This window comes from Acomys minous (assembly GCF_964271855.1).
Source record: "Acomys minous genome assembly, chromosome: 16".
Taxonomy (NCBI): domain Eukaryota; kingdom Metazoa; phylum Chordata; class Mammalia; order Rodentia; family Muridae; genus Acomys; species Acomys minous.
The window spans coordinates 98,221,376-98,335,634 of NC_140498.1; the positions used below are offsets into that span (position 1 = coordinate 98,221,376).

Genomic DNA, 114,259 nt, shown 5'->3' on the forward strand with positions numbered 1-114,259 from the left:
AAGTACTTTGCCTTCCATGGGTTGTCCTGCCCAGGCTTCTCCTGGTGCTTTAATCCAGTCTATAATGGGCATTTCTGTTCAGATCACAGTTGGGTTATTCTTTATTAGTGAGTGGGCAGTTCTGCATGCCTCATATGTAGCCCAGATGGTCCTCTCAAATAGAGAGTATTTATTTTCTGACCATGGGAACTTTTTGCAGTAAAAGCCAATTGGTGTTAATCTACTTCCTTTTGCAAAGATATTCCAATTACCATATCCCTTTGTATACAATACTTCTATTATTACTGTATCTTCCTTATTAATATAGCCAAGGGATTGATACTGTCTGATTAGGTCAATCATGGTTCTGACTGCCTGTTCCTGTGCTTCTGACCATTCAAAGTCTTGAGCTTTTTTGATAATTTTGTAAAGAGGCTGCAGTAGGAGTTGCTGATAAGGAATGTGTTGGCGCCAGTAGCCAAACAGTCCTATCAGATGCTGCACCTGCTGCTTATTTTTAGGCTGTTCCAGAGTATCTAGTTTACTAATAACTTCTTCTGGTATTTTAGGTCCTTCGGTGGACCAATGTACTCCTAGAAATTTTACTTGTTTGCTAGGTCCTTGAACCTTGGTTTGATTAATAGTCCATCCTTTATCTCTTAGATGTTGTATTAAATTTTTTACTGTGTCCTGAATTTTGTCTTTGTCCTGTCCATAAATCATCAAATCATCAATATAAGATACTAACTCCACCCCCTGACTATCAAAGTCCTCCAGGGTTTTCATTAGGGTGGTGTGGGCTATAATTGGACTGTTTAAATAGCCTTGAGGCAGTCTGAGAAATTTATATTGCTTTGACTGCCAGGTAAAAGTTGTTATTTCTTGTGATGCTGGATGCAATGGTATTCCAAAGAACATATCTGAGAGATCTATAGTTGCCATCCACTTTGGTGCTGCTTGTCTTATTCTTAAAAATATATCCTCAATGTCAGGTAAGGTTCCTGGCATTTTTGGACTTAATTCATTAATTTTCCTATAATCTACTGTAAATCTCCATTTGCCATTTGGCTTTAATACTGGCCAAACGGGTGAATTATAATTAAAGCTTTGGGTAGGTGTTACTATGCCTTCTTTAAGCAGTTCCTTTAAGGTGTTTGTAATGTCCTCTATTCCCCCTTTAATAGGATATTGTGGGGTGAAGGAGGGCTTAATTTCTGGTAACCTTACGGGTTCTATTTTTACTTCTGCTAAATTAGTGAAAAAAATTTTAATATTTTTGATTTGCAAAAATTTTGGAAAAAGCATCTTAATATGATCTATTCCTAAAACACTTGAGGGTGCAGTAAAGCTTGCCATGTCTAACTCATATTTTTTACCAAATAAGTCTACTGTTACCTTAATAACTGGTACTGTTTTAGTTGAATTTACTCCTTGTACCTGTATATTTTTAAATCCTTTGTTTTGGTTTGGGTGACAGTTTATAATACTGATTTGACTTCCTGTATCTAGTAGCCACCTTACTGGTTGTAATTTTCCATTTATATCTATTGGGAAGTTAACAAATGGTCTGGAGTCTAGGTCCTGCCATTCTGGTTCCGTTGCCATTGTCTGACTTGTGCTTGTGGGTGAGGAGCCCTGCGGCCCCCGTTGCCTAAAAAAAGGTCTTGTCCTCAGGAAAGGTCTTATCACTGCTCTCTAGGTTTGACTTTCGCTTGGAAAGATACCACTCGTTCTTGTTCTAATTCTCTGAAGCCTTTAAAGAAATTAATAGCTTCTGCCACTGTTTGGCAGCCCTGAATGCTTCCTGTCAAGCTCATTTTTAGATGTTGTGGAGCTCCTTTAACTATAATTCGCTTGAAGGATGGCAAAAATGGTGCTGCCTGGGGTGTGTTAGCCTCATTATATATGAACCATAGAATACCCAGTTTTCTGCAAATGTTAATTGCTTCTGCATAAGTTGTCCATCTACCTGCTGTTTCAAATTGTGTTAGATCTAGGGTGGGGAAAGCTAAGCGCCAGGCTGCAGTTATCCAATCCAGGAGTGGGTGTGTGTCACCTTTAGCGGTGTCCAACACATGTTCCAATGCTTCATAGATAGACGGGCTCTCTATGATTCCCTAATTTGTCCCATCTCCTGTTCTGTTAGAATGATTGTGTCAGCCCCTTTTTCCCACAATCTAACCATGTATTGTGCATCTTTCTGACCATTTTGGGCATATTCCCGTCTTAAATCTGCCATCTCCTGTGGGGAGTATGGTCTGGACTCTTTGACCTCTGTTCCCGGGATATAGTGGGGCTGTCTGCCATCGCTGAGGGGATTCAGACGACTGGCAATGTTCCTGATTGGAGTCCTTTTACTTGTAGTTACTACCGGGAAAGAGTATGAGGGTTCAGATGAACTGGCCAGGTTCTTCTTTTTCCTCACTATATTCATGGCTAGCCTTTTGCCCATAATTCGGTCCTTGTCTATATCCTGTATAGTTTTCACCAAAATTGCTGGTACTTCATTCTTAGGCGCCTGTTCACCAGCGGTTGCACTACTGATGGGTCAATAAGATCTATTCTTACATCAGTAGGTTTCATGCCAATTCTATTTTTAACTGCCTGGGCTGTTCCCAACCATTTCTATTCCTCTGCAGTTTCTGGGGGGCTTCCTGTGGCTGGAATTAGATGTAAACCTCTCATTTTCTTAATTAAAAGACTTCATTTCCACAGCTTATTTGCCAACCAGTATAGCAGTTTAATCTCTCTTTTCCTAAGGTACCACTGAAGGTTACTCATTTGAGTGCTCTTGATTAATTTTTCAAATTTTAGATCGGTCAATCTTTCAATTCGTTTACTGAAAAATTTCAGCATTTGTTTGAATTTTAGTTGCCTTATATTGAGTTTCTTTCCTCTGTGCCATTAACCAGCTCTTAAGTTGGCATCGGGCACTGAGTTCGTCCTACTTCCGCGCCCTTAGGGAGGGTGGTGTTTTCGGACCCAGGCTTTCCCCGCTCCTCATCGAGGAGTCCGGTAATCACCTGGTAACTCGATATAAGTTTTCAGCCAGATTACATGCAAGCCTTTTGTAAATTGGGGAAAGTTAACATAAACTAATCCTTTCCCCAGCCTTGTTCCAGATCCTGCCGACTACGCCAGCTGTCGCGAGCAGAGAGTTTACACTCAGAATCCGGAACAAAAGAGTCAGGCCAAGAGCAAGTGGTACGATTTAGCAAGAGAGGTTTATTAGCAATACAAAGGCAACTACAACAAAAGGCAGCGGCTAAGGCTCCAAGGCCAAGCCACCAATACCATTTCATTACACTCTTAAAACTATCTTAATTCTAATAGGAGTAGCATTTAGCATCTTATAATATCAATGTTCTGGGAGCTTATGCCATTAGAGTATACGACCTGATATCGTGAAGTTCTGCCGAACAGGTTCGCTGCTGCGACTTGAATCGGTTCTCGGGTTGTTATCTGACAGCATGTCTGTCCGCTCCGTCCTGGGAGAGCGCCCATCGGCTGGTAGCATTTTAGGTAATCATGGTGACAGCGAGAGAGAGAGCGAGAGCGCGAAGAGAGCGAAGAGAAGAGAAGAGAGCGAAGAGCGAGGAGAAGAGCTAAGAGAGCTGGCTGCTTCTTCTCAGGGTTTTTATACTTACTTTAACCTTACCCTCTCTAATTCACACATCTAGCTTTCTGCGGCACTCTTATCACCAACTTGCAGTCCTGGCTGCTCCTAGGTCAGAACTTACTACTAAGGTTTTATCTATCACTCACACATCTGGTCAGACGTCAGCTTTTTGGGCTGTCAGCTATTTTCTACGCTGGGCTTTGAAACAAGCCCTGACATGTCCTACACTGGGCTTTGAAACAAGCCCTGACATGTTTATTACAAGTGGACAAAAGGTAGTGGAGTGTATATGGAGATGCTGACTTAATGTTCAGAAAACATCATGTGAGGCGTGTAGCCTGCCCCTCCATAGAGTTCCACCACCTTAGGGTATGCATACAGAAGGCAGAAGGCTATTTGACTGTAATAACCTGACCCAGGAAGTCTACAAATCACCTCCTGCAGATACCCACCTGAAGAGTGTATAAAAGATGTGTATCCATGGTGCCACCCAGAGAGCTCCCCCATCCTTGGAGCTGCTGGAGTTCACTCCAGGAAGAGTAGGTGCTGCTTTTTTGTTGTTGTTTGCTTTTTTCAGACAGTTTCGCTTGTAGCCTTGGCTGTCCTGGACTCACTCTGTAGACCAGGCTGGGGTTGAACTCACAGAGATCAGCCTGTCCCTGCCTCCCGAGTGCTGGGATTATAGGCGTGCGCCACCATCCCTGGCTGAGTAAGTTGTTCTTTCTGTGGGCTGCTACAACTGCAGCCTAGTAGATGCCATCTTCAACTCTAACTCGAGTTCAACTCTGGAAGGTGGGTGGTATGAGTGACTGTCCTGAGTCAAGCAACCACTGTTTTTGGGAGTTCAGCTGTGCCCTTGAAAAAGGATTATCCAGATGGATTTCCTGACTCTTGTATCCCCTCATGAGAACCTTACCAGAGTATACAGGGGCTCCCTACCATCTGCTATATTTGGAGAGGCTAGAGTAAAGATGGTAGCGGAGGATAGGGGAGGGGTGCTCTATTTGTGCTGCTACGGGGAAGCCCTCCTTGCAGGGAAGAGGCTTTCCAGGTGCACCCACATAACCTCTCACCTATGCTCTATAAAGAACCCAAATAAAGCCGGACATGCTGGTGGATGCCTTTAATCCCAGCACTCAGGAGGCAGAAGCAGGCAGATCTCTGTGAGTTTGAGGCCAGCCTGGTCTACAAAGCAAGTCCAGGACAGCCAGGGCTGTTACACAGAGAAACCTTGTCTGGAAAAAACAAACAAACCCACATAAACTCATTGATTCCTCAGACTGAGCTTACATTGTTGTTTACATCTCCCTAGGAAGAACTTTAGCAACACATCGCCACTCATTGTAAGGGCCACGGGGATGGGGATAGTGCACAGTTATACAGAGGTAGACAGTAGTGAGAATGGCACCGAGTCTAAGAATCTTCCATACTTAGACTATCATGATTACCCTTTGTGATGGTTTGAATAAAGATGACCCCCATACACTCACAGGGAGTGACACTGTTTGGGTGTGTAGTCTTGATGGAAGAAGCGTGTCACTGGGTGGGCTTTGAGGTTTCAGATGCTTTTGCCTGTGTCTCTGCTGCCTGCCAATCCAGTTGGGGAACTCTAGAGTTGCCTTATGCCACATGACAGTAATGCACTAACCCTCTGGACAGCTGTAATCCAGCCCCAGTTAAATGTTTTCCTTTATAAGAGTGGCCGCGGTGGTGCATGCCTTTAATCCCAGCACATAATAGGCAGATCTCTGTGAGTTCCAGGACAGCCAAAGCTACAGAGAGAAACCCTGTCTTCAAAAACTAAAAAAGAAAAAAAAGTGTTGAAGCCAATTCTTTGACATAGCTGCAAATATTTCTATATTTAGCTTCCATTTTGTTTTTAAGGTGAAAGTAAGTTAAAATTTTTTTAACTTTTCAACTCTGCTTCCTCAAAGCAGTTATTCGTAGTTGACACTAACATTCCCTACCGGAGGGTCAAGCTGACCTTATGCTGAGCTACACTCTGGTTGTCTTATCTATGATTCAATGGTGTCATAATTCATACTGTGCTGTCTACGTACTTGGCTACACTTTGGATGTACCCTAAGCATTAACTCACTTAGGTTCAATCAAACTAAAGGTTAGCTAGAACTGCTTGTTAGCAAAATAACTTGAGTCAGAGCTGACCACCCTGTTCCACCAACCGCCCCCTGTAGGAGCTAACTGCAGTTTTTGCCTTTATATGCTGGTTCTGGGAAACAGGTCAATGTCGCAGTTAGGCTCCTGAGTCCTTTCTGTGGCCCTGACTGCAATCAGCCTTGTCATGCGGGGGAGGGGTGTGCGCTCACTCAATAAACCATCCATACCTGACTGAGGCTGGAGTCTGAGTGGTTTCTATGGCTACTCTTGTACAACAACAACAAAAAAAGAATTTTCACATTTTATTTTGTGTGAATTTACTTAATTTTTTCTAGGTAGGCTTTTTATCTAATTCCCACTTATGCGCGCGCACGTGTACACACACTCACAACACACACACACACACACACACATACACACACACTGCTGTAGTCATCACGTCTCTTCACAGCAGCAGAAACCCACTGTGCAACTAAGACACCACTTTGGCAGGAGTGTTTCGCAGTCATTTTATAGCCCTCTTGTAGCTTGTTTCCTAAAACTGCATGAGCTATCATCAGGTTTCTGAGTGCCTTGGTGACTTAAATACTGAGCTTCCCAAATCCTCCTTTCTCACACTTGATTTAAAATTTGTGGCTTATTAATATTTAGCTGAAATAGGCCTAGATAATTCACTGATCAAAAATAAGGGGTGAATGAAAAAGAGGAGAAATTCCTTGAGATATGGAAGTTAACCCAGCAGAGACTTCTCAGCTCAAGTGCACTGACCCTAACGCCCTCGGCTCCGGCATGTGCTTTTGCATGTGTGCTGCTGCCTCATGGTGATGCTGAATGCAGCCAGTGAGGGGAAAAGGTTAACACGTTGCTTCTGCTGCTCCAACACACCAAGGAGTCAACCTTCCTCTACTACCTCCAACTTTGGTAGGACACAATTACCTGTTAAAATGGTGTGAAACAGTCAGGTGTGGTGGTACAAACCTTTAATTCCAGCACTCAGGAGGCAGAGGCAGGTGGATCTCTGAGTTTGAGGCCAGTCTGGTCTACAGAGCGAGTCCAGGACAGCTAGGGTTGTTACACAGAGAAACCCTGACTCAAAACAAACAAATCAACCAACTAATTAAGTAAATAAAATGGTGGGGAACAACATGAGCTAAATAGCTACTCCCAAATATGACAAAATGCTAGTGTAAAAATGAAGCCCTCCCCAATGAATTATGAAAAGCTTTACCAAAAATAGTTTATTGCATAAAATGTAAGGAATTCTCAAGCACGCTTATATTCAAAACCAACCAACCAAAACCAACAAAAACCTCAACAACCAAAACAATAACAACAAACAAGTCAACATGCCCTTTAAAGTTACACTGTGTTACCTGTGATGACGTTTTCCCCTGGAAAAGCCCTAATATGAAGACTGATTTTCTTGTGAGAAAATTTATTATGGAAATGAGAAACTCAAAAAACCAATGAAAGTGCCATGTGCACGGTAGCACACACCTGTAATTCCAGCACTGGGGAGGCAGAGGCAGAGGCAGAGGCAGAGGCAGATTGATCTCTGTGAGTTTGAGGTGAGCCTGGTCTACAGAGTGAGTGTAGGACAGCCAGGGTTCCACAGAGAAACCCTGTCTCAAAAAACAAAACAAATGAACAACAACAACAACAACAACAACAACAAACCACAGAAATTTTGGACCCTCTAACCTGGACACCAACCCAAGGATCCTTTCAGAACCTAAGACCACTACCACACAGATCTGGCTAGAATTCCAGGATAAGACTCAGGGAATCTCACACCACAGCATTATTCCTATCAATAAGGCCCTTGGAAGGCTCCAAGACATTTCCTTTTCAAATATGGTGGTTCCTTTCACTCCCAGAATCTTCACCTGTCAATTTTTGTTTCAAGATATATGAAAACATTAATCATTGTGACTCCATAAGCCTATGGTTTTATAATATATACTGGTAGAAGTTACGTTTTGAAATGGAGGAAGAATTTAACACAAGCTTTCTGATACATACACTAAGACTACCTCCTGAGAAGGTAGGTCCTGTTCCCTATACCTCGAACCCAAGCAAAGTCAGTCTCACATCAAAGATCACAGCATCAATCTCATGTGTACCATAGAAACAATGATGGAAATCTTATGGTAATAATTTTTTTTAACATAAGCAAAGCAAGTAATACTACAAAGCATGGAAGCCGAGGTGTCAGAAGCCGAGGTGTCAGGTTAGGGCGTGATACAGCACATATGATGATGGAGGGCAGATTACAATAAATCAGGTATAAAAGCCTTAGAGAGCCATCCTACAGACCTGCCTCTAGTTTTTCATGAGTAACCCTAAAACCCCCACTTTTGTCTACAGAGGCAACAGTAATCAAGCTGTGGTTACCCCAGAACAAGCTCCGGGAGGTGAAGTACAGTGAAGACCCTTGGATGTAGGAGGCAAAAGCCAAACCAGAAAACCAGAAACAAACAAAACAAAACCCTAACATCTTAGGTCAAAGGAAACTTAAAAATTCAACTTCAGGGTCACTTAAGGAACCCTAAGAGAATGCCAGCTCCAATTTAAAAGTGTTCTGAATCACAATATGAGAACAGTCACACTGGTACAGAAACACAGGCAGAGAATGCAGCCAAGGTATGGCAGGCCTTTCATGGAACCAAAAGGAACCTAGCCACGGATCTGCAAGGCAGACCACAGAGCTTGGAGGAAGTGCCATTTCCGAGGCTGTACATGCACACGGGAGGCAAAACAACGGAAGAAATGGATTAAGCCATGAAACAAACATTGAATGAGTTCAGAATTAGCATGTCTTTTCCTAGGACAACACAACCAACAGGACTCACTTGAAGACCTCTCTGCATAGGAGAAGCAATTCTGTTGCAGAATTAAGTCCAGCCCAAGTGCTAGTTCTTGGTTTTGAAATTAAAAATACAAAATAAATAAGAATGTAAATTAGCATCCTTTTCCAATTTCTAACTTAGAGATAGAAAGGGTATATTTATAATGAAATTTTCAAGTATTTTTTTTTAAGATTAACCCTGTACAAATGATATACACATTGTAAAAGTTTCAATACTTGCTGGGAAATATTTTTCAAACACCACACATCCTTGTGGATAGTTGTGCTTTAATGACATCAGTTAACCTCCTAATAGGATGCTATAAGAGAACATGTTAAAAACTCCATGCTGCTTCTCCCAAAATAGACAAGAAACTCACTAAAAGACACCAACTGGCTGATCACAGATGCTTAGAACTTTTCTTCAGGCCTTTCTCTCTCCCTTCTAACAATACTCCAGATCTTTGCTGGTATTGCTCCAGCTGGTCTGTCTTTTTTAAGTCATGGCTTCATGTAACCGGCTATGTACCTGAAAACTGGCCTTGGTTTTTCCTCCTGACTCTAATTCTTATGGGCTGGGATTACAGGCACAAGTCACAGAACCTGCTTTATTTTACATTTTGCTCACAAGTGTTCACAAAGACTAAAGACTTCAACGCCTCTAATTCGTCAGTGTATAAAGTATTAATGTTTGACTTGGGAAGCAGATTACAATAAATCAGACACTTAGTGCTGACTTCAACCCCTCTTGTCTCAGAGGACCACAGTGCCTGCCTTTTTCTGGGCAGTGCTCTCCCTTCTCCTGCCACCACCACAAGTATTCAATGGAGGCCCACACAGTAGACAGACATCCACAGTGCTCCATAAACACCATCTTGGGACATCAGGTCAGTATGAGGAGACCTTGCAGGTCCTTTCACCCGCTGCTAACTCTAAGGCCTGAGCTGCCCTGCCTGTTTGTAAGCCAAAGTGAGTGGAACCACATAAGGCCACACACCTAGCAGTCAGTGGTCAGGGTTATTAATTCATGGAGATGCTGGAAGAAAAGACCCTCAGAGATAAAAAGTCTAAAACTAAGACTTTCTGTGCAAGAGTATTTGGTTTTAGGGTGTGTAGAAAATAAGTTACATTTCTTTTTTTGTTTTGTTTTTTTGGTTTTTCAAGGACATGGCTTCTCTGTTGTAGCCTTGGCTGTCCTAGACTCACTCTGTAGACCAGGCTGGCCTGTCTCTGACTCCCAAGTCCTGGGATTAAAGGCATATGCCACCACGCCTGGCACAAGTTTTATTTCTTAAAATACATTTAATTTTTTTTTTGAAGACTTATTTATGTATGAATGCTCTACCTGCACGTACACCTGGATGCCAGAAGAGGGCATCAGATTCCACTATAGATGGTTGTGAGCCACCATGTGGTTGCTGGGTATTGAACTCAGGACCTCTGGAAGAGCAGACAGTGCTCTTAGCCACTGAGCCATCTCTCCAACCCCTTATAATACATTTTTAAAAACTGACATTCCTAGCCGGGCGGTGGTGGCGCACGCCTTTAATCCCAGCACTTGGGAGGCAGAGGCAGGCGGATCGCTGTGAGTTCGAGGCCAGCCTGGTCTACAAAGTGAGTCCAGGATGGCCAAGGCTACACAGAGAAACCCTGTCTCGAAAAACCAAAAAAAAAAACAAACAAAACAAAACAAAACAAAACAAACCAAAAAAAAAAAAAAAACAAAAACAACAACAAAAAACCTGACATTCCTAAAGCTACATGTATACTGTTTCCCAGAGGCAACTTTTCAAATGGCAATCAGTAAGACAATTAGGTCCTTAAATAATATAGGTATATGCTTTCCAAAGACTTTCAATATTTATATGTACATCCTGTGTAGGTAGGATAGTTTGAAAAACAAATAAAAGCAAAAGGTGCAAATAAAAATTCATTGCTGTAGGAAAGTGAAGGTCTTAATGAGTGGAACTGTACAGACCTCTAGGGCCCACTGAGCCCACCCTGCATAGTCAGCACCCTTAGGTGTGTCTATTGCCACACATAAGATCCTCCTCCTGAACGTAACTGTTTAGACTGACACAATCAGAGTTCACCAGCAACCCAAACTCTGAGGTTTTTAAGATTTGGTCATTTCATGGGAAAAGTTAGTTGTGACTTAAAACGACTATTTCTGCAATCTCTGACTCGTTCAGTTATTTCAGTTTATATTATATATATATATATATATATATATATATATATATATATATATACACACACACACACACACACACATATACATATATATATATTGGGGGGGGTGTGTGTGTGTGTGTGTATGTATGGTTTTTTGAGACAGGGTTTCTCTGTGTAGCCTTGGCTGTCCTGAACTCGCTTTGTAGACCAGGCTGGCCTCGAACTCACAGCAATCCACCTGCCTCTGCCTCCCGAGTGCTGGAATTAAAGGTGTGCGCCACGACACCCAGCTATTTTGGTTGTTTTGAGACAGGTTCTCTCTGTGTAGCCCTGGCTATCCTGGAACTCATTCTGGAGACCATGCTGACCTTGAACTCAGAGATCCGCCTATCTCTTGCCTCCCAGGCGCTAAGATTAAAGGCATATGCCACCACCTCCCAGCTCAGTTATTTTAATCCTTGATAAAAAGTAAAGGGAAATTTAAAAGTCATTTTTCAAAAAACAAAACAAAAACAACAACAACAAAAAACCCCGACCAGAGTACTTGATCAAGATCAAATAAATAATATTGACAAAAAGTATTCCTTCAGCAGCCACAAACACTTGGTGATGAGGACAACAGCAGTCACTGGCCCAGCTCTTCTCTGGAAACACTGTTTTGATGATGTGGTTTTGTATCTCCCCTGGGATGGGCATGCTCTGCTGGGGCAGCGTCCACCTCAGCCCACAAGGACATGGACTCGTGCACAGTGATGGTATGCTCCTCTATCTGGCGCTGCAGACTGTCCATTTCCTGCCTGGGGAGATGAGAGAAGGCAGAAGAAGCCCTAAATCACACAAGGACCAGGTAGAACCACTAGCTGTAGCTTTCGCTAACAAGTCACAGTGGATGCAACGGGCTTACCACCATATGTGGTTCCCTCAAAGGCAATGAATGTACCACGGACCAGCCAATCAGCTGGAGTCAAAGAAGGCAAAAGCCCCTGACATCATCTCACTCTGAGCAGAAGCCAGCAAACAATCTGACATATGCTTCTGTTTTCTGCAAGGTGTTTCCATCAGGAATATGAGGAAAACACAGACCCCAAAGCCTGATGCTAATCAAGTTGCCGTCTGGAAGCTGTCACCTGAGGCCACTGTCACAGTGACTTCCCTTCACAAGATCACCTGCCTGTCAGGGTCCTATGTGCTCCAACATGATACTGGTCTCTTCTGTCCTAAGCTGGAAGAAGGCTTAGCCTATAGGGGACAGATAAAACAGCTGACCTTAAAGGGACCACCAAGGTACTCTACTTAGCTGTTTTCATCCTTACTACATAGACCCCAGAAGCTTTGCCAGTAAAAAGCTTTTACCATATTTTTTGGACCATATGACACACTTTTTCCTCCCAAAAGTGTGTGTGTGTGTGTGTGTGTGTGTGTGTGTGTGTGTGTATTGAGGGTGGGGAAATAGGGGGCACCTCATGGTCCAATTGCTGGTTTTACTGTTTTTCTTGTTTTACTGCTCTAAAAACTAGGTGCGTCTTATAGTCCGAAAAATATGGTATTTTTCAAGAGCTTCAAAGACATAGGTACTCTACAAACAACAGAAGAGATGCCCCCCAGGGAAAACATGCCATGTCTTAAGGCTGAAGAAAATAAGACGTAGAAGACAGATCGTACTTGAGTTGCTGCAAACAGCTGTTGAGATTCTTGAGGGGCTCCTTGCTCACAGCGGGTGGGGGCCTCAGCAGCTCCTCTAGCAATGAGGCTGGGACAGGACAGTCTGGTATCTTGATGGGTGTTGCAGGGCTGGAGGAGCTGGACTCACCTTTTGGCTCTTTCTTCTGTTTGTAAAAGCACATCATCAGCCCCCTACAGCCCTCCTCCTCCTCCCCTGGGACAACTAAACACCCCCTGCCCCCCCTCTGGGAAGAAGACTGAATAGCCAGGTCTATGAAGACAGTCTGACAATAAGAAATACTAGCTGGACCAGCCACCCTAACAAAAGCACTTGTGCTGACTCTCAGAAGCTCTCTTGTGGGAGTTTCCTGGGACACAAGTGTATACTTTGAGCTTCCCTAATAAATTAGGCAATATTTACTTGGATTGTGAAAATAAAAATCTGCTACGCAATTGAATCCTCCACCAGGGCAGACACTGGCATGAAGCTCCCACCAGAGCCACCCTGAAGCCACTGTGTCCCACAACGGCAGCACAGCGGGGCTGCGTGTTCATTATCGTTACAGTCGGATAATGTGTGCATTCAAAAAATACTCTCTTGGAAGGGTACCAAAATAAAGTGTTTTGACCCACTGTCCAAGCAGACTTCTTTATGATCTTTGTGCACAGATGCTGATCTGTGAATGACTAGAAACCTGGCAATATCCTGCCCAAACAAATCTAAACTAGACAGTTAGCTTGCCGCGTGCGGCCTCAGTCCCACCTTGGCTGCACCGCGGCGCAGATCCAGCTTGAGCTGTTGGTTCTGCTGCAGCAGGGTCTTCATGTTGTTCTTCAGCTCAGACACTTTAGCTTGAAGCACAAACTTATCCTTCTGGGTCTCAGACAGATCTTCCTGTGCCATTTCCAACTCAGACTTGATGGTCTATGGAAAATGACCAGTTTTCGCTTTGTTTTGTTTTTAAGCTGAAAGATTCTAGCAAGTTTGAGGTCATAAGAGCTGGGCTACAATAAAAACTTGTCTGAAATGGGACGGGTGTGGGGCACATGCCTTTAATCCCAGCACTTGGGAGGCAGAGGCTGGAGGATAGCTGTGAGATCGAGGCCAGCCTGGTCTACAAAGTGAGTCGAGGACAGTCAAGACTACACAGAGAAATCGTGTCTTGAAAAAACAAAAAACAAAATAACAACAACAACAACAACAAAAACTTATCTTAAAAGCCAAACAACATAAAACACATTCTAGGTTCTTAATTTGTATGTCAGTTTTAGGAACACTTTTTTTTTCTTTTTTTGGCTAGGACAAGTTGTTTTCATCTCAGCAGTTTCCTCTATAGTTACCTAGGCACTGACAAGTTCACTAAAATCAAACCCTTGACTTAAAAAACTTTTTTATCCTATTTTTAATTATGTGTATCTGTGTCTATGCATGGGTATGTGCACATACAGGGGTGCAGGTGCCTGTGGAGGGCAGAAGAGTGAGCTCCCCAATTCGGTGCTGGAAACTGAACTTGAGTCCTCTGGAAGGACAGCAAGAGCTTTGAATTGCTGAGCCATCTTTCTAGCTCTAACCCTTAACAGTATTTTTAGATTCACTGATTGGCTGACCTATGCGTGCGTGCTTATGTGTATTTATATGCAGCATGAACATGCAAGAGTCCTCAGAGGCCAAAAGAGGGTGCTGACCTCTTAAAGCTACAATTACAGGAAGTTGTGAGTTGCTATGTGAGTGCTAGGAACCAAACCCAGGTGCTTCGCAAGAGCAGTAAGTGCTCTTTAATTGCTGAGCATCACTCCAGTACCCCTGACACTTAACACAGTCTTTTCAAAACATTAGTATCTGCATGACCATGGTTAGCCCCAAGAAACTGAATTCCTGCCTTCCCTGAGTAGTAAAGACCACTCATCTGAGCCTTCCTGGAGAAGCTGGCCATAACCTGAGCACACGCTGCACATGGTCACTACTCCCTATACCTAACACAGCATGCTCCCAGCACATACGCTTCATACAGCTCACCAAAGGGGCAGTGCTGGGGCTTTTCTTAGTTTCTCCACCATCTAGCTGTGCAACCTGAACCAGGTAACCATGCTAAGCCTCATTCTAAAATGGAGACAATGTCTTCAGATCACTGGGGTGGGGTTGGGAGCCCAGAGGGTGATCCAACTCAGTAAGAGCTGCCTTCCACCCAGACTCAGGGCCCTGAGACTGGGACAGGACCAACCTGCAGTGTCTGCTGTGTCCCCTCGAGTTCTTTCTTGCCCTGTTGCTCTGTCAAGTCAAGCTGCTGCTTCAGGGACTGAATTTCTCGCTCTTTCTGATCCAATTCCCATTTGAGATTTTCCATCTAAAAGAACAAGACACACAACTAAGACAGTTTTGAAATGCTGTGTTCTCCTGTAAAACAATCCTAAGGAACTTCTACTCATCTGCTTGTGTTACATGTATACAATGGACTTCCTGTCTGAGCAGATAAAGCAGCAGGGCCGACTGTCACCTCTTGGCTCCCTGCAGGCTGCTGGCTCATCTGCTCATCCAGCGTCTTCCGCAGCAGCTGCAGCTGGGTTCTAGCTTCTGCCAGCTCAGTCTGGAACTGCGCTATTTCCTGGGAATGCTTTCCCTCCTGAATCCTGCCATTTAAACAAACAAACAAAGAGGTTAAAAATAAAATGACAAATTTCTCTCAGTTTGTTCTCCAAGGCTGTCCGTGGTGACCCTTTAACATTTGCTACAGACAGTGTACTGCCAATGCTCTGCACGTCCACTGACCCTGCAAAGCCTCTGTGCTCTGGGAGACGCCCTCTGAATTAGGGTGCTATGGACACCTCTGGGGCTGCTCTGGAGGTGTGCTCATCCCTAGTCTGGCTATCCATGGTACCCCAAGATTGAGTGCTCAAATGGGGGTTTTTTCTATTCCAGGAAGAAGTCAAGGCAGACTTGGCAGGGTTAAGGTTGAACGCAGGCTTCTTGAGATAGGAGTTGGGTAATTCTGTTCTTTTGATTGTCCCTACAGTAACTGAGACCTTAGGGAAAGACAAATGGTCCCTGCTGTGAGAGTCACAATGAACTAAAGATGAGAGGAGACTCCAATAGCTGTCGTGTGCTGTATGGAGAAGAGTCACTGAGGTCACCGTGGGCAGCCCTGGGGCCCTGTGTAAGCACGGAGACTCACTGGAGCTCATGCACCTCGGCCTGCAGTGTCTGCACCAGGAGCTCCTTGGCCTGCAGCTCCTCCTTCACCTCATTTAGCTCCAGGGTCGCTGCCTTAAAGTGGCGGCGGTTGTGTCCAGCTTCCAGCCTGGCAGTAGCTATCTAGAAGAAAGTGAGGACATAGACATTACCCCCACACAAGCTGTACCATAACGGATGCCACAGGTTTGATGGACTACCACGTGCAACACTGGAGCCCCTGCCAAACCCAAGCAGAACCAGTTCTTGGGTATTTACTGGGCTCTATGCTCAGCACACAGTGGACTAGTGACATACAGCTGACATACTCTGCTGAATAAAAAATTCACTTATGATGGTTTACTTAGTTTAAAAAGGCCTTATATTCCTCAATTACACCTGTTTATTACCAGTTAAGTTTATTCCTAATTCTTTTTTTTGTGTGTGTGTGTGTGGTTGTTTGTTTTGTTTTTGTTTTCTGAGACAGGGTTTGTGTAATAGCCCTGGAACTTGCTTTGTAGGCTAGGCTGCCTCTGCCTCCTGAGTGCTGGGACTAAAGGCGTGCACACCACACCCAGAAATTCCTAGTTCTTTTATTTCCACCTAATTGTAATATCTGTTTATGACATAATTGGCCTCCTCTGAACATCTGCTGACTTTCAAAGTCAAAAATAGATTTTTCTCAAGATTTCTAAGCAAATTCTTTTTATTTTAAAAAAAGATTTATTTATTATTACGTATATAGTGCTCTGCCTGCATGTACACCTGCATGCACATCAGAAGAGGGCATCAGGTCACATTATAGATGGCTGTGAGCCACCATGTGGTTGATGGGAATTGAACTCAGAACCTCTGGAAAAGCAGTCAGTGCCCTTAACCTCTGAGCCGTCTCTCCAGCCCCTATCTACCAATTCTTAAAATTATTTTCATTTAAAAATTTTTTATTGGGCCAGTGAGGTGGCTAACCAAATACGGTGTTGGCCACACAAGCCTGACCATCTGAGCTCAAACCCTGGAACCCATGGAAGGAAGAAAAGACACTGACACCAACACTATCCTCAGGCGTCCACATGGATGCCATGATTTGCACACATCATGTACATATATACACATGATAAATTTTTAAAAATTAAGTTACAATTATATTTTACCATCTCAAGCAGACACTGAGGCACACACCTGCTATCCCAGCTCTTGGGAGATGGAAGAGGATCATGAATTCAAGGTTTCCAGGCATGATGGCTCATACCTTTAATCCCAGCGTTCATGAAGCAGAGGCATGTGGATCTCTGTGAGACAGAGGCCAACCTGGTCTATGTAGGCAGTGTCAGGGTAACCAGGGCTACATCGTGAGACCCTACCTCAAAAACAACAATAAAAATAAAATAAAGTAAGAGTTCAAGGCTATCCTCTGCTACACAGCAAGTTTGAGGACATCCTGTGATCAGGAAAAATAGAAAGAAAGAAAGAAAGAAAGAAAGAAAGAAAGAAAGAAAGAAAGAAAGAAAGAAAGAAGTTTCTATGTGTATACAAGTAGCAGAATGCACACACACATAACCCTGGCCCTGAGTATCTGCTCTATGCTGTGGGTCAGCAGGAAGCTCACATTCTAGGAGAAGAGGGTATGAAGAATGGGAGATGGGATGGGCAGTGGTGGTGCACGCCTTGGGAGGCAGAGGCAGGCAGATCTCAGTGAGTTCAAGGCCAGCCTGGTCTACAGAGCAAGTGCCAGGACTGGCAGGGCTACACAGAGACCCTGTCTTGGGGGCGCAGGGAAAGAATGGGGCATAGGATGAGGTGTATAACCACCTTTGCTATAACGGTTTACCTGGTGGGTCAGCAAAACTGGAAAGGAGCCAGCCACAAAGACAGCTCTGGATACTCTGAGGCTGTATGCAGCCAGCATTCTGGACTATGCTTCCCCCACCCTCCGCCAGAGACAGGGTTTCTCTGTGTAACAGAGACCCAGCTGTCCTGGACTAGCTTTGTGGCCCAGGCTGGCCTTGAACCCACAGAGATCCAACTACCTCTGCCTCCCAAGTGCTAGGATTGAAGGCGTGCACCATCATGCCTTGCTTTTTTTCTTGACAAGTTTTATTTTGTTGTTGCTGTTGTTTTGTTTTTTTCGAGACAGAGTTTCTCTGGCTGTCTTGGACTCACTTTTGTAGACCAGGCTGGCCTCGAACTCACAGCGATCCACCTGCCTCTGCCTCCTGAGTGCTGGGATTAAAGGTGTGTGCCACCACGCCCAGCTCTCTTGACTGTTTTTAGACAAGGTCTTGCTATAGAACTTAAGGGGGCCTCAAACTCACTACACACTCAGCTCAAGTTGGCTTTGAAGTCAGGATCCTCCTGCCTCAGCCTTTCAAATGCTGGGTTTACAGGAGTGTGCACAAACAGGAAGTACTTTTTAAACTGTACCAGGATATCTTTGACTAGCAAAGACCAATGTGCATATGTGTGGGTGGCTCAGTCTGCCCTTTCCAGTCCTACATTGCTACGGTCACTCAATGTGATGCCATCCTGTACAAAGAAACCATTACAACTGGAGAGTCGTAACTACCCAGTCCTTAGAAACAGAACTAAAATGTGAAGGGCTACTCCTTCTGCAAGGCCCTGGAAATCTGAAGCTGGCCACATACCTGTTCCTTCAGGCTGTTTACTTCCACCTTTTCTTTCTCTAACGAGAGTTGTAAGGCATGGACAAGTTGCTTCATCTGGCGGTCCTCCTCCTCTTTGCGCTGTAAAACTGCCTGCACCTGTATCACATTAGAAAAGGGTGAGTAAGGAGCAGCATCAATTCCAAGCTCAAGTACAATCTGAGATCCTCTAGAGTCAGCCAGCACATGGAGCCCAGTAGGATGGCATGCATACACAAGGATGACGTCACAGGAAAGGAAACAAGGCAAGGGAGGGGAGAGACCCCTCTCTGGGCTGGGAATGTAGCTAGTTGGTAAGTTGCTTGCCTAGCAGGCTTAAATCCTTGGATTCCATTCCCAGCACTTATGCGTAAAACAGAACACCACCACAGGCATGGCTGTCACCCCAGGGCTCTAGACAGACGAATTAGAAGCTCAAGGTCATCATCCTCAGCTCCTAGTGCATTTAAGGCCAGCCCAGATGCATGATCCTGCCTCATAAATAAATAAAAAGATAAATAAATAAATGCAGAAGTCTGAGCTCACAAGAGTGTATCACATGGCTGTATTCAAGAACACAGCTGAGAACTCAGAAGAAAGACGCAAATGTATCATAAGAGACATTTACATGTAAGACAGCCCAGCAAGGACAAGAATGACAGAAACTAGACCAAATGTAAATTAACTCTTCTAATAACTACGTATTTTAAGGCTTGAGTGTGACACAGCTGTATTGGCTGGTTTTGTGTCAAATTGATACAAGCTAGGGTTGTCAGAGGAGGAGCCCTCAGTTGAGAAAATGCCTCCATGAGATCCAGCAACAAGACACTTTGTCAATTAGTGCTCAGTGGGAGAGGGCCCAGCCCACTGTGGGTGGTGCCATCCCTTGGCTTGTGGTCCTAGGTTCTATAGGAAAGCTGGCTGAGAAAGCCAGGGGAAGCAAGCCAGTAAGGGGCACCCCTCCATGGCCTTTGCATCAGCTCCTGCCTCTCAGTTTCTGCTCTGTTTGAGTTCCTGTCCTCATTTCCTTTGGTGATCGACAGCTATGTGGAAATGTAAGATGAATAAATCCTTTCCTTCCCAACTTGTTTTTTGGTATGGTGTTTCCTCACAGCAATAGAAACCCTGACTAAAGCAGTAGTGGAGTACTGCTGTGACAGACTTGACCATGTTTAGTGGAAGACTGTCAAAGGACTTGGAACTTTGGGTTAGAACCACCATAGAGTTCATTAAGAACTCAGTGGGATGTTCCTTAGGAGTCTGGAAGGTAAGACTGTTGAGAGCAGTGCAGAGATAGAAGTCTGGAAGTTCAAAGGCTATCAGGGCTGTTTGCTATTTTGAATTAAGATTCTGGGGTTCTGGTCAGCTGGGGCTGAAGTGTCAGCCGTGACTGTGATTAACAAGAGACCAGCACCACTGAGGTGAAACCTCTGCATCATTGGGACATTCGATGCTGGTCAGCTGGAGCTGAGGAATTAGCAGTGATTAAGACCAGCATTGCTGAGGTGAAGCCTTCTGGGAAGTGTTTCCTGAGAGCACAGAGAAGCTGTATTCCAGAACTGTCTGAGGTTGCATCTTGTGCAGGCAGCCAAACTTGGTAGTGTTAGAGCCACCTAGGTGGTGCTGGTTTTGAAGGCTTGAAGGGGTCATGGAGAGCAGCTGAGCCTGGGCACTGTGAGAGGCCATTAGTGAAGGTGCAGCCTCAGTGGCCCTTAACTGACAGCTGCCTCCAAAGCATTGCAGAACCTAAGGAGCTAAGAACAGAAGCTACAGTAAGCTGCTAATTTGGGGTTCAAATTCCAGCTCTGAATCAAATCAGGACTTCAGGCAAGTGTCTTCTGCACAGTCTCCTGGTCTAGAACCAGAGGATGGTCTGACCTGTCCCACCAGGAGCCGACTATGTAACAGGGACTAAGTGAGCTTGGCACAATGACTACAGGCTCTTACAGCTGGGAACCCAGGTGTGTGCAATGGCCAGGTTCCTCTGAACCACTGAGCCAGGTGTGGTGGGGAGACCCTGACTGTAAGCACAGGCTACACGACTCTTGTGCTGCTGCTGGCAGACGGGTCTCAGCACCTGGAGATTCAGCTGCACCAGGTCGGCTTCCCGCTTGGCTAGCGCCGTCTCCAGGATACTGTTGTGCTCGCGCAAAGCTGCATTCGACTGTCCGAGGCCAGTGAGCTTTCCTCGCTCGTGTTCCAGCTCCAGAGCCAGTTTCTTATTTGACTCTTCAAGACGTTTTATCTTTCTTCTGAAGCCTCTGGATTCTTGAAGCTGAAACATATTGGTAGATATAAAATATCATGCTCTGGGCAGGTGTGGTGTCCATGCCTATAACCCCAGTACGTGGGAGGCAAGGGCAGAGGATCAATCAATTCAAGGCCAGCCTGGCTCTAGGAGACCCTGTATCAAAAGCAACACTTCTCCACATTAAAAAAAAAATTACATTGTGCTAGACAGACTACTCAACTGAAACAGATGAGCAACTTTCAAGAGGGGTTTGTACTAAAGCATAAATCATCCTTGACTTGTTTCCTGTGAGGCTACTCTTTTAGTGCTGACATTGCCTGAATATGGCAAATAAACTGTTTCTGTGTTTTCAGTTCTTTGGCCGACTTAATTTGGGTTGTTGTTTACAATAACAGCATTCTAAATGGGAAAAGAACAGGATTATCTAACATTTAAACACTGACATTCACCAACTCTTTTATCTACAAACCTATTGGGATGGGTCCGTAGCTATCCTGGGACTCGGGTGGCACACAGGTATAGGCTAGACACACCTTCCCCAGAATGTAACTCTCAGTAGACATCGGGTAACTGGGTAAGTGGTAACTGTTGTCATCCTCCCTACAGTACTGGCAACAATCTGTCCACCAACCACTGTAAGTGATCAAGTGCCAAGCACCAATACCAAGCAGAGAGCAGCTCTCAGCAGGGGGTATTACCTCATCTTCCAGCTCCAGCACCTTCTCCCGTGACTCCTCCAGCTCCTGGCCAGTTGTCGTGATCACCTCCTGCAGCTCCTTCTCCAGCAGCATCTTGCTTTGGCCAACATTCTGCAGTTCTACCTCCAGAGCCCGGATCTTCTCCTGAGAGCCAAAATGGGAGTCAGCGTTAGTCACTGGCCCTTTCCTCCCTCAACTCTTATGGACACATACCTCACCACGCTCTAGATTTTTAAAAAATATTTATTTATTTACTATTATGTATACAGTGCTCTGCCTGCATGTACACCTGCAGGCCAGAAGAGGGCACAGCTGTCATTATAGATGGTTCTGAGCCGCCATGTGGTTGCTGGGAATTGAACTCAGGACGTCTGGGTGAGCAGGTGGTGCTCTTAACCACTGAGCAATCTCTCCAGCCCCCACATTCTATATTTTGTTATTTTTAATTTTTAAAAATGTTTCACTTCATGAGCATTGTTTTGCCTGCATGTATGTCTGTGTGAAGGGTATCAGATCCTCTGGAGATGGGGTTATACACAGGTGTGAGCTGCCATGTGGGTGCTGGGAATTGAACCCTGGTCCTCTGCAACAGCAACCAGTATTCTTAACCGCTGAGCCATCTCTCCACTGTTTTAAAACTTTTATTACATATTACTTATTTAGTGTGTGTGTGTGTGTGTGTGTGTGTGTGTGTGTGTGTGTGTAGGTGCCCTTGTGTGCACGCAGAGCTCAAAGGACAACTTGTGGGAGTTAGGTCTTTTCCTTCCATTGTGTGACTGGAGTGATCAGACATGGTGGGAGGTGCCTGTACTCAATGGGCCATTTAGCCAGCCCCGTTTTGTTTTTGTAAACAGAGCCTTCCTTACTAAAAAGCCCAGACTGACTTTGAACTGGTGACCCTCTCCAACATCACTAAACCCAACTCAGAAGGCACTATTCCTTGCTGGCCTGGAATTTGCCATAGAGCCAAGATTAGCCTTGAAATCCTGATTGTCCTGCTTCAGCCCCTGTGAGTTCAAGGCCAGCCTGGTCTACAAAGCAAGCTCCAGGACGGCCAGGGCTGTCACACAGAAAAACCCTGTCTTGGGGAGGAACCAAACCAAACCAAACTAAACCAACCAAAAAACAAAAAAGAGTCGTAAGGCCTCTGACAGGGAGAACTGTGTTTACCTACATGTAGAGCAGGGTCGCTGCTGCCACTGGTGTGCTGAGTTCTGAGCTGCCTCAGCTCGGCATCTGCTGTCTCCTTAGAAGCCAGAGCCTCCTGCAGGCGGCGGCTGAGAATGCTTACAGCATTCTCATAAGCCTTGTGCTTCGTCTTCATTTCCTTCTGTGCACTGGTCAGATCTGAGCCCAGCCGCTTCATCTTCTGTTTCTGTTCGGTGATGGCCCTGAGACATGAGTGAGAAACCTGAGTTAACCTCCAGTGCAGCCACCCAACTCCCCGGCCTGACACACCAAGGGCACATGTTGCAGGTCACTCTTCAGGGCTCAGTGGTGGCTTTTTTTTTCTTTTTTTTTAGGCAGGGTTTCTCTGGGTAGCCCTAGCTATCCTGGAACTTGCTCTGTAGACCAGGCTGGCTTTAAACTCGAGATGTGCCTGCCACCAACCAGGCTTAGGGTAGTGACTCTTGAGAGGCCACTTCAGCTTAATCCCACTCTGTCTTCCCAGACCTGGCTGACCCTCAGGAGGACTTGGGCAATGTGTTCTTGCTTTGGTTTGGTTACTGAAGGAGAAGAGGTATCCCGAAGCCATGTTAGAGAAACAGGAAAACAATGGGAAACCACTCTGTCACATCCACCACCATCAAGACCTGCCTTCCTCTTTGCATAATCTAAAAATGCTTCTGTGATGAGTGTGGTGGTGAACACCTGTAATCCTAGCATCTGAGAGGCTGCAGCAGAAAGAGAGCTGCAAGCAGGAGACTGTGCTGGACACAGGGCATCTTCAGCTACAGAGTGAGACCTTTTCTCAACAAAACAAAACGATCTTATGAAGGCAGAAAAACAGCACACTTCAACAAAAAAATATCCCCAACATTCTTCCTGAAGGTAAAAAACAAACTCTTGGCTGGGTGGTGGTGGCACACACCTTTAATCCCAGCACTCAGGAGGCAGAGGCAGGTGGATCGCTGTGAGTTCAGCCTGGTCTACAAAGTGAGTCCAGGATAGCCAGGGCTACACAGAGAAACCCTGTCTCAAAAAAAAAAAAAAAAAAAAAAAAAAAAAAGCAGCACAGAACATGCCATGGAATAAAAAGGTCCCAAGAGGTTGGGAGTCAGAGCTCACACTGTAATCCCAACATTTGAGAAGGTGAAGTAGGAATATTACAAGTATGAGATCAATCTAGGCTATAAAAAGAGATTCTGTCTCAAAAAGCCGAAAGAGCAAAAGTAGCTGGACCTCACTGTGTTCCAAGGCAGGTAGGGCTACATAGTGCTATTCCGTCTCAAAAAATATAAACAAACAAACAAATACCCCAAAGAGTGTGTGCATATGTGTGTACATACGCATATCTGAGTAGCTGCTGTAAGGGCCGTATGTTTAGATTTACATGCATAAGCTACTAGATGCTCAAACTAGATGAACGAAAATCAAAGTGTCAACCCTAGTGAAGGAGCAGGAATGACACCAGTGTGTGGCATAAAAAGACAAATTAAATAAATAGAGGAGACTTTAGAGCTGGGTATGTAGCTCAATGGTGGCACACCTGCTTAGGATGCTCAACATCCTGGCATTCACCTCCAGCTTGTGGGGGGAGCAGGTGCTTCTGTAAGGGATGGTTGAGCAAGTTAACTTCTAAACTCAGATAAACAGGTAAGAAAAAGGAAGCCGTCAAATCATGATGGAACTTTGGAATCTGTGCTCCAGGTTACCCTTTCATGAGCTCAAGTTCAGTAAGAGTGTGTTAGGGCCACCGCGACATGGAGGACTCTCCAGGCTGCTCCTCGGCAGAGCAAGTGCCCTCAGAGGTCAGTGCATGCTGCTCACAGACTTACTTCTTGGCCTCCTGCTGCAGCTCTTCTATTTGTTTCTTTAGTGTCTCATTGGCCTCAGTAAGGGCTATCATCTGCTCTTTGTCAAACTGCAAAGACTTTAAAAAGGACAAAAAATGTGCAATAAGTAAAGAGCCACCTACTCCAGATATTTCTCACTGATGAACAATACTTCATAGAGGTCAAAGGCATTTCTGAGGCTAGAGAGATGGCTCAGCAATTAAGAGAACTGGCTGCTCTCCTAGAGGACCAGAGCCCACACAGCAGTTCATAACCATCTGTAACTCCAGTTCTAGGCTATTCAATACACGCTCTGCCTTCCATGGGTGGCACGCACATGGTACACAGAGGTACACGCAGCCAAAACACTCATATACATAAAACAAAACAACAACAACAAATTTCTGGCCAAACCATTAAATGCTTTCCTGAAGCTAATGTCCTTGCAGGAAAGATAGCTGAGGTTAGCCTAGGCCTTCCCTGAGGCAAGGTACAAACAAGGCGCTGCTGGGTACACCCTGGACATACCATCTTTACATAAACATTTTGGTCACTTGTCTACCTGGATCTTGGCCTGGACATTTTAAGAGACTTTCAGCATGTCTCATGTTTTTTGTTCTAGCATCCTGCATATCACCTTTCCAAATTTCTCATCCCGGGAAGCATTCCTTATTTGAGGCAGAGATCTCTACCTCTACCCTTCAGTCATCTCTTACCCCTACCTTGTCTCATCACCAAGCCAGTCACTGTAGTCAGACTCGGGGCAGTATAGTTGTCCAGAGGGTATGGGTAGCTACACGACCCTCTCAGTGACTGTGCCCTGACTGGCCTCAGGCTACCCGCAGAGCACTCTCTCCTTTCTGTCTGGTGCCAACTTTGTGGACTTCTAGGCTCAACCACCAGTTCCACAGACCCTGTCAGAGGACGGCATGCCCAGGGCTTGCTGTTTTTTCTTTCTTTCAGTTGCACCACAGCCTGGATGTATATGAATACTTGTCTCTAGACTGTCTTAAAAGCCTCCTTGGCTGTGCTTCCTGTTTCACCCTGTACACAGTAAGCCCTAGCAGACTTGGCTGAACCTTCTCAACTCAGAAGAACCCATCCCTTGCATTCCACCTGCAGGTGAATCTCCATCTCATCTCGCTCTTTCTGCACTGACTGAAGATGCTCCTCAAGATCTGCCGCCCGCTGGTGAACCAGGGACATGGCCTTCTGCAGTCGCGAGTGCTCGGCTTCCACAGTCGTCTTCTCTCCACGCAGCTTCATGAGCTCCTGCCTCAGTTCCTTCATCTCTGACTCCAGACGTTTTTTTGTGGCTTTCAGCTCGCTAATGAGTTGGTCTTTGGAAGTAGCATCTCGCCGGTAGGCCTCTACCATCACCTTCAGGACAAGACACAAGCAATAAGCCAGTGCTGGTCAGCATCTTACCGACAGCCTGAGCTTAGGCAGGGAGTAAGGCTGCCTCATAAAAATGTTTACCCACAATTCAAGGTACAACCCTCTTCTCACCCATGGACTAGGTATGGTATGGACCCTGGGCTTAGCGGAGCAGAGGCAAGAGCTTTAACCACTGATCTACAACTTTTTACACAAAACAATATACCTTATGAAATATGACACGACCCATTGAGAAACACCAATGATGATGGCATGTCTGGATTTTTGTCACATGATGTGACAACAAACTATGTCCCCAAAACCTGGACATTGCATTAGGCATCCCATTATCCTCCTGGGATCCTTGTATCTTCTGAGTAATCTCACAAGGACTAATCTCCCTGTGGCTGGATGATGAAAGTTAATCCTTTGCATATCTCAGTAATAAACTGAAACACTACTTATGAACAAGCTTTGGAGGATCTTCCTTTCTCAGAACCAAGTATTCAACTGATGGCTGGCAACAAAGTAAAGAGTCAGAGCCATTCATTCCTCCACCAGGAGACAAGGGCTTCAAATATAAAACTTAGGTCATAGACCTTTTGTTTTAATGTTGGACACACTTTATACAACAAACATAACCAGCGCACACTGCCTAAAACGCATAATACACAGCTCTTGGGAGTGACGATGACAGGGTATCCTCCCAAGGTATGACAATGGTAGGCATTACGTGCAGTCTTTGAAGAGAAAAGGCATGCTCCCTCACTAACTGCACACAGGGATAACTTAGAACAAGTGCAGTGCCTTTAAAAAGGGTAAGTGACACCTAGATGCTGCCCTCTTTCTGGCTTTGTTCTGCGGAGACAGACAGCAGTGTGCCCAACACTTGTCTCCATGTCCTACCTTTTGCTGGACAAGCTGCTCCTTTGCTTTCTGCATCTGTTTCTTCAATGTGGCTGTCTCCTGCTGCAAGTGCTCCACCTACAGGAGAGGGTTGCAGAAGGGTGGGTGGCCTGGCACCATCCAGAGCACAGAAGGTGGCTTTCAGTCAGACACATGCTGAGAACACAAGGCTGCTCACACAGGTCACATAACTAGCACCCTCCCCGCTGCCACTTTAAAGTACAAAGACAAGGTGAAGAGCAGTGGAGAGAAGGAAAGGGTAAGGTAGGGTGCTCCAGAGAAGACAGAAGTAAGCCCTTCCTGGAACAGCCAGAGAGGAAATACATCTGCTACAGCTTCTCAGCTCTGTTTTTGCAGCAGAAAAGCAGCCAGACTCTACATAAAGGAATGAATGGGTTCTGATCCAATGTATCTCAACTTACAACACCCCATATCCTTGTGACAACGCATACCAGAGACCAGCAGACCTATACTATTCGGAAGCTTGTAGAAATTGCCATCTCAGGCCCCAAACTGAGTCAGATCTGCACATAAAGAGCCTCCAGGGCCAGGTGGAGGTGGCGCATGCCCTTAATCCCAGCACTCAGGAAGCAGAGGCAGATGGATCACGGCAAGTTCAAGGCTACAGAAGAGAAACCCTGCCTTGAAAAGCAAAACAAAACTAAAAAAACAAGAAGCCTCCAGGGGCGCAGGAATATGTGGCGGATGTGAAGGGCCACGACCTCTGCCCTTGGTCTTCACAGGGTAGGGTATCCAGGCAGAGTCATTCCAATTCCAACACTAGTTCCACTTCTTGAGCATCTTTTTTTTTTTTTTTAAGATTTATTTATTTATGATTATGTATACAGTGCTCTGTCTGCATGTACACTCATATGACAGAAGAGGCATCAAATCACATTATAGAAGGTTCTGAGCCACCATGTGGTTGCTGGGAACTGAACTCAGGACCTCTGGAAGGGTAGTCTGCTCTTAACCTCTAAGCCATCTTTTTAGTCCGCATCTTTCTTTTTTACATTGTTTTTATAGGTCTGTTCATTTCTAGCAGTGTCAGCCGTCAGCAACTGGTGTTCCCCATACATAGCTAGTGCACTGGGCTGTGCCCTGACATCCCAGGACACTGCGCTAACAGGAGGAACCTACTGTGAGCTACTATCCCACTCTGAACACCATATCACATCATGACTGGCTTGCCATACGCAGGAGGGAAAAACCACCACCACCAAAAAAACCAAAACCAAGTATTCTACAACTTCTGTAGCTGAAAGCCAGCAGCTGCAACAAAAAACTGGTGGTGGCTTTTTTTTTTTTAAAGATACATTTCAAAGGCCCCTCCACAAAACAAAACAAAACGAAAACTTGGTTTCCTAGTATATGGTTCCTCCACACCCCGAGGCTAATAGAGAAAATGGTACAGAAAGAACTAGTTTCTTGCTAAATAGTGCCAAATAGTAGTCTTATCAAAGAGGTTATTTAGTGTTCTAGACTTGAAACATGTCCTTCCATGAGAAATGGTCATGGAGAAGACCCATTCCATACTTGGTCCCTTTTTTTAAAGAAAAGTGAGTGAGTGAGTGAGTGAGTGAGTGAGTGAGTGAAATGAGGTCTCAAGAACACTCTTCTGGGGCTGAAGAGATGGCTCAGAGGTTAAGAGCACTGTCTGCTCTTCCAGAGGTCCTGAGTTCAATTCCCAGCAACCACATGGTGGCTCACAACCATCTACTTTGTGATCTGGTGCCCTCTTCTGGCCTGCAGGTGTACGTAAAAGCAAAGCATTGTATACATAATAAATAAATCTTTAAAAAAAAGAAAAAAAAGAACACTCTTTCATTGATCACTCACATTTGCAACAGACCACATTCCGGGGGTGGGGGTGGGGGGTGGGGGTGGGGTGGGGTAGGGAATCAATGATGCTCCTTCAGAAAATGGCTAAGACAGAGTTACCTGGTTGGACTTGACAGCTAAGTCTTGTCTCAATTGTTCCAAAAGTACTGATGTCTCCTCAGTATTTTCTTCCAAACGCTGTGCTCCTCTGTCAAGTTCTTCCTTGTCAGTCCTGGCTGAGTGCAGAGCCACTTCCAAGACAATCTTCTCATTCTGCAAGAAGTGAATTGTGTCCTCCTTGGAGTCAGCCTCTCTCTGCAGCTCCTCCAGCCTTGCTTGTAGCTCATCATAACGTGTATGCAGGTCGTCAAGGGACTGCCCTTTGGTCTGCAGAGCCTCCTGTGTTGATGTGAGCTGCTTTATCACATCTAGGTGTTCTTGCTGAAGTGCTGCAAGCTGTTGGTCTCGCTGGAACAAAGTCAACTTCACCTGGAAATAAACCATAAACTGAACATGCTGCCTTCCACCCTGGCACAAAAATTCATACCATTTTCATAGTCAGAATTTAAGTAATTTATATGGATTCACTGCAGGGTTTTTGTTTTGTTTTGTTTTGTTTTTGACAGGGTTTCTCTGTGTAATCTTGGCTGTCCTGGACTCAGTCTGTAGACCAGGCTGGCCTCGAACTCAGAGATCCGCCTGCCTCTGCCTCCACGTACTGGGAGTAAAGCTGTGAGCCACTGTACCTGGCTTGAAGGGTCTTTTTTATGTAAAATTATAGAGTAGAAGAACATGAATAGAAGCAAACGAACGGTCAGGTTGGCAACATAATAGTCTGATAGTGACCCATCAACTATATTCAACAGATACCCCAAAACAAACCTGAACTACCAACACAGCCTGATGCCAGAGGTCACAGCAGCCAAGGCTGAAGCCCTGTGAGCCTGGGTCCGGGTAGCAGCATTACTTGCCTGTTCCAGTTGCTGCTCCAGGGATGCTGCTGCATCCGCCACCTTCTGCAGCTGCTCGCGTTCACCTTCAAATTCCTCCAGCCTCCTTTGGAGGTCCTCCTCCACCATTGTCTTTGCCTCCCGAATCTGCACAAATGCTGCCTCCTGATCCAACATGTCAGCCTGAATAAGAAAATGGTGTTTCACACTTGGGAGGCAGAGGCAGGTGGAGCTCTGTGACTTCAAGATGTAGCACTGAGGAAAGAAGAGCCTCCCTTCTCTCCAGAGAACTCATTGCTGGATCCCTGATGACTGCTGGCGCTGGCCTGGCCTCCTCAAGCTTCTGTGTTTGCCTCTGCCTGCCACAGCGCCACCTGTGGGTGTGAGCTCCCAGGTGTTCCCACAGCGGCCATTTGTCTGAGTCAGGCCAGTCAGGCCCTTGTTGCCACCTGACTTGGTTGGTATCAGAGCCTTAAGCTCACTGCTGTCACATGGCCTGGTACTGGCAGCCCAGCCAAAAGACAGTTATTGCAGAGAAAATCTCCTTTTCCTGCACCCCTGGCTGGACCAGAGATCTTGTAACAAGGACTTCGTTCTGCACCCCGAGTGCTTCATGCTTTTCCGCCTGGAGACCAACAGCCCTTGGGCCTCCCAGAGGAAAGGTGTGCACTTCCAGCTCGGTGCCTGTAGCATCCAGCGCCCAACGTGGGGTGACAGGATGTCCAGTTCAAGAAGAAAAAGGGTGACTGCACCCCCTCCAGGCACAAGGGCCTAACTCTCAGATGCTGAGGGAGGCAGCTCTATTTTTCCTCCTTTGTTTTCAGTCTGCACCTTTGAGAGGGATAGCTACAGTGTGCAGAGCAACTGACGCCTCTTGGTTGGGGATTCCTTGCCCCTCTTCCCAGACCCTGACAGCCCAAGATGGGTGTAGGCAATGACCTTTTAACCTCCCAACAACAACAACACAACTGGTAACATGACAGCCATGTGACAGTTATTAGGACAGTTGACAGTTTCTTAAATCTACAGGCAGGCTTGTGACTTGTGGGGTGTGCCAATCCCCCCAGACAACAATAATTGCGTTAGGGAAGTTAACCGTTGCCAGCACCCCTCCTATCTTTATTTATCATGGGAAGCAATTCACCACACAGAAAAGACTCTCAGGATAGGGACATACATGCCCTCTTAAATTCATGTGGCATAAAACTCACCAAAAACCAAATCTCCTTATTTTGGGAGGAGGTGCTTCAGATAGCACCTTGCATAGCCATGAGTAGTATTTACAACCTTGACTTATGGACCCAAGTTTCTTCTCTCACTCGAAATAAAAACAGACAAGATAGAAAACCCCCTCTCCCCATTTTCTCCCTCTTACAGCTGCAGTCCACCAATGTTTAGGACTGGTTTTAAAAGGCCCTGCCTGCACCAGCTCAGAGTCAGGGCCCTGAAGACCTATTTCAGACCTCATGGCCCTCAACCAGTCTCAGGCTGGTTAAGAAATCATCTAGGGCAGCAATTCTCAAGCTGGGGCCACATGTCAGATATACTGCATGTCAGGTATTCACATCGCAGTTCATAACAGCAGTAAACATAAAATTAAGAAAAACTGTAAAATTACAGTTATGAGGTAGCAAAAAATTATTTTTATGGTTGAGGGTCACCACAACACAAGGAACTGTATTAAAGGCTCGCAGTATTAGGAAGGTTCAGAACCACTGATCTAGGGCATCAGAGAACGGGATTTAAATCCAAGAAAAATACATTACATTTCCCATCTAGATGATCTGCAGAGAGAGCAGGCAATAATAAAAATGCTTTAGGAAAGCACTGTGCACTACAGGACAGAAAGAAGGCTGAATGCTTGCAAACAAATAAAAAAAAACTGTTATCACTGGGCCTGGAAACACTGCCTGACATACAAACAGACTTCGTGCCCTTTCTCCCCATCCACCCTGTGGTTAGCTCTGTCTAAAGTGCAGCAGTGCCGTGGTGGGAACTCAGGTGCAAGGGAGCGTTCAGAGAAGAGCCACAAGGTCACAGGGACTCGCAGCCCAACCAGAGGTATGATTTCAAGATGCTGAACAGCTATCATTCACTGCACATTGCTCAACGTGTGTGTGTTATATGTTTTGTGGTGCATGCACACAAATGTGTGAGAACACACACTCATGCATGTATATGTACAGGCCCAAGGAAAACATTGGATGTCTGTCTCTGTTTCTCTCCACCACACTACCTTGAAGCAATGTCACTCACTGAATTAGAAGCTTGACATTTTGACATTTTGCCTAGGCCAGCTAGCCAGCAAGCTCACAGGGTCCTTGTCTCAACCTCCCACAAATGCTGGGGTTACAAGCACACACAGCCATGTCTGACTTTTATGTCCTCATGTTTGCACAGCAAGTGCTCTTACCTACTAAGCCATCTCCGTAGCCCCAAAAGATTTTTAAAAAAAATATTACACAATATAGGGAGGTACACATATTCACAAGATATATTTATGTTTACTTACAGGCATTTTGATTATGTCTGTGTATGCTTTACACTTGTCAGCAAGAAACAAAGTCAGGTAAATATCATCCCCCACTATCAGCGCAGTCCTCACCTCAATGCTCTGGAGCTGAACAGCTATGCGCTCTTTTTCCTTGATGGATCTATGCTGAGTCTCTGTTAGCTGATGTGACAGGGACACATTCTCAAGCTTCAGGTGCTCCAAAAGGCCCGCTTGCGTCATCTGTCCAACCTTCAAAGAAAAACCCAGAAGGCAAAAAGGAGCTTAAAATTAGGCATCAAGTGTGGATCAGCCTATCTTAGTCACTGAGATACTCTCTCTTTGTAAACAATGGCTAGTGATGGACCGTCTCAATGTGCCCTAATGCAGGGAAAACTCCTGCCCTTCTGTCTTCCACTGCAGGACTCACCCACACAAATCTTCTGCCAGCCTGCCTTGAACTTGAGCCACACAGAACTGAAGTTCTGTTCGGGGCAGGGTGGCCACCGAGAAACCAGGCCTTCACAGCTGAGAACGTGCAGCTTGGACAAGACCTACGCTGGGGTTCCCAACTTAAGGCTATAAACTAATAACTAAATCCCACTGGTTCCCACCAATTCCAGACACTATCAAGGCCTAATTTAGCTCACAGCGTCTCTAAGAAAGGAGCCCGCCACCACCCTTACCCGCAAGGGGTAAGTAGCAGCAGAGAGATGCAAAATATGAAAACCCTTGCGACAGGTCTGTGGCATGATCTCACCCACCTTTCATATAACCCTACACACCTTCTAAGCTGACAAATCCAAGATGGGGCAGAAGGGTGGGCCTCAGAGCTAGAGAAGCTGCACAGACCAAGGGAGAAAGCACAGCAGTTGATGAGATTGTGTTTAAAGACAACAAACAGAGGGGCTGGAGAGATGGCTCAGAGGTTAAGGGCAATGTCTGTTCTTGCAAAGGTCCTGAGTTCAATTCCCAGCAACCACATGGTGGCTCACAACCATCTACAATAAGAACTGGTGCTCTCTTCTGGTGTGCAGGCACACATGCAGACAGAATATGTATAAATAATAATTAAATAAATCTTTTTTAAAAAAGACAACAAAGAGAAGGGCTGCCCCACTTCTACCCCACTGAGTGCTCCTGGGAACAGCGAGCAGCTGGCCGGGACAGAAGCAGCACGAAGACCCTAGTCATAGAACGTGAGACACAGCAAACGCTTCTCCACTTGACACTCTCCTGATTACTCTTATCTGCCAATTCCCCTGACTTACACATGAACCCTACTTCTCTCAACACTGCACACCTAAAGAACATAGCAACTTATGTCTTTCTTTGTGTGAGACGGGTTTCTCTGTGTAGCCCTGGCTGTCTGGGAACTTGCTTTGTAGACTGTAGGTTGGCCTTGGAACTCTAAGAGATCCACCTCCTTCTGGCTTTGCCTCCCAAGTTCTGGGATTATAGATGTGTGTTTTCATGCCTGGCTAAGGTAAATTATTAAAAAGATGACTGAAAGTGCTCTTTGGCATCTTCAATCAATATAGCCAGTCAGGCCCTGGCTGTATTATATTTTCCCTTCAGAGTAAAATACATTCCAGAAACTTGCCTTTTCTCCTACATGCATCAAAGGCATGCTGCCTAAGTAAAGCCACCAGATAGGCTTTATGCTAAGGCATACATATCGGTGTTACTTCTGTCTAAAGGATAAACAGACCAGTACATGCAAACTCAAAGGCTGGCTTATTTAGCTTCTTTTAACAAAATAGGAAAAAGACAAATGTCCCTTTTATAGCCTGAAAGCAATAGTTCACATAGAAGTATCTGTTGGCTGAGGCCAACCAAGTAGTCAGAGAAAAATCAAATTTTGGGAAGGACTACTGGCCAAATTCTTTAATCATATAAGAGCATCACATGAGAGATTCAAAGCACAGAAGACAGAAGGAGAGCCTCAAAATCCATGAGGTGTGGGTCTGAGGGCCTGAGTCAAACAAAGTTTTACCCTTTGGCTGAAGGGAAGACACAAGAGGCTCCTGTAGAGAGGAGGTTGGTGGAAAGCAGACGCTCAACAAATACATACCCATGATACCTAAAGCCATAAACACCTGTCTGGCCTTTCTGTTAGCTTTCAACATGTGACCCTCTTGTCTTAGCCACTAGAGTTTTGGATGTTGTTCGTACCCAGTTTAGAAACACCTTTGTAATGCAGGGCAAAGCATGCTCCACATCCCTGAGGGGAGTCCCCTGCACTGTACCTGGATGTGGGCCATCTCTCCCTGCAGCCTGACCCTGGCCTCCTGGGCCAGTGCAAGCTGCTGTTGGTACCACTGCCGGGCATTCTGCAGAGACGTGATTTCAGCCTGTGATGCTTGTAGCTTGCTGGTCAGTGTTGTGCGCTCCAGCTGTACTTGCTGGAGCTGGCTCTGTAGGGTTGTCATCTGCTGCCGAAGGTCATGCACTGTAGGTAGGCAAGCACAGCCAACTCTGACTAACCAGCACTAACAGGAAAGCTACAGCTGAGTGGTCATTTGACCTAAAGTCCAAGTATATATAGTATAGAGAGAGGCAGCACAGTTAGTGTTACACAGTGGCCATGGTCTATACAGTCACCACAAAAATAGCAGTGGTGGACAGGAACCACTGCTCCCAGAAAGAAAAGGGGTTCCTATGAGTCCCAAGTCACAACATTTGTATTAACTGATTTAAGTTTCTGTTTACTTACCTGTGATTTTGTTTAAACACACCTTATTTAGTATGTATGGAATTATTATCTATTATCTGTAATTATTCATCAACCTGTCTTTTATCTTAATTATTATGAATGGGGGTGGGAGAGATGGCTCAGAGCTTAAGAGCACTGACTGCTCTTCCAGAGGTCCTGAGTTTAATTCTCAGCAACCACACGGTGGCTCACAACCATCTATAATGTAATCTGATGGGCCTCGTCTGGTCTGCAGGTGTACATGAAGGTGTACATGCACACAGAATACTGTATATAATAATAATATCTTTTTTAATGTATTTAAAAATTATTTATGAATGACTATAAAGCTCATGGCAAGCAGCTCTATGTAAGACTATACCTTAGCAAAGTTTCTGGAACAAACTATCTTCTCCACAAAATTACTCAGCGCCTCCTCATATATAGAGCCATTTTATTTCTTTCTTTATTTTTGGTTTTTTGAGACAGAGTTTCTCTGTGTAGCCTTGGTTGTCCTGGACTCACTTTGTAGACCAGGCTGGCCTCGAACTCACAGTAATTCACCTGCCTCTGCCTCCAGTGCTGGGATTATAGGCATGTGCCACCATGTCTGGTCTTTAGAGCCATTTTAAACAGCAAAATTACCCCCCCAAGAAAGCCCAAAATTGGACCTGTGGCACTGAACAGATACAAAAAGGACACATGTCAACAGTCTGAGCTGAGAGCAAGATAGAGGATAAACAGGGGATCTGAGTGTTGCCGCCTTCTAATATCATGGCCACATCATGAACAATCCATAAAAAGTGCTATGAGTAATTATGGAATTCCTAATAATTTTGGCTGGGAAGAAATTCCAGTTATGGAATCTGCAATGATCAAACAGAAACCAAAAACCAAAAATCCCAACCCTGTGTTCCAGAAACTGCCATGCCGTGGCTCTCATCTTTGGATACCTAACGGCATCTATTTGCCATAAAGAAACGGCACTAGCACCTGCTAGTTTGTCACTTGGTCAACTCTGCATGATCAGGGTAGGAGAAGAGTAAAAGGGCAGAGGAGAAGTCAGTCACCAATAATACAAATAAATCACAATACAAACAAAACCAGGCATTTTAAATTATATCCCGAGCTTATGAAACTACTTGTCTTTTGAAGACATTTCCTCCATTCAGTCGGCTGGATAGTTTTATGTAACTTGATACAAGCTAAAGTCACCTGAGAAAACTTCAATTAAGAAAATACCTCCATGAGATCAGGTTATAGGTAACCCTGTAGGGCATTTTCTTAATTAGTGATTGATGTGGGGAGGCCCACCTCATTCAGGGTAGTGCCACCCCTGGGCTGGTATTCTTGGGTTGTACAGTAAAGCAGGTTGAGCAAGCCATGGGGACAAGCCAGTGAGCAGCCCCCTCCATGGCCTCTGCACTGGCTCCTGCCTCCAGGTTCCTGCCTTGCTTGAGTTCCTGTCCTGACTTCCTTCAGTTATGAACAGTGATGAGGAAGCATAAGCCAAGTAAACCCCTGACCTGCAAGCTGCTTTGGTCATGGTGTTTCATCACAGCAACAGTCACCCCAACTCTGACAACCAGGGATCGTGGCACAAGCGTATTAGCTTACCACTTGAGAGATGGGAGGCAAAAGGATGTTCAAGGTCATCCTCAGCTACATAGCAAGTTCAAGGCCACTCTAAGCTACATGAAACTCCATCTCAGAAAGAGTAAGATTGTTGAAGAGAGTTTATGATCCCTTTGATGCAGTGCTTCAATTCCAAAGTAATGAGAGAAAGGTGCAGCCTTCAATCCCAGCACTCAGGAGGCAGGCGGATCTCTGTGAGTTCGAGGCCAGCCTGTTCTACAAAGATAGTTCCAGGACAGCCAGAGCTATTACACAGAGAAACACTGTCTTAACCCCTCCCCCCGACACACATACAAAACAAACAAAGAAACAAACAAACCCCCCCCCACACAGAAATTAAAACACATTTTAATCTCCCAGTGTTGGGACATGGGGCTGCTTACTTCAGACTGCCCCCAGCAGCTGACTATGGTTTGCCTCGTGCTCTAGTAGGAATGTGATTTTGGCAGCTGCAGATAGTTTCTGCAATTGTGTGATGTTTGGAATTCTGGGAACTTTTCAGAGGGTACATAAATGCTAGGGCCCCAAGAAATGGGGTTTGTTTGTTGTTGGTTTTTGTTGGTTGTGGTTTGTTAAGTAGTCGTGTGTAAAGAAGAAACTTAAAGTAAGAAGGACTTGGATATCTTGACAGTAAAGATCAAACTTGCCCCATGAAATTCACCGGAAGCCATCTAACAATGATGTCACCCCTTTCCCTCTATCCCATCTAGTGTTAGGTGGTTCAAAGTATGGAAGGAAAAGGGTGGAGAAGGGTGAAGAAAGAAGAAGCCAAGGAGTAGCAAAGACAAGCTACAAAATGTAGAATAAATGTACACCTCAACTACCCCCAAAACACTGGATTTAGGAGGAAGAGTAGAAAGGATTACTTGTAGGAGTCAAAAGTATAGTCAATTTCTGAGATTGTATTACCTATATAGACTCTTAAGTTCAGCCAAAACTGTACTGACGTTAGCAATATGGAGACTCTGTGTATTCATGTCAGGCTAACACGAAACTTCCTCCATATGACACCAATGACAGGACCCAGACATCACACCTGGCTGCAGACCTCACCTGTGTTGTCCTTGCTCAGGATGCTTCTCTGCATGTCCTCTACTTTGGCCATCAGTCTCTGATACTGCTCCTCTGCCACTTGCAGGTCATTGTTTGAGGATGCCAGGCTGGCATTTTTAGCTTCTAGCAAGTTCTGCAGGTCAGTCATGGCCCGTTCTAGATCCCAGCAAGACTGCTTCAAAGTGTCCACTTGAGAACTAAGAGAGTCCTGCTTCTGCTGGCTGCTGTGGCTGAGTTCCACTTGTGCCTGCAGCTTTGTGTTCAGGGCAGCAAGCTGGGCCTGTAGCTCAGCCTTCTCTTGAAGTGCCTAAAAATACCCCCAAACAACCATCATGGCTTTCAGAAATGTAAGTCCCTCCCAACCACAGTTTTAGCCAACTGCTGAAACCTATTACATTTACAATCAGTGAGACAGAGAAAAATAAGTTTTACTTGAAACACTCTACCGCAAAACCAGTCACTTAAACATGATGGTTAGCTATCAAACAAGTTGACAGATCCCTGACGGAGAAATGCAGTCAGACTGTGACCAGTGAGGAAAAATGGGCCCAAAACATCTGCAGGAAAATGCAGCTGTGGTAGAAATTCAAGGGCTAAGCCATAATACTGGGCTAGAATGGCACTGAGTGACTACAGCAACAATGCAACAGGACAGAGCATAGCGAGCAAACAGGCCCCAGGAGCTCAGAGAACAGCCACGAGACAAGTGAGAGCTATGAGTGTTGCTCAGTGGCAGGTGCTTGGTTAGTGCGCAACAGGACCCAAATTCAATCTCTAGTGCCACAAAAGGGGGTTTTGATAAATAAAAAATTAAAAAGACAAGCCCCAGCCAGCAGCACATTCTACTCACCCCAAGTCTATCTAAGAGTATGTCTACAAACTCAGAGCACAACAAGTTAAGGAAAAGTGTGAAGGTAACATGTTCAACAAACAGAACAAACCCACCAAAGTAACTGAAGTAAGTCAACAAGGTCTTATTTTCTTGCAGCACTGGGGACTGACCCCAGGGACTTATGCACGCTAGGCAAATGCTCTAACCCTGAGCTGTACCCAGATCAAGAGGGGCTTAGAGCCAGAATAACTGGCACCCACAGAAGACTGCCAGATGTCCATAGGCCCCACTTCCCAAGAGCATTAGGGGAAAAAAGCAAGTGGAAGCACGTAGACCAACCTCAGGACTGGGTACACAGAGGAAGCACGAATGGATGTGATGAGACTGTTACACTCAGAAATGGTACGGAAAACTGTACAACCAAAAATTACTCTTAAAATCTCTGAAATCCCTCTGGAAGACTGTGTTATATATAACTGGACCAACTGGCTTGTGTCTAAATAACTTTTAACCCTGACACACGTACTGAGCAAGCAGTTTCTTCTCACCACACATGGCTTCAACCACGGTTCTTCCCCTGTAGTGTGTGTTCATAGCCTCAGCTCAGGCCTCTTGTTGCCCCTCCCTCTCTCTCTCTGTATGTTCTCCCTCATAAAGCACATAGCTGAATTCCCCTGAACAGACTCACTCTAAACAATTTTTTTTTTTTTTAATTTTCTGAGACAGGATTTCTCTGTGTGGCCTTGGCTGTCCTGGACTTGCTTTGTAGATCAGGCTGGCCTTGAACTCTCAGAGATCTGCCTGCCTCTGCCTCCTGAGTACTGGGATTTAAGGCGTGCAGCACCATATCCAGCCTCACTCTAAACTATTGATAGAAAGATAAAAATCTAGCTATTTGTTATTGAAAATAAATAAGTACATAAAGCCAAGCCATTGAGAGGCACAGGCCAGAGGAGCAAGAGTCCATCCTGAGTTCTGTAGCAAGCTCCAAAGGCAGCCTGGGCTGCATGAGAAGCTCTCTCAAAATAAATAAGTAAATACATAAATAAACATAAAAAGCTTCACATAAAACAGTAAAAACTGAAAATTAAGGAATGAAGAATTATTTTTTAAAAATTAATTTTCTCTATGCTTATGTGTGTGTACACAGAGGAGAGAAAAGGGTGTGTGGTGCCCCTGGAGCTGAAGTTATATTAGCTGTGAGCTACCTGTCCTGAATGCTGTGAACCGACCTTGGGTCCTCAGGAAGAGCAGTTACTGCTCTTAATCGCTACTCCATCTCTCCAGCTTATCCTCCCCCAAATAAAAGCAAGATATAGTAAAACTAACCTCAGACAAAGCAGGCCACAGCCTAGCAGCATAGCTCAGCAGGTAAAGTCGCGTGCTTCCAAGCATGATCACCTTACTGTGATTCCCCAAACTCATATGGTAGAAAGAGCCACCCAGCACGTACATGCCACATACATGTCCACCCCAGCACATACACAGACGCAAATAAATAAATAAATCTTTAACAATTGAAACTTTTACTCCATTAGAGAAACATAAAGCTACCAGGAGAAATTAACGGTCACAGACTCCCATGGGACAGGCTGTTTCCAAATTCTGATGGAGACAAGGGAAGGAATGAGTCATAAATAAATGAACACAACTTTGTCAGGGAGCAACACACCCAACAGACAACACGAGTAACATGGACGACTTGGCTGATGAATGAATTACACTTAAGGTTATCTGTAAAAATCACACACAGCAACGACCCACATATTCTTTTCAAAGATTTGGCTTATTGAGCAACAATCAAACATCGCTTACCTGACTGGCTTCTAGTGACAAAGCCTCCAGCTGCCCTTCAAGTCTCCTTTTATCTTTAAGAACCTGCAACATCTCATCCTGTGGTTCAGCAAAAGAGCTCTCCATGGACACACTAGGGGCAGAAGCACACAGTCAGGCAATGAGCCCCAACGGCTGTTAGCTCACACTTCATCACACTGCGTACTTTTACACGGCCTCTGCTCCTCTCTGTAGTGGTTTCTTTGGGTTTCATTTTTTGCTTTTTTTTTTTTTTTTTAAAGATTTATTACTTATTTATTATCATGTATACAGTGCTCTGCCTGCATGTACACCAGCAGGCCAGAAGAGGGCATCAGATCTCATTATAGATGGTCGTGAGCCACCATGTGATTGCTGAGCATTGAACGCAGGGCCCCTGGAGGAGCAGCCAGTGCTCTTAACCTCTGAGCCATTTCTCCAGCCCCTGTTTTTTGCTTTTTTAAAGGAGAGGGTTTTTGTTTTTGTTTTTAATGTAGTAAATACATAGGTCATCCATAACCTGACTGACCCTGAACTTACGATCCTCCTGCCTCAGCCTCTGAAGCGCTTGGTTCATGGGTATGCACCACCAACATCCAGCTTCCTCCCAGATTTAAAAATATACACCTTGAGGGTGAGCTGAATCTGAGGCCATGCCTGCTACAGAAGAGCATGCTCCAGGAACAGGACTTGCAAGCACCTGGGAAGTCTTAAGAGATACACGTACAAGGAGATAGATGTTTTTCATAGCACACAGTGATTTAGAGCTGACTACTTACAAACTGACAGAGCTGTGCATGGGGGAACAGCTAACGTACATTACCAAAGACACACAGCACAGCAGCAGCTGAGAGGCAAGGGTCGCAGCTGCTGCCCTACCTGCTGCAGATGCTGTCTCTGCGGCTCGGCACCTCCCCATTGACTTCCTGGTGCTGATCTTGATGCTGAGCTGACGCAGCCTGTAGTACATCTTTAATAGAAGGAAACTGGCCCAGGGCCTCAGCAGAAATCTCCCGGCCATCAACTACGTAAGTTGCTCCTGGCGTGCCCACATTCACCAGGATGCCACGGGTCCCTCGGGCAGAGAAGCTGCTGTGTGAGGAGCTGTCACTTTCATTCCCGTCAGCCTCCGACACGCTGTCCCCGGTCAGTGACGCGTTTTCCACACGGTTCTCAGTCTCAGGGGACGGGCTCACCTCAGACACAACCGAAGTGCTACTTCTAGTCTGTTTCAGAGAACTTCCAACAGCATCAGCAGTGGAGCCAAGGCCACCAGAGTCACTGGAATCTTCAGTTCTGTAGTCAGCCAGAGACCGAATCTTGCTTGACTTGGAACTCTTTTTCTCCTCAGAATGTGCCAGCAGCCCTAAGCTGCCTACCTTGGGCCCCCGAGGAACGCTGGTGCGCAGGAATGAATATTCTTTTGTCACAGCTACAGTATTGGCCCTTGGCAAGTTTTCTGGATTTAACATGAGCTCAGGATCCAGTGTGCTAAAAAGTTTCATTTTTGTTGCAGGTTGACTGGACTGAGAAACAAACAAAAATGTAAAAATATGACTAGGATTAGCAAGTAGTATTCTAAAACCGTCATTCAGAAAGCATGCGCCAATGAACACTCTTTATACCAACAAGTCTGTCAGGGCCTTAGAATGTCAGCTGCAGCAGATCTTCTGCTTTTCAGTCTCTCACCACTGAGGCTGCAGTGTTGACTGTCCCTGTGCCTGAGGCCAGGGCTTTTAATGGCCAACACTTTTATTTGTTTGTTTTTCCAGACAGGGTTTCTCTGTGTAGCCTTGGCTGTCCTGGACTCACTTTGTAAACCAGGCTGGCATTGAAGTCACAGCAATCTGCCTGCCTCTGCCTCCCCTAGGGCTGAGATTACAGGCGTGTGCCACCGTGCCTGGCACTTCTAAACATTTTAACCTGAGTAACATAATAATTTCTTCTTATCTAACTTTCTTGGCAAAACTTTGCTGGCCACTATCAAGTATTGTTGAAAGCTGGGCATGGTGGTACATGCCTTTAATCCCAGCACTCAGGAGGCAGAGGCAGGCAGATCTCTGTGAGTTTGAGGCCAGCCTGGTCTATAGAGAGAGTCCAGGACAGCCAGGACTACAGAGAGAAGCCCTGTCTTGAAAAAACAAAACAACAACAACAAAAAGTTCTGAATTAGGTCTGTTGGGGTCGCCGGTCTGGTTGCTGCCCAAATGAGCAGACTCACATACCCCAAAATGTTTGTAACCTTGCCTAAAAACTTCTTCCTGTTTGACCAATAAAAACCCAACACACCCAGGCAGGGCAAATGGGATAGGTGTAGCTAAGGTTCACAGGATTTTGGGACAGAGAGGATCTTGGGAAAGGAGGCCACCATGGGTTAGGTAGAATAAGAAGCACATGGCCGGTATGGATGGAGCATTTGGTCCAGAAAATGAACATTAGCAAATATTTGGTATTATGGATGGGAGGTATAGCTCAACAGAAATTATTAGAAGCAGATGGCAGGGTACCTGCCCCAATATGGGAGGTAGTTTAGGGGATTAATATTTGCCCTGCCCCAGGTGAACCAAGGCTTTTTTTTAGAGTCAGGGTTTGTTTGACAAGGCTATTTTTTATTTTATTGGTAGAGAGTTAGAAAGTGCTGCCGTAAAGCCAGGCATGGTGGTGCATTCCTTTAATTCCAGCGCACTTGGGAGACAGGCGGATTGCTGTGAGTTCAAGGCCAGTGAGTCTAGTACAGCCAAGCCTACACAAAGAAACCCTGTCTTGAAAAACCAAAAAACAAAAGAAAGAAAAAAAGAAAAAACTGCCATAGTAATTATAGCCCAATAACAAACATTTATTAGGCCATAACCTTAAATTAACAGCAACATAGGTCTACTTTAGTTTTGTAATTATTCAAGAGGTAGTGAGTCTCTTTAGGTATATTTGCTTACACAAACTTAGTAAAACATATGATACCCTTTTTTGTGAGGAGAGGAGGATGTTAACACACGGGTTTCGTGGTCCAGGCTGACAGAAGCCTTGTGATCCTCCTGCATCCATCTTTGTACTAGGATTAGTGCCACAACACCCAACCCCTGTGGAACTCTTGCTCCATTTTAAACACTGTTTATTATTTTAATTCCCAGCTATTTTATTGTTATTGCAAATTATTTTTCCAAGTAATTTTATAATTGGTCATGGCAGGATAATTACTGATTTTTCCCATTAATGAACTGGAATAACAAACAGAAAATTTCCTAACACCAATTTAAACCTAATAATGGTTTTTATTTGATTTCTCATAATCTTCCAAGTCATTGTAAACCTGCACATGACACTAATTCTCCTGTTTGTCAGTGTTCCTATTTCTTTTTTTTTTCTTTTATTGTTTTTTGTTTTTTGAGACAGGGTTTCTCTGTGTCGCCTTGGCTGTACTAGACTCACTTTGTAGACCAGGCTGGCCTTGAACTCCCAGCGATCCACCTGCCTCTGCCTTCCGAGTGCTGGGATTAAAGACGTGAGTATTCCTATATCTTACATCATTATACTAACTAGAAATTGCAAAATGGCCTGAGTGATATTTGGGATAAAGGAAAAATTCAAGCTATGTATGTTAACATAACTAACTTTACAATTTATTTTTGCTTTTTGTGTTTTAAAGTGTTTCACCTGCATGCATATCTGTGCACCAGGCCAGAAGAGGGTGTTGGATGCCATATTGTGTCTGCTGGAATCAAACCTAGGTGCTCTGGAAGAACAACAAGTGCTCTTCACCACTGAGCCGTCTCTCCAGCTGTAGCATAACCTTCTCTTATAGGAAATTTTCAATCCTGTCATTCTACCAAGTTAATGTAATCCCAGGGCAGGGACACAGGAGGAGGGTAACAAACATCCCATATGCAGCAGTTAAGCAAATGAGCAGTATCTTCTAGAAAAGAACACAAAGGGAAAGGTGAGGAGATGGAGAACCTGGGCAACCCAGAAGAAGGCAGGGACACAACGTTGTAGACTTCAGAACCCGCGCTCCAGGCCAAGAGCCTCACCCTCTCTCGGTGGCGCTTCACCCGGTACTGTATCAGCTGCTCCTCCAAGCGCTTCTGGGCCTGCAGTCGGACCTGCTCCTCCTTTTCCAAGGGCAATGAGGATGTAGTGGAACCTGCAAAAGAAATGGCCACTGAGAGGCTGACAGGAAGCAGGGCACAGGAAACAAGTTGGTGACCACAGACGAGTTGTTTTAGATTTAATCACCAGATTGTTTCAGCTTGTAAACCTTACACAGTCACCCACAGTCCATGATGATTTCCAGACTGAGAGAAAACTGAGAACCACAGCCACTGAGTACAGCACAGAACTGTGCTTAAAGTGACACAAGGCCATGGTGGGCCTCTTTTCACAGCACAAGACATGTTTTTCTTATAAAGTTACATTCATGGATTATCTCACTGAAGTAATAAGACGTAATACCACGTAAACCCAAGAACCTTATTGACTTAGACATAACGACTGACTAGCTTTGCTGCAGCACCAGTGCACAGTGCAGACCTACAGGGCTCTGCCTCCAAGGGCCGAGGGCAGGTCACATCAGCTTCCTGACAAATGAACTCAGATCCAGAGCTCACACTCAAGGATAGTAAATTTACATGGAACCTTTTAAAATTAAAAAAAAAAAAAAAAGATTTGAAATATTTAAAACTTAATGTTTTGTTTAAAGGGAGTGTTTACCTAAAATTACTGCAGTTGCAAACCCAAGTGTGGCTTAATCCTAATACCAGTAGATATGTCTGTCTGTGAAACATCAGCAAAGAGCTAAGAAGTCAAAAAAGAGGTAAATGCAATAATTTAACAATCTTTTGTTGTTGTTTGTTTTTTATCTGTGCCTCTGCTGAGATTAAAGGCTTGTGCCAACGCTGCCAGGCTAACAGTCTTTTATAAACACCTCTTCAGGCCTAGAATCTGAAGAATACACACATACACACACACATGTACATACATACATGAGACTTTCAAAATACTCTCTAAATCTGTGCATCTACCAAATTCATTAGGAACTCACCCTTGTGTTTAGCACTGATTCTTCCCAGAGCTACTGTAGTTCTAGTGGTTTGCCATGTGCCTGACCAATTCAAGAGTTCTGGCCCCTGCACAGATGTCACAAATCAGCAGACTGACCTGGGTTTGAACTAAAGGTCCGTGACAAGCTGTGTGAGATGGGTCAGGATGAGAATCAGATCAGATCCATACACTGTCACTAGAAAGGTGTGAAGTCCCCAGAACAGTGGAGGTGACATCACTAGTAAGCTCACTTTAAACATGTATAGTTAGCTGGGCGTGGTGGTGCAGACCTTTAATCCCACTACTCCAGAGGCAGAGGCAGGTGGATAGCCCGGTCTATGAGTCTAGGACAGCCAAGGCTAACAGAGAAACCCTGTCTTGAAAAAACAAAAAACAAAAGTATAATTATATTTATTTATTTACTGGAGAAGTGGGAACGCACAAAGGGCATGCTTGTGAGGTCAGGGGACAAACTGTATGAGCCATTTCTCTTTCTATCATGCGTGTCCTTAGGATTGACGGCGAATGCCTTTACTAGGTGAGCCATCTCATCAGACCCTGCATGTATTAAACTAATCATTTTCACTCTGGGTGTGTGCACGCACATATTACGGCCTGAGTCAGGGCCGGGGGCAGCTCTGCAGTTGGTTCTCTCCTTTCACATTTACATGGGTTCTGGGGAATCGAACCCAAGTTATCAGGCTTTGCATGTTCACCCACTGAGCTATTCCCTGCCCACAAGGTGTCTCTCGACTTAAATGCTGGCAAGTTCTCAGAAAATAAAATATACACACACACACACACACACACACACACACTATGGCACTGATGAAATAATACCTGTGAAGAAAAAGGTAAATAGTTCCAACACAACAATGGAAATTTAGAAAACAATGTACAGATGTCCAACTGATAAGAAGATGCTCAAATCCTCTGGTAATTAAAATAAAATAATGAATCATCACATCACTGTCATGTATTAAAAATAATGAAAGCTGGACATGGTGGCGCACAACTTTAATCCCAGCACTTGGGAGGCAGAGGTAGGCAGATCGCTGTGAGTTTGAGGCCAGCCTGGTTTACAAAGTGATTCAAGGACAGCCAAGGCTACACAGAGAAACCCTGTTTCGAAAAACCAACCAACCAACCAAAGAAACAAAAAAATAATGAGGCACCAGGTACAGTGACACATGGCCTGGTCTCAACTCCGTGGAAGGCTGAAGAGGATACTCTGAGTTTAGGAAGCAGAGGCTAGCCTGAAGACACAGACCTCAGCTCAAAAACTAACACAAAAGTCACCCAATTTCAGTGCTCGGAAGCCAAAGGTAGGCAGATCTCTGAGTTTGGGGCTAGTCTCATCTTCATAGCTAGTTCTAGGTCAGCTAGGGCTATATAGTGAAACCCTATCTCAAAAAACAAAATTAACAGTTCAAAATAACAACAACAACAAAGTGGGTAAAAGCCTGGAACCCCAGCAGGTAGGAGACTGAGGCCAGTCCAGGTCTCTACAGCAAATTCAACAATAGCCTTGGATACAAAACAAGACTCTCAAAAACAAAACAAGAAAGAAACCCAGTAACAACAAAACCCTATAACCCACCCCACCCTCCAAAACAACAACACACATACAAAACCCAAACCAAATAAACAAACCCAAACCTCAAAAAAGAAAGACTGTCTACACACTGAAGAGATGTTAGGGGAAAGTGTCCTCACCAGTCACTAGTAATATATGTGGGGCAACACTAAAGTGCTGCTTGATCCACAGAGAAACAAGCTTACAGGCCCAAAGACTCATGTATCAGGACTCTAGCCATAACACTGCGCATTATGGTCAAGGATTAGAACGCATCAGGAAAGCTGGGCAATGTGGCATATGCCTTTAATTCCAGCGTTCAGGGGGTAGAGGCAGGTGAATCCCTGAGTTTGAGGCCAGCCTGGTCTATAGTGGGAATTCCAGAACAGCCAGGGTTACACAGAGGAACCCTGTCTTGAAAAAACAAACACACACAAAGAAAAAAGGGAAAAAAAGAAAAGCATCAGGGAGCTGCCAACACATTCTTAAGTTGATTTGGGCAGTGGGGAACTATTTCCACACGATAAAACCAAGTGTTCTAATCATGTAAAATTAACTGAACAATAAAATCCCAAGTTAAAATTACCTTTTAAAAAGTTTCATTTTTAATCATATTGTGTGTGTGTGTGTGTATGAGAGAGAGAGAGAGAGAGAGTGCAGATACCCACCCCTGGAGCTGGGATTACTGAGCTGTCTTATGTAGGTGCTGGGAACCAAATCTGGGTCCTCTGCAAGAGCAATTAGTGCCCTGAATGGCTGAGCTATCTCTCCAGCATCTAAGATGCCTTTTGTTTTGTTTGACTATGGCGGCCTTGCTAAGCGGCTCAGGCTGACCTCAATTTTCAATCCTCCTCCTTTAGTCTTCCACATAGCTAATTACAGTCGTATAAGTTTCTCTTTTAAAGACAATGATAAAAAATCTGAGCCGGGCGTGGTGGCACACACCTTTAATCCCAGCACTCGGGAGGCAGAGGCAGGCGGATCGCTGTGAGTTCGAGGCCAGCCTGGTCTACAAAGTGAGTCCAGGACAGTCAAGGCTACACAGAGAAACCTTGTCTCAAAAAAACAAAAAAAAAAACAAAAAACAAAAAAAACAAAAACAAAAAAAATCTGGGTATGCATAGAAGTATACAAAGGACTTGTGAGAATTCCCGCCTGTTTGTTGGCCACCCATGAAGAATGACATGAGGTGTCCTTGTCAGGGAGTCTGATTCCACTGCACAAAGTTCCAACACCCGGACCTACTTGCGCTCTTTAAAGGGCAGCTACACCGTTAAGATGCATGCCTCCGCCTCCCCCATTCAGTAGGAAGAAAAGAAAGGGCAGGTCGGGCCTGCTCACGCAGGGGCAGTCAGGCACTGATTCCAAGTAGAAGATGCTGATAGCAAGGGGTGGGAAGAGCCGGTGGGAACGGATGCTTACACAGTTGCGTTTCTTGCATGGGAAGACTGAGTCTGAGAGACTGCAAAGCTTCTTTTCTAACACTGCCCTCAGCACTAGTTCCCTGAGACTTCCTTAGGTTGTCATGGAAACCATCCACACCTGCAGAGGCATCGGGTCCCACTGGGCTTGTTGTGGGATCAAGAGACAACGGAAGGTCTGGGAACTGCCCATTCTGACAGAGGGCCTCATGGCTGGATCTATCTGGGCTTCCTCCTTCCCTAAAAACTCTGGTTTCTTCAACACTGGCATCTGCAAAGAGAAAAAAAGTATGTTAGACACAGTGTTTGAAGACGTTTAAGTCATTTCCAGACATGCAGCTTTGAGTAAGTGCCATGAGCATAGCCTTTCCACACTTTGTAAGTCTGTTTCCTCTGATTCTCAAGAAACAGGCACCATCGCTGTCTCAGGGAAAGCCTCGTGTCCTCATCTGTACGCTAACCTCACCCTCCACACTATGACTGTGCTATGTCACTCATGTTTCATTCCCATTTAAATAAGAAAAATTAAAAGCAAAAAACTTTGAAAGTCCATTTCTTTAGTTGTTGGGGGGAAGAGCAGAGGCTTAAAACAAATCTGAGACTTTTTCTAACATGTGCAGGTGACAACAGGGTTAATCATAGTCCAAGTTCACATTTTCAAGGGCTGGTTTCAGAGTAAATTCAGAATATTTTCTCCTTTAAAGAGGCACATGATCTAGTCAGAGTGATTCTGCTAAAGTGAACAGAAACCAAACTTGGTTTTGGCTTGATAAGCAAGGGTTAGGTATTATAAAAACCCAATTTTACAAGTAAGGTGTGGCTGTTCATGCTTATAATCTCAGCACTTGGGAGGTTCGAGCAGGAAGACCTAAAGTTCATGATCATCCTTAACTGTATAGCAGGTCTGAGGAAAGCCTGGCCTCCAAGATACTCTACCTCAAAAATATTAAAAAATTTAAAACCCAAGTTTATCCACAAGGACTCCACTCATGGTACAAACCCAGCCTCAACCACTGCTATTATTGTAAAAAAAACTAAAACACAGTTCTTTCTCAAAAGATAAAGAAAAACTTCTCAAAATTAAGTCAAATTTAAGACTTTCTTCTGCTGCTCCCTGATGTGTAACCCAATTATCAATAAGGAAAAAGGGAGGGTCCATCCTGAGGACTTCCCAGGCTCAGTGGCTTAAAGTCTCACAGGCACCGATATCAATGGGTACCAAGATATATCCAGAGGGCATGAAGGAAATTCCCTTTTCTTGTGAAAACAGGATTGTTATTTATAAATACAAAGTCCTTGAAAAAAAGGAAAGCCCCAAGTAGAAGGTAAAGCACAGAAATCCTCAATGTCCAAGACACCGCAATGTAGAACAAAAGTGCAGGGATTCTGCATCTCAGATACAGGTTACAAGTGGTTAATACCACTTTCTGATGTGTAGATTGCTAAACAAAGTGAGTTTTGAGCACATACTACACTTAAACAAAATCTAAATGCAACCTCCTGGATGCTCACTAGGCAGCGGGGCAGGACTACAGAAGGCAGCGCTGGCTGCGTGCATCTCACTAGGCAGCGGGGCAGGACTACAGAAGACAACGCTGGCTACGTGCACCTCCTGGATGCTCACTAGGCAGCGGGAAGGGACTCAGGGTTTCACACTTGCCAGGCAAGCATCTACCACTGACTACGTTCCAGCTCTTCTGGCACGTTATATATATGACTTTTGTGGTTTGTTTTGTTTTTGTTTTTCAAGTCAGAGTTTCTTTTGTACTCTTGGCTGTCCTGGACTCACAGCGATCCGCCTGCCTCTGCCTCCCTAGTGTTGGTATTACAGGAGTGTGCCACCACGCCCGGCTATATGACTTCTTTTAACCTTCATAACTACCCTATGCATATAGGTTGTATGAATCTCACGAGTGGTAGATCTAAGTGGTCACACACATTACTTCTTTTAACCCTGACAACCGCCATGACAAGTAACATAAATGTTGTGTGGCAGATCTCAGATGTTGTTAAGAACCTACTGTCTCAGGCGAGAATACCAGGACCTGCCTTGCCTACTGCATACTCACTGCTTGACTATCGTAAGACCTACAAGGCAATTCCTGCTAGAGAGCCAGTGCATAATAATCTATCCTGTATATTCATATTTCATTGCTAGCTGCTAACTGCATGGGATATGGGAATCAACTAAGTTATTCCCAGAAATGTGATGCAGGAATCCTAGACCACTGATCAGTTCCGTTATTAAAACATTGGCAAACAATCAACCAAAATGGTAGAATTCAAGCACTAATGAAGATTCACCAGTGGAGATCCACAGATGTATTCAGGAAGCAGCTCTACTGCTGGCCACGGTTTATAGCCAATGGCTCCTAGTCTATTGACTGCAGACTGTGCTTGATTTAAAATTAGCACCAAATGAAAATATCTGTAAGATTATTGCAACATTCTGAGAGAATGAAGAGTTCATGCCCCCTCCAAAACACTAGCTCACCCCATCTTCTTCAGAGTGAAATGCTAGAGCACAGGATGGCTTGGTGACTTACGCGGAGCTCTATCTGGTTCGTCAGGTAGTGGTGCCAGTGAGGCTTCAGGACTGGACTTGTTTTCCCAGAGGCCATCCTGTTTGGCTGATGCACCATCCATGGTCAGTGCAGTTCGGGCTAAGGAGACTTTGAGGAGCTCCAACTCACTCTGGATTATGTTTGGTTTTTGCCATCAGCAACAGTCTAGAGCTTCTAGGAAGGATTTTAGTTTGTTTTCCATTTTCATGTAAGGTTTAATGGTTCACAAATGGCTTGAAGTCAAACCAAGTAATACCATGATTCCTGGTGGAAGAAGAAAAAATGCATTATGAAACCTAATTTGTTAGATTTTAAGCAACAGTTACAAGAATCCCAACTTGCATAGAAAACAAATACAAATTTCTACCCCACAAACAATCCCCAAACACCTACAACATGCTAGGTCTTGAGGATGAAATATCAAACCAGCTACACCTTGGTCCTTCCCTAAGGCACTCAGTCTCTCCTGGTGGCATCTACAAAACTTCCAACATTTTTTAAAAAAGAAGAGCTCATAATCTATTGTAGTTGTCCATTTGGCAACTGAGGAACTGAACTTTAAATTGTATTTAAGTTTGATCTTAAATAGCCATTCGTGGCCAGCAGCTTATCAACGAGACAGGCTTAGATGCCAAACCACCTGAAATGAACGTGCCTAAGGCCAAAGCTCCGACTAGGCAATTCTACCCCTGTAAGCTACGCTACTCAGCTCTAGAGGAGTGAAAATTAAAGAAACAACTGCCAAAAGATGAGGTAATAGTATGCTAGCTGGGGAACTGTTGAAGGGAGATCCAAGGACACACAGAAAGGCAGCTAACATAGAGAGCAGAGAAGGCCTCTCACAGTAGGTGGCCATGCATTTCTCCCCATTAGCAGGATCAGTAACCACTACAGTAGATGGAATTTAGGAAAATGTAATTTCACCATGAGTCTGGCAATTAGTTATTAGCTCTGAAGTGTGCTGGTGGCATTACTAACTTATTTCCTTATCAAAAGGTAAGATTTAACTACAAGCTTTCAGGCATACTGTAGGAATGTTGCTATTTGTGCTCTTCAGAAGTTCCATAGTATCGCTTCTGCTCTATGCTTAACATGTTTCATGACAAAATAACCTGCACCCTGAGCTTACAAATCCTGAAACCAAGTGCGGTAGCACATGCTTTTAATTCTAGCACTCAGGACTCTGTCAGGTGGGTCTTCGAGTTTGAAGCCAATCTGGTCTACACGGTGAGTTCCAAGTAAGCCGGGGCTACAAAGCTGAGACCCTCTCCCAAAAGAGTAAAAGTCACATTGAGGAATTAGAGGTAGGAAGCCTGAGAGGATGGTGCTCACTCACAAGGTGTGATGCTGAACCAAGGCTTGCATACTGACATCTGTTACTGCAGACACATGTCCTCTGTGACTGAGGGAACCCACCAATAATAAAGTCAGCTCAGCCTATCAACTTAGCCAATGATTAGTACAAGTCTAGTACAGGACAAATACAAAAGGAAGGCAGCCAAGGAGTTGCTGAGATAATCTGCCTCAAAAGCAGCGACAATGCCCATAACTCAGACTGTCCATAAAGACAAACATTAGCCAAGCTAGAGACCACCACATATGCCCCTCTTAATTTCCCTTACTCTGATTTGGTGTTGATCAAGACCCCTGACTAAGCAGTCCTTCCTCCTTGGTTCAGCCCTCCAGAACAGAGGACCCCAATTACAGCTGACTCTGGCTAATTCACTCAGATGGCTTCTGTTCACAATCAGCTAGGTCTTCCTGAAGCTGACAAGAGAGAAAATGTCTTGACTGTGCTAAGAGTTGGGCTTCTGACAGCAGTCCTGCCTGAAGGGCAACAGACTGGCATTTACTGTCTAACCTCAGACGCCTCTGAATTCTGGTAAGCATGACTCAGTCACGCAGGGTCTCATTACTTCAGGCTGCTCACAAAGGCAAATCTCCAGGCACCAAGGAAGCTGAGACAGCCGGGGTCGGGGAGGCTAAAAAAAAGCTGTTTTTAGTAATACACACTACATCTGTGACCTTTTTTTTTAAAAGGTCATTTTCACTATAGTTAGTCTTTTTGTTTTTCATTTGTTTGGTCAGTTTGGTTCTTTCTGTGCATTTGTATGTGCACATGTTTAGGTGCCGTTCATCTTGGGTTTTGAGACAGAATCTCTCACTGACCTGGAGTTCATCAATATGAATATGCTGGCTGGCCAGTAAGCCCAGGGACTACCTGTTTCCACCTCCCTGGTGCTGCAGTTACAAGTGCACACACCATGCCTGACTTTCTTACGCGGGCTTTAGCAAAGAGTCAGAATCCAGGCCTCATGCTTGTATAGCCAGCATTTTACTGACTGAGCCAGCTCTATTTGCTTGTTTTGGACTTGGGACTTTTTTTTAGACAAAGACTCGATACACAGCCCAGCGTAGTTCCTAGTTCCAGTAGATTCTCCTGTTTCCACTTTCTGATTACTAGGATTACAGTCACGTACCACTTTACTCAACTTATAGTTTCATGTCTACCCACTTGCATTCCCATTTCTAGATGGCAGAACAAAGCTATAACTGAGAAATTCCAACCCTAACCTGAGCAGCTCACCTGTCCTCACACTGATGGACTACCATCTCAGATGTAACAGGATTAGAGCTTTCCCCAGCAGAGTCCACGGACATGGTCCACAGACAATAGCTACCCTATTACTGAGGTTATCATCAACTAGCTAAAGATAAAACAGGACTTGATGTCTGGTTGATGCTGCACCTGCATGATTGAGCAATAGCAAACAGCACTCTATGGAAGTGAAAACCGAAGGCCAGCCTCAGGTCCAGTAAGGACGTAAGTGACAGGTTCTGAGTTAAGCATGTTTGCTCCAAAGCCTGTTCTTCCATTTGGCTGTAAGATCTTGTTAGGTAGATTTCTGAGCCACTCTTAGCTTATTTCCTCATCCATAAAAACAGAGAAAATGAATACAAAATTTCTTCCAGGATTGACTACAGCAAGATACAGGATCTGTTCATGCCTCTGATAAACAGGCCAACTATTTCTCCTTTCAAATTTGATAGTAAAAGCCAAATTCAAGCTATATTCTCACTTCAGAAAATAACAGTACTTGAAGCAATTGGCCAAAACCCAGCTACTTTGAAATCTGATGACTTTCATTTCTTCTGTTTCCTTTCTTTTCTATGGAGTAGAGAGGACAGGAGTTTACAAATTGTGTCTGTGTTCATAGGCACAGGTGTGTGAGGTTAGAGGACAGCTTGAGAGAGCCACCACGGGGCTTCCAGAGAGCTCAGGTTATCAGACTCTGACGTTTGACCACTGAGCCATCTTTCCAATCTGCTTTCGGATTTTGAGACAGCATCTTACTATGAAACCTGGGCCTCAAGCTGGTTAGGTCTTCCTGTCTTGGCTTCCCAAGAGCTGGTATTACGGACCTGAGCCACAACATCCAGCTTTTTCTTTCCATTCAAGGTACTGTAACTGAGAGATACTATAGGATTTAAAATGTAAAGGTCATGAGTCAGCTGTAAATGGCTTACAATGTCTCACTGACAAGAAAATACAAACCTCTTAACCTAAACTGGAGATCACTTTTATGTGCTTCCTACTTATGACTATACCCTTTACATGCCGTGCCTTTTGTCGTTATCTGGCTATACTATACACACAGAAGTACAACAGCTCTCCATAGGGTCTCTACGCTTCTTGCTCACTCTTCTTGAGACATTCCTCTCAACAATTCTGTACAGAAGCGTCTTGCCATGGAGGCCTGCCTTGACTCATGCCAACTCTTGCACAGGCAGGACAAAGCTAATCCTCTCAACAACTGTTTTGAGTTGTCAGTATACCTCCACCATAAAGTGATTGAGAACAAAGGCCCCAAAACTACTGTATCCTGGGACCTGTTACAAACAGGGCCTGTCTTTCCACAGACATTCAGTAAGCGCCTGTGGAAAGGCGGTGGGCTGTTCAGCTAGCTCTCTCTAGTCAGTGACTCCACTGTCCATGTTCGGCAGCACCGTGAAACACCTCTGAGCACCAGAACCGAAACAGTAAGTCCCCCACGTATTGAACGACTTGCCACCACGTCACGACCGTCATCAACTGCAAAAGGAGCAGACTTCAAACACGCTGACCCAACCAAGCAGCAGAAGCGCACGCTCTCGGGGCCGACCGCGTCCCGTGAGGCGCAGAGGAAGCCCCTGCTTTTTACCAAGCCGGTACTGACACGAGCTGCGAGGCAGGCTTCAGCCCGAGAGAGCAAAAGGAAAAGCTGACTTGAGCTGGCCGCCGAGGACCCAAAGTGTGCGCGACCCTCCCCGGACTCTGCATCCGTCTCGCCGACGCTGTCCGGGCGCGGCGTTGCCCCAGCAGTGCCTCCACCGTCCTCTACCACAAGGCCTGGACCCTCCTCAGTACTAGTGTCACACACAACCCTCACCCGTAGCGGCCCAACCCTGCGGCTCCGGTAGTACGTGGCCGTGCAAGGGGCGGGGCGCAACGGAGCACCGGTCTCGGGCAACCCCCCGGAAACAGACTGTCCGCGCGGCTTTCGTTCCGGGAGAGGGTGCCCCTCTGCGGCCACTAGCCACCACCCAACTAGGGCAGAACTGAGGAAACCTTCAAGCGGCCTTAAAATTCTGTGGGCCTTCCCTTCAGAGAAACAACTTCCAGCCTAGAGGAACGAACCGGACCGCAGGAGGGAGGTTAAAAAAAAAAACACCCAAAACAGCAACAAAAAAGAAGCCTTGAGCTTCCGGCGGCAGTGGCGTACCCCGGACTCGCCCCGCCCCCGCCCCCGCCCCCTTGCGGCCTTCTGACTGGTGGGTAACGTGATCCGCGTGGCCACGCCCCGGGGCGTGGCTTTCCGCCCGGCCCCGCCTCCGTGGCGGTGCAGGCGGCTTTCTGCTGAGTGTTTGGAAGTGTGTGTTGTGCCAACATCATCCATCGCCACGCGACAGCATTCCTAGCACAAGGACGCTGAGGCAGAGTATCACAAGCTCAAGGCCTGACTGGACTATGAAGTGGGACTTGTCTTAAGAAGTAAAAAGATGTCAGAACTCGGGTTCAACGTCTAGTACGTTGAGATAGGACGGGAGAAGGAGAAGCAACAAACTATATTAAACTGATGGCACATCCACATGGAAAAAATTCTAAACACAAAACTTTTGTTTTCAGCGCTGGAGAGTGCCCTGGGCCATGACCACGTCAAGCGCCCTCCCCACCTCCAAGCTACATTTCTAACCCCAAATAAAAATTGCCATAGCTTTACTAAGGTGTAATTTATGAGCTATAAAACTTGCTCCTGTGTGCACCTTGCTCGTTATTCCAGTACATTTGCAGCTGTACGCCCATTTTTATAGTCCGACTTTTAGAACACTTTCATGGGAGCAGCTCTCCTCATCCACTTCTTTTTCAGCCTCTGGTCATCACTTTGTGTTTGCCAGTGCATTTCATATAAGTAAGATTTATACACTGTGTAGCTTTTTGAATTCTTTTTCAAGTTGCATCGTGTTGTACCTGTTTTAGTGCTTCATTTTCATTGCTGGATAGTATTCTACTGTCTTATTTTTCCTCTTTAAATTTTTTTAATTTTTAAACTTTTTTGCTGTTCATCAGTTTAGGAACAAAATTGAGCACATGGATCTCCACAGCATTCTGCATGCCAAGGATCTTAAGGTGGCGAAAAGGACAAGGTTCCAGCTTTAGTACCCACTGGGTGGGGGAGCAGCCCTTCACAAACCAATACTTGAGGGGAGCTGCCACTTACTGGGGGAAACTCTTCTGTATCTACTGAGGACTTCTGTATGCCAAGGACTTGGCCAGGTGCTGTCTATATAATCCCTGCTTTCCAGACACTTCCTTCCTGGTGGGAAACAGCCAACGAACAGACATACAGGATAGGAGATGATGTCAAGGATGAACAGACAGGAGGGCAGGTATTCTGCAGTCTTATGGACTGTTTAGAAAGGACCTCTCTGGACCTGTGAAATGACTCAGCAGGTAAAGACACTTGCAGCTAATGACTAGCAATCTGAAACCCATATAAAGGTGGAAAGAGAAAAGTTGGTTTAACTCTACAAGTTGCCCCCAAATCACCACACATGCACCATGACACACTCATTACATACATATACACATATCATACATACACATCCAATAATAATTTTTTATTTAAAAAAAAAAAAAAAAGCTCTCTCATCGATCTGAGCCCATACCTAAACAAAGCATACCGGTGGAAAGGTGCTTCCAGGTTCCTGTGAAGACGTAAGTTATGAACTAAACTTGCCTGAGGGGTAGAGAGCATGTGAAGATCTACCAGAGTGTTAAGTATGAGCAGCATGGCAGAGGTCTGTGCAAGACTAGGGAATGGCCACATTCAGAGCATTCAAAGATGGTAAAGCTACAGGCATCAAGGGCCAAGTAGTAGCCAGGCACAAACCCTGCCTGTGGGAACAGTGCTCAGTCTTGTCACGTGGAATGCAGTTGCTCTGTGAGAGAGATGAATAATGCCTGGGGTTTGACACAAGTCACAAGGTCACGATTCTTTCTAAGATGCTGAAGACCATGAAGCAGGCTTGCATGGCATGTGTGTGGGGCGTGACAGCATCTAGAGTTCAAGAAAAGCTGAGATGTTAGAAAGACAAGTAACACACCATCCACCCACCATGTGAGCACAGGCATAAGGATGTACAGAGCCCAGGAGGCTCAGAGAGCGAGTTCAGTAGACCAGGAGTGTTTAAGTCCAACTGTTTATTCCCTCTGGCTTTTAACATAGCTTACGTAGTTCAATGTTATATGATGTTTAAACTAATGTGTTCAGTGGTCCTAGGACTCAGGAGACGGCCTTGGATACATCACCCGAGCTTACTTCATGTGTCAAAAGTGTTTCTGTTGAGTCTGTTAAGACTGGCCTCTCCCACTTTGTGTGCCTCTGTCCTCCCTTCTTGACCTGAGACCCAGCCTCTTAATACAGCCCTGGAAGTGTCTGAACATTAACTGTGTGCATACCAAAACATGAGGGGAGACAGAGAGAAGGCAAAACCAGAGAACACGAACGTCTGGGTTCCTCCCTCATGCCACACTTGAAGTTAGTCCACGCTGGACTTTTGTGTTTTTTTACTGTTTCAGTTTCTTACTTCTGGGTCCCTGGTGGCAATAGTAGTTTCTGGCTCTGTTAGCTGAGCTTCACTGGAGCTATGTAAGGCCACCGTGCGCCATCATCGTCTCTTAGGCTACCAGATCAATGCCGGGCAAGGTTCCCTCAACTGGAAGAAACCCTCACTGGACTCTCAGCTGCATCTCCGATTTGGCTGTGCCTTAGAGGCAAAAGCCAGTTCAGGGCCAGGGGAGCCTGCTGGAATCCTCGCTGACCATCCCCACCTCACAGTATCAGGCAGTCAAGGTGAATAACCCTGAAGAGGCAGTCAGCTCTCTGTAATTGCATGGAGTAGGGGCTCCTTGTTTTAAACCAATTTTCTCAGTTGTAATTGGGAGTCTGGCCCAGTGAAGTTTTCCTGGCCAGCCTGGTTCCTTTAGTAGCAACCCTAACACCCTCTTCTGGCTTGAGCTTGGAACCTACAGGGCAGGAAGGTTCCTCTGATAGCAAAAGGAAAGGTATATCAGCAAGGCAGGGATGTAGGCCAAGCTGACCCCACTTCAGACGGGGTTACAAGGAATACGGAGTGCCACATCCTGCACCAGGAAGCACAGTCTCAGTGGACATCTGAAAGCCCCACTCTGGGTGTGTCCCAAGGCTAGGCTCAAAAGCTACAGAGGAAATAGCCTGTGGCCATTCTATGAGGAAGTCTGCGTATTTTATAGGGGATAACAGCTGCAGACAACTCCAGATTGTTGGTGGTTTTGGGTGGAGTGGCTCAACTATCACCAACTTGCCTGGGTTTGATGTCATCTAGGAAACATAATTCTGGGTGTGTCTGTGAGGCTGTTTCCACAAAGGTTTCACTGAGGAGAGAAGAGCAACCCTGAGTGTGGGCTGCACCATACCCTGGGCTGGGTCCTCAACATGAACAAAGGCAGAGAGGAAGTGAAGCAGCAGCATTCATTTTTCTCTGCTTTCTGACTGCAGATTCAGCGACAGGCTGCTTCACACTCCACCAACATGCCATCCTACTACGTGGACCTTCAAGTTAGGAACCAAAATAATTCCTTATTCACACAGCAAGAAAAGTGACTGGCACAGGGGTGTGAAAGAGTTTAGAGAAATAAGTCCAGATGACCATAAAGACGCTGCCTCTACAAGCAGCTCAGTCACACCCAGGAATAAGCAGCAAGGTCCAAACGCTCTCTGATGCTAGAGCCTGACACGTAGACTGTTCTCCCCACCACGTTCAGTTCCTCAGCCCCGCTGAGGTAGCTCTTAGACATCGTGCTTCCTTAACTAGGGATTAAGCGATATCCAAGCGGCTCATGCACCAGGTGCTTCCTGCTGGAGTGGGGTCCTGAAAGGCTAGAGCACAGGTCCCATGTAACCCAGGTGAGGAATTAGTGGTGCCTGTCGGCATTAGCAAGGAGTATGTGGCACCTCACATATGAACACAACACGAGAAATAAACACACCTCATTTATTAGAATTAAAAAAAAAATTCTTCTCCCACAAACACAGAGCGCTGCCTCTCAGTCTGTATCAAGAGCAAGACAACAGTTGAAAACTGTATTCCTGAGAAGCAAAAGTTACCAGTTTGCAAACAAACGTAACAGGTGATTCAATGAAAGATGAAAAAAAAAAAGCTTCAAAACAAAACAAAACAAAACTTTCAAGTATTATTTCAGGTGGCAGGGCAAACCTAATATACCAGGGCAGGACTTGGAAAGCAGAGGGCCTATTGGTGTGGAGCCATCCCGGGTTCAGCAGGGGCTGCTCTCAGGGGCTGGAGGGCTGAGGGCAGAGGCTGTGCCCTGCTGGATAAGAAGGCCAACCCTGTGTCAAGGACCTGGATACTCAAAACATCCTCCTCAGCATTAACCATTTTAGACACTTGATTTTTTTTTTAAATAAACAGAAACATATGTTCATTCTTCCATATATCAGACTATTCCCAATTTCACTCAAATTTTAAAGTATAAATTATAGTATTTGTGCTAGTTTTTAATATTTAAATCTTATTAGAAGATAAGCACCAAACTTATTAAAATAAAAAATATACAAAAGGCTGTGTCTTTCCAGAGAGAATACCCCGTACATCCCTGGAGCTGTAAACGTATGCTTCCTTTCCTTTGTCGAGTGCTTCTGACATAGCTGACCCTTTCCCATGAAGCTTTTGCATTTTAACTGCAGTCAGGTACACGATAGAAAACATAGCAAAGCACGAACCTGCATGGCCACCGCCTCACCACACGGGAGGGCTGTCCAGTGAGAGGGAAGCCTCAGTCTACTGACTGCAAAGTGAGTGTCCCCAGTAGGCCTCCCAGGTTACTGGGCTACGTGTGTGCGTGTGCGTCTGCGTGCGCCCCCGTGTGCATCCATGTGTCTCACTGAAAGTAAAGCTCCACAAAGGGAAAAGCCACACCAGAGTGCCTGACCAGTGCTGCTTAGGGGGAACTGTAAAAATGCCCTTAAAGTATTTGCATGTGGTATCTTAAACCAGAGAGCTATTGCCTCCTGTGCTCTGTAACGGTTCATGTGTCTCCTCCAATACTCAGTTCTTGAACCTTGTCTGCTCGCAGATGTGATTGAATTTCCTACAGGGAGAAAAAACATCAAAGACTGAAACTGTATACTGTACTCACCATGTAAGAATATGTATGAGTCATGTATGTGAGCCCACTTGACAATTTTTATGCTTTAAAAAAAAGATTGCTTATTTTAATTTGAAATTACATATATTATATGCCATGTGTGCACAGGTGACCAGGGTGGCCAGACAAAGGAATCCAACCCCCTAATTCCAGGTGCTGGGAACCAAGCTTAGGTTGTCTGGAAGAGCAGCAAGTGTTGTCTTGCTGAGATAGAGTGATGGAAGGGCCATCTCTCCAGTCCTCATCAAGTAGCTTTTAAGCCCCCAAAGTGGCCTACTTTTAAATGAAAATGAAAACACAGTGGGTAATTTATCATAGAAGAGAATTAGAGCTGGGCTTCCTTAGTGTGTGCATTACCTACACGTCAGCCAGCAGGGTGGAGGCAGATGCTGAGGTAACAGTGGCCACTTTCCCCTCTCCACAATCCAGGGGCATGAGTGGAGATACGCATGGACAGAGTGGAGATGAGCGTGGACAGAGTGGAGATGAGCGTGGACAGAGTGGAGATGCACGTGGACAGAGTGGAGATGAGCGTGGACAGAGTGGAGATGCACGTGGACAGAGTGGAGATGAGCGTGGACAGAGTGGAGATGAGCGTGGACAGAGTGGAGATGAGCGTGGACAGAGTGGAGATGCACGTGGACAGAGTGGAGATGAGCGTGGACAGAGTGGAGATGCACGTGGACAGAGTGGAGATGAGCGTGGACAGAGCAGCATTTGTCTTTGCTACTCACACCCATACCACCATGAGCAAAGTTGAGTCAGTGGGGAAATGTCCATTTTTATGATTTACTTTTGTTACTCTTTGTTCTATGGCTGTGTCTATGTGTGAGTTCCTGCAGAGGCTGCTGATGTCTGATCCCGATGCTACAGCAGTAGGTGCCCAATGCGAGCGCTCAACTATGATCCCTTGCAAGGGCAGCATGCACTTTTTTTTGTTTATTCGTTTTTTTCAAGAGAGGATCTCTCTGTGTAGCCCTGGCTGTCCTAGAACTTGCTTTGTAGATCAGGCTGGCCCTGAACTCACAGATATCCATCTCTGCCTCCTGACTGCTGGGATTAAAGGTGTGTACCACCATGCTCGGCTCACAACACGCACTCTTAAATACTGAGTCATCTGTACAACCTAAAATGTCCTTTCCTGAAACAGTTGGTGTCTGCTGATCATGCTCAAGCACAATGCAAGGTATTATGCCAAAAACTACCAATTTAATCCCAGCATGAGGGAGGCAGAGGCAGGCGAATCTCTCAGTTCGAGGCCAGCCTGGTCTACAAAGCAAGTCCAGAACATCCAGGTCTACACAGAGAAACCCTGTTTTGAAAAACAAAAACAAAAACAAAAAAAGAAGTCATCTCAAAGCTGGGTGTGGTGGCATTCGCCTTTAATCCCAGCACTCGGGAGGCAGAGGCAGATGGATCACTGTGAGTTCGAGGCCAGCCTGGTCTACAAAGTGAGTCCAGGACAGCCAAGGCTACACAGAGAAACCCTAACTCAAAAAAAAAAGAAAAAAAAAAGGAAAAAAGAAAAAGAAAAAAGAAAAAAAGAAAAAAGAAAAGTCATCTCGGCCGGGCGAAGCTTAGACTACAGCTACTAACTCAGAGAGAGATACCACTCTGTCTGTCTGCTCTGCAGGCTGCCAGATAAAGCATTAGGTGACTCAACCATGAAGACACAGATGAGAGACGAAGGACATCTGCATGGAAGCAGTTCAGGGAATGCAGTGACCTTAGAGCAGAATTTCTATTTGAAAAAGCTATTTTGCACGCCGTATACCTTTACAGAAGTAGACGGATTAAATTAGAATACATATATGTATTTGGGGAGGGGGTGGGATTCTGGGAACTGAACCCAGAACTTTATACTCTACTACTGAGGTACACCTAAAGTCTCCAAATTAGTGAATCATTTTTTAGCATACAATTTACTATTACTGCTTCCTTCCTAAACTCTGAGCCTGGAGGACCTGCAGTTGACCCAAACATCTCCCAGCTCTACTCACATTGCATGGTGGGCCTTCACCTGAGTGCGACAGTTGCGGCCCCAGTAGCAATCGGGACGAGATGTTACAGTCACTGGAAAAGAAGGGACATGTGCACATTAGACGTATCACACACCATTCACGTAGCTAAAGGAGTTTAACTGGAGATACAGGGAAATGCTCTCAAGCACAAACCATCTTGTCACTCTGTGTGTTTATGTATGTTCCTATAGGTGCATGTGTATGAGTATACATGTATGCATAGAAGCCAAAAGCCAATGTCAGATGCCCTCTATCTTTTTTTTTTTTTGACACAAGGTCTTTCAATGGCCTGGGACTTGCCAATTAGGCTAAGCTATCTGGCCAAACCAGGGATCTGCCTGTCTATGCCTCCCTAGTTCTGGAGTTATAAGCAAGAGCTACTGTACCTGGCTTCGGCCGGCAGCTGCTGCTTCTGTGAATTTGCTCAGTAAACCAGGCTGGCCTCCACACAGAGATCCACCTGCCTCTTGCTCCCAAGTGCTGGGATTTAAGATGTGCACCACCACCACTCAGCCTTCTTTGTTTTTAAAACAGATTTATTTATTTTATGTCTGTGTTTTGACTGCATGTATAAAGTGCACTGTGTGTGTGTGCTTGGTGCCCACAGGCGACAGAAAATGACACCAGATCCTTTGGAACTGGAGTTACAAATAGATATAAGTTGCCATGTAGGTCCTGGGAACTAAGCCTGGGACACATGTAACCATTTTTCCCCCTTTTGCATGAAGACTGAACTCAGCACAGAAGGTCCTTTACTAAGCTACTGTGCTAGTTACATCTCTCTGTATCATCAGTTTTCATAGACCACGTCAAGATTATCAGATAAAAAAACCAAACTTATCTAAAAACCAAGGCAAGGAAATGAATTTGCTCCAGTGCTATCTCTAATGTTTTCATATTGCTTTGGTCTAGAAACCCATGTGTCTTGACCCAATCTGAAAAGCAAATGCAGCCTCATCCATGCTGTGTACTGTCTTCTGCCAAGTATGGAGGGTAACGTTATGCTAAATACCTCTTAGAACCCTGGAGCGAAGCCAACACAGACAGAGCTGTGTGTGGGCACCTTACCTGGCAACTCAGAAGCAGGAATGTTCTGCCGGTACTGGTAGGTCAGCTCTCGGAAGCTACGCAGACCACAGCAATAGCACAGTACAGTATTTCCAGTGATTCTGTAATCTGGGGGAACAAAGCCACATCTGGAACAGCCATTCGTCAGGCAGTGTCATTCTCTAACGGCAAAAAGACACACTTGAAACTAGTAGGAAACCAGCACACTAACCCTGAGTGAGGTAGAGACAATGGGTCAGACATTTAGCTGGTTTATTTGTTTATTTGTATTCTGTGAGTGTTAGCCCACATGAATGCCTGTGGGCCGTGTGTGTGCAGGACCTGCAAAGAACAGAAAAGGGCACTGGATCCTCTGGAACTGGAGTCACAGACAGCTGTGAGCCATCATGTGGGCGCTGGGAATCCTGACCCTCTCCAAGAGAAACAAATGCTCGTAACAGCTAAACCATCTCTCCAGCCCCCACTAGCTTAGGTTTGTTTGGTTTTTTAAAAAGATTTTTATTAGATGATTTTATTTTATGTATGAGCACTCTATCTGCATGTACACCTGCCACCCAAAGAGGGCATCAGATTCCAGTATAGATGGTTGTGAGCCACCATATGTTTTCTGGCAATTCAACTCAGGACCTCTGGAAGAGCTCTTATCCTCTTATCCGCTGAGCCCACTAGTTTAGTTTTTAATAGTAAAAATAATCTCATGTGGATTAAAACTTGTCAAATATATAAAATCCCTCAAAAGTATTAATATGGGAAAGAGTATTTCCTCTTCTGCTAATTAAAAAAAAAACCAAAATAAAGTAAAATAAATAAAAAATAAAAAATTATGTGTATGAGTGTTTTGCCTACATGCATGTATGTATACCACATGTGTAGCTGGTAACTGCAGAAGTCAGAAGGCACTGAGTCCCAAGGTGTTGGAGTTATGGATAGCTGTAAACCATCATGTGACTGTAGGGGACCAAACTGGGATCTCCAGATTCCCTACCTTTTTTGTTTGTTTGTTTGTTTTTCTGTGTGTGTGTGTGTGTGTGTGTGTTTTGAGACAGAGTTTTTCTATGTAGCCTTGGCTGTCCTGGATCTCTCTTTGTAGACCAAGCTGGCCTTGAACTCACAGCAATCTGCCTGCCTCTGCCTCCCAAGTGCTGGGATTAAAGGCGTGCGCCACCACGCCTGGCCCTGCTTTTTGAGATAGGATCTCACTGAGTCTTTGCTTACTTGGAACTCACTTTGTGGACCAGGCTGCCATGGACCTCAGATAGATCCACCTGTCTCTGTTTCACCAGTACTGAAATTAAGGGTGTATGCTGCCATGCCTGGTGATTTGTGAATCCCTAATGAGAACCGGGGACGTAACCCTAAACACAGCATCATTTACATTTCCTATGCCTCTCACACATACTGCCTCAAGTTGATGTCATACAATGACCATCATAGCTGGCCCGGTATGGGTTTTCTTCTTGTGGTACCAAGTCTTCAGCACTCTAACGGTAACAGTGGTGAAGGCATTCTCAAGTTTGGGATGCTAAACCTATATGTATTGAAAGTAAAAATCACAGCTGGATGTGGTGGCACACACTTCGGATCTCAGCATTGGGGAGGCAGAGGCAGGCGGATCTCTGTGAGTTCAAGGCCAGGCTAGTCTACCAGTCCAGGACAGCTAGGAATCTGTTACACAGAGAAGCCTTGTCTCAAAAAACAAACAAACAAAAGAAAGAAAAGAGAAAAAAAGAAAAAAAAATCACACACAAGAAATGATTTAAAATTGGAAATCAAAATACTACTGCCACAGTAAGAACATATTTACAAACAAAACAAAACAAAACCAAACAAACAAACCAAAAGAACATATTTACAACACTAAGGGCAGTGCTACATAGTTTAACAAAGATAGCGGGTCAGTGCTACCAGAGACCCAACAAAGAGCATATGTAAAGTTCAGAATCATTTGCAAATAACCAAATAATCTCTCATATTCACAAAATTAAATGGCAAGTCACTCATATTTTCTATATGAGCTACCCCCATTACAAAATTAAGAAATCAAAGGTGTTCACAGAAGTTGGATGGACTACAACAACAGGCAAGACACACCAGACGTGATCACCAGAAAGAAATAACTCAGGGGATTTTAGTAACAGTGCTCACATTTCTCTTAGTAAACATTCAAGTCTTAGAAAAGACCTTGTTACAATTTCTATAGCCTCCCACACTATCAAGTCCTCTGGGACAAAGCACAGCGTTCTACTCTGTCCAACTGAGTGATGACAAATTAAGTGACAAAGTGGTGGAGGCTCCCCACACTCCCCCCCCTTCCCTAATAGGGAGAAAAGGTGCTCAGACATGTCATACAGGTTTCAGACAAAGTTTTTAAAACCTCAAAAGTAATTAGGCAGGTACAATGGCTCACATCTGTCACCCCAGCACTAGTGAGGAAGACAGGATCAGGAGTTCAGGGCTAGCCTAGGCTACATTGTGAGCCTCAGCCAAAACAAAACAAAAATATAAAGTGTCTAGACCTTGTTCTATCTTCTTAGGGAGGGTGAGAGTCCAAGTCATAAATCTGTAGGAAAGCAGACAGGTAATACTGCCAAGTGTGGCCTCCCACGATCTTATCACTTTACAGGAGACAATTCAGGACTAGCTAAAGACTACTTACCAGACAGTAGAAACACACCCCGCTGTAGAGCCAGGAGACTCTCTGTCAACATAGTCTTCCATGTCAGACCTCTGGTCGCCAGGTAATTCTGTGATGGGAAAAAGGGTGAGAAGAAATTCCAGTTTAGAAGGAGAATCACCAAACTAACAGGGGACCCTTCACACGCGGCTCTAAAGGTGGTCGAAGCCAGAACACAGCTGTCCTTGAGTGGCGTTTACACGGAGCCAGTGGATAAACTAGAGTCAATCCTCTCATAGGTTTCACAAGCTTTTTGCTGAGACTCTGTGGCCTCTACACCTGAATAAGAGTCACTGCTTTCTCTAAAAATATCACAAAGGCATTCACAACACAAGGACAGATAAGACACTGAAGGGGAAAAGAGAAATAGCAAATTTTAACATTAAATCCTATTAAAAGGAACAGAGAAATAAGAAAACAGGGCTGGGTGGTGATGGCGCACACCTTTAATCCCAGCACTTGGGAGGCAGAGGCAGGTGGATCTCTGTGAGTTCCAAGCCAACCTGGTCTATAGAGCGAGTCCAGGACAGCCAAGACTACACAGAGAAACTCTGTCTCAGAGGGGAAAAAGAAAAAGAAAAAGAAAATAGACTGCTAGTCATAGTTTTGCTTCTAATATAGTTCAATTCAAACAATTAAACTGCTGATTTCTGCCAGGCGTGGTGGCCCACACTTTTAATCCCAGCTCTTGGGAGGCAAGTGGATTCCTGGGAATTTGAGGCCAGCCTGTTCTACAGAGCAAGTGCAGGACAGACAGGACTACACAGAGAAACTCTGTCTCAAAAACCAAAAAAACAAAACAAAACAAAAACAAAGCACTGCTGACCTCTGCTGTTGTAAACCGCTTACTGGAGCCTCTTCCCTTTTTTCTGAAAAGGCAGACATATGCCCTTGAGAAGTGACAACCGGCAACATCTGCTTAGACACTGCTTGCCCTATATGAGCTGTGAGGTACGTTCGGCAGAAGTCAAATCTCCTTGAATAGAAGCTAGAGGTTTCAGTAACACACTCTGACGAGAACGTCTACACTTGTCCTCCCATGCCCTACAAGGGTGACAAGTGTAGCTGATCAGGCGTTTGCTTTCTCTATTTAGAAACTCACTGTTCAAGGCTGTTACAAAAAAGGTGTTTTCATATACATAAAAGCACGGTATGTATGTCTGGTGATGTGTTCAGGTAAATGAATGGTCTCAAAGGGAAACAAAGTTCTCAACATGAAGGCAGAGGGTGCAGAACCGAACACGTTACAGTTCTAAGAGCTGAGCTAGCTTCCTTACACAGGGGAGAAGGATGTTTAGGAGTCAGAGAAATGCACAACTGAGAAACCTTCTCTGTAAGATGTATTAGCCAATTCCTATGGCTTGACAGTATGACGAACAAAAAGGAATTACCTCATTTTGGGACACAAGGAAAACTTGATATACCACAGAATCAGGAACTGACTACTGGTCAGAATATACAGTGTGTGCTTCTGATTTTTGACTGTACACATTTGCAGGCAGACGCTAAAGAGAAACTGTGTGTCCTAATAGGAGCCACAAGTTATATAGGACAACTCCCTGGGCCTCACGGCTCCCCAGGGCAAGCGTGGCGGTAGTACCTTCAGGATGTCTGACTCGTAGTTGTTGTTGTTCAGCACTCCATCCAAGCACTTGTCCCCCAGGTTGAGCTCTGCCAGAGGAAGAAGGAGTGTTATCTATTTTATAAGGATGATGTCCTATCAAAACATTGTTTGTCTGACAGGATAACCAAATCTCTTTCCATTACAGATTGTAATGAGCAAACAAGCTTAGGAAATGGCTCAGTCAGGGAAATGCCTGCCACACAAGCATGCAGACCTGAGTTTCAATCCATAGCATGAATATTTTAAAAAAGAAAAAGAGAAAGAAAACTGAATATAGCAGGGCATCTGTGTAATACTAGTGTTGGTGGATGAAAGAGACAAGTGGATCCCTGGAGACTACTGACCCAACCGTCCTAGCCAGCTAGGGTCACTGAAAAAGTGTCTCAAAGCTAGGATGATGCAACACAGTCAGGGCCCCAGCTAGACACCATATCATACCAAATAAAACCCCAAACCAGGAAAGGGTCACATCTTCTTCAGTCATTAGCTACAGGAGTCCTACAGATCATTGCCAGACATTGCAGGTTATTGCCAATACTACTGGTTACCCTCCATGACCTGAGGTAAGACACTGTTGCTGTAGTCATCACATACTTATGCCACCAAAATGGAAAAATCAAGCTGTTACTCAATTAGACACTTCACTCCTACTAACTAGCATTCAAAGTGCTCAAAGGAATATATTATACATGTACCAGTCTCACCCGGCTATGGGCCCTGCGTGCTATGATAGCAATCTGTCTGCAAGATACACCCATTGGGGCAACAGTGGCACAAGTGTAATGGGAGCAACCAACAAACTTTTCAAATACGCTTTAATGCTCTCTTCATGGGATGGAACACGTATCTGACAAGTGATGAGGCCAAGGATCTGGACCAGCTAGATCATGGGCACTAGGGAAAATATTTAACTACATGAACATAGCAAAAATATGATTCCTAGTTACGTACTGCTATTCCTAAAGAGCAGTGCACTGTTCAATGCTCTTCAGGAAAGCTCCCTCCTATAGTGGATGGTAATTAACAGAGTCACACAACTGGACAATGCAGAGTGAGAGAGTTTGGATCACTCAGCTCTAAATGGGCTATTTTTGTCACATTCCTCGCCTCAGGGCTCAGGGGGTCAAGGAGGCACAAAAATCATAAGAGCACAAAGGTGGTAGAAGACTAAAAAACAAAAAAGAAAAAACCAAAACCAATGTTTTTCAGACACAACAGGGCTGGTGCACATATGAACTCACAAAGACTGTGGCAGAATTCATAAGACCTGAACAAGTTCTGTCATGGTGTGTGTACACACATTCGTACACATACAAAATAAATGAATAATTCTTTAAACATAAGGCAGAAAGCAAATGCGAACACTCAGTGTTGATCTTTGCCTTCTATCTGCACACCCGCACACACATACACAAAAACGCAAATATACTGCACCAGGTGTGGTGGCACACACCTTTAATCCCGGCACTTGGGAGGCAGAGGCAGGTGGATTGCTGTGAGTTCAAGGATACTCAGAAAGACCCTGTCTTGAAAGAAAACAACAACAACAAAAAAACCCAAACAAACAAACCAACAAAGAAACACCCTCAAATATATATCTATGCTACAACACACACACACACACACACACACACACACACACACACACGTAAAGCACTACCACACTCAAATTCAAGGCAATTTTAAATAGAGGCCGGGTAAGACTGATCTCCACCTCACTAATGAAACAAGCATGGTCTTCTTTCACTGTAGCCAAACTAACCTTGAATTGTTTGTCTTTGAGCAGCATCTCACTGCATAGCCCTGGCTGGCCTGGAACTCCCAAAGACTCACCTGCCTCTGCCTCCCTGAGGGTAGGGATTAAATTATGCAACACCATACACCTACTCTCTTTGAATTTGTTTAAAAAAAAAAAAGAATTTGTTATCTTCCTGTCTAAGCCTCTGGAGGGCTGGGATTATAGCAGAACTGTTTTTATGTGAATAAGTAATTTCTCCTGTATAGGAAACTGGTATTTCTCTTGTTTGGTTATTGCTTGCTTTTGAAGCAATTGAGACTTTCAAAGTGAGAAATCTCTGCAGTGTAGCACAAAAGGGCAGATAATCACTCCATGGCTGACACAGGAGGTCACAATTCAACACCACCTGCCCCACATTCACCAAGAGCACACACAAAAGTCAAAGCAACCAAGGGTTGAAGAGCTGACATTACCACAGAATGGGGCCAAGCAGCCAAAGCAGCCAGTCCGTGTGCAGCCCCAGTACAGGTGGCAGAAGGGCTGCAGGCACACTGCACCTGTGGGCAGAGGACAGTGGTCAACTGGGACCTAGGACTGTGCCTGTTCTCACACTTGAGGACACTCAGCACCAGACTCACAGCTCAACTCTCCTTGAAAACAGTCTTTCTGGGGTGCTTTCATGGAGCTAGGGAGCAGAGACAACATGCCAGGTAACATCCAAAATCGAAGGTGACAGAATTTTGATAATTGAGATCCTAAGAGCAGCTTGGTCTGTGATCTCAGCATCCGAACAGCCTGGTTCACTGACTCCCAGCTATGAATGTGTGACACACTTGATGTAACTTCACATTCATGTCTGCAGAGAGCTTTTCTACCGACCATGAATACTGTTTTTACATTATGTTTTTTTTTTTAAGTTTTTTTAAAAAAAAGATTTATTTATTATGTATAGTGTTCTGCCTGCAGGCCAGAAGAGGGCACCACATCTCATTATAGATGGTTGTGAGCCCTTACCTGGTTGCTAGGAATTAACAGCTCAGAGGTTAAGAACAGTCTGTTCTTGCAGAGGTCCTGAGTTCAATTCCCAGAAACCACACTTACATCCACATACAATGAAATCTGGTGCCCTCTTCTGATGTGCAGGCACACTTACAGGTATAATACTGTATACATAATAAATAAATAAATCTTTAAAAAAGATTCTCTATAAAATTAGCCAAAGTAAAAGACTTCCCTTTTAGAAGAATTTTAAGACCCTCACCTCGGCTGCCACTGGTGCCTCAGTGTTTCTCAGATACAAGGTGAAGCATCCTCAGGGCTCTCCCATGGGTTCTTCTCCTCATGCCTACAGTCACCCCGGTGTGCCTGGGACTTGTTACCTGCCTATCCCAGAATGCATATCCCTACAGTGCTACAGTTTCCTCCCCTCTACTGCACTGATCCAGGCTAGAAGAAGCAGCTGCTTGGAAGCATCTCTGAGTGTGCAGAACACCGTGCATCACTGCAGTGGGAGACTGCACTGTATCAGACACTGTGTGCTCTTTACACCCAGAAGAGCGAGCAGCTCGGCTACTGTAAGGACTCGTGTGGCCACATGAGTTTATACTTTTCTTCACTTAAGAGCAGTAATGTTCAAGGAATTTTCATGTTAAGAAATAATTTTCAAAGGCAACAGACATTCCCAGCACTCAGGAGGCAGAGGCAGGCGCATCACTGTGAGTTTGAGGCTAGCCTGATCTACGAAACGAGTTTAGAACAGCCAGTGCTACACAGAGAGACCCTGTCTCGAAAAAACAAAAACGAAACAAAAAAAAGGCAATAGACACTAGCAAGCATTTCAAACAAAAGCAAACTCAAACAACCATCAGACAAATAAAGAGCTCCACGTATGTTTTGATGTTTTGCAAAGCTGGGAATGGAACCCAGAGCTTGTACATGCTAAGCAAGTATTCTACCACTCAGCTATATCTTTATCCAAAGACCTGTTTTAATGGTCAGAAATATAAATTAAAACAAGATATTTCACTTATTAGATTTATAAACAACACTCTGTATAGTGAGTATAGCACTGGTAAGAGACTAGATACAGATACAGACCCCAGAGGAGAACCACCTACCTACATAGGGAAATGTGGTGTCTGCAGGACAGTGTCCTCAGTTGGTAGGGATAGTAGACCGTTCAACATGCTCATGAGGGCGCAAGCGTCAAATGAGTATATGCAGATGGAAAAAATTGCCCTTTTTTTTTGGTTTTTGAGACAGGGTTTCTCTGTGCAGCCCTGGCTGTCCTGGACTCCTTTTGTAGACCAAGCTGGCCACAAACTCACAGCGATCCGCCTGCCTCTGCCTCCCCAGTGCTGGGATTAAGGGCATGCACCACCACACCCAGCTATATCTTTGTTTTATAGCCTATATAAAGTCAATTTCATTAGAAAATCAAGCCATGCAGGATGCCCAAGAACACCCTGCTGCTGGAACGGCGTCAGGGAGACGACCATACTCACACTGCTGAGGGGCGATGCGGGGGTCCTGCTCACGCTCAGCTCTGCGGTCAGGCATAGGCTGGAAGCAGCAGGTGCATATGGCATGGCTTCCTTGAAGAGGGCACACATAACTCTGGGCTGCTGAAGCACATACACAGTTAGGTCAGAGTATGTCAGATACCAGGTGAAAGACGGCAGAGCAAAACTCCACATCTAGAGAGGCAATTATGAAGCACACAGGAGGAGGCCAGGACCCAGGAGGGATGTAAACTACGTACAAGGTGGCCAAGTGATATTCTGCCATTTGAGATCCAGGAATGATGGCTCAGGCAGTTATCTGTCTACCATCTGAGAAGCCTCACACACACACACACACACACACACACACACACACATACACACACACACACACACAGAGACATACACACAAATAAAATTAAAAATTAGAAAAGTAAATGGACTATGGTTGTTCAAGTCATCCACAGCATATCCACCTATAATGCTAGCTTTTGTGAGATCAGTTCAAGGGTGCAGAGGATCAAGTTCAAGACTGACATATGTAGGTAAGTAGGCCAGCCTGAGCCAGGCGTGGTGGCACACACCTTTAATCCTAGCACTCAGAAGGCAGAAGCAAGCAGATCTCTGTGAGTTTGAGGTCAGCCTGGTCTACAAATCGAGTTTGGGACAGCCAGGGCTACACAGAGAAAGCCTGTCTCTAAAAACAAAACAAAACAAAACAAAACAAAACAAAACAATTAAAACCTTGTTTCAAAAGACTAAAAAGTCCATCCTGGGCTGTGGTCAATTATCCACCTCTGGTAGCTGAGCACTGATCTGCTGTCCCATCTCTCGGTTCTAGAAGTGACCCAGAGAACTAGAGTAGTGCTGTTGCAGGATATTTGATCCCACTGTGAACCTCAAGATTGTGAACGGTATAAACTTTTGTGTGTGTGTGTGTGTGTTTCAGCCCTAACACATACCTTTTGTTTATTGTAAATGGGTGATGATGGTGTGGCTCAGCCCTAGCACATACTTTAATCCAAGAGCTTTCTGTACATAGGATTTAATAAAGTTAACCCTAGGTCAAAAGGCAGAACAAGTAGTCAGCTGTTAGGGATTTAGTAGAAAGGAGGGGTGTTGAGTTGAAGGGTATTTATGACAGTGAGGAGGAAGAGGAGGAGGAGGAGGAGGAGCTTTTTGGCCTTTAGCTTTTGTTTTTTTCCTGGGATGTCAGCTGTGTAGGAGAATCAGCTGGCGCTTTCTCTGCCTCCTGAGCTAGTAGGTTTTCATCCCAGCATCTGGCTCCTGAGTCTTCACTGGTGAAACTGAATGTGGGATTTTCTTTCCTTAAAACAACACAGTGTTTTAGAAGAGTAGCCAAGAATGTGGCTCTGAATTACAACCCTAGAGCAGTTTAATTCAACCCTCTTAGAAACCCTACTGGCAACAGTGCTAGTCTAACTGGAGTCTACATGTAGAAAAATACAAATAGACCCATATTTATCACCCTGCACAAAACTAAAGTCCAAGTGGACTGAAGACCTCAACATAAAACCAGACACTAAATATGTTAGAAGAAAAAGTGGGTAAGGGCCTTGAGCTCATAGGCACAGGGGACAACTTCCTGAACAGAACACCAACAGCTCAGGCTCTAAGATCAGCAATTAATAAATGGGACCTCATGAGGCTGAGAAGCGTCTGTAAGGCAAAGGACACTGTCAACAGAACAAAATGACAGCCTATAGACTGGGAAAAAGATCTTCACCAACCCTGCATCTGTTAAGGGGCTAATATCCAAAATACATAAAGAACTCAAGAAATTAAACACCACCAAACTAAATAATCCAATTAAAAAATGGGGTACAGAGCTAAACAGAGAATTCTCAACCGAGGAATATCGAGTGGCTGAGAAACACTTAAAGAAATGTTCAACATCCCTAATTATCAAGGAAATGCATATCAAAACAGCTGAGATTCCATCTTACACCTATCAGGATGGCTAAGATAAAAAACTCAGGTGACAGCACATGCTGGCGAGGATGTGGAGAAAGGGGAACACTCCTTCATTGCTGGTGGGAATGCAAACTTGTACAACCACTTTGGAATTCAATCTGGCACTTTCTCAGAAAACTGGGAATAGTGCTGCCTCAAGACCCAGCTATACCACTCCTGGGCATATACCTGAAAGATGCTCCACCACACAACAAGGACATTTGCTCAACCATGTTCATAGCAGCCTTATTTGTAAGGCCAGAATCTGGAATTAACCTACATGTTACTCAACTGAAGAATGGACAAAGAAACTGGTGCTTTTACACAACGGAATACAATCAGTTATTACAAACAAGGAAATCTTGAAATTTGTAGGAAAATGGATGGAACCAGGAAAGAAATCATCCTGAGGTCACCCAGACCCAGAAAGACAGGAATGGTGTATACTCACTTATAAGTAGATATTAGCCCAACATAGATGTCCTGTCTGTCTGTCTGTCTGTCTGTCTGTCTGTTTCCAGTGCTCTGCCTGCACATATACCTACAGGCCACAAGAGGGCACCAGATCACATTATAGATGGTTGCTGGGAATTGAACTCAGGACCTCTGGAAAAGCAGTCAGTGTCTTTAACCTCTGAGCCACCTCTCCAGCCCCTCCTCTGAGCTTCTTAAACAATACAGTAGTCCAGTCTCAATTATTTGGGTGCTAGCTGAGCCTCAATTAATTGGGTACTAGCCAGGTTAAAGAGAAACTGTCAAACCTACAATTTTTAAAGTGCCACTAGCAGACAGGGAGAGCTAGAACTAGAGTAGCCAGCCCCAGGTCGAGAACATGGCTGCGCTCTCTGTAGCCACTTCCAGTTACTAGGCTCCAGTCCCCAGAGCTAAGAACTGCACGCCACAAGCAAGTGGAGTGCTCTCTTCTTCCCTTTCCCTCCTCTACGCTGTTTTCCTTTCAAGTCAGAGTGGAACCCTAAGCCTTGAAGAGACTAAGATGCCCTCTAGAGGTGAGCTGTATCTCAGCCCCTCTTTTGCTATTCTCAGTGCATCTAGGGACCTATCTCTTGGAAATACACAACTGATAGGAGGCTGTTTAGAGGGCAACTCTATGGAGATGGAGACAAGACTATGGGAATTCAGCTCACTGCTAGAAAAAAGCCAATCTCTAATTTGGGTAACAGATATAGAATACAGTGGGCAAACCCCACTAAGCAAACTCCCTGAAGCAGCAAGGTGGAGAAAGACCAAAGTTAAAACCAGGACTGTTAATTACCATGTGTGTCCAAAAGGGGAAACCGCCAAATAAATATTCACCCTATTTATTTATTTATTTATTTACTTACTTACTTATTTATTTATTTATTTTCTCCCTTTCTCCTCTCTGTTTAGGCCTGGCTATTCTAGAACTCAATATGAAGACAAGGCTAGCCTCAAATTCACAGAGATCCTCCTATCTCTTCCCAGCTCTCCCAATTTCTTATCAATACTGGTTATGCCAAGCAAGAGGCTATGAGAGGCAAGGGAATAGCTGAAGCCAGGGTCTAAACGGCAGGACAGACATCATAGAGGAATCACACCATAGGAAACTATAACAAGCCAGGCATGGTGAGGCAGAGGCAGGCAGATCTCTGTGAGTTCGAAGCCAGCCTGGTCTATATAAGCAAGCCCAGGACACTGTTACCCAGAAAAACTCTGTTTCAAACCCCCTGCCCCTGCCAAAAAAATTAACTAGAACAAAAATCATAATGGAAGGAGGAGTTCGTGGCTCAGGGTTCGGTACCACTGTTTTACCTGCTGGCAAGCTGGCAGATGTTGATGCTGCTTCCCCACCAAAGGCCTGTGTAGCTCCCAGCTCACTGGCTGGGACTGGGCAAGGAAGAGACTGCACTGCCTGCCTTCTGTATTCAGGACACTGTCTGCACACAATATATGGCTGACTGTGAAAAGAAGCAGCAGAGTTAAAGTCACAAAGGAGGAGGCTCCAGGCAGACGCCACTGTCACACCACCATCCCCCAGCTCCTGCGGCTGGGTCTCTACCCCTCAAGGCCGCTGCTCCATCTCTACTCATCTTCACGCCACTCCAGTGTGAAGAAAGGAGCCCAGCCCTCACTTCTGCCTGGCTCCGCCACCACCCATAACCCACCTGGAACAGGAGTGAAAGTGAGGACAGCACCCCCCACCAGAGAGCTGCTCTGTGCTCACCTACCTTCCCTGCTCAAGCCCTCAGACCCCATGCTTCAGCACACTCTACCCTGGAACCCTGAGTCCTGCTCAGTACAACATGGGCTCATAGATTCCAAGGCCAAGAAAACCCAGGCTCATGAGAGGAAAACTACCCTGAAAGAACTGCTAGTTCACTCAATACATGTATTTTCTTGCCTTGTTAGAATCAGAGCACAGCTGTGATCCCTGTACTGGTGAGACTGAGGCAAGAAGGTCCTAGTGAGTTGAACTACAGGTGTCAGCAGACTGACCTGAGAACTCTCACATGCCAGGCACATACTCCACTGCTGAACTACACTCCCAGACCTTTTAAAGTATTTTTTTTTAAAGATTTATTTATTTATTATTATGTATACAGTGTTCTGCCTGCCTGTACACCTGCAGGCCAGAATAGGGTGTCAGATCACATTATAGATGTTTGTGAGCCACCATGTGGGTGCTGGGAATTGAACTCAGAACCTCTGGAAGAACAGTCAGTGCTCTTAACCTCTGAGCCATCTCTCCAGCCCCTAAAGTATTTTTGAGTATGGCTGGAGAGATGGCTCAGAGGTTAGGAGCACCGGCTGTTCTTCCAAAGGTCCTGAGTTCAATTCCCAGCAACCACATAGTGGCTCACAACCACCTAAAATGAGATCTGGTGCCCTCTTCTGGCCTGCAGGTGTGTATGCAGACAGAACACTGTATACATTAGATGATGGCACATGCCTTTAATTCCACCACTCAAGAGGCAGTAGGCACATCTCTGAGTTCAAGGCCAGCCTGGTCTACAAAGTGAGTTCCAAGATAGCAGCGAGTACCTAGAGACCGACCCTGTCTCAAAATTAATTTGCCACTTAACTTAGTCTATGTGAGGCTTTTAAGTTATTCACTGCTGCTCAGAGTCCATCCAGTTCTAGCCATACTCAAGTTTGAGGAAACAAGCTAAAAATATTAACTGACTTACTGAAGCCCTACACTATGCACCCACTACTTCTCATCCCCAGGCACAGATCTAACCTGATGTCTGAGGATTCGCTATCAACATCCGACAGTTCTAGCAGGTCTTCTGAGCTGCCCTCTTCATCAGAGAAAGACCTCCTAACTTTGGGTTGCAGCATATCTTGAGTGATTTTATTCCTTGCATCCATACTTCTCACATCTTCTTCGCTGCGACTCTTATCTAGAAGGAAATGGCACAGCAACAGTCTCTGGCGAGGGAAACAGGACTTGGGGGATCGTCTGGACTGCCCAGAGCAGAGCTCGCAGCCCCAGGCCCCTAAAAGGGAAGAGTCAGTGGAGCTGACCTGGGTGCTGGGTGAGGTATGCTTCCACAAGGTTGTTCAGGATGTGGTTCTTGCAGATGCGCTCCACTGGGCATCGGCAGGTAGGGCACAGAGACGAACGTTCCATCCATCCAGAGTAGCAAGCCGCACAAAATGTGTGCATACAAGGCTGCAGACTGTCAGAACACAAGGGAACAAAGAACACATTTCCTGACAAACTCTTCCAAAGATCTGCCACGACACTCAAACCTGGCGGCAGACCTACCCAAACAGAAAGCTGGCCTCCAACCATAAGCCAACTGTGGGGAATCCTATCATCTAACCTGAAAAATACTTAAGCTCAATGTTAGTTTTTTTTTTAAAAAGCAAGAGCTATAAAACCTGTTTTCTGGAGTAGCAAAGACCAAACCATAATTTCAGGAACATAAACAACAGAGACACCAAGTGTTTGTGGGCTGAAAGTTTAGCCCCGAGAAGTTTCTCCCAAAGATACTCCCGGGAACTTCATCTATTTTAAGTATTATGTCCTTAGCCAGGGAATGTTTACAACTCAGTACACTTCACATGGTCCACCTACAAGGCAAACACCAGGTTTGACTGGCTGGTGTCAGTCAAATCCAATATTGATCCTATCTCATGGATTCCATGGCCCTGGTCTCCAGGTTTGAGAATTTTTCCTTATTGACACCACAAGTAAAAGGAAAACGGAAACCCGAGCAGATTCTGGGGCAAAGAATAGCAAAGTGTGTTTAATCTATGGGCACGCCCCACTCTTCTCCAGAGCCAGCGCTGCTGAAGCCACCGTGGGGTGTGAGGCAGCGCACCTCACACAGTCATGCAGAAGGTCCTGACAGATGATGCAGGTTAGTGTCTCCTCCATCTTGTCTGGCTTCACAGAGGCAACCCTGACATCCTCCTGTGAGCTCTGCGCATTTCCACACTGGTCTGCAACCAATAACTGGAGGTTCAAATCAAGCTCCCCATCTATAAGACAAAGGACAAGTCCCAATAGTCACATCCACTTAACCTAAAGACACAGAGATCCTCACATATCTATTGTCCACCAACAGCAGAAGAAATAAAGCCACTTAAAAATAATTTTCTTGTTGTTTTTCAGACCAGGTCTCACTATGTAGCCCTGGCTGTCCAGGAATTCACTGTATAGACCAGACTGCCCTCAAACTCAGAGATCTGCTCGCCTTATCCTTCTGTGTGCTGGAATTCAAGGCATGTGCCATCCTTCTTGGCTATAAGCACTATTTTTAAGAAATGTCTCAAATAATTCACATTTTCCTTTGTGCCTAAATGCTAGTTTAGAAGAAAAGTTTCTGGCCCAAAAGCAAGAAAAAGATACTCAGGATGTGTATCTAAGACATAAAGGTAACAAGTGGGAGAGGGAGAGTCAGTTGTATAGTATTTTTGTATTTTGTCATTTTTGTTTAAACAAGTAAAATATGACTCCACACAGAAAGGAAAGTGCTGGAAATGAAACTCTAAGGTGGCACTGGCAGCTTTGAAATGTTCTTCTGCCCTTTGGTGGTGGTGCATGTCTTTAATCCCAGCACTCGGAAGAAAGAGATAGGCAGATCTCTGAGTTTGAGGCTAGCGTGGACTACAAAGTGAGTTCCAGGACAGCCAGGATTATAAAGGTAAACACTGTCCCCAAAAAACAAAAAGCAAAGCAAAGCAAAGCAAAGCAAAGCAAAGCAGACAGTTCTCTCTCCCATTAGATATATACACACACATACACAAACTACTATTATTGTTGTTTTGTGGGATTTTCTCATCTGCCCTGCTTAGTTTCAAACTCAGTATATAGCCGAGGTCACCTTAAAGATCTGGTCCACCGGATGTCACTTCCTCAAGACTCGGTTTAGAGGCATGCAACACCGTATTTGGCTCAATTTTTATTTTATTTTTAAAAGTTGAGTTTATAAACTGGGCATGACGACACACTTGGGAGGCAGAAGCAGGTGGATCTCTGTGAGTCCAAGGCCAGCTTGGCCTACATAGTGAATTGCAGGACAGCCAGAGCTATGTCTCAAAACAAACAAATTTATTGGTTTGCTTTTTCTTTGCAGAGAGGGTGCCGGGATGCATGTGGAGGTCAGAGGACAACTTGCAGGGCTTACCTGGTTCTTTCCTTCCACTATGTAGATGGAAAATGCAGTTTTCAGAACAATAGCATGACCGAGTTAGCAGCAAACAGTTCTATTTAAATTATGCAAACAAAGAATTCTAGACTTTCATACAGAAAATGCAGGTTGTTACTAAACTTGAGGCAGATCCACATACTTCTGCAGAAAGTGGGAGCACACTGCAGGCCACAGCCACCACAGCACAGACCACAAGTGGGAGCACACTGCAGGCCACAGCCACCACAGCACAGACCACAGGTGGGAGCACACTGCAGGCCACAGCCGCCACAGCACAGACCACAGGTAGGAGCACACTGCAGGCCACAGCCGCCACAGCACAGACCACAGGTGGGAGCACACTGCAGGCCACAGCCGCCACAGCACAGACCACAGGTAGGAGCACACTGCAGGCCACAGCCGCCACAGCACAGACCACAGGTGGGAGCACACTGAAGGCCACAGTCGCCACAGCACAGACCACAAGTGGGAGCACACTGCAGGCCACAGCCACCACAACACAGAGCACAAGAGGCCAAAGGATGCACACAACAGCAAGGTTCTAACCTCCTTTCATCTTTTTTTTGGCAGGCTCCAATTTATCATGGTCTTGGGTTTCCATCAAAGAAAAGGATGCTTCTTTGCCTTGGAGAACTGGGGGAAGTCTAGAGAGTTCACCATTTGCAACAAGTGAACTACATTCTTTCGGGGAGATGCCTGCATTCCCAGGTCCTGTGAAGTAAGACAGGGACAAACAAAAAGCTTCTGATTTACCTGCTTCAGAATAAAGTCAGGAAAGAGTCACTGACTTAAATTAAGTGGTTTGTGATCAGAAACCTCATCTTAAGAATGATACATGCTGTACACAAATACTCCTGTGAGTCGTATCTTAGATGCACGAGAGCCCATCACTGTGCTAATGCAGCTAGAGGCAAGCAGTGCATTCCCATGGAAAGACATGCAGGGAGGCCCGTGACAGGACTGTCCCTAAATCCTGGGTCTAACATGTACAAGTGCACATTCTTGCAACCACAAAATGCTTATTACGTCCTAAGTAGCCCCAAGAGGTGTGAAGCAGACACACTTTTGACAGGAATGGGGAGTGTGGTAAAGAGAGTAACAGCAACTGACAGAGCTCTGACCTGCAGAAGCTTAAGCATCACAGGCAAGTGGAATATACTTGGATAAAAGTCAGGAAACTGCATTTTTTTTTTTTTTTAAAGACAGGGTTTCTCTGTGTAGCCTTGGCTGTCCTGGGCTTGCTTTGTAGACCAGGCTGGCCTCGAACTCACAGAGATCCGCCTGCCTCTGCCTCCCGTGTGCTGGGATTAAAGGTGTGTGCCACCACACCTGGCTGCCATTATCCTCTATCTTATTCATAGTATGATAGTCCAATATATATATTCTTTATAACGTTGAAATGATAAGTACTAGTATTTAGAAAAAGAACTGGTTTATACTATCTAAAGCAAAAAAGGTGGGGTAAGGGAATTGTTTCAGGAACAAGTTAATTCATATACTAAAGAAAGAACAAACTCTCACTATGCAGGCCATCTCCTGGTCCTGGGACCTACGAGTCCTCTCATCTTCAGAGCCTTTTACATTCAGCTTTTTATTTGAGGACAAAGATTATACAAAATGGCACTTCTATGGAAGGTACCAGATGGGGAGACTGAACATATAAAAGCACTTACTGTACCATCTCTGTTCTGACAGGCACTAAGTCTTAACTATAATTATTTTGTTAGTATAAAAATACTTCAGCAAACATATAGAATTATTTTCACTTTACAAAATTACACAGGATATGAATCATTACCTAGTTTAGGAAATCTCATTATCAGAAGGTAAATAGAGCCTTATCAGACTATTCACTATACGCATGGATTGATGGACTAGAATACAAATGTAATAATGAAGTAGGTTTTCTTTGAGTGTTTATTTGTGTGTACTGCTGAGGATCAAACCAAAAGACAAAAGAAAGAGAAAGAGGAAGAGGACAGGCCACAAGGACTAGGGCATGTAGCACTGGATCTAACCACACACAGCTCCAGACAAAGCGTGAAAAACACAGTGACAGAGGAAAGAGCCCATTTGGAACATGCAAACGCACAGAGCTGCATGGCTCTCCTTGTAGGTGACAGAGTGCTCTGTAATCAACAGTGATGGCCATAAAGCCTTTCGAATGTACCTAAAGCACTGATGGTAAGTAAACGTTGACTGAGCGATATTTATAGTGTATGAGTCATATTTAGATCAAAAAATAATAACACTATGTTACCAAAGTCCTTAATATTTAGTTGTTCTCTGGGGAATGGAATGTCAGTGCAAGTGACTACAGAACACTTACTGATGGATGGATACACTGTATCTCAAGGAACAGAAACTGTGACTGTCACAGCGGTCCCCATCTCACCAGAGCTAGAGGAACGCTTTTGCCCTGCAGAGGTCAGCTCTGGCTCCGTAGAAGAGGTAGAGGCCGTGGGGAAGAGGTCTGATGTCGATGTTGATGGCTGTGATTCCTCTAAGCATGTCTGAGCCATGGGTGACACTGGTGGAACCTGGGGGTCATCACCCTGCCCTGGACCTGAGGAATCTTTGGTCACATGGAACATATTTTCTTTATTGGCTTCTACAGGCACAAAAATAAAAGAAGTGCACTCAGAACTCAGAAAGACACATAGGGGCTGACGGGCCATCCTTAGAACCCAAAACCTCTACAATGCGAGTCCTTCGCCATATGCTCACTCACCAAAGGAGTCTTGAGTCAAGCTTGGTTTTTCACTTAAAGATTCATAGAGGTATGCCACATCTGAAAGGAAATTCAACAAATCAGGGGGTGGTGGCCCCAGTGGAAAGTGAGACCGCATCTCTCCTGCTCCTTTGGTCACATCACAACCTGCCTTTTGATTTTCTCTTTTCTTTTTTTCTTTGAGACAGGGTTTCTCTGTGTAGCTGTGGCTGTCCTAGACTCGCTTTGTAGACCAGGCTGGCCTCAAACTCACAGCAATCCTCCCCTGCCTCCCGAGTGCTGGGATTAAAGGTGGGCCACCACGCCCAGCTGATTACCATCTGGTAACAACACTCCCCAGTTTAAATGATTCTAAGGGGAAAATGGTCTCCTAAGACAGACAAGAGTGAAAAGGCACCTTCACTAATAACCGTAAACCACTAGTGGGGAAAGACGCGAGGCCGTCTGTGTTGCCCATTACGAGGACTTAAGGGATATTCATGTCCTCTTTTCTCTTTTCCTTGCCAACAATGGCTTCATGGTAGTCTTCAAGTACTTCAGGGACACTTCAGGGAGCCTTCCACCTGTCCTTATCACAGCTCCGTGGAGCTGGACCCAGTCTAACCTTTGCTGCCTCTTGAAAAGTCTCCAAGAGCAGACCTGCTGATGGCTGCTGGGCCCCTATCTGGATTTTATTCTCACACTCCAATTCTACTGTTCAGCTCAGACCAGACCAGACCAGCCAGCCCATTTACTCCTCCTTGGCTGCCATTATGAGATGCACAGCTCCTGACAGCCTTCTTGAAGAAAAGCCTGAGGAGTCAGCATCCTATCCAAGTTCTTATACCATGAACCTCCTAACTGTCACTTTCTGGACAGCTTCGTGGTGCAACACCTGGGAAAAGAATCTACACCAGTTACTTTTCCTCTCTTACTGTGCTCTGGGTCATTCTTCCTGTATACCAAATAGATGATGTCCCCACTCTGCAACGGGTGAGCCTGCTTCTTGACAATGTGCAGCTTGTTGATTACTGTTCCATTGGTGCTGTAAAGAACACAGAACTGTAAGTGGCCCTACTCAAAATAAGATGAACATTTTTTTACCAACATTAAGAATTCCGCTCAGCATTACTAGTTTGAAAATACTCGGAGGGGACAAGAAACTATTTAACCATCTATATATGCAAGCACTGCCTAATAATGCTCTAGACAAAAGGCTTGCCTGTTACTACCCGCTCATGGCAAACTAGAAACCCAACTATCTAGTAGAGTGGTTTTCTCTTTTTCTTCTTCAGTAAAGATTACTTTTTACTTCTGACCTATTTTTTTTTTATGTGTACAAGTTGTGCGCGCGCACGTGTGTGCATGCAGTGCCTGTAGAGGTCAGAAGAGAGCACTGAAATTGAATGGACATGTGGGTAAACTGAACCCGGGTCATCTGCAGGAGCAGAGTGCTTTTAACAGTTCTACCATTTCAACACAGGCTCTTTCTCACATGCCCACGGCAGATCCTGGGTCTGACCCTGAAGCAGCACAGTGCTGTCGTTTCCTCTTTCCTGAGCTGTTGACAGCTCTGCCCCTTTTCTTTGACAATCATGCCCCGTCAGTTCATTCCTGAGTGAACACTGAGCCTCCTAAAAGATACATTCAGGACAAAAGCAAAACAAACTTTGGGCTTTCGAATGGACGGCATGCCTGCTGTGCTCAGAAGATGCAGTATTATTATTATTATTATTATTTTTTTTTTTTTTTTTTGGTTTTTCGAGACAGGGTTTCTCTGTGTAGCCTTGGCTGTCCTGGACTCGCTTTGTAGACCAGGCTGGCCTTGAACTCACAGCAATCCGCCTGCCAGTGACCCAGTTAAAATCACACTGCTGGATGGGGAGCCACAGTACATGTCCTAGGCCGCGAGTGTGGGGACAGGAAGAACTTTTTGGTGGAGACCTATTAGAAAGTCAGGAGATGAGTACATGATGGCCGAAGAGCTCAGTACCCTGAACATAACATCCAACAGCTGGGCCAGGCCTTGGCGCTGCAGCTTCATTCCTGAGGCCCAGCACTGGAGGGTATTTATATTTCAGACTTGCACAGTAATTCTCTCAGGTCAAGGAACGGCAAACATTTTCCATAAAGCACATGTCACTAGTTCAATTCTGTGGTCACAAAGTCTCACTCCAACTACTCAGCTCTGCCACTGCAACCCAACAGCAGCTAAAGGCAGGACAAACATACACAGAGCTGCCTGTGTCCCTGATAAAACAGTATGCAGACCTCAGTCCTGACACAGCCCTGGCAACAGCCGTTCTCCAACTGTCCACTTGCATATCTTTCTCAACAAGCGAACCTCCGCTCTCAGGCTAAAGCCCAAATGGCCTGCTATGATTACCACGCTTCACCTGAGCTAACCCCACATGTCCTTACACCTCTGCCTGGACTGCCTGCGTCTCTATCCTACCTCTGCTCCAGAAGGCAGCATCTCTGACAGGAAAGATATTATCTTAAGAGGAATCAGCTCACTAAGACCTAAGCTGGATTTTGACCTCTACAACTGTCAAAAAGTAAAGTCTATATTCTCTTAAGTTACTAAGTTTGTGGCAACTTGCTATACAGACTCAAGGAGATAGCTTTAGAAATAGCACCAGTTTCTATAGAGTTAAGAGGTTAAGGAATCTGATCTGCTAGTTACCAAAACAGGAAAAAAAAAAAAAAAGACCATTAGCTCTTCCTAGAAAACCTTGTTCCCAGCTTCTGACCCTGAAAACTTGCCACGATGGTGCCTGATCTCTACAGGTAAACACATCTGAAATCCCAGGACTCAGACTGATGGCAGGAGGAGATGACTTAGGCTGCCCTGAGATCCATAGGGGAGTGTGATAGTGTATCAGAAAACCAAAACACAAACCCCCTAAAACTTAACTATTTGATGTACAACTCAATGCTGCCAGAGGGCTACACACTGCGGGAACGAAACTTGAAACAAGCATGCTCTGAAGAGGTGTTTCGAGAGAGTTTGGAGATCTACTGCAGTGTATCTTATAGTGAGAAGAAAATCAGAGTGATAAATGTCCACAGGGAAGGGAAATGGTAAGTTTTCATGAATAAATGGGATGTCTCTATCAAATCCTTCTCAAGAGTCAGGGAGGGGCTGGAGAGACGGCTCAGAGGTTAAGAGCAGAGGTCCTGAGTTCAATTCCCAGCAATCGCATGGTGGCTCACAACTATCTATAAAGAGATCTGATGGATTCTTCTGGACTACAGGTGTACATGCACATAGACCACTGTATACATAATAAATAAGTCTTTTTTTTTTTTTTAATATGTCAGGGAATCCTGAAGAAGAGGAAGTGCAAAGTATGTAAGAGCTGGAGGGGACAAAGGACAGGCACTGAGAGGACCAATACACACACGTACTCACAGGGCCTGACAAGATCTGAAAGGACAAGTGAGCGTATGTCCCCATCCCTAACAGCTGTCTCCAGCTGACAAATGGAAAATTAGTTTTCGTTGCCTGTAATCCCAGCACTCGGGAGGCAGAGGCAGGTTATCTCCATGAGTTTGAGGCCAGCCTGGTCTACAAAGCAAGTCCAGCACTGCAAGGCTTCACAGAGAAACCCTGTCTTTCTTTTCTTTTCCTTTCTTTTCTTTTCTTTTTTCGAGACAGGGTTTCTCTGTGTATCCTTGCCTGTCCTAGACTTGCTTTTGTAGACCAGGCTGGCCTCAAACTCAGAGATCCGCCTGCCTCTGCCTCCCGAGTGCTGGGATTAAAGGAGTACGCTACTGCCACCTGGTATTTTCTTTTCTTTTTTTTTTTTGGTTTTTTGAGACTGGGTTTCTCTGTGTAGCCTTGGCTGTCCTGGACTCGCTTTGTAGACCAGGCTGGCCTCGAACTCACAGCAATCCGCCTGCCTCTGCCTCCCGAGTGCTGGGATTAAAGGTGTGCGCCACCACACCCTGCTTTTTTCTTTTTTAAAAGATTTGTTTACTTATTATGCACATCAGATCATATTATAGATGGTTGTAAGCCACCATGTGGCTGCTTGGAATTGAACTCAGGACCTCTGGAAGAGCAGTCGGTGCTTTTAACTGCTGAGCCATCTCTCCAGCCCCCTTGCTTTTGTTTTTTGAGACAGGGTTTCTCTGTGTAGCCTTGGCTGTCCTGGACTCTCTTTGTAGACCATCCTGGCCTTAAACTCACAGAGATCCGCCCGCCTCTGCCTCTCTGAATGCTGGGATTAAAGGTGTGTGCCACCTCGCCAGGCTGGTATTTTATTTTATTATATTTTACTATTATTTGTTTGTTTTCTAATTAGGCAGAATAAGGGTGGGTCCAGATGGGAAATAGGTAAGGAGAACTGAGAGAAGTAGAGGAAGAAGAAATTGTAATCAGGATATATTGTACCAAAAAGTCTGTATTCTATACAAGAAAAAAGAAAACTAATCAATATGTTTTAAATCTTATTTTTGAGTCATATTTTGGTTCATCTGATTTAGTTTGAAAATGAGCCACAGGAACTAGAGCACACCCGGGATCTCATGCTGGAGACTGGAGAATGAACATCCTGATGTTCTGAGAGAACCTGAGCAGCACTTGAGAAAAAGGAAGAAGCCGTTGTTTACACAATGTAACTGCACTGTCCGCTTCCTAACTTACAAAGGCAAAGTCTAAGAATGTCTTACCTGGTGTCTTCCAGTGTCACCTGACCAGATTTTTCATCCACTATAAGTTTACAGTGATCTCCAGAGACCAATTTATTGCTGGGGAAAGAGAGGTCACAACCTGAAACAGATGGCAAGAAGGCACTGACATTACTGTGGGTTCTGTGGGTTCTACAACCTTGCTTTCCTAGTCTGTGACCAACTGTGCCCTCACACAAACACCACTGCAATATGTAAGTGTAACCTAAGGGAAAGGGGAAGGAGATACGCCCCTACCTCACCGCACCCAGTCACCTGGAAGACCCATCATAGCAACAGCTTCTTCATGAGTTTGATCACACAAACAGCTCAACAGATGAAAAGTTTCTAAATTGTAAAAACAAAACAAAAAACCCAGAAAAACAAAACCTAAACTAAATGGGCTTAATTACTTTTTGCTATTTTATTTACTTATTTATTTATTTTTGGTTTTTCAAGACCGGGTCTCTCTGTGTAGCTCTGGCTGTCCTGAACTCACTCTGTAGACCAGGCTGGTCTCAAACTCACAGCAATCCGCCTGCCTCTGCCTCCAAGTACTGGCATTAAAGGCGTGCACCACCAAGCCCAGCCTTTTCACTATTTTAAACTAGTCCTTTGGCTGGAGAGATGGCTAAGAGGTTAAGAGCACTGTCTGTTCTTCCAGAGGTCCTGAGTTCAATTCCCAGCAACCACATGGGGGCTCACAGCCATCTATAATGTGATCTGGTGCCCTCTTCTGGCCTGCAGGTGTACATGCAGGCAGAGCACTGTATACATAATAATAATAAATATTTAAAAAAAATTAAACTAGTCCTCAAGTTTTTCCTCTCTGGAAATTTGGGTTTCATAAATCATAAAACTGAAGTAATGACAGGCATAGAAAATATGAATAAGCAAAGTATCAGAGGGGCAAATATAAGAAAATATAAAATAGAAAGGGATCTTTATTAAATGCAAAGTGGAAAATACATTTTAAAAAAATTAGTGTTTTCTTTAAATCATGTATGGTGACAGACTGTATCACTAGAGCTCCTCTCTTTAAACAAAATGAACAAGCTAGGCAAGAATCTCAGGACTGAGATTCCCAACAGGTTACGGTAGGAGAAATCATACATAAAGGCCAGCTTGGGGTATATATCCTAAGACTGTCTCAAAACAAGGGCAGAGGCCCTGAGGGTAAGGAGCAGGCCACGTACCAGGTGAAGTCAGCTTTATCGGGTTTTGCTTTGGCTTCATCTCCGACCTACGGGGGTGCAGCTGTCTTTGGCTACTTTGTGGGTTCTTCTTTCTTCCACCTTCCCCACCCCCTTTCCTTCTACCCTTTCAACCCCCTAACACTAGATAGGAGGGAAAAAAGAATAGAGGGGAAATGGGGTATTAGCCTGAGACTGCTTCCTGCTGATCAGGGGCGTGTCAGGGTTCCTTGGGGCAAGTTTGATCTTCACTGTCAGGATCTAATTTCTTCTTTGCAAATGACTACTTAACAAACTGTGACCAACAGCAACCAACCAACAACCAACAACCTACCCCACCTCTTGGGCCCTAGCATTTATATACACTTAAAAAGTCCCTGTAATTCTAAACCTCACACAACTGCAGAAATGATCTGCTGCTAGCAACATCTGGCCCTGCACAAGGCAAACCCTATGCAGCCGCTGTGGACAAGCTGAAGCAGCCCCATATCCCACACTTGAGATTAAAATGCAAACATATTCTTATAATATTCTTGTGTTAAAAAAAAACCCTAAAATTCCAAAATTGTTACTATATCTGAGTGGAGGGATCAGAAAATTCAATACTTTCCTCTTGTTGGGCCACCAAGGTTTTTTTGTTTTGTTTTTCAAGACAGGGTTTCTCTGGGGGCTCAGAGGTTAAGAGCACTGGCTACTCTTCCAAAGGCCCTGAGTTCAGTTCCTAGGAACCACATGGTGGCTCACAACCATCTACAATGAGATCTGGTGCCCTCTTCTGGCATATTGGCATACCTGTGGGCCACCAAGTTTCATTGAAAGGAAAGCAAAGAGCCAATGCCAGGATCTCTCCCTTCATCTCCTATCAGAGAAAACCTTCTGTAAGAAAACAACTCTAGACATCTAATGACTCAGAGAACTTGGGGATGAGTCCTTGTATAATATACTGGCCCTAACCAGGTTGCACAGATGGTTACATTCTGCTCCAGTCACCATCTAATGGTCGTGAGTTGCTGGCACTGCTGGGTATCTGTGTACACGGTACCTAGCAGGTTTAGATGCAGCTGATCATCGCCTAGATCTGTGCCAACTGGCTCTACAACTGAGCTCTGAAGGGGACTTTTGTCTCTGTTAGCATGCTTTCTAGGAAAGCCTTCATGTCAAGCTACAGTGGAAGCTGTATTGCAAGATTCTGGAAGATATATTGTAGATCAGGGTTTCTCTGTATAGCCTTGGCTACCCTGGACTTGCTTTGTAGACAAGGCTGGCCTCAAACTCACAGTAATCCACCTGCCTCTGCCTCCCGAGTGCTGGGATTAAAGGTGTGTGCCACCACGCTCAGCTCCAGCCTATTTTTTGAGACAGGGTCTCTCACTCTAGAGCTCAAGAATTCTGCAAAACTTGTTGGTCAGCCAACTTAGTGGTCCTTCTGTCTCTGCCTCCCCAGAAGTAGGATTATAGTCATGCACCCACACCCAGCATGGCATATAGGTGCTAGGGATCTAACTCAGGCCCTCCAGATCTGAACTAAGCTCTCCCCAGGCCCAAAGCTAGGTTTCTTACAAGTAGTTCACATAAGATTTCATCAACCTTTCTAGCAAAATAAGGTGGACACAATGTTATAGAAAGGTATGCTGGTGACCCAAGCAAGCCATGTTGGGCTTTGAGTATGACGTTGTTCAAATTCTCAGTTTCCTAGGTTCACTAAATAAAACATTCTAGTTCCTGAACTCTGAATTCTTTTTAATTAGAAACCCTGCAGTTATAAATTGTCCTAAATTGTCCTCTGAGCACTGGCTTAGCAGGGTTCTATTCTGCCAGCATATTCTTGATTCTCATTTGTCTCGAAGCAATTTTCTAAAGTTCTGGGGCTTATTTTTTTCACCCATCAACAGTGGTGTGTAATTTCTACACACCTTTCTATTTTTCCTTGTTATTGATTTCAAATTTCGTTCCGTTGAGAAAGAGAAGTGTACAGTCATGAGTACAAGACCATATTCTGAAGGATATATTTACAGATCTGCTTTATAAAGTTGCAATGAGAACTGAACAATACCCACCATCAAACATTCAGAGGAACAACTGCACAGACAAACAAATAACTAAAATAATAACAAATAAATAAGGAAGGTCTTACTGGAAAGCCCATTTTATTATAGGGGGATAAAATAGAAAATACAGAGCACCCGCCTCCCCATTCTAGTAGTTTCTGTCCCGCCAGTCCTTTACTTTTCCAGCCACATCAAGTCCTTGGCCGGTTCCCCCACCTAAGCCCACCCTGCCCTAGGCCCTCAGCCCCTGTTCTCAGTTGGGGACCGCCCCCCCTTTGGGTCCCTACCCTTAATCCCTGTCCACCCCTTCAGCCCTCGTCCTCGTCCTCACTCCACTCCGGTTTCCGCACCTCTCCTCCTTCCGATGGTCCACTCGCGTTTCCACAGAAGAATTTGGGGTTCGCCCTCCTCGGCGCCTAGACGAAGGAGCCTGCCCCAGGGTTCCTGCGGTGGCGGCTGCTCTTCCCCGCGTAGCTCCATAGGACTCACATCTACAGAGACCCAGAAACGCCGCTCAAGGACTACTCCGTAAACTCCGCACCGCCGCCCGCCCGGCCGCCGCCTCCCCAGCCGGGACCCCGCCCGGCCGGCCGCCCGCTTACCCCCGCCCTGCGCGGATGCCGGAACCGGCCGCTCAGCCGCCGCCGCCGCTGTCAACAGACATCGCGGGTCCCTCAGCTGATCCGCGGGAGGCCAGGGGGGAGGGGACGTAGGGCGCTACGCCCAGTGATTGGCTGGCGGCGGTGCCCACCGAGAGCGGCGGCTAGAGCGGCGCCAGGAAGAGCTTTCCGGATGGGGCGGGGCGGGGCGATCTGAGCCTGCGCAGACAAGGGGGGGGTGGGGTGATCTTACCTTGTTGCCATCTTTCATGCTGGCAGGCGGATTTACTCTCCTGCAAAGCATGGAAGTAGCTGTGCAGGGCGCCATGTTAAGTTAAGGCAAAAAAAAAAAAAAAAAAAAGCACCGGGTAACTTCTAAGTTGGAAGGCCCTCAAAACCTTGCTTGTCATACAGTACAGGCAGCCTCCAAGCCAGTGAATTAGTGAATTAGTGACTGACAGAGTGTTCAGGTTGCTTGCTGTCACGCGGGGCACCTGCGTTAGTGAGTTAGTGTGGTCTTCTAGGCCTGCCCACTAACGCTTGGCCTCTGCTGTGCGGTGGGCAAGGCTGGCGTAGGCTCACCCCATCCTCAAGTCCTAGTTTCCTCCTTTGTCCACTGAGGGGACCATGGGCTTGTGCTGGCACACAGTATGTAAGCACTTGTAGATCTGATGGGTGCCCAGATGTCCTACTGTGTGGTGTGGGGGTTCATGTTTTGGTTTTTGGTTTTTCGAGACAGGGTCTCTGTGTGTAGCCTTGGCTGTCCTGGACTCGCTTTGTAGACCAGGTTGAACTCGAACTCACAGGGATCCACCTGCCTCTGCCTCCCGAGTGCGGGGTTTAAAGGCGTGCGACACCACCGCCCGGCTCAGTTTTCTTCCTGAAATGAATTTGGGCTCTTTGATGTCTAAAAATGTCCACCTCTAAGAAAGGCTTGCTCTGTCCTATGCTCACTGTAGTTTATCAGATTCCTTGTTGATAGAACAGACTGTCCTGTGTGATTTAGATGCTATGCTCAGTCCTGTTTAGACTGATTCCTTCAGCTTAGTACTGCTATCGTTGGCAATGTATGCTTTCAAGAAGAGCTTTTAAAGCCTTCACTCTATGAACACTGGGAAAAGATGCCTCAGTGATCTGCACTTGTTCTCAGCTGTCCTTACTGTTCTGCGTACAGGAAAGGTAATGATGTAATATTCTTAATATAATTTCTGTAGGTAAGTGTGTTTGATGAGTCTCCATTTTAAATATGATTAAATGTGGTTATGCAGTCATACTCAAATTTTGAGTGGAAATAATCGGGTTTTGAAACTTACCAGCTGAGCAGTCATTCCTAGGGAGAGAACTTGACCGGATATCATGAAAAAGCAGACAAAGATTTTGATCTGCCACTGTGATTTCCAGGCCTATCCTGACAAAATTCGGATGGAAAGTGGGTGTCCCACCACACAAGGAAATGACGTTTCTCTAGGTAAAAACACGAATCGATCGGATTTGATCTAAAATACTATTAACACTTCAAAGGAAAATTAGATTTTTTTGTAAATCTGCGCTCCTACAAACACAGATTCACCTGATACAACTCCAAGTATGTATTTAATTGTTTCTTAGGAGATCTTCTACTGTTGAAGGTGTTGGGGAGAACTTCAGTGAGCTTCATCTTAGCTGAACAGCTTGCCTTTTTAATGAGGTGGGAATGATATCCAATCGGTTATACTCCACCCCCTGGGAAAATCATGGATTGACGGAGAAACACACGATTGCAGTTATATATGGAGCCTCATTCACCTAGGATATTAGTGGTGTATAGTCTGGCTCTGTCCCTCACACCAAACAGTAACCTCCTCATGCTCTGGATTTTCCTATGGTGTGTCTCTGAAAGTCCTACTTGGCCTCCCAAAACACCAGACAATGCCCAGTGTACTTTGCCCACTGACTTCCTGTAGTCCAAAAAGGAAAACAATAAAAAAGAAATGTTGACACATGTAAACTCTATCAGAGGCTGAACTTTGAACTCATATAAAAATCTTAAAGATTTTTAACTTAAAATAATTTATGAATATGGGGGCATGTAAAAGAATACAGTGCCCACAGAGGGTGAAAGAGGGTGTCAGATCCCCTGGGGCTGGAGTTATGAGCAGTCATAAGTCAACCATAGTCAGTGTGGAAAACAAGTGCCCACCCTCTGGAAGAGCAGGTCTCACTCTTTATTAAACCACCTCTCAAACCCTCATATACATTTTGGTGAGTGCCAATTAGCTTAAATTTAAAATATATATATATCGAGAGAGAGAGAGAGAGAGAGAGAGAGAGAGAGAGAGAGAGAGAGAGAGAGAGAGAGGGGCAGGGTTTCTCCGCGTTGCCTTGGCTGTCCTGGGTTCACTTTGTAGACCAGGCTGGCCTCGAACTCACAGTGATCCGCCTGCCTCTGCCTCCCGAGTGCTGGGATTGAAGACGTGCACCACCACAGCCCAGCCTTGTTCTCTATCCACCCTCCTGGCTGTGCCTTGTCCTCCAGCCCACAACAACGTCTGTGGTCCTAGGTGTCCCCTTGGCCACAACCCTTACATTTCTCTTTGTCTTCTTCCTTGTTCCAGAGCCTGTTTACCTGACTCTCCTATCATAGCTCTCATGGTTTTGCTGTGACAGAGCATATCGTCTAGCTCTTCTAAGAAGGGGCAATGGCAGTTGTTCCTTTAGAATATTTATATATCTAAAACCACCTTTAGTTTATTTCTAAATGATTTACAGTTGGCTAGAATGACCACGTCTATATTAGAAAATGTTTTCTCTAGGAACTTAGACAAATTTATATAACTTGAAATGTTATATAACTTCAGGGTATTTTGACCAGACTTTACCACTAAAAGCAAACAAAAATTTTGAATTAAGTTCTTTCTCTGAAAAGATATGAATACTTGACAAAATAATAAGACATTATTAGACAGAAATCTAAGTGGGAGTAGGAATTAGCAAGTGAAAATGTTTACTTACTCTGATACAATTGATCCCAGCAGGTTATCTATGCTTACAAGGTAAGAGTGAGCCAGAAGTGACTTACATATCTATTCGTAGTGGATTTGAAGTTACCTAGAAGTCTACAAAAATGAGGAATGCCACTGCCGAGAAGTTGGCACGACAACCAGTTCTTTCCATTATTTTGTAATTCAAACTTGTGCTCCCTACAATGGCCCAACGATTCTCAACTCTTTGCAAAGTGGCCATAGATTAATGAACACCCTAGCAACCTGTCTAGAAAACAGAATATTCAGGTTACTTTTCCTTCAGGAACAACAGACAGTTCACAGAAAAAAAGTAATCATAAAATCATTAACTGACCATTAAGAAAAGAAGTGACCAGCTGAAAATCTAACATTAAAAAACAACAACAACAACAACAACAACAACAACAAAAATTTTCAAGGGCATAAATAAATGTTCTAGAAAGAAAAAAAGTACAGCAAGTAAAATTCATTATGCAATTGATCAGCTTAACAAATCGAAGATAACTAGAAAGAGAATTAGTGAAACGGAAAACATATGGAAAACATCCATACTGTGTCATAAAAAGACAAGAAAATGGAAAATGTGTGAGCTGGCTAGTTTTATGTAAACTTGACACAAGCTATAGTCATCTAAGAAGAGGGGATCTCAGTGAAGAAAATGCCTCCATAATATTGGGCTGTAGGCAAACCTGTAGGGCATTTTCTTAATTGGTGATTCATGTGGAAGGGTCCAGCGCACTGTGGGTGGGTCCTCTCCTGGGCTGCTGGTCCTGGGTTCTACAAGATGGCCGGCTGAACAAACCGTGGAGAGCAAGCCAGTAATCAGCACCCCTCCACGGCCTCTGCACCAGCTCTTGCCTCCAGGTTCCTGTTTTAGTTCCTGTCTTGACTTCCTTCAGTGATGGATTATAGATAGGAAAGCAGAAACTAAATAAACCCTTTCTCCCCCAACTCACTTTTGGTCATGGTGCCTCATCATAACAATAGCACCACAAACTAAGACGACATACAAAATCAAAATAATAAAAGATTTAATCCACTGTGTCTTGATTTCTAGAATTACTGTTGAAAATATTCTGTCATTTTTATTATTGACTCTTTATATTTCAATTTCTTTTTTTCTTGAGAAATTTTGAGTTGTTTTTTTTTCCTCTTTAGCGCTCTGATGTTTCTTAATGGCATTTTTTTTCTTGAATCTTCTACTTTATTGGAATGGACACTTATGGGGCCTTTCCATATAGAAATTCAAATTATTCAGTTCTGGAAAACTTGAGTTTAATTATTTTGGACAACTTCCATCTTCCTATTTTCTCTGATTCTCATTAAGCTGTGTATTTTTTTGTTTTATCATTTGATTTTCTTATTATTTATTATCTCATTTTCTGACTTTGGGATATTTGTTCAGTTTACTCTTACATCATTTTAAAGAATTTTTGTAACTTTCTTTCTTTTTAGCTTTCTAATAATTCTGTTTATTCTAACAAATCCCTTAGAGAGCTTTCTGTTCTTGTTTCCTAAGTTTTCCTCTTTTTTCACAATATAATCATATCAATATACAAAAAGAGTTTTATTTTACCCCCCATATTGTCTCTTAATATGATTGTTTTGATCTCCACTTTTTATGATTTTCCTTCAAGTACCTGAAATTTCTAATTGCTTATCAATATATAGAATGAAGCCCTAAAAAATAAGCTGTAAAGTGCTGCAGTTCACTCTCAGCTCTATGTCAGTTGCCGAGTCTAGGTGACTCGTGAGCCTCACTGCAGGACAGTTGGTGTTAGCCCATTGTAAGCATCCGAACACCATAATCAATGGGCATTTTCTTGAATTAATCAGGTTTCCCAGAGAAAGAATCTTGGTATCTGCTTTTTGGGAAGAATCGTTGTAATAGACAGAGGGAGTTGGGCAAAGATACAGTTACTTAATATTCAAGAATGCAAATTTCTATGTCAGTTATTCTTCTCAGCGTTGCAGCTCTGCCTTCACCTAGGTTTGGCTCTCTGGAATAGAGCACTGTTCACGTTCACCCCTTCCAGTAGACAAGCCTTGCTTTTCTGCAGGAACGAGAGAAGAGCTGTGTGAAACACAGTGGTGTATAGACTGCATCTGCTCCAGGCTCCACACAGTCTCCTCTGCCTGCTGAGACTTTCTTGAGTTCTGGTTAGAGCAGTTTCACTTTTGGGGAGGGGTTCTAGACAGGGTTTCCCTGTGTAGCCTTGGCTGTCCTGGACTTGCTTTGTAGACCAGGCTGGCCTCGAACTCACAGAGATCCGCCTGCCTCTGCCTCCCGAGTGCTGGGATTAAAGGCGTGCGCTACCATGCCCGGCAGCAGTTTCACTTTTGAAGACATTTGTTCATAACTATTCAAAGCAAGCATAGCCTACCTAGAACTGATTCACAGGGTAAGAAATCTTTTCAAACTAATAGAAAGTAGGAGCCACACCACTTTCTTAAACCATGGTATGCATTTTTAATTTTTTGGCAAATATTGTTTCAACAAGAACAACTTAAGTGAAGAGCTTGTCATATTCCGTTGTGTTTTTACATGATACCTGGCATGTTATTAAGCCCCTGGGTATTTAATGAGTAGACAGAGCAGATCCTCTGCTCTGGGGAAATAGGCACACATTAAAGAAATGTTTACTTTAGTCTTCTGAGCTTTTGACCTACAACTGGCTAAAATGAAGCCTCAGGAAAGGCAAAGTGTGGCTCTATGGGTCCAATCCTATTTGCGGTTTCGTCAGGGAGGATATAGGCACAGAATGGGAAAAATAACATCCGGTTTTCCCACAGTGCAGGCTGAAGACAACAAGTTACCCAGTGGCCCTGGAAGAGGTATATGATGTCCTCACACAGGGTTATCTGCAGAACAGTGACACGCAACAATGTGACAGATGCAGTGCTGGGCTCCTCTCGGTCCAGAAGGCGCTACAACTGTTTTACACTGTGCTCTTGGCCAAGTTCCTGGACAGCGTCTTGGTTGTATTCACCCTCGTCAGATATGAAGAATTAAGGCATGTGGGAGGTGTGCACTTCCTAAACGTGGCAGTTTCTAATTTTTGTTTCTTTCTTTCCTTGCCGTTCTGGTCTCACATTGCTTTAGATAGGCAAAACCTTGGTGAACTGTGTGTGAAGTTCCTAGAACCAAGACATTTGAAAGCTTCTCCAACCTTGTGAGCCTCTGTTAAGGCTCTGAGAGAAACTAGGAGGTTAAATGCCTAGAACTCACATAAATCTAGTTACAGGATTCCATTTTTTATCTGTCAGTTTTTATCTATCTTGGTGAGGCCAAAGTTCTCTACCCAAGTCACTTTCTATTACGATCTACGCCTTTATCGTCTCTAACTTTTACAACTTGCAATCGCCCTAATTCAAACATCTCCTTAGACCCTAAAACAATTTTTTAGATCCTTCAGAACTTAAGCTTTTATATGAGAGTACAACCACCTAGTCTTCAACCCCATCAGACCTGAGAAGGAAAAAAAACCTACCTTAGTATACAGGAAGTACAGAGCAAGCAGCTTCCAAAACTGTAGAAATGACAGAGAGAGCTGGCTGCCTGGGCAGCAACCCAAGATTCCTCAGCAACGTTGAGGCATCATCTTTGGTCTTCTGCCTCGGTATATGACAGACTTCCTTTGTGAAGCAGGAATTATGAAGGATTGCCTGCCTTGTCTTGGCGAAGCTTGACAGTTGACTTTTCTGTATCCAGTTTGTCCAGTTTGGAAAGCATGTTGCCTACAGTTGAGGCAAAGGCAGTTTCTTACTCAGTAGCTCATTTGCCACATTTGGAAGAACTTGATATGGAGGGTTCTTTGACGTCTATCATCTTCTTTGAAGTAGAATAAAGGTGCTGCCAGCACTACATGTCTCTCCATCAAAATACTTTATTAATAAAACACCTTTAAATGCCATATTCTGTAGATTTCTGAAGGTTTTGAAGACCAACTATCTATTTATAGTATATCTGAATAGGCAAATGTTGTTTGTTTAAATAATGCTTACTTCTGTGCTTAACTAAGCTAGTAACTAAACATGACGATGTGTTTACTGACTGACTGCTAACTTGCATTTTTAATTATCCTAAACAGTTTGTAATAGCAACATTCAAAAGGACAAGAATTTCATGTCACATTTTTATTTATTTATTTTTTCTTTTAACAAAATTTTACCTGATTATTTTACAGCCTGATCCCATTTCCCCTGCCACATCCCCCTTCTTCTCAGAGAAGGGGAGGCCCCCAAGGGGTACTCACCCACCCTGGCACCACAAGTTGCAGCAGGACTAAATGCAGCCTCTCCCACTGAGGCCTGACAAGGCAGCCTGGCTAGGAGAAGGGGATTGAGAGGCAGAGACAGAGTCAGAGACAACCCGTACTCTCATTGTTAGGGGACCCACACGGTGACTAAGCTGCACATCAGCTACACGTGTGTGTGTATGTGGGGGGGTGTCTAGGTCCATGCATGCTCTTTAGTTAGTGGGTCAGTCTCTGTGTGCATCATGGGCCCTGGTTAGTTTGCTCTATAGGTCTTCTTGTGGTGTCTTTGACCTCTCCGGCTCCCTCTGTCCTTCTCCCTCACTCTTCACAAAACTCTCCGAGCTCAGCCTATCGTTTGGCTGTGGGTCTCTGCATCTGTTTCCATCAGCTGCTGCATGACGCCTCTCAGTTATGTTTCTGTCAGAATCATAGCAGAGTATCATTAATAGTGGCCGGGGCTGGCTCTCTCCCATGGGGCTGGGTCTCAAGTTGGGCTAGTCATTGATTTGCTATTTCCTCAGTCTTTGCTCCATCTTAATCCCTACACTTCTAATAGTCAAGACAAAATTTGTGCAGAAGGTTTTATGGCTGGGTTGTTACCCATCCCCACCCCTTCTACTGGAAGTCCCATCTGGATACAGGAGGTGGCAACTTCAGGCTTCTTAACCCTCCTGCTAGGAGTCTCAGGTAGGGTCACCCCTATGACTCCTGGGAACCTCTACTGTCCCAGAGATGTCCTTCCCCAACAGATTTCTATTCTCTCTCCTAGTCCTCCACCCTCCTACTCTCCCCACACCTGACCTCCACCCTCATAACTGTCTCCCACCCAGATTCCTCCCTCCCTCTACTTCAGATTTCTATTTTATTTCCTCTTCTGAGTGAGAGTCAAGCATCCTCCCTTGGGCCTTACTTGGCTTCTTTGGGTCTATGGGTTGTAACATGGTTATCCTATGCATTATGGCTAATATCCACTTGTGAGTGAGAACATGCCATCATATTGCATTTTTAAGTGAGTAGCATAGGTACAACACCTTATACAAGAGTTGGAACAATATATACAGTGTGTTGTAAAAAAAAAAGCCTTAAAATTGTATGAATATACAATAATCTATACCAACGTCAAAATAGTTGAGACTATTAGTTGCTCTTCGGACATGGCGGGGGGGGGGGGGGGGCAGCGGGGAGTCAAGCAGGCCCTGCTGGCACTAGCTAGCACCAGCCAATCCCAGTTGGGGTCACATAAAAGGATGATCCTGGTCCCCTAAAGAGCAGAAAGTTCTGACCCAAGCAGCCACTAATGTGACCACAAATGGCCTAATGCCTCTGGACTGTGACTCAGATGACCAGCCCTTCAGCCTCAAGGGCAAACAAGAAACACACACACACACACACACACACACACACACACACACCACATAGACACACACACACACACACACACCACATAGACACACACACACACACACCACATAGACACACACACACATACCACATACCACACATACATGCATGCCCTACCACAATATACATATGTATACCATATGCACATATCACAAGTAGACACACAACACCACAACACACACACACATCACACATCACACCCTAAACATATCTCAGCCTCTGAAGAGTTGCTGCTTTGTCTTTTTCTCTGGTATTTGTAAACTAAATGACAAGGCTCTGTCAGTTCCTGCCTGGCTGATGCTTCTGAAGTGCTGAGCATTTAGGTTTATACTTATGATCCTGTGAAAGGTCTGGCCAGGCCAGGGTCTTCAGTGTCACAGCTGCCTCCCCATCAGGCCACCGGAGTCCACACACACTGTGTAGCTGTGGCTGGAACCGAGTGATCATGAACAGCAGAGCACACTGGTCCTCTGCTGCCTCAATCCTCAGCGCACTCGGATTTAATCCCCAGCAAATGGCAGCCAGCTTTGCTCTCAGATTAGCTTCGAGAAAGCTGTAGGCTTGCTTCCAGCTCAGTGCACGGCTTTTCCTCGATCTTTTCCCACCCTTCCCATTTGTCCTATAATTTTAGTAGTGTAAGTGAGCCCTTCAAAACGTATGACTTCAGTGGCGAATCGCTGAAAATGGAATAAATAAGTCTCTGGGAACAGATGGAGGTCCTTAAGAATTGCTTCTCTGAACAAAACAAAACAACTCGGACCCTATCTAAAATCACTAGTCTTCCTTTGGGGGTATCCATCTTCCCTGAAAAGACAGGCAATGTGGAAGGGTTAGGGGTAAACACCTCAGTGGCCAGGGTGGTCCTATGCCTCTTTGTAGGTTGTGATCTCTGACCACTGTGTGCGTGTGCGTGTGCGCGCGCGCGCCGGTGCATACATATACACTCATGTGTGTATACCTGTGTGAGCCTGAATGGAGACCAGAAGTGGGCCTTGGGCGCCCCCTACTGCTCTTCACCTCGTTTCCTATGAGCTTCCTTTCAGCTAGGCTGAGAGGCCCCAGTGAGCCCCCTGTCTTGCCTCCTAACAGTACTAGTGACCCAGGCATTTGAGAGACCACACCTGGCTTGTCACATGGGCACTAGCATCTAAACTCAGGTCCTCACAGCTACTCAGCCGGTGCTCTTAGCCACTGAGCCATCTCTTCAGCACCTAGAGAGTGTTCCTGATGTCTTCACACACACTGTGCCCCCATGTGAAGCCTTTATGATAAAACCACACTCTAATGGGGAAAAGTGGGCAAGTAAAATACAGACACAAGTGGTAACCATTCTTAAACTGACAAATTTAAGATTTGACAACAAATCCATTAATTTGCTGGAATCCCAAGTTAGAAGCTTTTGTGTAGGGAGATATATTTTGTAAAGATCAGAGTGGGATTAATGTGGGATAATAAATGTAATGATTTTTAAAATTTTTAATTCTTTTTTTTTGTTGTTGTTGTTTTCACTATTCTTTTTTGGTTTTTCGAGACAAGGTTTCTCTGTGTAGCCTTGGCTGTCCTGACTAACTTTGTAGACCAGGCCGGCCTAGAACTCATAGCAATCCACCTGCCTCTGCCTCTGGAGTGCTGGGCTTAAAGGTGTGTGCCACCACCGCCTGGCTTCAGTATTCTTTTTAAAATGTTTCTTTCTTTTATTTTATTTAAATGTTGGAACTCACTATGTAGATCAGGCTGGCCTCAAAGTCAGATCTTTCTGCTTCTGCCTCCCCAGAGCTGGGATCAAGGGTGTACGCCACCATATCTGGCTTGTAATGATTTTTTTGTTTTAGTTTTTGTTTTTGGAGACAGGGTTTCTCTGTGTAGTTTTGATTGTCCTGTACTCGCTTTTGTAGACCAGGCTGGCCTCGAACTCACAGTGATTCACCTGCCTCTGCCTCCCTAATGCTGGGATTAAAGGTGTGTGCCACTATGCCCGGCTCTGGAATGATTTTTTAAATGAAATTATCATAAAATCTCACCTCTTGAACAGTTTTGAGCAATTTATAATCTGAGACACTAGACTCAATTTAAAGAACAACAGCTTGCTTGCCAACCTGCCCCCTCCCCCCACAATTCTTCCTTTCTGACAGAGTCTCACATAGCGTAGGCTGTCCCTGAACTCACTATGTAACTGGGATGACCTTCAGTTTCTGATTCGTTGTCTATTTTCTGGGTGCTGGGTTGCAGGTGTGCTCCACCATGCCCGTGTTTATGCAGTGGCTGAGGTGAAGTCCAGCAAGTGCTCTGCCGAGTGAACTACACTACCAGCCCCTCCAGGAGGAGGTTTTGTTTGTTTGTTTGTTTGTTTGTTTGTTTTTTAAATCTACAAGGAGGTAGACCCCAAGCTTTAGGGAGGAGGTGTGAATAGAGCTGAGCTCTATCTTCTGCTCCAGGGGGAGTTTAGATAGCAGACGTGGAAATGAGTAAGCTGTGGGGAGGGAAGAGGAGGTGAGGGTCACAGGCCCCAGTGTGAAAGGGAAACTGTGTGGCAGAGGTGCTGAAAGACAGATTTGTACATACAAAACTGGGAAGCCCAGCAGAGAGCTGGGAAACATGGCCCTGTGAGATCACTTTTGGTCCCTGGAACCTTTGGCTCCGGCGGGGCAGTGTCTGCACCCTGTGATGGTGAAGGACAGGTGGGCAGAGGTTTCGACGGTGACCTCACAGCAGGCGCCTCTTGGTCTGTCATCACTTCCTGGGCCAAGAGCTGGAGGAGTTATCTCAGCACGCGCTGATCCTGCAGCGGGAGCCCTTTGCACTTCATTCTGTTCCTCCCTTTGATCCAGGAGATTAGTGTTGTTCTTCATCACGTTCTCAGAGAGAAGGGTGGGGACAGACGGGATTTGGACCTGGCCCGGGAGATCTATCAGAGGCCATAGTTGGAGGCAGTGGGCACAACCACAGCTTTCCCCTTATGATCAAGAGAAATTCCACAGACAGCAAGGGTTAACAAGGAGATGGGACCTACACCAGACACTTGGCTTTGCTCATGGCGTGGCCCCCAATGCATCTTTCTGTGTTACCAGGGCTGCCTTGGTCTGTATGGGAGGTCACTTCTCAGACGACTACAAAGTCAACATAGAGCCTGGGTGATCAAATGGCTTGAACTCACAGGCTGTAAGTCTTCCCACTTCTTATGGCTTTGTACACAGCACAAAATGTCCAGAGAAGGTCTTTGTTTATATGGTGTCAATGGTGCCATCACAATGGAGGTTGCCTCTGAAACTGCAGGAGTGAATGCCTCTGAAACCGCAGGGGTGAATGCCTCTGAAACCGCAGGGGTGAATGCCTCTGAAACCGCAGGGGTGAATGCTGTACTCATGAGGACCTGAATTTAGCTTCACAGAACCCACATGAAAAGTCTAGGCAGAGAGGTGCACACCTGTAGTCCATGTGCTGGGAAGACAGAGACAGGAGAATTCTAGGAACATGCTGGCTAGCTAGTCTAGCTGAGTCAGTGAGCTCTGGGCCCAATGAAACCTTGAGGGAGTAAGTAAGGTGAAGGGGGATTGAGGGAGATACCAGACATCAGTCTCTGGGCTCCTCCACACGTCTATACACATACATGAGTGAACACACGCACACAGACACAGAGACACACAGAGACACATACACAGACAAAGACACACACACACAGACAGAGGCACACACAGACAGACAGACAGACAGAAGAGACATACACACAAACACCACAAAAGAAAAAAATAAAACAAACCCTCAGGCCTCCCACCCCCATCCCCAGTGGGCTTAGATGTGCACAGCCGCCTGTGTGTTTAAAGCTGATCCTTTAGATTCAAGGGTGGCGGCCTTTTAAAGAAAGCCTCTGAAATGTCAGCATATTTGGCAGACTCTGGGTGCTGAATGATGGAGGCTCACATGACAAAGCTTGAGTCTCTGGGATTGCTGCCTTTTCATTTAACAAACGTGGAAAATCACAGCCTTCATGTCAGATCCACCTAAGGCACAGCAGCACTGTGCCTTAGAGCAAGCCAAGACCCCTTGCTCTAACCCATCTGTAACTCCCAGGGCCATTTTTGTTTCATTCATTCATTCATTCATTCATTCATTCATTCTCTTTACATATGCCTATTGAAGCCAGCTCCCTCCTCTTCTCTGGGTCTCACCGTCCTCCCCCTTTCTCTCCTCCTCTTCTCCTCGGAAAAGGGGAGCCCCTTCCCCAACTCACCCTGGCATTTAAGTTAAGTGCATCCTCTTCTACTGATGCCCCACAAGGCAGCCCAGCTAGAGGAGCATGATCCAAAAGGTGGCAACAGAGTCCATGTCAGAGACAGCCCCTGCTGCCTAATCGATAGGAGACCCTCATGAAGACGGAGCTGCCCATCAGCTACATATGTGTAGGGGACGAGGTCTAACCCATGCGTGTTGGCAGTTCAGTCTCTGTGAGCTCCTGTGGGTCCCGGGACCATCCTAACCCTACTCTGATCTAAGCCTACTGTATCCAGGCCCCCTCCGAGGAAAGAGGAGTAAAGTCTCCCACTGAGCAATCAGATGCCAAAACAGCACCCAGGACACACCACCTAGGCAGCTAAGCATGCCATAAATACCTGCCATTAGTCACACATGCCTGAAGAAATCAATATCTGCTGGATTGAATGATGGCTTGTTAATTATGAGCATGGGTGGGATTTTTCATGGTTTACAGAGGAGACTAAATTCAGGGAAAATTTAGACATCCATTTCTCTGGAGGTGGCTGGTCACACTCAGTGTAAAAGTAGATAAGCGTGAATGAGACAGTGTTAACACCAATGACTCACCCTCGAGTCTGTGGTGACTATGTGCTGAGGAAGATGTGTTCATCCACTGTCACTTGGTGTGTGTACAGGAAGTGAAGGAGGCTCCCGACAGGGAAGCGTGATGAGTGTGCCTGAGGAAGGCACTCTGCTCCGATAGTGGGAGAGCAGAACACCAGGAGTGTGGCCAAAGGGCCCCGGGGGAGATGAACACCAGGAGTGTGGCCAAAGGGCCCCGGGGGAGATAAGTGATGTGTGCTGTGCTGATTTCATACTCACCAAGCACTATTTGCTCCTAAACGCGGCTCTACATGTGCCTTTGCTGTGAGTGGAAGAAGGTGCCTAACAGCCTGCATGTTCATCCTGAGCCACTCAGGTCAAACATTCCTTATTGCAAATTGTTACAGTGAAATCCAGATCCTCAGGAATTTTCTCATTTAGTGCTCGTCAGTTTGCAAGTCTCAGGATTTCTTGGCCCTTTCTCAGGAGCCCCAAGTCTGTGGGGCAACAGAAGACTTTAGACTTATCAACAAATAGTGTTTTTAGTTGACCCAAATCCTTCTAACGCTGAGCTTTGATCTGTTTAAGAGTTCTACTTGACATCAGGTGAGCATGCTGCCTTCCATGTGGCTCAGAGCACACCCGGGGCACCTCCTTCCCCATGGTAAGTACTGCAGAACTAGTTTTGTTGTTAGAATGAGCTGACCTCATTTTTTTTCAGGGGTCAGGTAGTAGTGGTGCCTGCCCTAAGCATTCTAGTTGAACTCTTACTGTAAATAAATTGATCAATATCCTGGAATCCAAAATGGCTGACTACAAGTTGGGACAATTATGAGATCTTTAAGGACCATTTAGCTGTTGGGCCAACAGGACATTGCAAATACGCAAAGCAAGATGCTAAAAGGAAATAGATACAAAATGAAGGCAGAAATGGCTGAATTTTCCATTTGCGGCTACCTTGTAGGACCAAGTGAAAAATCAGTTTTGATGCAAACCCAGTTTCTAAGTGTACTACACTAGTGTATAGCCAAGAGGTAGTGTGGAGTTTTTCAAGGCAGAGTTGCACTTAAGACTTTTTTAAAAAAAGATTTATTTATTTATTATGTACACAGCGTTCTGTCTGCATGTGTGCCTGTACTCCAGAAGAAGGCACCAGATCTCTTTATAGAAGGTTGTGAGCCACCATGTGGTTGCTGGGACTTGAACTCAGGACCTCTGGAAGAGCATACAGTGCTTTTAACCTCTGCGTCATCTCTCCAGCCTGTACTTAAAGTCTTAATAACAACATATGGGCTGGAAGATGGCTCAGTGTATAAAAGAGCTTATCCTGTAAGCATGAGGACCTGAGTTCGAGTCCCCACAACCTAAGTAAAAAACACTTAGTTTAGACATCTGTAATCCTAGCATTCCAAGTGGAGTTGGGAGGTAGAGACAGGAGAATCCCTGGCAGGTTTTAGATCAGCTCACTAGGTATGTACAGCAATGACCAACAGAGACACTGTTTTATACAAGTGGGTTTTGTGGGTTTTTTGTTTTGTTTTGTTTTTGGTTTTTTGAGACAGGGTTTCTCTGTGTAGTCTTGGCTGTCCTGGACTCCCTTTGTAGACCAGGCTGGCCTGGAACTCACAGCGACCCGCCTGCCTCTGCCTCCCAAGTGCTGGGATTAAAGGCGTGTGCCACCACGCCCGGCTACAAGTATAAAGTGAAGATGAATGCCCTAAGTGTGTCCTCTGAGCTCCACATGCTATGTCATGCATGCACCTGGACACATATGTCTCACATTACATATAGGTTTTGGTGGTTCTAAAGTTTCATTGTTCAAAGAATATAACACATATCCAAATTATATAGATAGATAGATAGGTGTGGTGGTGCATGCCTTTATCCCAGCCGAGGCAAGAGGGTGTCTGTGAGAGACCAGCCTGGTCTACATGAGTCCCAGGATAGCCAGGGGTCCATAATAGAGAGACACTGTCTCAAAAAATAAAAAGCAGAGTAAAAACAAAAGAGATCCAATATAAGTCATTTAAATATATTTATTGTTTTGAAGCAGAGTTGGAGATTATTAGGAGAGTTTCAGTGCTCTGATAGACAGGTGCAAGAAGGAAAGAAGTCTGACTGGAAGATGAAGGTGTAGGCTCGTCAGAAGAGAGCCACCTCAGTGTATTTATTTAAAATTTTTATTTAATAAAATACACGTTTAAGATAAATGAAAAATTTTATTTTATATGTGTGAGTGTTTGCCTGCATGTCTGTCTGCACCACATGCATGCAGTGCCCATGGAGGCCTGACTAGGGATCCGATTCCCTGGAACTGGAGTTACAGACATCGTATGTCACTAAGTGGATGCTGAGAACTGAACCCTTGTCCTTGGCAACAGCAGCCAGCGCTCTTAGCCACGGAGTCATATCTCCAGCCCAGGACTTCAGTTTTATAGTAGGACATGGAAATTTTGTCTTCATATAGTCCTTCTAGAATTTCTGTGAATTTTATACAATATTTTATTAACACATCTTTAAGGTTTCTGTGTTAGCCGGCTTTCTGCCATTAGAACAGAATAATTGAGATAATTACGAAAAAAAAGGTTCATTTTGGCTCTCAGTTTGGGGGAGTTTTATTCATGATCACTTTGCTTCCTTGTTTAGTATCTGGTGAGGGACTCATTGTGATGAGAACCGTCACGGACATCAAGAGCCGGGGGCGTGGGGCTGGTTGACTGGACGGCTCACGGAAGCCTGGAGAACCTGAGTTTGATTCCCAGAGCCCGTGGGTAAAGATGGAAGGAGAGAACTGACTGAACAGAGCTGTCCTCTGGCCTCTAGCTCTGCTGTGAGATCCTGTTAAATAAATAAATAAATAAATAAATAAATAAATAAATAAATAAAGCCCCAGGGAGCAAAGAGAGGAAGAGGAAAGGGCAGGGTCGCACAAGTCTTCTGGGGCACACCCCTAATGACCTCAGGACCTCACACTAAGCTTCACCTCTTAAAGGTTGCACCACCACCACCCTATCGCACTAGGCTGGGATCTGGCCTTTACCACATGTTTCTTTTTGGGGCGGTACTCATTATCCAAGCCAGAGCAATGAGGAAACTGATGCTGACAGAGGTTAACTAACTGGCCTGTTGTGTGGCAGCTCTGAGATTAGCTCCCAGAGTTGCCTGACTCCAAAGCCATGGTATTTAATCCCCAGGCTCTACAAATAACAACTGGTTATTTGTGTTGGAGTCAGGGTCACAGTCCAGCAAGCAGCACTTAGAGTCAGACTTGTAGATTTCTCTTCATTTGCGACGTGGTCTCCCAGCTCATTGCTCTACCCTGAGTTACACATTAACTGTCGGCTGTAGATTGCTAAATATTTACTTTAAAATTCTGTAAATTTAATTTTCTAAAAATTCTTGGATGAAAAACCTGATTTGGCCACACTTTATTGAAGTGAGCTCTTATGAATCTTTTCTGTTTTATTACTACTACTACTACTACTGTTATTTTTGGCAGAGTCACATATTGATCAGGTGGTCTTGGACTCTCTTTGTAGCCAAGGATGACCTTGAACTTCTGATCTTCTGCCTCCAATTTCTGAGAGCTGGGGTTACAGGCATGTGCTTCTAATGCCTGGTTTCTGTGGTGCTGAGGATCCTACCCAGAGGTTCCTGCACCCCCATAGGCTCAGGTATACCGACGGCACCTCCATCTTTACTTTGGGCAAATTCAGAAGAATCTTTTCAATGCTTCCAGCCCAAGGCCAGGCCCTGGCTTTTCCTTGTTAGAGCACCCAGGCTCTTTGAGGCTTAAGCAGAAGAGGTTTATCAGCCCAGCAAAACCATACCCATCCCACTCTGCCTCATGCCAGAGCATGGGTAAGGCAGGAGACTGACAGCTGAAATGTCCCCATGGTCACACACTAGCCAAAAGCTGTTTCCTTACTGAAAGAAAGGGTAACCTCATCACATGTCTAAGCCATGTGGGCACCATTGCTTACCTCTGTCATGCGGCGTAGGTCATACATTAACTAAGTCTGCTTCGTTATGGTAAAGGACCTCCCCTGCCCTTGGGAAGACACCTCACTGTGGCAGAAGCCTTTTACTTTAGACTCCTGCATACCGTGTTGCCTCCTGCCTGCCAGTAGTAATACACCTTTTGCATAAAGGCTTCCTTACCAACTTTCTCTCAAGTTCCCATTTCTCCTTTCCCACAGATCTATCAGTCTTGGCTGGCCTGTATCATGAGCCATCTCTTAGCCAGTTTCAGGCACTGAGAACCTCTGTACCTCCGACAGAGAGGACCTGGTACTTCTTTGACTGGCCAAGCTTACATCACTTGCTTAGGGATGGGGTGATCCCTGTACTCACATGGAAGATGACTGGGAGCCAGGACATTCTTTCCTTTCTTCCCATCACTTTTTTTTTTTTGGTGTGTGGTGGGGAAAAGGCAGGGCTGGACACTGGGCTGGCAAAGCCAATAGCTTCCTCGATGAGGAAGATTACTCTGGACCAGGAGTTGACTGTCGAATCCTTAGAGTTCATCTTAAGCAGATAATTGGACAATCATGTGAAAACCACCTATGGTGATGCTTGTTGGAGTGCTGCTAAAAGTGGAGAAAAAACTGGAGAGTTTGTGGAGAATTGTCTGATGAAATAACAAGTGTTCTTAGGGGAGGGATGCAACCCTTTATGAGTGACATATTTGCAGTAACAGAACTCATTTCAAAGAATTGTTTGTATATTTTAGTAAAGTGGAACACAATTAAGTAATTCGTGGTATAATTCTGACTTCTATAAAATTTAATTTTATTTAAAGGAACTAGGGCTGGGGGCTCAGTTGTAAAGTGCTTGACTAGTAATACAATGAACTGAGTTTTCATCTCTAGAATGCACAGAAAAGCCTGGTCTTGGCGTTGCGCACCGTAACTCTAGTAATGGTGAGAGCAGAGGCAGAGACAGGAGGATACCCACAGCTTGCTGGCCAGCTAGACTTAACTGCTCGCTTAAGTTCCAGGCCAGTGAGAGGCAAAAAGAGGGAGGTGCCTGAAGACACCTGAGACAGTCCTCCTCCCCATCCTCATCTGCATTTGCATATTTAAAAAAGAAACTGTATTAAAAGGAGCTTTTTTTTTTTTTTTTTTTTTTTTTTTTTTTTTTTTTTGGTTTTTCGAGACAGGGTTTCTCTGTGTAGCCTTGGCTGTCCTGGACTCACTTTGTAGACCAGGCTGGCCTCGAACTCACAGCGATCCACCAGTCTCTGCCTCCCGAGTGCTGGGATTATAGGTGTAAAAGGAGCTTTTTAAAAAAGAGTAGTAGGGACAGGAGATGTAGCTCAGTGGTGTGTTTGTCTGGCATGCTCAGAGCCCTGGGTTCTATCCCAGGCTCTTTGTAAACTGGACGTGGTGGCACACATCTGTAACCCTAGCACTCAGGAGTTAGAATCCCACTTCAACCTAGGAGTTCAAGGCTGGGAAAGAAAAACCAAAAAGACAGCCAGTTGTAGTGGTTTATAATCCCAGCACTGGGGGGTGCTGAGGCAGGGGGATCAAGAGTTCTAAGTCTGCTACTGGCACAATCCAAAAAATAAATACATAAAAATAAAAGGAACAGCAAGTAAATAACCCACATCTAGATGCATTGGACTCAACAGCAACAACAAGCAGCTCTGACTCCTCCAATTCTAATATGGCCACAACATATTAAGACAACAGATGCAGCCTTGGCTGTCCCAGCATCAGGGCTGGCCTTGAGCTCAGAGAGCCCTGCCTCTGCCTCCCAAGTACTGGGATTAAAGGCATGCACACCATGCTTGGGGAGACAACAGGTTTTTTGTTTTTGGGTTTTTTGTTTGATGGTTTTTTATTTATTTATTTATTTATTTATTTATTTATTTATTTATTTTTTGAGACAGAGTTTCTCTGTGTAGCCTTGGCTGTCCCAAACTTGCTCTGTAGACCAGGCTGGCTTCAAACTCACAGCAATCCACCTGCCTCTGTTTCCTGAGTGCTGGGATTAAAGGCGTGTGCCACCATGCCTGGCGATACAACAGGTTTTAAGAATGGACATAATCTCATGTTTGAAAGCTTTCTTGCCTATCTTTATGCGTGATGAGTGTTAGTCAATCTTTATAATGTCAGCCATCTTTATTGCCACTGGCAGCTTGTAGGTCATTTGTATATTTTTTTCCTTTCCTGATTTTTATTTTTTTCCGCTCTTGCAAGTCATTTATTATATTAGAAGAAAGCTCATTACAGCCCAAGCTATTGCAAGAATCTCATGTTAATGATACAATCCCATTTTCTTCTTTACAGTCTATATATTCACAAGAGTATTGTGTAAGTTAGGGCTAATGGAAATGACTTGGGTTCCTTCCTAAAGTCCCCTCCTGTCCTTGTCAAGGTCTTGCAGGAGGCCCGGCTCTGTGCCTGGTCTGCACTTTATCACGGTGTTTAGGGTGGGGGCGGGGTTGCCCAGTGTTGCATTATAAATGATCCTCTGATTTACCCAGCTGACTGGGTACTACCCATCTCCTCTGTCAGCCCAGGACAGTAAATCTTTCCTAACCAGTGTCTCCCGCCTGTCTCCACCAGACAGTGATGTCTCCGTCAAAGGAGCAGCCTGTGAGGTTCTGTTGGATCTCCTTGGCTGAGCACATGAATTTCAGCTTTTTTGCCCCAAAATATCCCTGGGGGGGCTTGTATAGTGCTCTGCGATCTTGCAGCTAAATTACTTTGTGAAAAGGGACACTCCTTCTGTCACTAATATGGAGTGATGCTTTTCAGCTGTCCCAAATGAAAAATAACCTTTTCTAGTACTTTCCTCAGTGTTAACAATGCTAGGTGTAAAATTCACTTAGGTGTTTTGTTTTTGTTTGTTTGTTTGTTTGTTTTTATGAGGGGAGGCAAGGCATCTGATCTCACCTCTAACTTGGCATAATGTAAGATCTTTTTAAAAGGAAAGTGCTAATTAATATTGGAATAGAAAGCTGCAAGTTTAAAGCTGTTTACCAGGACTTGTAGCATAAAGTAACTCCCTGTAGTCCTTGTCTTTTGGTACTTAGGTCTGCTATTTGTACTTCGCTTGCCTTGGACAGAGCTCAGGATCACTGAAGTGGTATATTTTCCAAAGAAAGCTGCTTGGATACTCACAGTTTTAGCAAAGACAATCCCTCTTTCTGCAGAGTGTATTCTCACCCTTGCTGCCAGTGTTGCTTCGCTGGGTTACTAAGACAAGCTCTTAGCAGGTTACCAGCCTGCTTAGAAACCTTTGATGGGCCTCCATTGCCTGCGCATGAAGCCCAAACTCCTTATGGTAGTGCTTTACTTAACCTGGCCTACAATTCTTTTTCCCTCCTTCCAGTCTCATTCTGGGACTTGTAGGCATGCTTGGGGGTCACTGCTCTAGGGTGAGCCAGGAATTTTCCATGGGCCCAGATTGTTGACAGACAGAAGGGAGGAGGGAGATGGATGACGCTCCCCTCTGTACCAAGTCCTGTGCGCCATCTGGAAAGGCACCAGCTCATTTTTATACTCTTTATTTAGTCCATATTAAATAAGTGTTGGTTAAGATGAATGGGCATCTGTAATTTTAGATGTTTCATGTCTCATTACATCCAGCCAATCTGCAGGACCCACTCGTTGTATTTGCCTATGTCCTTCATCATGGCGGCCACAGAAGTTACCTGCTGATTCATCTCCAGGCCTTCTCTAATCAATTTTTCCCAGTGGCAGCAAAATGCTCACTGAAACTTGAAGAGCTGCCAAAGATATTCTGCTCACGGTCCATTTTGCCACATAAGAGATTTTCACTTTCATATAGACAAATATGTTTTTCCAGCTTATGGCTTTAAGCTTTTTAGGCTTGACGATAAATATTTAATGAACCTGACCTGACCTTTCCTTTATATTTCTAATAAGAACAACAATTCAGAAATTTGTATTTTCCAGTGCCTAATTGGTTTGCATGTTTTAATGTGAAAGGCTAGCTTTAGGAGAATATGGAATGGGGTGGGGCTTGAGGTACAGCAGCAGCGGAGTTGGAAGAGCACTGGCCTAGCTTGTAGGAAGTCCTGGGTCTGACCCTTGGTAGTGCTTGCTTGTAACCCCAGAGCTGAAAAGGTGGAGGCACTAAGCCAGAAATTCAAGGTCATCTTGGACCACATGGGAAAGTACACGCCAGCCTAGGCTACAGTGAAACTCCATCTCAAAACAACACAGGAGCAAACAAAGCAAAATGACTGATGGGTTTATATAAGTGCTTGGTAGCTGAAGGAACAATGGGTTGCTACTGTTTGTGCCCCAGATTTAAAAAGCAACACTAACTTCGAAATACTGAGAGGAGCTGGGCTTGGTGGTGCACACCTTTAATCCCAGCATTTGGGAGGCAGAGGCAGGCGATCACTGTGAGTTCGAGGCCAGCTTGGTCTACAGAGTGAGTCCAGGACAGCTAAGGCTAACACAGAGAGACCTTGTCTCAAAAAACCAAAATAAATAAATAAATAAATAAATAAATAAATAAATAAAATAAAAATACTGAGAGGAGAAGGGTGCTCTCATACTCTTTCTTTCTTTTTTTCTTTCTTTCTTTTTTCGAGATAGGGCTTCTCTGTGTAACACCTCTGGCTGTCCTGGACTCACTCTGTAGACCAGGTTGGCCTCGAACTTACAGAGATCCACTTGCCTCTGCCTCCCGAGTGCTGGGATTAAAGGCATTCCTCACTACCTCCCAGCTTCTCATACTGTTTCTAATGGCAGCTTGTACAGGTTTTTGTAATATTTCAAAAGTAAAATTCATTAGTGCTACTTATTTGTGTTTCCCATCCTGAGGAATCTGTTTTCCAGTACAAACCCCGAGTTGGTTTAAAAGACCCATGGATAAGCCAGGCGTGGTGGCGCACGCCTGTAATCCCAGCACTTGGGAGGCAGAGGCAGGCGGATCACTGTGAGTTCGAGGCCAGCCTGTTCTACAAAGTGAGTCCAAGACAGCCAAGGCTACACAGAGAAACCCTGTCTCAAAAAAACCAAAACCAAACCAAACCAAACCAAACCAAAACAAAAAGACCCATGGATGAGGGCTTTCAGTGCTATCCTAGAGTTTTACAGGATTTAATAGGACAAAATGCAGAAAAATAGACTATGATATAATTCTGTATTCGCAGGAACATGCTCACACAAGTCTTTTGTATGATGTGTGTATTCATGGTTATGTAATGTGCAGGAAACTTCGGGACATGGTTAGTATAAATTGCTAGGATGTGCGGGTCTATGATGGGGGGGAGGAAAGAAAGGACAAAGAAGTTGGTAGAAAATTGTGTTAATAAATGGGGCTGGCTGTGGTGTGCACAGTTTAATACTAGCATTTGTGAGGCAGAGGCAGGGGGACCTCTGTGAATTTGAGATCAATATGGTTTACACAGCAAGGTTCAGGCCAGCCAGGGTTACACAGTGAGACCCTGACTCAAACAAACAAACACTCCCCCAAATTATATCTGTGTGCAAAATGCTACAATTTAGATCTTAAGTGCTCTCCAAAGACCCATGTATTAAATAAAGGGCTTGCCCTCTGCCCCGTGACAGTTTTGTAAGGAAATAGAATGTTTAGGAGGTAGGGCCCAGTGGGAGGAAGTTCAGTAATTAGGGCATGCCTTTGAAAGGGACCTTGGGAGCTACGTCTCTTTTTGTATACTCACTTGTAAACATTAAAATTACACCTGAGATTCTGGGGGAGATAAAGTGGTTAGTAAGCGTTTTCTATACAGGATCTGAGTTAAGGTCCTAGAACTCAAATAGACTAACAAGCACATGAACAAATACACATGAGAAGAACATTGCTTGGCCAGAATGCTCCAGAGTTTTTGTTACAGTTATGGAAAGCTAAGGAACATAGACTATATAATTATCTTCATTTATTTACATAAAATTATATATGTGTTTGTTATAAAAAAAATCTGGAAGCCGGGCATGGTGGGGCTGTCTCCAAAAAACCCCAAATAAATAAATAAATAAATAAATAAATATTAAAAACTTGGAAAAGTTTGGCTGGGTATGGTGGTGCACACATTTAATCTAGGTACTTGGGGGGTTGTAGGAGGAGAGTCAGAAGTTTAAGGTCATCAGTAGCTAAGAATAGAGTTTGAGGTCAGCCTGCTGTATGAGACCCTGTCTTCAAGTGAGTGCTTATGTGCGTGTGCGTACACACAGACAGACAGACAGACAGACAGACAGACAGACAGACACACACACACACACACACACACTCACCCTGACTGTCAGTGTGGGGGACTGTGG

At 44.9% G+C, this 114,259-nt stretch overlaps 2 protein-coding genes and 1 long non-coding RNA gene across 9 annotated transcripts; all 3 read right to left on the minus strand.

Annotated features, from left to right (window-relative positions):
* Positions 1–6,939: 6,939 nt before the first annotated feature.
* On the minus strand, positions 6,940–10,787 carry LOC311585846. Its single transcript, XR_014775367.1, has 2 exons — positions 10,307–10,787; positions 6,940–10,073 (listed from the first exon to the last, which is right to left on the minus strand). It is a non-coding gene; the product is annotated as an uncharacterized lncRNA (long non-coding RNA).
* Positions 10,788–11,174: 387 nt separating this feature from the next.
* GOLGA3 (golgin A3) lies at positions 11,175–55,060 on the minus strand. Of its 5 annotated transcripts, none has more exons than XM_084762239.1 (24): positions 54,749–55,060; positions 50,301–50,582; positions 47,756–48,025; positions 43,749–43,861; positions 40,603–41,249; positions 39,727–39,838; positions 37,080–37,386; positions 33,946–34,148; positions 31,811–31,948; positions 29,227–29,388; positions 28,376–28,744; positions 26,435–26,512; positions 25,268–25,531; positions 24,155–24,249; positions 22,330–22,546; positions 21,156–21,299; positions 20,284–20,481; positions 18,210–18,326; positions 15,572–15,711; positions 14,897–15,029; positions 14,624–14,746; positions 13,165–13,326; positions 12,402–12,565; positions 11,175–11,536 (listed from the first exon to the last, which is right to left on the minus strand). In XM_084762239.1, the coding sequence occupies exons 2-24, from the start codon at positions 50,398–50,400 to the stop codon at positions 11,365–11,367; spliced, it is 4,428 nt and encodes a 1,475-aa protein (XP_084618365.1). In that variant the 5' UTR covers positions 50,401–50,582; positions 54,749–55,060; the 3' UTR covers positions 11,175–11,364. The 5 variants fall into 5 exon arrangements, with proteins under 5 accessions (XP_084618365.1, XP_084618366.1, XP_084618364.1 ...); XM_084762240.1 differs by having other exon boundaries at positions 54,586–55,060; XM_084762238.1 differs by having other exon boundaries at positions 54,536–55,060.
* Positions 55,061–58,878: 3,818 nt separating this feature from the next.
* Positions 58,879–90,694, minus strand: CHFR (checkpoint with forkhead and ring finger domains). Of its 3 annotated transcripts, none has more exons than XM_084764325.1 (18): positions 90,536–90,694; positions 90,284–90,424; positions 86,696–86,795; positions 82,954–83,063; positions 82,040–82,099; positions 81,704–81,919; positions 79,855–80,019; positions 77,977–78,136; positions 77,174–77,328; positions 76,887–77,049; positions 75,458–75,603; positions 71,696–71,812; positions 69,665–69,748; positions 67,430–67,500; positions 65,812–65,899; positions 63,156–63,263; positions 62,067–62,139; positions 58,879–60,009 (listed from the first exon to the last, which is right to left on the minus strand). In XM_084764325.1, the coding sequence occupies exons 2-18, from the start codon at positions 90,411–90,413 to the stop codon at positions 59,967–59,969; spliced, it is 1,989 nt and encodes a 662-aa protein (XP_084620451.1). In that variant the 5' UTR covers positions 90,414–90,424; positions 90,536–90,694; the 3' UTR covers positions 58,879–59,966. The 3 variants fall into 3 exon arrangements, with proteins under 3 accessions (XP_084620451.1, XP_084620450.1, XP_084620452.1); XM_084764324.1 differs by having other exon boundaries at positions 71,696–71,815; XM_084764326.1 differs by lacking the exon at positions 79,855–80,019 and having other exon boundaries at positions 71,696–71,815.
* Between the last annotated feature and the right edge of the window lie 23,565 nt (positions 90,695–114,259).

What these genes read in the sequence shown, in the direction of transcription:
- CHFR (XM_084764324.1), bottom strand. Translation starts at nt 90,413, where the DNA reads ATGGAGCTACGCGGGGAAGAGCAGCCGCCACCGCAGGAACCCTGGGGC. An exon ending in ATACCTCACCCAGCACCCAG is followed by an intron (nt 77,050 to 77,173) that starts GTCAGCTCCACT and finishes ATTTCCTTCTAG; the next exon opens with ATAAGAGTCGCAGCGAAGAA. An exon ending in ATCTGCCAGCTTGCCAGCAG is followed by an intron (nt 71,816 to 75,457) that starts GTAAAACAGTGG and finishes TATGTGCTTCAG; the next exon opens with CAGCCCAGAGTTATGTGTGC.
- GOLGA3 (XM_084762239.1), bottom strand. Translation starts at nt 50,400, where the DNA reads ATGGATGGTGCATCAGCCAAACAGGATGGCCTCTGGGAAAACAAGTCC. An exon ending in CGAACCAGATAGAGCTCCGC is followed by an intron (nt 48,026 to 50,300) that starts GTAAGTCACCAA and finishes TTCTCTTTGCAG; the next exon opens with ATGCCAGTGTTGAAGAAACC. An exon ending in TGGTGCAGCTGAATCTCCAG is followed by an intron (nt 18,327 to 20,283) that starts GTGCTGAGACCC and finishes AATGTGATACAG; the next exon opens with GTGCAGGCAGTTTTACAGCG.